Source organism: Pyrgilauda ruficollis, unplaced genomic scaffold, assembly GCF_017590135.1.
Source record: "Pyrgilauda ruficollis isolate IOZ18807 unplaced genomic scaffold, ASM1759013v1 scaffold30, whole genome shotgun sequence".
NCBI classification, from domain to species: Eukaryota; Metazoa; Chordata; class Aves; order Passeriformes; family Passeridae; genus Pyrgilauda; species Pyrgilauda ruficollis.
The window spans coordinates 410,489-539,822 of record NW_024524378.1 but is presented as its reverse complement, the minus strand read 5'-3'; the positions used below and the strand labels follow the sequence as shown (position 1 = coordinate 539,822).

At 43.3% G+C, this 129,334-nt stretch overlaps 3 protein-coding genes and 10 non-coding genes across 21 annotated transcripts; 5 read left to right on the top strand and 8 right to left on the bottom strand.

The window, feature by feature from the left end:
- The first annotated feature begins 17,760 nt into the window (after window positions 1-17,760).
- DNAJC5B (DnaJ heat shock protein family (Hsp40) member C5 beta) lies at window positions 17,761-54,800 on the top strand. The gene is made up of 5 exons (XM_041473758.1): window positions 17,761-17,835; window positions 21,195-21,322; window positions 44,428-44,641; window positions 48,940-49,114; window positions 54,706-54,800. Exons 2-5 carry the CDS (start codon window positions 21,216-21,218, stop codon window positions 54,798-54,800), a joined length of 591 nt encoding a protein of 196 aa, XP_041329692.1. The 5' UTR covers window positions 17,761-17,835; window positions 21,195-21,215.
- Window positions 24,461-24,549, bottom strand: TRNAY-GUA. The gene is given in 2 exon segments: window positions 24,461-24,496; window positions 24,513-24,549. It is a non-coding gene; the product is annotated as a tRNA-Tyr (tRNA).
- TRNAA-AGC lies at window positions 33,965-34,037 on the bottom strand. Its single transcript has one exon. It is a non-coding gene; the product is annotated as a tRNA-Ala (tRNA).
- TRNAY-GUA lies at window positions 36,848-36,936 on the bottom strand. Its single transcript is given in 2 exon segments — window positions 36,848-36,883; window positions 36,900-36,936. It is a non-coding gene; the product is annotated as a tRNA-Tyr (tRNA).
- Window positions 40,304-40,376, bottom strand: TRNAA-AGC. The gene has a single exon. It is a non-coding gene; the product is annotated as a tRNA-Ala (tRNA).
- On the bottom strand, window positions 40,704-40,792 carry TRNAY-GUA. The gene is given in 2 exon segments: window positions 40,704-40,739; window positions 40,756-40,792. It is a non-coding gene; the product is annotated as a tRNA-Tyr (tRNA).
- A 4,919-nt stretch (window positions 54,801-59,719) lies between the features above and the next one.
- TRNAY-GUA lies at window positions 59,720-59,810 on the bottom strand. The gene is given in 2 exon segments: window positions 59,720-59,755; window positions 59,774-59,810. It is a non-coding gene; the product is annotated as a tRNA-Tyr (tRNA).
- Window positions 59,811-60,054: 244 nt separating this feature from the next.
- Window positions 60,055-60,127, top strand: TRNAR-ACG. The gene has a single exon. It is a non-coding gene; the product is annotated as a tRNA-Arg (tRNA).
- A 621-nt stretch (window positions 60,128-60,748) lies between these two features.
- On the top strand, window positions 60,749-60,821 carry TRNAR-ACG. Its single transcript has one exon. It is a non-coding gene; the product is annotated as a tRNA-Arg (tRNA).
- Window positions 60,822-62,605: 1,784 nt separating this feature from the next.
- Window positions 62,606-62,696, top strand: TRNAY-GUA. The gene is given in 2 exon segments: window positions 62,606-62,642; window positions 62,661-62,696. It is a non-coding gene; the product is annotated as a tRNA-Tyr (tRNA).
- Window positions 62,697-67,020: 4,324 nt separating this feature from the next.
- TRNAR-ACG lies at window positions 67,021-67,093 on the bottom strand. The gene has a single exon. It is a non-coding gene; the product is annotated as a tRNA-Arg (tRNA).
- A 13,635-nt stretch (window positions 67,094-80,728) lies between these two features.
- Window positions 80,729-118,701, top strand: TRIM55 (tripartite motif containing 55). 8 transcript variants are annotated; one of them, XM_041473715.1, is made up of 11 exons: window positions 80,731-81,063; window positions 81,467-81,639; window positions 90,302-90,467; window positions 92,205-92,300; window positions 96,210-96,443; window positions 97,102-97,124; window positions 97,220-97,344; window positions 98,163-98,386; window positions 100,233-100,520; window positions 102,796-102,886; window positions 117,593-118,701. In XM_041473715.1, exons 1-11 carry the CDS (start codon window positions 80,875-80,877, stop codon window positions 117,601-117,603), a joined length of 1,620 nt encoding a protein of 539 aa, XP_041329649.1. In that variant the 5' UTR covers window positions 80,731-80,874; the 3' UTR covers window positions 117,604-118,701. The 8 variants fall into 8 exon arrangements, with proteins under 8 accessions (XP_041329651.1, XP_041329649.1, XP_041329647.1 ...); XM_041473713.1 differs by lacking the exon at window positions 102,796-102,886 and adding an exon at window positions 101,295-101,435 and having other exon boundaries at window positions 80,732-81,063; window positions 117,593-117,722; XM_041473714.1 differs by lacking the exon at window positions 117,593-118,701 and adding an exon at window positions 101,295-101,435 and having other exon boundaries at window positions 80,732-81,063; window positions 102,796-102,812.
- A 1,100-nt stretch (window positions 118,702-119,801) lies between these two features.
- On the bottom strand, window positions 119,802-121,716 carry CRH (corticotropin releasing hormone). Of its 2 annotated transcripts, none has more exons than XM_041473719.1 (2): window positions 121,408-121,716; window positions 119,802-120,836 (listed from the first exon to the last, which is right to left on the bottom strand). In XM_041473719.1, exon 2 carries the CDS (start codon window positions 120,819-120,821, stop codon window positions 120,285-120,287), a length of 537 nt encoding a protein of 178 aa, XP_041329653.1. In that variant the 5' UTR covers window positions 120,822-120,836; window positions 121,408-121,716; the 3' UTR covers window positions 119,802-120,284. The 2 variants fall into 2 exon arrangements, with proteins under 2 accessions (XP_041329653.1, XP_041329652.1); XM_041473718.1 differs by having other exon boundaries at window positions 119,802-120,846; window positions 121,412-121,688.
- Between the last annotated feature and the right edge of the window lie 7,618 nt (window positions 121,717-129,334).

Sequence of the window (129,334 nt, the reverse complement as noted above, 5' to 3'; positions counted from 1 at the left end):
AGGGGCATCGAGTCCAACCTGGGACCGAACACCACCGTGACAACTAGACCATGGCACAGAGTGCCACGTCCAGTCTTTCCTTAAACGCTTCCAAGGACGGTGACCTCACCACCTCCCTGGACAGCCCATGCCAGTATCTAGTCACTCTTTCTGTGAAAAAATTCTTCCTGATGGCCAACCTGAATCTCCTATGATGCAGCTTAAGACTATATCCTCTCGTCCTGTCGCTGGTTGTCTGGGAGAAGGGACTGAGCCCCATCTGGCTATGACCTCATGTGAGGGAGCTGTTGAGGGCTGTAATGTCACCCCTGAGCCTCCTTCTCTCCCGGGGGCTAAACACCCCCAGCTCCATCAGCTGCTCCTCCTAAGATTTGTGCTCCAGACTCTTGAGCTACTCCATTGCCCCTCTCTGGACTTGCTCCAGCACCCCAATATCCTTTCTGAATTGAGGGGCCCAAAAGTGGACGCAGTACCTGAGATGCAGCACTGCTTGGGTGAGACCCAAGGGTCCTGGAAGCCCGGGCCAGAAAGGTGGTAAGTGGGGGTTTGCCTCAGTACCCCCGTGTGATAACATGTCATCCCCGAGAGAATGGCATGAGGCTGTGTCATGAGAAGTTTAGGTCAAATAAAGGGAAAAGGTTTTCCACCCAAAGGGTGGCTGGGCCCTGGAACAGGCTCCCCAGGGATGCGGTCACAGTGGTCACCAGCCAGACAGTTCAAGTGTTTCAACAGTGCTCTCAGCCACGTGGTGACTCTTGCGGATGGTCCTGCTGTGCAGGGACAGGAGCTGGACTATGATGATCCCTTCCGTCTTGTTGGAACCCAAGACACCCCTCTGGGTGCCCTGGGTCGTCTCGGACACAGGGAACCCGAGACCATCTCAGGATATTCTGTGTCCCATCAGCCCTCAGTTCCCCATTCCCCATCCCACAGGCTGTGCCCTGACAGCTCCCCCTTACACTGGGGGAGCAGCGCTCAGAGGGCTGTGGTGTCACCAGGGCCAGATCTGGATTCTCTGGCTGCTCTTTCAGGAGGCTGAGCACTGGTCAGTACTGTCTGCTTGAAAATCAAACACGGAAAGATAGTTTTGTTTCAAAATGCATCATCCATCAAATGCAATCCACTGGCAAGTTTGTATTTGCATTTGAAACCTTGTGATTCATTTTTAGAGTGGGGAGAGGTGGGATTTTTTGCAAGACGGAGAGGTAAAACCATGTAATTTTTGTTAACATAAAACATTAGGTTCCTGCAAACCACACAATTCCAGGAATTTCACTTTAAGGGAGAAAAGGAATAATCCATGATGTGATCTACAAGTCCATAGCTATGTGCATCATATTAGCTGGGACACCTAGAAATAAACTTTGCTTTTTATTTTTCTTTTTTTTTTTTTTTTAGGACTAAGCCTCCCTTTGTCTCTCTGCAACTACTTTTTTTTTTTTTTTTCCATCCTTTCATCTCTTTTATTTCTCCATCATAAAAAAAATCCTAAATATAGCATGATAGGTAAGGGAACGTTTCTGTTCTTTGAATAATATATGAAGTGCCTGTACCCACTTAAAAATCAGATTTTGTAAAATGATTCATATGATTTAATTTTGCATAATACATTGTTCTTCTCAGTGCTTGCTTACTGGCAGAAAGGTTTAGATTTCACATGATGGTGGTTATTTATAGGCAATGACACAGCTTTGGAGGAACCCATTTGGAAAGAATAGGTGGTTTTTATGGAGGATTTTCATCTGTTTGAACTAGTTCTAGAAGCAAGTAGTTTTCTACATGTGGACTGATGGCCATTTCACCTTGAGCTGTGAAGTTAACAAATGCACCTTGTTCTTTTGCAGAGCTGTAATCCCACTTTGTCTCATGGATAGCCAAAAGAACATATGGACATATGAGGAAGACACTGGATCAACTGCGGTGTCTTAAGAGCTTTTTTCAGCTGTTTTCCCCCTTTATTTCCTAAAAAATAAAAATCTCACAAGCATTCTCAGTATGATTTTATAATGCATGCATGTAATATTTCAAGATACAATAAGCACATGGTAGTTCAAAGTAAAATAACATATTCAGCTTTTTTTTTCCCCAGTAATTAAGACATGTAAGGTTTTCTTCTGCATTCTTTGATAGTTTACTCATACTTGGCCTGCTTACATTAAATCAGCAGTGCATTTGAGTTACTGATAGAACTCCACCAGCTTCACTGGTGTCACTATTCCCCTTTTCCAATAAATTTTCAAAATTATTTTTTGTTCTTTTCTACTGATAAAGAATTTGTTTTCTGTACTCAGGTAGGATGGATTTTTAGTCTAGTCAATCTGACATTCAATTCATCAAAAATATGTCATGTTTTTTAGGGGAAAAAAGTGTATTCTTACTTCCACAATATAAGTAGTGTATATTGCAATCCTATATGGTCAAACTATAAGTGAAGATTATTGATAGTGTGTTTTATGGTTCCTATCAGCTCTGCATACTTTCCATCTGATTATTTGAAATTAGTGCCTTAAGAACACTTTACTTTTCAGTCTGAGACAGTATAGCCTTAAATAACATATCCAGTGTTGCCCCTCAGATTATCTTTGATCTCTAATTAATATTACATAAACACCTTTAAGGAAACTGAAATACATTGTTGAGAAGTAAGCATAGGTTTTTCAGGTAGTGACTGTTTCCACAAGTGTGATGTTCTCAGGACACAATTTGCTATTTTTACATAAATACAGACACTATTAATATTAGCCCAATGTTGATTTCGTGAGTGGCTTTACACGGAAGACTCTTAGAGACTCACAGAATGGTTTGGGTTGGAAGGGACCCTAAATATCATCTAGTTCCAACTTCCAATCTTACCTCAGGATGAGAGACAAAGCCTTAAAATTATGGGGTAAGTCACATATTTTCAGCCTCAATAAGTTTGTCACAAAAACAATGTGTATTCTGTGACTTATATTCTGCCAATGCTGTCTGTTGTCTTCACTTGCTACATGCTAAGAGCTTGTAGAAAAGGAGAGGTTTTATTGATTTTTGTCATAGAAGTTAAACAGCTCCAAAGTATTTATTCAGAGCATTTTGTTTGAATTAAATTTCAACCATGGAGTTCTTTGAATACCATGGTGATGCATATCTTAAATGCATCAAAGGACATTATGAGGTGCCAGAGTTCAGCCATGTAAGCTCTGTGTCTTGTGAATTCTTTATCTTGACAGATACAGCTATTAATTAGGAGCATTAATAATGTTTCAGTGCTTCTTTTCACATTTGGATTAATGTCTTTTACACATCATTATTATTTTCAGGGTGCTGTCTAGCAAGGAAGAAGCATTACTGATGGCTGGATTTATCACAAAGAGCAGCATTTGTGAAACTGGAGAGATGTAAGATCACAAAATCAGAGTTAGTTTAGTTTCCTGGTTACTGTAAAAAGAAGATAAAATCACACAGGTACTCCAGCAAGACATTCTGCAGGATTAACTGCACGGCGCAGAGTGCCTCTCTGGGGCACACCCAGCTAACGCTAGCAGAACTGAACAGTCTGAGCAGAAGAGGATGCTTTTCCTGTGTTCTCTGTACAAAATGGAAAATAATCATCCTCAAAGGTATAATGTGCTTGTATTTTGAAAACATCCTGAGAACAGAGGAAATATTTATTTGTACAGGTACATGATCAAAACAAGCACAAGACACTTTAGCTTTTCTTCTTACCTGAAGAAGTTACATAGTCTGAAAATCAGGGTTATTCTCTAGACAAGTAAAAAGTGTCTTTGATTGTTACATCCCCAGTAATGCATTTTTAGACATTGTTTTCAGCATTTTTTTGGCATATGACCAGATAGTCCTTTTTTTCCTACCCACAGTTATTGTCTGAGTGAATACTATATATTTCCATAGGAATTTCAGACATCTGGCAGCTCAGTTGAAATGTACTTCTCTCCCTATTTGGTGTGTCCCTTCCCTCTGCTTTGCCCTGGGTCTGCATTGGGCTCCTTTGAATTGTTGGGCAATACAACATTCTTGTCTCTGCTTCGGTTTGACATCCCCTGTACCCTGGATATTTTCTGCAGAACTTTGCATCATCCCCTCAGTGTGTTCATTCTTTCTGAGCGAGATAACTTGCACTTGCCTTCACCTGTGTGTATTGTGATTTCCTCAACCCATTTTTTTGATTGGTCAAGATTGAATACTAGTCCTGTCCTCCAATATACTTCCAGACTTTCCTGGCTCTCTGTCATCTGCAATTTTAATAATCATGCTCTCAAAACAGCTCAGCAGTAAAAATTCCATGAATGAGTTAGTCTAAGACCTGGAAGAGATCTGAAGAATGGTATCTAGTATATCCTGTCAACTCATGCTAACTCCTCTGGGAATGTTTTACAGTCATTTTTTTGCACCCATATTGCAGTAGCTTTATCTTTTCTATGGCCCAGGTTCATCATTCCTGACTTTAGAGGCTTAACTTGGAGAGTAGTTGCCTAAGGCTAATTTCATAGTCAATAATTAAGGGAAAGACAGCAGGCCCTTCAAGTTGTTCTTTGAAGTTGTCTTTCTCTTCACTGAAAGGAAGGAGAACATGGTGTAACCTTTCTCCTAATTTAAGTGTGCTTCAGTTAGTGTCTGTGGAGTCAATCAGATGGAGTGGGATATGTGATGGTGTTTATGGCACTGTCAGGGTGGGCCGTGCAGAGGGACAGCGTCAGCAAAGACAGGCTAAGTCACGTGTGCTGTGTTCCCATTAGCTACAGGTTTTGTCACTCTGCTGGAGAGGCAGATAAAGTTGGTTTGACTTGTCTGGGCAGACTGCTTGTTTGCTTTTGCTTCAGTTTCTGGTATTTTAAATATTATATTGAAACCTGTTCAGAATATTTTCAATGTTTGTAATAATTTCAGTTTCACTAAACTGACAGTGGCTAATAGATATGTACCAATTCTAAACCAAAACCAGCAGGATGCAGCAGAAAGTTAAAGAGTGATTCCAGAGCATTTCAAGTTTTAATTTGCTTCCAGCCCCAAGAATCATCCTCTATGCTTAATTTACGACTGGAGTTTTACTGACAAGTTATAGCCTCCAGGAACAGGACTGACTGTGGAAACAGCCTAACAAAAATCAGTTCTAAACCCAGCTACAGACTGTCACAAATTTAATACGGATTCAAAGCCAGCTTTTTCTAACACCACTGAAGATATGATTGAGAATAATTCTTTCTAAATGCACTTCTAAAAAGCTTTAGCTAGAGTGCACACAGCTTAACTGGTCTCAGCCACTGGAATTCTGATGATTACGTTTACCTGGACAAAAATCCTCACACTACAGTTTAAATGACTAAGGGCTTTGGTGTCAGCATAAGCCTGTGGAGAAAGCTTCTCTTTGTGTCATTTTTACATGAATAATAACAGCTGATGTGCAGAATATTTTTAATATCAGAGTGGGAGGATATGAGAACCCCAGGTGCAGTTTCCGAGGTGCAGCTTGTAAGTTTAATGGTGTTATTAGAATCTGAAAATTCACAGCTTTTTATGTTGTCAATGGAGGTGGGTTTGAACCCCTATGAACAGATATAGCAAATTCATTGCACATTCACCAGATGAATAATTTCTTAGCATGCCACTCAGTGTACAGTACCTGGCAACCTCCATGATAAACTGGAGGAGCATCAATCTCCCGTTTTATCTTTAGAAATCTAGTGATTTATTTTGATTTGGTTTGGTAGCATTTTTTTATGTTTTATGCCTCAGTACCTCATTAAAATTGCATATCCTTTCTGAATTTCTTTACATGAAGGTGTAATTTTTAGCACAGTCTTTGCAAGGATTTTCTAAAGCAATTTTGACTTTTATTTTTTAAAAAATTATCCATAATTATGGATTAGAGTTAGGTTTGGATTTGGAAATCATGTTTAAGTTCAAAAGATTCCTGTTGTTACAGCTGATCCTTTACTGCTGTATTGATATATACTAAAGATGTTGTGTAATATTAAAACTGAGACTATAAAATGCTGACTGAAGTGAAATAATGAGCTGAAGTTGCTGCTTACCACCTAGGCTGAAGCAACAGTGTTTTATAAATGTCATTGTGTTGTGTTGTTAAAAATCAAAGGAAAGCACTTTGCTGTTTGTAGGTCAAAAATTAGACCTTTCTTGGGGTCCTGCCTTCTTCTAGGGCAGAAGGGGTTTTCCACTGAATTAATTCTGCAGAAGGTTCTGTAGTGAAATGAGCCCACAGGAGAAGCAGCTAATGCAATTCCTGTTTAAAAAATAAATAAATCAAGCATGAGCTTTAACTAGTCCTGGTTTTTATAGGACTAGTGCTGGCAATAACACTAGAATTTCTTCAGACAAAGAACATTTTAATTTATGTCTGGTTTTATTAAAGATGAGCACACTCCCTTGTTGCAGAAGCTTATTTGTATGAAAATGTAGACTAGTTGCTTTTTTATATATGCTAAAATTAATGAAAAATTTCTAGCAACAAAAGGACACTTTAGCAACAGTCTCTCTTTGGTGTATGAAGCAAATCAGAAATGGGATTGGCAGCATTTGCACTTCTGATAATTTGGATGACGGCATACAGGAACCTACAGTCTTTCTCTTACACCTACATTCCTCTTACATTTTGGCTTTTTTACTATTCAATGTTATTTTTATTGAAGGGCTATTGTGTGCAATTATTCCCTCACAAAAAAAGTTAAGTTGAAATAAATATTAACTACTATTAGAATTAACAATCTCATTCAGAGGATCATATTAGTAGTAAAACTGGATACTAATTAGTATTCAAATAAAATTACTTCATTATGTTCCAAGCAGTTATTTTTCTGCCTTTTCAAAAAATGCTTAAGCATACTACCTCAATTTCTCCATTAAATTTGAGCTTGCTTCAGAAATTAAATCAGGATTTAAACCTTTTTTCTTCCTTTTCAGCTCATTGGTGGAACTGCTCTTCTATCAAAACCTACAGCAGTAGAAGCGTGAGGATTAAATATTTGAAGCTGCTCTTGTTTTTCTGCCGTGTAGCATCCTGACATTTCTTTGTGAAGGAAAGAATGTGTCAGGGTTAGCATTAGCATGACTTCTCCTGCAAGTCTGGAAAAACATCTGTCATTCTGCCAGTCTTCCCATTAACTACCTGAGCAAATGCAGCGAGAAGATTTCATTACTTTCAAGAGACTAGCTCTGCTTTTATTTAGGTTTATTCTTTGCTAGACCTTTTGTTTTCAACAATTGCGAAAAGGTAACAGGCATCCTGTCACATTTACAGCTCACTAAATTTCTATGTGCTTAATGCAATTAAAGCTGGAAGGAATATTGCCAGTATGTCAACAAAAATGCAACAAAGTCTTGGGAGGGTAAGTTTACAGAAATTCCTGAACTCCTTTGTCTTGACCAAAAGAAAGAAAATTGTTCTTGTAAGACAAGGGCATACTAAAAGGATTAGCTCTGATGAACCTTTATTTTCAGATAAAAGAGAGTCTGAGTGTTAGGAGAACATTTTTCATCAATTTCTTAAAAGCAGCTTTGCAGTTAATTAGAGACAAGTCTCGTGTTATAAAAGCTGAATGGGGGAGGGGGTGGGGAAGCAGGGAGTAGTGCAGTAAAACAAAGAGGCTGAGCCCTGTAATGGTGTGAAGTGCACTGGAAAGGTAGTTTTAAATACATATTTTGCCAGTACACGTTGCTAATACACGTTGCTGTGCAGAGAGGCCATGCCCCTTCATCTCACTCCTCCTGGCTGTTTGCTCCTACCAGTACTGATGCTCACTCTAGAGTAAGCCAAGAGAGTTTTAGAGAGTTAAACAGGAAAAAAAATACTCTTAGCCCCAACCCCCTTCCTCGCCCCCCATAAAACATGGGACCAGCCAAACAGTGCAGCTGGTTCAAGGTGCAGGTATGTAACTAGCAATGGGAGTGCCCCTTTTGGAGTCAGCCTACCTTAGACCACATCATCTGTATCATAAAAACTCACCTTACATATGGTGTAAATCAGCATTATGTAAGGAGTTACTCAGATACCATATAATTCAAAAAGTGGTTCATTTTAGATTTTAAAAAATCTAGTTTTAAAATCTCACAGAAATATATTCATTGGAATACGTGAGTAACATATTGAAATATATAACAGATAAGAGTAATATGTAATGTATGTATGGAATATATAACATATGTCAAATATTTGTGTAATATATTTATGATACAAGATAGACATACAGAAATTGCGGTGAAAATATGGGTTAATTGGCATAAAGTGTTAGTGGTACAAAGCATATACTTAATTTTATGCGTGTTCTTACATGCTTTGCTGAGCTGGGATTATGGAGAGCACCCTCTAGTCGTGTCAGAACATCGGTTAAATCTACATAAATCAATACCATGTCAGCAGTTTTCCAGATTAAATTACATTACTAGGAATTTGTAGACTACTTTTATACAAGTATAGGCCTAAGAAAATAAGCAGCCTTTATAATGTTTCATCTTACCCTGGACTTGGAATGTTTGTTAATAGAATTCTTCAGTAAGAAATTTCATACTAAAATGTATAAAATCTGGACAAATGTACTAGTCTGCAAATTGTTCCAAACCTGCAAGGCAGTGTGTTTTATGGAATACCTAAAACCAGGAAAAACCATGATGTCTGCTTAGTTCTGTGCAGGAGGTTTTACTTACACACCCAACTTCTGACTACACAAAATAAGTAGAAAGCCCTGTCTTAAAAGAGAGATTGAGCGTAAAACCCCAACAAAAATACTGACATTTCTGCAGACTATGAAGAATTGAGAACAGGCCCAAAAAGCTTAATTTGGAGAAAGATTGCTTATCTTGCTGTGATCTTGAAATAGATGATCTGTGGGCAAATGACACGTCATTGCATCTGTAGCCAAAATAATCAATTCCCAGATAATGAGAGAATTTAATTTGTTAGAAGTCAGAATTAATACTAATACGCTGCAAGTCAATACCATTTGCATTACAAGTGCCTGTTTTATTGCAAAATATGGATAAATGTACAATGTGAAGCTATGCTCCCAAACAGCAAATATATTCAAAGCTTAAATTGCTTTATAATTCAATTTTCAGTTCTATTTTTGTTTTCTTGTCACTTTATCATATCTGTATGCATGAATGTCCATTTGTGGAAACAATTGATGAAATAGATCTTTCTAAACACTACTTGGAAAAAAAATAAACAAATGTTCATCATGCAAACTTATTTATAATTGCTACTTATCAAATGTAGGAAAAAACATTGTTTTGTAAGCAATTTGTAACAATACATTAATTTAAATTTCATGTGACTTTCAAATAAAATACGAAAAGGAAAATCAGTGAAATCTGCTATTGCCTGGCACCAGCAAAGGAGATTGTGATGTGAACCAACAGTAGCAGCATATACTGACTGTTACCAAGTAATACATAATATGGATCCTGTTCTGCTCAGATTTGGCATACATTCTGCAGAAACCCATTTCCCCTTCCTATGGCACAGATTCCATGCACAAGTCTTTATAATACTGCTACATTCCAACCAAAAGGTTCTGGTGGCCAATTTCTATTTGCTCTAAGAAGGGCTTTTGCCCTGCTTCCCTGAAAAAGCTTCACATCTTCAGATTAGTGATTTTGGAATAAAATTAACAGTGGAAATTTGGAGAGGTAGCTGTTATTTGATAGTCTTAATTTCCAGTTGCTAGAATTGTACAAAGCTTCAGAAGCTGATGCAGGGTTAACCTTGGCTGGTGACTGATGGTCCAGCAGGGCAGCAGTAGTTCCCATGCCTTCTTAAGTAGCTTAGGTAGTCTGCTGCCAGGATACCAGAGTTTGGGAATCCCTGGCTAATATTTGTGAATTGTTTTGAAATAATATTTTGAAATAACATGTAAAAGTTTGAAGAGCTGTTTTTTAAGGAAAGCAAGAAAATGAAGTAACTCACTTCCTCTGAAATGAATCATCCTCCCCCCGCCACTTTTAGAAAAAAACCCAAAAAACCCACACTGTAAAGTTTATTGTGAGTAAAACCCATAAGGTTTCCCAGTCATGTACAGTAATTTATGGAAAACTTTATAAATAAGACTTGCAAATTATTGGGTGCTCATTTTCTGTCAATCTCAACTGTGAGTTCTGTCACTGATTTATAGAGGGATGGGATCTCACCTTCAGAATTAAAAGGACGTATTTTGTACAGTTTATAGCAATCACAAAAATCTTTATTGAATTTTGGACGGTTTCCATAAAGCCATAGGACTCCCTGATATAATAAATGCCTTGTAATCCACTTGTCTGAACTAAGAAATACGAGTTATGTTAAGGCCTGTGAATATTTCCCTCCGAAAATTGTTTTCAGGTAAAGCATAATTTCTCATTTATTGATAGCAATTACCATTGCATTTTGTAGCCTGAATTTTCTATTGCAATCAATAGATAAATCATAAAGTTGAAAAGTTCAAGATGTTATTTGGCAGAAAATAAATGCCAGCAGTCTCTACCTTCATGGTTATATTGACCTTATTATGGGCAAATCAGCCAACTTGAAAATAAGCAAGTACTAAGCAGTGGCCTTAATTTTAATACTGTTTTCTTGCTCAGAAGGACAGCCCGTGCTCTGTTGTCACAGCTGCCTAATTGAAATTTGAGCACACAGCTGGATCACTGGTCACGCACCAGTGACCGCTCAGCGGCTTTGGCAGCTCTTTGCTGTTACACTAACTTTTTGTTTCCTAATAATAAGCAAATTAAAGCAGGCAGCTGCAAAATCATCAATAGGTTAAATTCATTAGCTGTTCTCTCTATGAAATAAACAGGAAAATGAAGCTCTTCTTGGTCTTAATTAGTTCTTATAAAAGTTGGCAGGGAAACAAAGACATTTGTACACTCCTTTATTTTTATAAGAGACTTGCCCGAAAGAAAAACCTCAGACATGTAATTTCCTTTTTTTTTTTCCTTTTTTTTTTTTCCCCCTCCCGTGCTTAATGCTCTCAGTCAGAAGCTAACCCAGCACCCTGCCTCTGAGGGTAGAAAGAAAGGTGGTTTGGCAAGGGGTTACGCTATGTCTGTTTTGTGCGGATCGGGGCATGTTCGGGGAGCCTGCACAAGCTGTTTCCACAGTGATAGGCCACACTCGGTGTTTGCAGTCTCCTGTACGGGTAATTCCTCTGCAGGAGAAGCCTTAGCCGAGTGCTGTGGTTCCACAATCATTACCGCTGGCTCTGGGCCATGCCACATCACCCAGCAGTACAAATTTGATCTGGATCAGGTGTGGGCACATGATTACATTTCTGTCAAATTAGCAGAGCGCTTGGTGAGGATTTTCTGCCGCCTGTCTGCTTTTATCCTGGTTGCAGAGGAAGCGCACTGGGCTGGAACCACAGAGCATTGGGGCCGTGTGGGCAACCGATACCTGTGGCAGCACTAATCCTGCTGGGGCAAAGGTAACCTGCCAACGTTTTGTTGGAACAAATTGAATTGGCAGAGCACATTTCAACTGGAACAGCACCTTGTGTCACGTACCCATGGCAGTGTTAAGCTAGCAGCAGAGGCCTCCAATGTGTTTAATATGTAGTTAAACATTGGCCTATCCTTTAGCCACAGACCAGTCCAGAGGAGTCTTAATTCTCCTTATTTGTACTATTTTCCACAGAATTTACTTGTGGTTCATGCTTGTATGGTGGTCTGGCTCCTATATCCTTCTTAAGGTGCAGCTCTGTGGTGAGCTGAAAACAATGTAAGGCTTTACTGCTGCTGAAAAGGTGTGATGTCACCACTTCCATTGCATCAGCTCTAGTAATGATGCCAGTTGCAGTGTGAGTCAGACTAGAAAGCTGATTTTGCTGAAAATTAAGGAAAAAAATAATAGCAAGAAAGAAAATCAGTGAAAGTTTGCGCTGCTCCTTTGCTGGCAGTCTTAAGATTAACTTGAGCCAACTGTGATCCCACGGGTTCAGACTTTGAGTTTCAGCTCTGACTATTTTCCAGCTGAAAGGTCTTGTCATAACAAGGTGAGGAAAAAAACCCTCAAGAACAGCTGTGATAAATGGTTAACAATGAAGCTACTAATTTACTGAAATGTTAGTCTTCTGACCATTGCGAAATATTTCCAGTAGCTATGTGCATAATAACATTCATGTTTATGGTTTTGCTTATTTACTTTACTGGTGAAATATTTATGCTAATGAAATACTTTTAAAAAATTTTTACTTTCTGACAGTAAGTAACATTCAGGAAAGAAAAATATCTTAGACTTCTGTCTTCTCTTCCGTTAATCTGTAATTCCCCTACTGGGATTGCATTTTGCTTTAATTCTTTGACTTGTAACTCAACCACTGAACAGGCATTCCTTTCTGGCTCTAGATAAGATAGTTACTCATCAGCACTTTAGAAAGAATTTACCTTTCTCAGCCATCAATTAAGTGAGCATTTCTAAGACAGGGCAATAAATTCAATGTGGGGATTAATGAAGCTTTAGAGAGAAATAGCTACTGCCTGCTATCTCCCCTGCTTCATTCCCTCCCTCCTGGGAACTATGTACGTAAGCAGCCAGCTTGCAGGAATTTTGGAGAGAATCGTTGAATGGTAGGTGCAGGGTAGAACCTGAGGACTTATGTGGGGTTTTCAAGAAGGAGCTTGCGTAGACAAAGACTGCAGGAGATGTCAGAGGGTGAATTATGAAAACTATGTGAAGGAGGAACAAGTGAGGAGAACTGTTTGGTACTGAAGAAATGTTCTATTTGGTGGGGAGGACAAAAAGTAACTCTCGATTCCCAAAGAACAGGTACTGTGAAGATGTGGTACTGCTGTTTCCTAATATGTTTCTGGTAAAATAGCCTGAGAAATAGGTCAAAGCACTTATTTATACTGCTCAAGCTAATCTTCCTGATTCTTTGCTGTAGCTGATTAGGCCATGCTAAAATGAATAACTTTGCTACCAGAACTGTGGATTTGTGAATTTACTATAAGAAGTTGTAGAATACTGCCTTGAAACACTACAGCTGCTTGCAAAGTAAATTACCAAGGCACTGCCTAAATAAAGAATTAGGGAACTCTCTTACTTCACTTTTACTCAAAGACCTAGAAAACTCACCTCTGAGTTGTCAAAGTTGAATAAAGTTCCTAGTCTTTGCTTTTCAGAAAGTAATATAATTTAAAGATGGGCAGATTATTGTGATTTACATCTTAATTAAGGCTACCTCCGTAACCCACTTTAAATTAGGGAGGATAGACAGAACTTTCTCATAAACCACAGATGGAAATAAAATTCCTGATATTTCCTGAGTAACTTGTTGAAAAAGTTAAGTCTACTACTATTACTTAAAGCATCATGTCAGGGGCCTCAAGTTCAAATTGCCAGGAAAAAAATGTTTATGTCATGTCACTTAAGTAGTTTGCCAAAGCTTTGAATTGAGTTTACTGGAATGAACAAGGAAGTTATAGGTCTGGATTGCTTCTTTGTGTCAAACGGACCAGGTAAAGCCATGAGAAATTTAAATATGTAACTGACTGTTCATTTAAGGCTTCTGCTTCTTGAGTTTGCTACTTTTTTCCAGTACTTCAGTTAAAGATATTAAAAACCCAAGATATATTTAAATTGAGATATTCTATGTGAATAGTAACAGAAGGTCACAATATGTTCAGAGAATTAAAATATATGAATGTTCTCTTATGAATACTTACTTCATGTATAGATGGAGTTGCAGATGGGTTACCAGATGGAATACCTTCCTTTAAATATAGTTCCATGTATTTAAAAATGGATGCAATGCAATCATATTATTTAAATCAATTCTGTTATTGCTTTTGAAGCCATAATGACAGTAACTATTCTGTAACAGAGAAATGTGGCAAGAGGAATATAACTTCTTGCTGTAAAATTGTTTGGCTTGACTGACATCTAAAAGTCTCTCTCTGAAGAAGGGACCTTAATCCAATGCTCTTTTCTTTGGGAAATTGTTTGAATATCTAACAGAATGCAGTAAAGTTCAGACAGGACACTAGATGTCCAGGAGCATGTGAAACAGAACTGGATAAAAAGAAATTACAGGAAGAGCATTTGGGGACATAGCAATTCAGAAGTACTCTTCCTTCTTAAAAAAATCAATCCCCATGCCTTAACCAGAGGCCCAGCACATCTTGGCAGAAGCATTCTTTTTTTTTCACTGTCTCTGTCATTTGCTCTTTGACTATCATGCTTAGCTGGATGTTACAAATATTGATATCACCAGAGCATAATATTAAAATATAAAACAAAAGAAAAATCCTGCCCAGAGAGTGAAAAACTCTGTACCCCTGTATGCACCCTTTCTGAATTAAAATATTATCAGCCTACCATACTTCACTTATATCCTCATGCTCTACTTGTGTTGGGTCTTCTTTTTCCAGACTGCCATTCATTCACCAGTGAAAAGTCATCAGCTAGCAAGAGTTCTTGTTCCAGTATCCTCACCTACCTTCTTTATCTTGGCATGTCTGGTCAGTCACCAATATAAATTCCAGCATCCTTGTGGACCACCTCTTTGTTGAACAAGGCATAGGAATTAGTAATAATAGTAATCACAGCAGAGAGATTTTGGGGAAAGCAAACAGGGACACCCAGAGCCTGTTGCCCAGAACCATGTGCAGATGGCTTTTGAGTATCTCCAAGGATGCAGACTCCCAATTCTCTGGGCAGCTTGTGGCAGTGCTCAGTCATCCTCACAGTGAAGTGTGTCCTGATGTTCAGAGGTAGCCTCCTGTGTCTGGGACTTTGGGCCCATTGCCTCTGGTTGTGGCACTGGGCACCACTGAAAAGAGCCTGGCTCTGTCCTCATTGCACTGTGCCTTCAGACATGTGCACACATTGATGAGTTCCCCCCACAGAGCCTTCTCCATCCTGGACAGTCCCAGCTCTCTCAGCCTTTTCTCACAGGACAGATGCTCCAGTCTCTTCATCACCCTTGTGGCCCTGTTTTGGACTCTATTCAGTATGTCCATGTCTCTTTTGTACTTGGAGGCCCTTATCTGGACACAGCACTCCAGATGTGATCTTACCAGTGCTGAGTAGATGGTAAGGATTATCTCCCTTAACCTGCTGGCTTTGCTGAAGCATGTCAGCAAGACAGTTTATTTCAATCACCGAGTTCTTCAAAGTAAAATCTGAGATTTTCTTTCCCTGCCAACACTGGAAGAAAGAGTTAAAGCTGTAGGTTCTCCATAAAGGTCAGGAGTGCTTTATCTGATCACTTGTATCTCCTACATGCTTTGATGTTGTCGGTATTAACCCTATCAGATTCAACAAACCATGAATATAATTCAGCTTTTTAAAATTGTCTTTCCTTGCCTTGTAAGTTAAAATTCATACCGCAGTTAAGCAATGACGCCAGTACCTTCATGCATGTATATCTCAGCTCCAGGCTTTAAGTTCTTGAACTCGCTATGAGCCCGGAAAAGGAGGGAGTGGTAGGAGGAAGGACTAGAGTGACTCAGAGTCCTTCAGTCCTTAGCTCTGGTTATGTGTAACTGGAGGCTTCTGAAGCAACTCCAGACCTCCTGTTCTGTCTGGGCCATGTTTCAAGTTTTTTATGTCTGATATTCAAGTTTGAATTTCCAGGCATGTTCTAATTTGCCTGTTTTGAAAATACATGCAATGTATACATGAAATGTAAAGTATAAATCAGATTTTTTAGATAGAAGAGCCTTTGAGACTAGAAATGTGTTTTAGTTTTGCATTGCCTGCCACAGTGGTCTTGTGGTGCACTATCAGGTGTTACAATACAAAAACCATAAAAATTAATGAGAAGAGTGAACCGGTAATAAATTATCTGGTTATTCTTCTAAACTGCATAGCTGATCTGACAAAAAGATTCATCACAATTCAGCAAATTTTGAATCCTTTAAAGATTCTTTAGACTGTGTTAAGGACACAGAACACCAAAAGGGACAAAACTCTGTAGATTTACTGGGATTGTAAATAAGGAGCGCTTGCAGGAAAAGCAAGGCAGGTTGCAGAGCGGTGCCAGCTCTGCACGCCAGAGGGAGCTGTATCCACACGGAACTGCAAATCCCGCTGTGTGCCGGGAATGCCGAGCAGGGATCTCGTACTTGGAATAGGATGAATATAAATACAAGGGATTTGGATAACCTGGAAGTGATTTTATTTTCTGCCTGTTTTTATTTTTTCCCTAAATTTCTTCTTACCGTTATAAAGAGTACATTTTATTTTGGTTTGTATTTCAATAATGATGAAGTCATTTCGAAGATAGCGATCAAGCATGCTGATTGAATAATCTGGTTTATTGTGTTCATGCAATGTAATAGAATTAGATATACCTACTCTGTTGTTATTGTCCTGCGAAAGATACTTTGACTATGCTATTTTGAGTTCTCATAACTATGAAAAACACTCACATTTTAGATTGAAATGTCCTTTGCTTTGTCCCCATACAAAGGTGAAATTTGAGGAAAAGATTGAAATTAACAATATACCTGAGAACTAGAAAAATGTTAAAATCATATGCTTCACATTAAAAAGCATCCAGTTAACTTTTTTTTTTAATCAGCTATCCTATTGTTTTGTTTTTATATGGTCATAATTATATAATAATAAATATACTGTATATATATGTGATCATAACATACTTTATTATGTATTTGGCCATAACTGTATCATATATGTGAGATATATGTATATATAGATATAATATATATTCTCATAAATATACTTTATAGATATATACTTCATATGATCTTAACTATATAACCCACAAATCCTGCTCTCCTGCCTCTGCTCATGAATGGTGGGAGATAGATGTGAATGAAGGAGCAAATTCGAGCCTGGAAACAGGGTGGCAAGGGGAAAGTGTTTTAATTTTTGTCTTGGTTTCTTACCATCCAAATCTCTTTTAATTATTTATAAATTAAATTCATTTTCCCCAAGTTATGTCTGTTTTGCCCATGACAGTAATGGGTATGGAATCACCCTATCTTTATCTTGATCTTTGAGCTTTTCACTTTATCCTCTCTTCCCGTTCTGTTGAAGGGGGAATGGTGGATGGTGAGAGGTGGGTAGAGGTCCGGCAGCCATCCAAAGTCAGCAAAGTACAAAGGATATGGTTTGGAATCAGGTGATCTAGGAAATTTTTGAGTGCAAAAGATGAGCTATTTGGTTCCAAGGATGATATACCAAGAAAAATTGAGGTTTTTAAGTCTCTAGCATTTATAGTCTTCTCTGTTTCAAATGGAAAGGAATGGCTCTCTAGGTTTTCTTGGTGTAAGAGGAGAAACTCCATCAGAATAAAAGACAGGGTCCTACATCCTCTGTTTTGATATAAAAATTTACAAGAACTCAGGACTAAATCCTAAAGGGACTTCTTCAATTAATGCTATTTTGGAAGAAATTATATAGTAAACCTAAGTCATGGCTGGTCTTAAAGAAGTGAAATTTAGAGCAAGAGACTGTTTTATATTTAAAACAATTTAATATATCTGCATGGAAAAAAAATACAAATTCAATACCTTATCAGGAGTAAAGCACAGAAGAAGAACTAACTCAACACACAGTTGTCCCAAATTTTTTGGTGTCATTAACTCTTGGATATATCAGCTTTTAGACTCATGAATGTTTTATTTGCTCTTTCATAGATCTTCCCGAGAGATAACCAATTGGATACTGGACAACAAAAGACGTAATCAGACTCCGCTGACCTGTTTAACCCTGATTGTGAAGGATGGAAAGCAGCAGCTGCTTTCTGTGGAACAGCACTTCTGTGGCACTTGCTTCTTTCCTTTGGGATGATATTGGCATAAGGACATCAAGGTATTGAACTCATAATGTTGTGAGTTTATACATGCCAGACTGTGTGCCACCACTTTCTGAAGCAGGTATGTTCTTTGAATAACTTTGCCTTATTTTTCAGCACGAATCCAAATGAACTATGGGTATTGTAAGAAAAACAGGCTTATTATTACAACCTCTGTCTAAAATGCTTAATGCTGGGTAGTGTAAAATCAGACAGAAGGAGCTGAAGTTAACTGGGGTCCCATCTTCTTAGGAGATGTGAAATTGTTACCAGAATTTGGACTGTGTTTTAATAGTTTTATTGTCATTCAAGGAAGAAAACAACATCTTCTTGACTTTGTTCTACTGGAACAAAAATAAGTAGCTCAAAAATAGGATTCTAATGCAATTTCAGCCATGAGGAATGTATCTAGTACTAAAATTGTGACTGTTACAACTTTTTTAATAAGGAGAGTTTAACTTTTTCTGGAAAAGTATTGTCTCATTGCAATTCTAGTATTTTTATAGGACTACTTTAAACAAGTAAGAAATAATTTTGAATAGCTAAAGTTAAAGCTTCAAGTTGATTAATCACTAGAAGACTGAATAGGCTATTGAGTCTAAATTTCCATAGCTGACTAGGTTATTAAAATTATTTTATGAGAAAGTAGAAATTACATGACCTTGCAGTTCTTCAAAATTAAATCCACCATAACTTTAATTTTGGTTTAGGTTCAGGGCTGCCAGGTAGCTGATCGCATTGTGTCACAGATTTTTAACTAATGCTGTATATCTGTGACTTCACGTGATTACTGCCATTACCTTGTGTATTAACAGGCTTCATGTGCTTTGCATGATTCCAGTGCCAGGATAGATCCCAGGATTGTGCTAAATATGCTCTAGGCATGCCATCATGAACAAAAGACACGGTAACTACTGCAGGTGGTAAAGTAGTATCTAGATACTCACATGCAATTTCATTTTCTAATTGTTAACTTAAAACCAAAAGTTCAGTACATTTAATTGAGGGATTGTTTACCACACTTAAAAGTAGAGAGGTATTTTTTTCAGCAGGTCAAAGGACCCTTAATTGTGAGTTGGTTGATCAGAAAAAACCCATCAAAGTAAATACTATGTGCCAGAATGACTACGTGGATTATGTTTATCTGTGTACTTACATGATATTTGATTTTCTTTTTCTTATTGAATAATACCAAAGAACTTAAAAGTGTTACATGATTGGTTCTGAACCAAAATGTGGCTTAGTAAATAATATATGAATAATGTCGTGCTAGTGTTTCTAGCTCAGCAATGAGAAGGTTGTAATAAAAGAGGAGGTAGTCTTACCTAACAAAGCTGGTTTACAGAAATTTTTCTTATGTCTGGGGTTACAGCTCACTTTTAGGCTTTTTCTGTAATCACTTTTCAACATTTGGAGAGGGGTCCAACATTCAAAGAAAGAAAGTTGTGGTGAGAGTTTTGCTGTGGCAAGTCTGCCATCAATGAGCTGTAGCTTTCTCTTATGAATCATAGGTATCTATATCTTGTGGTTTAAATTATGGTTTATGTAGAATCCTAGAATGGTTTGAGTTGGAAGGGACCTTAAAGGTCATCTAGTTCCAGCCCCCTACCCTGGGCAGGGACACCTTCCACTAGATCAGGTTGCTCAGAGCCTCATCCAGCCTGGTCTTGAAAACCTCCAGGGATGGGACAGCCTGTTCCAGTGATTCACCACACTCACAGTAAGAATTTATTCCTAATATCTAATCTAAATTTAGCCTCTTTCAGCTTAAAGCCATTCCCACTTGTCCTATTACTGCATGTACTTGTAAAAGGTGCCTCTCCAGGTCTCTTAGAGGCCCTAGCTAAATACTGGAAAGCTGCTAGAAGGAGTTTCTGCTCTTTGAGTTTCTTTGTGTCATTGCCTAGCATTAGCTAGGTCTAGTTAAAAATGTTTCGTTCTTCAAATTCAAAAGGATGAACTGCACACTGTAAACAGATAGTCAAACCACTCAGTGAAGAATCACTGGTTTGTCTCCTTCTCTTCTGTGATAAAGGAAGGAAAAAATGTTAGATCTGAAGTGGACTAAATCTGTCAGTTTCTGCTTGCACTAAACAGTAAAGGTACCATGTTAAATTTATCATTAATTCAGTCGTAAGTATCTCAAATAAGATAGGACCCTGATAGATGTCAGTGTTTCCCATGAATAATTTTTTGATAAAGTTACTTTTATCATACCAGAGTCAATTCTTGGTATCTACTTTCATCTTGTAGGTCCAGATTCACTCCACTGGTTCTTAGAGTCATGGCTGGGAGTCACAGAATCAATCAGGTTGGAAAATATCATCAAGTCCAATCTATGACTGAACACCACCATGTCAACTAAACCATGGCACAAAGTGCCACATCCAGTCTTTCCTTAAACACCTCCAGGGACAGTGGCTCCAGCATCTCCCTGGCAGCCCATTCCAATATCTAATCACTCTTTCTGTGAATAAATTCTTCTTATGTTTGACTTAGACCTCCCCTAGTGTACCTTAAGACTGTGTCCTCTTTTCCTGTTGCTCTTTGCCTGGGAGAAGAAACCAACCCCCACCTGGCTATAATCTTCTTTCACGGAGTTGTAGGGAGTGGTAAGGTCACCCTTGAGCCTCCTTTTCTCCAGGCCAAACACCCTCAGCTGCTTCAGCTGCTCCTCATCAGACTTGCGCTCCAGACCCTTCACCAGCTCCATTGCTCTTTTCTGAACTTGCTTCAGCACCTCAGTGTTCTCCCTAAATTGAGGGGCCTGGAACTGGACACAATACTCAAGTCATCCTGAGCACACTATGGAGATAATAGGAAGAAAGTGCTTGGCCAGTTGTTCTCGGAGTCTGTATGTCTGTTGACAAAATAAGGAGTCTAGTTTGATTCAGAGTCAAATCTAATCACAATTTAAGCACCTAAGATTGGTTAGGCTGACCTGAACCCTTGTGTTGAGCAGGCAAAAATTCTCCACTTCATTAAGTAACACTCAGAGGTACAAAGCTCTTACCCCTCTGTAAGAAGTCAATAACCTCAACAAATACTAGAATAATTCTCCTAAGACTTAGTAAAGAAAAATGTAAACAAACACAAATAAAACTAGATGGAAATATAATGTTTGGGTATAATGCTATAGCAAATTTATCTATTCATTTCAGTGACAGCAACATCAAGTCTTTAATATGAACAGTTCTACCCAACACAAAAGCTTCTGTTCTTTGGGTTTTGCTTTTCCATTTTCTCTCTTTTTTTTTTTTTCTTCTAATTGTAAAATATATTGAAGGACAGAAAATAATATAGAGATTTTATTCTAGATTCACTTTCATGTATTTTTAACCTTTTGCTGCCTGATAAAAATATATTAAAATGAGCAATAAGAAATACTATCTATATATACTTGCAGTCCCTGGTATTTTAAATTATGTTCTACATTAGCAGCTTTGGTAATGCACTGCAATAATGGCTGAACAAAGGCAACGTGCTTTGTCAACATCAGGTGAAGCATTATACAAAATCCTGGCACTAGAGAAGGGAGCAACACATGATGAGATTAAGAAGTCCTACAGGTATGTAAAATGTGCTTTGCAACAGGTCTAAAAATGCTTATTTGTCTGGCATGATTATGATGGTAAAACCTTTTGAGTTACCTGCACAGTAGACATTCATTGTCACAATCATTTCTTCTTTTTAAATTTGTGAGCCTGAAAAGGATCAGAGATGATGCAATGTGAATCTACTGATTTCATCCCACAGGAAGTCTGTGAATAATGTGAAATATTTTAATCTAAGTGCATGAAAGGCCAGACTGTTGGGATAAACTAACCTGGGCTATTTGATTACTGCACCCAGTTCTTGTGTTAGTATTTTTCCTGAAGTTTGTCGAAAAATAAAGCTAATGCAAGTGGTGTAATGACAATTTGAGAGCTAGAGACATAAGGAGTTCAATCAGTTTATATTGTCAGAAAAGAAAAAGAGGATTGTTTAGAAGAAAAGATAGATTTAGAAGAAAAGAAAAAGATAGATTATTTGATTAGAGTGTATAATGTCCTTGAAGGGGAAAATTGCTAGGTGTGAGATAGTTGTTCACTTTATGAAGGCAGGCATAACCAAAAGCAGAGCTTGGGTTGCTTGAAAATTATTTGAACTGAAAAAGAGGTACATGGTTTTAACTGTGAGTATAACCAGCTACTGAAAAATACTGGCACAGGAATGGTAGTTTCTCTACTGAAGAAGAGAGAACATTAAGAATAGTTTGAATCAAACACAAGTTATCAGAATGGTGGCAAACATTTTATTGTTGAAATGTAACAAGACCTAGAAGTAAGACCAGAAGATTTTATGGGTAATTTTACCCTTAAATTTGCTCAGCTGTTGTTGAAAGAGAAAAAAAATTCAATGTCATGTGTGAAGTAGATGTCTTGACACTGAAATATGTCAGACAAGTACTTTCAGGTTTAATAAATATTGTAAAACTTTTATTACAGCATAATTCTGAGTATTGTTGGTTGCACTGTATTACCAGGCAAACTTAACACAGCTTACTTTTCCTATCAAATGTAAGAATATATATGAACTCAAAAAGGTTTACGAAACAGATCTACTTGCATCGTTTAGCTTGCATTTTGGCAAGATTCTGTCCTCCATGTTTTTGAACAAATTGCATTTCTCCTGCTTTCTGTTCCTAAAGGCACATATTCAATGAAGGCAAAAGTAGTGAATGTCCAAACTCTTCACACAATGGAAGGAGAACTGTTAACATCCCATGGTTCTGCTGTCTTGCATAATTATACCACTGGGAAAAAAGCATACTATGGTATCAAATTCACTCATGACTTGCACCTTCTGTGTCCCTGCAGTACAGCCTGGCTATAGAAATCATATTCTGTCTCAAACTTCATGTTTTCTGGTTGCTTTTATATTTAATTTTCTGGAAATCCCCAAAGGAGAAAGTTGTCATGGAAGAATGTAGAATGCAATTAACTTTATTTAATGCTGAGCATGAATATGGATGATTTACACAGTGATCTATGGCAAAACTGACAGTGGTGCTTCCTCCATCTTTATTAGTAATTAAAGAAAAAAAGGCTGCTTCTGACTAAAGTGGAAATGTCAGAGGGTTTCACTTTTAATAGAGTAGCTGTAAATATTTGCAAGATAAAATGATGAGTCAGTCTCATAGATTTGCTTTAATTATAATTTAATTTATGTTAATCCAAAAATCTGCTGCTGAAATGGTATTCTTTAGTACAAGGTATAAAACCAGCCATACCTGATTCTGAGTTTCCTGCCATTATTAATTAAGTCACTGTTAATTATACCACCACAGCCCAGGGCAAAATTTGCTTTTTAATAAACATGACAGACATGACTCTGTGATTTTATTTGGAGTTTGGCACAATCTAATTTATCAGGGAGTAAAGCTAATGGGCTTTTAATCAACAGAATTTCAAAGGAGATCTGTTTATCTTCAGTATAATCCAAAAATAATTGTAGAACCATTTTTTTTGGCATTAAAAAATGAAACTGTACTTTGACTTATGCTTTCTTGTCTGACAGTAAAGTAATATGCAGAGAGATAGATAATGGAGTTCTTTTCTTCAGAAGTTTCAAAAGATCCTGTTTGATAGACCACTTACACGAAAATCATAGAATCATGTGTTGGAAGGGACCTTAAAGATTGTCTAGTTCCAATCCTCTGCCCAGGGTTGCTCAGGCTAGACTAAGTTCCTCAAAGCCTCATCCAATCTGGCATTGAGCGCTTCCAGGGATAGGTCATCCACAGCTTCTCTGAGTAACCAATTCCAGTGCATCACCAACCTAACAGTGAAGAATTTCTTTGTAATATCTAATCTAGACTTTGCCTCTTGACCTATCACTACACCCCCATGTCAAAAGCCCTGCTCCACCTTCCTTGTAGACCCTGCTTAAGTACTGAGAAGCTCCAATTATGTCACACTAAAGATTTCTCTTTTCCAGTCTGAAAAGTCCAAATTCTTCTGGCCTTTGCTCCTAGGAAAGGAGTACCATCCTTCTAATCATCATGGTGTGCCTCCTCTGGAGTTGCTCCAAAAAGTCAACACCTCTGTGATGCTATATTGGTGATTAAGAAATTTATTAGAAAATGTGTACAGCACTTTTAATGCCATTTAATGAATACAAAGCAAGAAGGGTTAATGGCTTAATCATGCCTATGCCAATGGCCTGTTCTGCTCCTGATACAGCCTCTGGGTCCACCAAAGGCTCCCCACAGCCACAAGAGGACACAGCACCTATGGTCCAGGAAAGGGAAGGAAAAGCACTGGAGAATGCGGGCATTGATCCCGCTACCTCTCACATGCTAAGCGAGCGCTCTACCACTTGAGCTAATTCCCCACCCTGCAGCCTCTAACCCAGGTCCTCTCCCCTCCCAGGCACCCAGCCCTGACCCAGGATGCCCTGCACCCAAAGCCTGCGCCTTCCATTCATATCATTCTCATACCACCAACCCACCCACTCACAGTCCTGATGGAGGAGACTTTGGCCAACTTGAGTACACAGAATCACCATCTGCTGCCCAAGGGTTCACCAAAAACTGCTGAGGCAGTATTTCCAAACTCAGATAAGAGCTCACAACTGGGCATTCATTCCGGGGAGTGCCCTGGGCAGGACCATAAGGCAGTGCCAGTGCCAGTTCCGGACGTGTGCCAGAGGCAAAAGGTGACTCCTCCTTCGAGCCGGAGTTGAACCAGCGACCTAAGGATGGCCGTGCCAGGGAGCCTACAGTCCTCCGCTCTACCAGCTGAGCTATCGAAGGAAGCATGAGACATACCCTGGGGGACCTCACCCTGTTCACACCCAGCACTTTTGCCAAGCACAGTGCACCATCATGCCTCTATTACCACATCTTGCTTCAAACAGCCTCAGCTGAGACATCACAGAACCTTGCTCAACACTTTAGCCCATCAGTCATGCAAACCACAGAAATGTCCATGAGTTCCTCAGAAGTCATCTTCTACACATGGACTCTCCTTAGGGCCATGCAGATCTTACCTATATCCTGCTGCATTTTCCCTTGTTCCCTTTCACTGTGCCATCTTTTCATCTCTGCTCAAGCATAAGAAAAACCAAAATTCTAGCCATTTCTCAATTCTGTGACTTACATTGAAGTACCACAAGGTCATCTGCAAGTCCTCAACACCTCTCTTTCTTTATACTGAACATGGCCACTCTCCTCAGCCCATCCCTAAAGAGAAATCCAGTGATTCCTTGTGATTCTTGGTAGCCCAGCCCTGAGGCTGTCCCATTTCATTAACGTTCTTTTCCGAACTGGGCTTGATATTTGAGAACTGCCAAACTGTGTGAGTTTAAGTCAAGCTAAGGGCGTAGACACTTTAAAACTAGTTACCTCCCATTTATTTTTAGCCAATTCCCATCCACCAATAAGTAGAGGGGAACATGAGTAGATATAAATGAAAAATAAGTTTACCAAAAATGTGAAATAGCAACAAGAAAAATAACAATAATCACTAGTTACAAAGTTTCTACATCTCACAGACTCCCTGCCAACAAAGAGAAATTAAAAGTGGCAGAGAAAACCCTCTGCCCAAGATGGCACCCTCCATGAAGGATTGCATGTGGAGAGACAAAGATGGTGGCAGCCCTCTCCCTCTTTCAACTGCATATGGACAGAGAGAACAAAAAGAGAGAAAAAACTCCCAAAACAACACAGATACTAAACCTCCTTGATTACAAAAACTCCCCCTAAACAACAAACAACAGGGAACAAGGGCAAAACAAAAAGAAAACCTAGAGTCCAAAACCAGAAAAATGCCCTTCCTATCTCTCTGGTGGCAGCAGCTCTGTCAAAAAAAGGCACTCCAGCAGCTGAAACTCAATCCCGCTGGAACTCATATAGGGGCTTTACCTTTTCATGAGGAGAAATGGCAGGCAGTTGGCAGGGGCGACTCAGACTTCATGCCTTCCCACTTCCACTGGGCATTGCTGGCAGGTTGGACAGCCATGTAGAGTGGGGCTGTCGCGCTTTTCTTGGTGCGATGTTGCGACTGTAGACAGGTGAAATTTGCTTTGAAGCAGTCCAGGACCACAAAATGCGGCTCCTTGGAAGTCTGAAGCAGCCCCCTCAGGAAAGAAAATAAAAGAAAAACAAGGGGAGCTTCTACCCACACTGCCTCAGCACTCTTCCTGCAAGAAAGAAAAGGAAAGAGCAAAAACCAAGAGCAAGAGAGAGCTATGCCTCAGACATCCTGTCTTTTAAAAGACCTGGCAATGCCACAGCCCTGCAGTTCCATTTCCAGCCACAAGGTTTTCAAGAGAGTAACAATTCTGAGCACAGATGGGAGAGGTCAGATGGATCCCTGACAAAGGGCTCTGTGTCCAGGCAAGGGGAATGAAAAGCATTGGAGAATGCAGGCATCGATCCCACTACCTCTCACATGCTAAGCGAGCGCTCTACCACTTGAGCTAATTCCCCACCCTGCAGCCTCTGACCCAGGTCCTCTCCCCTCCCAGGCACCCAGCCCTGACCCAGGATGCCCTGCACCCAAAACCTACACCTCCCATTCATATCATTCTCATACCACCAACCCACCCACTCACAGTCCTGCAGACAAGCCCCATGGCCAGAACCACCATCTGCTGCCCTAGGTTTTCATCAAAAATTGCCTTGGCTGGTTATCTTCCACAGCTCAGACAAGAGCTCATAAACAGCCTCAGCTCCTACATCACAGCACCTTGCTCAACACTTTTGCCTATCAGTCATGCAAACCACAAACAGAAATGCTCCATAAGCTCCTTGGACATCATTTTCTTCATGGGTAGATGGACTTTCTTCACAGCCACACAGAGCTTACCTATATCCTGCTGCATTTTCCCTTGCTTTGTTTTCACTGTGCTGTCTTTTGCTCTCTGCTCAAGTGTAAGACAAAACAAAATTGCAGTCATCCTTCTGTTCTGTAACCTATGCCTAAGCACTGCAACAAGTCCTCCAAACATCTCTTTCTGCAAACGGAACATGCCCGCTCTCCTCAGCTGATCCTTAAAGAGAAATCCACCAGTTCCTTGAGATTCATAGCAGCCCTCAACTGAGGTGAACAACATTGCATTGGTGTCCTTTTCCATACTGGGTTTGATATTTGAGAACTTTCAAGCAAAGAGAGAGAACATAATTTCTTCTGTTTAACTGCCCAAAGTTATCTTGATACAACCCTAGATGTGTGCCTCCTCTGTAAATCCAGGGCACACCATAAATCTCCACAGGGGAGGGACATGTCCAGGACCTCACCCAGCACACACTCACCCAGCACTTTTTCCAAGCCACAGTGCACCATCATGCCTCTATTACCACACCTGGCTTCAAACAGCCTCAGCTGAGACATCACAGCACCTTGCCCAACACTTCAGCCCATCAGTCATGCAAACCACAAACAGAACTGCTCTGTAAGCTCTTTGGACGTCATCTTCTACAGATATACTCTCCTTAGGGCCATACATATCCTGCTGCATTTTCCCTTAATTCCCTTTCACTGTGTTGTCTTCAGCCCTCTGCTCAATTATCAGATAAAGGACAGCACTTCCTCTACTCTGTAATCTCCTACAAGCATCAAGGTCATGCCTAAGCCCTTTGATTCTCTCCTTCGACAGTCTGAACATCCTCACTGTTCTTGCTCATCCATGTAGAGCAGTCCCTCCACTCTGTGAGGTTCTTGGTGGCCCCACTGAGATTCCTCTATTCCACTGATGTCCTTTTCTGTGTGTGGGATCACCTGCTCCCAAGGTGATGGCCTTTTTCTGAGATCACTGCATACGGTCCACATGTGTCTTCTACACAGAGGCACAAAGTTGGGCACTGTCATGGCTTTATTCTGCAGGCCAATAAACATCACACAGCTGATCACTCACACCCTTCCCCACAGTGGGAGTAAAATTCACAAGGTGAGAAAAAGATGGTTTATTAGGGCAGAAAAGAAATGGAAAGTGAAATAACAACAACAACAATAATAACAACTCTAATATTAATAGAACTAAATCATGTGATGCACAACACAGTTTCTTTACACTCAATGAATGATGCCCAGTGAGTTCTTGAGCAGCACCTCCCAGCCGTCTTTTCCCCTAATTTATATACTGAGCATGACACCATATGGTATGGTATATTCCTCTGGCCGGTTGGGGTCAGCTATCCTGGCTGTCTCCTCCCAATTCCTTTTGCCCACCAGCCTCCTTGATGGTGGGGTGGTGTGAGAAGCTGAAAAGTCCTTGACTTACGATGAGCACTGCTCAGCAAAAACTAAATCATCAGAACATTATCAATATTATTCTCCTCCTTGATCTAACATAGCACCGTACCAACTACTAGTAAGAAAATTAACTCAATCCCATCTGAACCAGTTCAATATTTATGCTTTATTTTATACCATTTAGGTCATGCCAAAGTCCTACATGTTCCAATGCCTCTTTTCTGGTCTTTTTATATATATATACATGCAGATATATATATAGCTCTGAACCGTTCCTGTAAAATGTGAGTTAATTTAGTCCATGACTTTGGGCTCCTCTTTAATAGTAGACCTTTGGGGCAGGAGAGATGATGTGTGGTGTTGGACTGTTGTATTCTGAAGACAGTTCTGGTTCTGTCACTGCTCCACTTAACCTTGTCTAATCAAAATTCATTTTTCATTGATTAATAAAGCTAAATATTTATTGTAATAATTTTGATATGGCATATAGCAACCATAGCAAAGATGTTACACATTATTATATAGCAATTAATATAATACAATTCGAATAATTGCCTGTTCTCACACGGAATCAAATCCCCTTGAGGTGCACATCATACTTCTCTATCCTTCTGCATTACTCACCAAGTGCACCCAGATTCTTGATCAAAAGCAGTATCATGGATGAGTTTGCCTTTGCCTGAAGCAGGAATAACCCCGCCTGACTTTCACAGCATAATTTCTATGTGCACTGCAGAGCCTTTTCCCTTTTGTAAAAATACATCAAAGTTTTCATTGGGCAGGGCCAGTTTGATTAGAAGATGCTCTAGTGTTGGCTAACTATGTGACTTTTGCTAAATATGTATTCCAATGTTAAAATGTCCCAGCACCCATTGCTCTCAGTGTAGTCTTTAGCAGTTCATCTGTCCTATTTTCTGGAGGCTGGTGCATGGTAGGTGATATACCCATTCAATACCATGCTGTTTAAGCCAAAGGCTAAGAGGTTGCTTCTGAAATAGGTACCATTGTCTGACCCAGGTGTTCTTTCTGGGGTTCATTTTTACCTCATTTCTCAAGGCCCAAGATAGTATTCCAGCCACTGGCATGAGGAACAGAATATGTTTTCAGCCATCTGGTTGTGGCTTCCACCATGGATAGCAGTAAAAATTTCTTTAAGCAAAGAGCAGTCAAGCACTGGAACAGGCTGCTCAGGAAGAGGGTTGAGTCACCATCTCTGGAGGTATTTAAAAGATGTGTAGATGTGCATTTAGGGACATGGTTTGGTGGTGGACTTAACAGTGCTGGATAATGCTTGGATCTGATGATCTTCAAGGTCTTTTTCAACCTAAATTATTCTACAGTTCTGTGAGTGTAAGCACCTGGCGCTTGCATTGGCACATTTCTGGGAATGTGATATCAATCTGCCAGACTTCCCCATGTTTATATTTCAGCCACTGTCCTCCATTAAAGAGAGGCTTTCACTGTCTGGCTTGCTTTATTTCAGACCATGTTTCATATTCATGGATAATCATGGATAGTGTCCGTGGTGAAGTCCACCCCTCAGTCAGGAGGTGATGTATCTGTTGTATTTCTTCCTTGATGGCCTGAGATATCATGGGCCCATAAAGTTATAAATGGTTCACACTTATGTTACCAGTCCAGATCCACCTGATCCACTTCAATGTTAGCATCCTGGGATGCTAACATTGAAGTGGATCAGGTGGATCTGGACTGGTAACATAAGTGTTACAGCTGGGATTTTTTATGTTAGTCAATGATCTGAGTCTTGGGTAAATGACCACATGATGTACTTTAACAACAAAGTTCTCTATCCAACAGAAATATCCTGCCATAACCCAGCAGTCCAGGTGGGTTTATCTCTTCTCTGCCAGTTGACCTACTTCAGTTTCAATGCCCCCCACCCTGCCCCAACCAAAGCATTTGCCTCCATCTATGACTCTGTATAGAGATAATGTATTGGCCATTTTCCCTTTCAGCAATGTCTAAAGCCAGCTGGATAGCTTTCACCAGCAGCTTTCACCTGTGAAAACTGACTAGATTTACTTTGTCATTCAGCAGTTTCTGCAATGTGTATGGGACTCCACACAGCAGCTTTCCACCTTTGATATTTTCCCAAAATATGACAGGACTCACCAGGGCATATTGTTTTTCATCTTCTGGTATTTCATTTACAATGGGGTTTCGTCAGCACACATCGCCTCCTTTTCAGACAATATTGCAAAGTCTTTGCCTTCTGGCCAGTCAGTGATCACTTCCAAAATTCCTGGGCCACTGGGGTTTCCTATTCAAGCACATTGTATCATTGGTGCGCTCTACTTACTCCACAGAGCATCAGTGGCATGATGTGTAGAACGGACTCTCCCTTTGAATATTCTGCTGAGCACTGGCAGTCAGGGTGCCAAGAGGAGCTGTGCTTTAATACAAATAATGTCTGAAGCAGCTCAAACTCCTTCATATGATGCCAATTTTTATTTTTCAGTTGGAATATAGCCAGCCTTGAATCTTCAGTGTCCCTGATGCCAAAACCCTAAGAGTCAACCTTGAGCCTTCCCTGGATGCTTTTTGCCAATAGCTTCAAGTAGGACCATTCTCCCCAGCTGCAGCACATTTTCAACACCTTGTGCTGCCCAGAGCAGCCTGAGGGCTGCTGTATGTACTATTTCCTTTTCAATTTGTTCAAAGAGCTGTCATTGTTCAGGGCCCAAATGAAATAATTATTCTTCCAGGTAAGTTGATAGAATGGGCTTTGTATCAGGCTATAATTTGGAATAAATGTTCTCCAAAAACCTCAAATGCCTAATACAGCTTGTATTTCCCTTTTGCTAATTGGTGGAGACCTAGCTGTTATTTTATTGATCACATTCATTGGGATAAAATTACATCTATCTTGCCACTTTATTCCTAATAATTGGATCTCCTGTGTAAGTCACTTGATCTTACTTTGATTTATGGCAAAATTGACTTTCAGAAGATTTAGACAATTTTCTTCCCCTTCTCAAAAACTTTGTCTGCTGTGTTTCCCCATAGGATGAAGCTATCAATGTATTACAGGAGTTCCTGTTCTAGTGCACTCTGGTTAAGTCCATGGAAAATGATAGGGCTGGATTTCTCTAGGGCAGATGTACTGGATGCCCCTCCAAGTGAAAGAAAATTGTGACCTGCACTCTGCTGTCAAAGGGATTGAGAAAAACATGCCAGCAATATTGATTGTGGCAGGCCACTTGGCTACCTTTGATACAAACTGCCTCCAGCTCAAATTGAAGTTCTAGCCTGTCTGGCATGGCAGCACTTAGCAGCAGCAGGGCTTCATTCAAGGTACTATAATCTACTGTTGGTCTCCACCCCCAATCAGATTTTCACAGTGGCCATGTGAAACTGCTGCAGGGTGAGTCCTGCTGATCCCTCCAGGGCTTTCCAGCTGTGCAATCAGCTTATACATGGGAATCAGCGGGTCTTGGTTGGTGTGATATAGGGATGAGATGGTTAACATCTCATTTATGAGTTCTTCCTCTTCTTCCTCCTCAGTTTGCAGCCACCTCTCTTCCTCCTCTTGTTCTCATAATGGCCCTGCTTTGGAGCAGCCTTCTTCCTGCTGCTTGACTCTTAGAAGAGGTTCCTTCATCCCTTACTAAAGCAGCTGACTTATACTTCCAGTATTTCTTCTTGTGAAGATGGTATCAGTACTGGTGGGCCCTTTGGTTCAGATGCAGTGTCTGTCACTGGGACTGGGGTAGCCAAAGTGCCTGACATTTTGTCATCAGATCCAAAGTTCTTATCCCCTTGAGGATACTGAATAGTGTTGAATAGGACTCGCTAGGCATGGGCCAGGCCCCAGCATGTTGCAGTGATTTGTTTCTCTCTGGAATTACCAGGTTGGCAGCATACTTCTTCCAAATATTTCACTAGTTTTTCAGGATTCTGAACTTGTTCGGGGGTGAAATTCCAAAATATTCAAGATGCCCATTGTCATACATACTTACCTGTACTATCCCACACATCCTGCCACTATATATGCTCAGGCTCAGGGCAGTTATCTAGGGGGTATCTTAAATAGTTAAGTCTAAATAAGGTCTGAAATACAATCAGGCGACATAGCCATATGAACATACTGGTTTGAACATCCTGACTATATTCAGAATTCTCAAGAGCTATTGTAATTACTCTGGAGGAGAAGGGGAAGATGTGGGAACTATATGCCCCACAGACTGGCTCTAGGAGGAAAGATGAAGGATGTAATTAGGAATAGTTTCCAATAGATGGCTCTAGAAGTATGGAGAAGGAAACAATACTTGATTACAAATAAATTAGTCTCATGACCATCAGTTTTATCATATCATAAACCAGTGTTACAAAGTATGACAAAATGATAACCTTAGCCCAGCCCCCAGAGGTGATAAACAGTACAACAGGAAACATTCAGAGCAAGTCAGATGTTACGTAACCCAAACCTGAGAACAGAAATTTATTTACTCTCAACTCTGAAAGTAAATAAATCAATATCAGGATTAGCTATTATTACACTAATATAATGAATGCTTAAAAGAAATTTGTTTTAATGTACTCTAGTCAGATTTGTCATTATCTAAACCCTTCAAGCCCCATGTTAGGCGCCAAAAAGGGCTGTTGTGGTTTAACCCAGCAGGCAGTTAAACCCTGCAAAACTGCTCACACACCTCACCACCAAGAGGGTTTTTGGAGGGAACTGGTCGAAAAAAAGCAAACTTTTTGGATTGAGAAAAAGACAGTTCAAAAGCACAGAAAAGGAAGGTGGAAATATCAATAATAACAACAACTGAATTAGATTACACAAAATAAGTGATATGCAACACAATTGCTCAACACCTGCAGAACAATGCCCAGACAGACAGTTTGTAAGCAGTGGCCTCCAGCCGTCTTTCTCCCTAGTATATACTGAGCCTGATGTCATGTGGTACGGAACATTCCTTTGGTCAGCTGGGGTCACCTGTCCCAGCTGTGTCTCTTCCCAATTTCTTGTGCCCCCAGTCTCCTTGCTGATGGGATGTGGTGCAAGAATCTGAGAAGTCCTTGGCTTTGCATAAACTCCACTTACCAGGAACTATAACAGCAGTGTGTAACCAACATTATTCACACTCTGAATCCAAAGCACACATATTAGGAAGGAAATTAGTTCTATTATAGCAAAAAATTATATAAACCTATATATAACAGGTACACAATTCTAAATGGCATCTATCCAATGAAGAGGAAAGTCAGATAATACCTTCCCTCAATCCATAGGCCTTGCCCTTGGAGAAGTCCTGGATGCTGTCCTCTACTTTGCTTCCTAGGTTTCCTTACCCTTCAGAGGACAGGAGGACCCTCCCAAAAGGTCCTGTATACAGGCAACATCTTGCTTCAAACAGCCTCAGCTCCTACATCACAGCTCCTTGCTCAAGACTTCAGCCCATCAGTCATGCAAACCACAAACAGAAAGGCTCCATAAGCTCCTTGGGCATCATTTTCTTCATGAGTAGATAGACTTTCTTCATGGCCACACACATCTTACTTATATCCCGCTGCATTTTCCCTTGATTTGTTTTCACTGTACTGTCTTTTGCTGTCTGCTCAAGCAGATGACACATTATAGGCATTCTATTCTGAAACCTCCTCTAAGTCAAAAGGTCATGTGTAAGTCCTCTGAACCCCTCTTTCTCTAGGCTGAACATACCCACTCTCCTCATCCCATCCACACAGGGAAACCTTTCCATTCCTTGAGATTCTTGGTGGCCCTCCAGAGATTGCTCTTTGACTGTTTTTCTGCATAGAAGATCTCAAAATGGGACACAATACTTTAGATTACATTTGATGTTTATCAAGCAAAGAGGGAGAAACCTCTGTTAAATTGCCCATGCTGACCTGGATGTCATCTTATTCTTTGCATTCTGAATATACTCTGAGTACCCACAGGTCCTGGCAAAGGGCCATGTGTCCAAGCAAGGGGATGAAAAGCACTGGAGAATGCGGGCATCGATCCCGCTACCTCTCACATGCTAAGCGAGCGCTCTACCACTTGAGCTAATTCCCCACCCTGCAGCCTCTGACCCAGGTCCTCTCCCCTCCCAGACACCCAGCCCTGACCCAGGATGCCCTGCACCCAAAGCCTGCACCTCCCATGCTTATCGTTCTCATACCACCAACCCACCCACTCACAGTCCTGCTGGAGGTGACTGCGGGCAAGCCCAATGGTCAGAATCAACTTTCCATGGCCAGGGTTCATCTAAAAATGCCTTGGCCACTTATCTTCTCAACCTCAGGCAAGAGCTCATGACTGAGCAGCTCATTATGGGGAACCCTCTGGGCAGGACCAAAAGGCAGCAGTGCCAGTGCAGGATGTGTGCCAGAGGCAAAAGGTGATTCTTTTGAGCTGGAGTTCAACCAGCAACAAGGGAGCCTACAGTCCTCCACTCTACCAGCTGAGCTATAGAAGGAAGCATGAAATTTAGACACCTAGATATTCATCACACACTCATCCAGTCATTCCAGTCTAATACCACTCCCTTGTATTTACATTACCCTCCTCTGCAGGAAATAAGAAAGACTTGACTTATTTCACATTGCTTCTCAAGCCTACAACCCTTGGCCAGGATAGACACAGCCACTGTGGGTCACCTGAAGCAATCATCCAGAACAGAAGGCACTATCACCATGACAAAGCAGGGACAACTGCAAGCATGGAAGTCACTGCAGAGGTCGGAGTGATGATCATATCCAGTGTCTGACAGGCAGGTCGAGACTGACAAGCCAGGGCTTAGGTCAATGCAGGGCATTCGTCTGCTCATCAGGTTTGGATCCAAGGTCTCTGTGCCTTGATAGTGTTATGGCTCTGGCCATTAGTGAGCTAGAGACCAGGACTCCTGCTTTTTAACACAGAAAAAACGTGAAGGCCCAGATGTGAACATAAAGAGTGCTGATGGTTGGAGGTGCAAACCCCATGTGAGGCTGGTGAGGGCCATTCAGGCCTATTCAGGCACTTACTGCCCACACAAGATGTAATAGTCACCATGTGAGAGAACCAGCAACACCCCAGTACACCAGCAGATACCAACAGAGTATCAGGGTCCTCTCTCTGCTCTGCCTCCATGATTGTGTTCTCAAAGCAATCAGTTTGAATGAGTCCTCAGGGAATCCCTAAGTCTACCTTCTCCTTCAAGCAGCCCTAGATGAGGGATCTCATCCTCTTGTTCAAGAGTTCAGCCAGTCAGATCATGCCAGCCTCCAAGCATAGAGACTGCACCGCACCCCAGGGCAACATTCTTCTCCCACCATGCTGACCTGAGGAGGTGTCAGGTCCTGAGAGAGTGGTCCTGGACCATTTTTTCTGGGATAGCCATAAAACATCAGGTCCCTAGAAGGCAGTCCTGGAGACAACTAACACTCAGGATACCTTTGGGCTAAATTAAGGCAAAACAATGCCAAACAATCAATTAGAAAATATCATTTATTGCAGCAGCAATTCAAACTTTATTGTAAGTTGAATAAGTTTAAACCATATTATAAGTTGAATTGCCCATGGCAGCAATGATCTAAATTTTTCTGAACAGCCCATGGGAGCAGCAATTTAAACTTTTAAGAAGAGGAAGAGAAGAAGAAAGAAAGAGAAGGAGATAGATAGATGATAGACCTAGAGGAAAAGATCTGGATCACCAGCCAGGGTTCCAGTCCTGCCTGTAGTTCAGTTCCTTTGGGTGGTGGTTGCACACCCCACCCATCTCAGTTGTGCTATTTACAGACTAGCTCTCATGCATGCGCATTTTGTTATTCTCAGACTTTTCAGAAGGGGGTTGGTGGCTTCATGGTTTCGATTCCCTTCACAGATATCAGAGAGACAAGTGCAATGCTGTCTCATACCTGGTTTTGGAGATAGTTACACAAGATAAGGAAGCTGATCCAAGGACAGCGTTATCCTACATTGAAAGAAGCTGTTTTCTAACTGCACCTTATCTCATCAGCATGGAAACAGTCCTTTCCTCTGCTATCCAGTGTTGGAGATATTAACTCTTTTTAGGTTTTCATTCTCTCATAGATAAGAAAAAATTGGAACTTCTGCTGCTTCAATTGTGGCCTGTTATTTTTCTTTCCTCCATTAATCACTACAGTAAAAGGCTTAAATGTTGAATCAATAACCTCCTGATAGGCATTTTGATAAGTGCTTGCTTATCTCCCACACAACCCTTTCTTCTTCAAGATCTGCACAAGGCCACATTCAACAGCCTCTCCTCAAAGGGCAAGTGCACCGGCTTCCAGGCGTCCTGGAGGCCTTATTCTGAGCTCTTTGTACTTGGTCAATGTGGGTTTGATACATGGAGGCCCAAGGATGGGCACAATATTCTGGATCCTTTCCATCATTCTCAGAACTTCCTTCGATTCACAGCTCATGTTGCCAAGGACATAGTCCTAGATGCTATTCTCTTCTTTGCAGCACAGGTCCAGGCAAGGGGAATGAAAAGCATTGGAGAATGCAGGCATCGATCCCACTACCTCTCACATGCTAAGCGAGTGCTCTACCACCTGAGCTAATTCCCTACCCTGCAGCCTCTGACCCAGGTCCTCTCCCCTCCCAGGCACTCAGCCCTGACCCAAGGTGTCCTGTACCCAAAGCCTGAGGCCCCCTAATCAACTTTACTTTCACACTACCCACTCACTTTCCTGTTAGGGGTGACTGCAGAGAACTCCCGGGCTCAGAACCACTACCTGTCACCAAGTGTTCACCCAAAAATGCCTTGGCTCGTCATTTTCCCAAAGTCAGACAACGGCTCATGGCTGAGCAGCTCATTCTGGGGGTGCCCAGCGAGGAGCAGTGCAAGTTCCGTATGTATGCCAGAGGTAAAAGGCGACTCCTTCAAGCCAGAGTTGAACCAGCGACCTAAGGATGGCCGTGCCAGGGAGCCTACAGTCCTCTGCTCTACCAGCTGAACTATCGAAGGAATTGCAGGAACATGCCTGGGACCTCGCCCAGCACACACTCAGACAGCCATTCAGCTTCCACACCACATCACATATACCTGCATGACACTGTCCAGGAGGAAAAAATAAACACTTGCCTTAGACCCACATTGCCCAGAAAATCTCATGTCCGCAACAACAAACCAGGGCAGACCCAGCTGTGGTGGCTCATCCCAGATAAGAGACCAGAGCAGAAGTCACCACCAGGCACTGCAAGTACAGAAGTCAGTGCAGAGGTCAGAATGATGATCATGTGTCCAGTGAGTGCCAGGCAGGTCCAGACTGACAAGAGAGGGTTGAGGTCAAGCAGTAACTTCCATCTGCACATCAGTGTATTGCGTCAAGAGTCTTTGTGGCTGGACGTATCCAAAGTTATGGCTCTACCTTTGCTAGTGATCAAGACTCCCGTAGCATGGAAAGAGAGATTAATGTAAATAGAGCTCCTAGACCCATGGGTGGAGATGGAGGTCCCACATGAGGTCAGTTCAGGGCCTTTCAGATGTATTAGGGCAGGCAGCACCCCAACAGATGTGATGTGTATCCATGGAAGGGAGCCTACAGCCCTTCACTCCACCAGCAGAGCTGTGGAGGGACCCAAACAAGCTCTTCCTCTGTTGTAGCGTGTTTCGTATGCTTTAGCACAGTTAAGTTGTAAATTGGTTCGTTCCATGTACCCCTTTGTTTGTAGTGGTTCTGCCCTGGTACTCTCTCCTCTCTCGCCCTGTCAGTCCAGTTTTCCCCTCCCTGTTCCCCTTGGCAACCTATGTATCTGTCCCTTAGTCCCACCCTGGTGCCCTGTCCATCACTTGGCAACCCATCCTTTTCCTCTAGAACCTTCCAGCCAGGGAATTGAGTGATTGGTTCAGGGTCCAGGGCTCTTCCCCAGGCTTTTTCCTATTGGTTATTCTGCTATATCAGTCACCCTCTTCCTACTCCCACCCTCTCATTGATGAATTGAAGACCAGACTCCACCTCTGTATCCTCCCCTCTTTAAAAGTTGGTCAGGCCCCAGTTTGGTTTCTTCAGCTGTCAGTTTCCCTGCAGCTAATATATGTGGATTGCACTACAGCTGGAGTCTGCCTCCTTATCTCCTGTTGGGTAGCAGCCCTCTCATTGCGGATCCTCGTCCCTCAAGGTGAAAGCCTTAGGCGCTCTCCTGACCAGAGCAAGGAACGGGAGAGTGCCCCAGTGCTGCTGGTGGTGCTGGCCACAGCTAGCAGGGACATTCCAAAGGGGCAGTCACTTTCCCCTTCGAGGCCAGCCACCGCTGCACTCTGTGACAGAGCAGTCAAAGCAATCAGCTTGGATGAGGCCTCAGGACATCTCTTTTCCAATCTCCCACAGCAGCCCAAGCTCAAGGATCACTGCAGCTGACTCAAGGGTTCAGCCATTTATATTACATGAACCTCTAAGGATGGAGTGCACAGCACTCCAGGACACCCTTCTTCTCCTGCTTGTCTGACCTGAGGAGGGAAAAAATGGAATCTCTCCTGCTTCAGTTGTAAGCATGGAGTGCACAGCACTCCAGGACACCCTTCTTCTCCTGCTTGTCTGACCTGAGGAGGGAAAAAATGGAATCTCTCCTGCTTCAGTTGTGGCTCACTGTCTTATTTTTCTTTCCATCAGCACAGTAAAAGGTCTCACAGTTGAATCAATAATTTCCTGAGAGGCATGTGAAACCTTCTGCTTAGCTCACCCAAAGCCTGCAGTTTGTGATCATCTGTCTTTTTTGTATTATAATAGGATATTTTGGGTTGAAAAGAACTTCTAAAGTTCATGTTGTTCAGCTTTCCTGCTGTGGGCAAGAGCCTCTTCCACTAGATCAGGTAGCTTAAAAGCCCATCCAACCAGACATTGAACTTTTGCAGGGATAGGGAATCTTCAAGTTCTCTGGGCAACCTTTTCCTGTGTCTCATCACTGTCTTCATGAAGAATTTCTTTTAACATTATATAAATCTACCCTGTTTTGCTTAAAACCATTTCTGCTTATTCTCTCACCATAAGGTCTGCTAAAAAGTGTCTTTGTGTTTCTTACAACCCTTCTTCATCAATTGAAGGGTTGCTATTAGGTCTCCCTGGAGCCTTCTCTTCTCCAGGCTGAACAGTCCCAACTCTCTTAGTCTGTCTTAAGAGGAAAGGTATTTAATCCTCGATCAGTCTTGTGTCCCTACTCCGGACTAGCTCTAAAAATGTCTATCTTATGCTGGGGAACGCATGGCTGGACATGGCACTCCAGGTGTGGACTCACAAGAGGGTAATAGAGGGGCAGAACAACTTCCCTCCACCTGCTGGCCATGCTACTTTTGATGTAGCCTACCATATGACTGATTTTCTGGGCTACAAAGGTACGTTGCCAGCTCATGTCAAGTTTTTCATCCACCAGCACCCGCAGCTCCCTCCCCACACAGTTGCTCTCAATCCATTCCTCTCTCAGCATGTACTGATACTGGTGATTGCCCTGACCAGGTGCCGGAGCTTGCACCAGGCTTGTTTAACCCAATGAAATTCACATGGACCCACTCTTCGAGCTTTTTGAGGTTCCTCTGGATGGAATATAAGCATATAAACTGCACTGCTTCCTTTGTCGTCTGTAGAGTTGGTGAGGGTACATTCAATGCCACTCACAATGGTATCACTAATGAAGATATTAAATAGTATTTGTCCCAATGCAGACCATGAGGGACACCACTTGATACTTGTTTCCACTTGGATATTGAGCTGTTAACTACAGTTCTTTGGATGTGGCCATCCAACCCATTCCTTATTCACTGAACAGTCCATCCACCCAAACCCTGTGTCCCCTAGTGTGACAAGGATGTTGTGTGGGATGATGTCAAAGGTTTTAGCAAAGTCTAGGTAGATGACATCCAGCTCATTCCTTGTCCACTGAGGCAATCAGTCTATTGTAGGAGGCTACCAGATTAGTCAGTCATGATTTGTGCTCAGTGAAGCCACGTTGGCTGTCTCTAAACACCTCCCTGTCTTCCTAGGTCTAGACGTATATTCCAGGAGGATCTGTTCTGTGATCTTAGCAGGGTGACTCTCACTGCTTGGTGCTTCCCCGAGTCATCCTTTTTACCATACTTAAAAACTAGTTTGATATTTTGCTCCTCTCAATAACAGCAGACTTCACTTGAGTAGGCATAAAGGTGGGCAAGGATACTGATGTAATCCTAAGTAAATAGGAAGGTGCAGATACCTCAGTCTACAGCCCTTGCTCCTACTGGTAAAGCTCCAGTTCCTGTAGTTATCTGTGCAGCCACCTACAAATAGCTCCTAATAACACCAGTGGGCAGAGGGATCCCTGGCAAAGGGCCATGTATCCACTCAAGGAGGAATGAAAAGCACTGGAGAATGCGGGCATCGATCCCGCTACCTCTCACATGCTAAGCGAGCGCTCTACCACTTGAGCTAATTCCCCACCCTGCAGCCTCTGACCCAGGTCCTCTCCCCTCCCAGACACCCAGCCCTGACCCAGGATGCCCTGCACCCAAAGCCTGCACCTCCCATGCTTATCGTTCTCATACCACCAACCCACCCACTCACAGTCCTGCTGGAGGTGACTGTGGACAGCACCCATGGTCAGAACCACCATCCCCTGCCCAAGGGTTCACCCAAAAATATACCTTGCCAAACTCAGGCAAGAGCTCATGGCTAGACAGGCTTTTGAAGGAAAGCCTCCTGGGCAGGAGCAGAAGAAGACAGCAGTGCCAGTTCCGGACGTGTGCCAGAGGCAAAAGGTGACTCCTCCTTCGAGCCGGAGTTGAACCAGCGACCTAAGGATGGCCGTGCCAGGGAGCCTACAGTCCTCCGCTCTACCAGCTGAGCTATCGAAGGAAGCATAGGAATATTTTTCTCACATCTTCTGATACTTCACTGTGTGGTCATATCTGGCCCTACAGAGCATAATTCCCTGTCTTCAGAATAATCCTATCTTCATTCAAAAGCATCCATCCTCATCAGACCCACCTCTGTGTCAGAGTCTGGCCTGATCTCACTTTTCAGCCCTAGCCTCCAGCTGACAGAGGTCTTGAGTGACTTCATTTCCATAAGTGTCTTATCCATCCAAGACACACTTATTCATCTTGTGTTTCCCTGTTTGACTTTTCTCTCCCAAACTTGCTTGCTGCTGTGGAGGAGTGCAGTGGGCAGTGATCCTGAGGCAGTGAAGGAGAAAGCTATTCTCCATGAGAAAAGTATGAATGGACATAAACCCCTGGTTTTGGTAGCCTACAAACCCTTTGTTCATTTCACTCTCTACTTTTTTTGTCTTCTTCTTTGTCATAATGAGCCCTACCTATTACATAACTGCAAATGACACTTTTCCAGGAGCCCACAGGTACCCACAGTACTTCGTGTTATGTCACATAGCTTTTGTCCTTATTTTTATTGTTCCTTGGGTTGGACCTAACAGAGTCTTTTGTCTCACTCATATGAATTGCACTGCTAATATCTAGATCTTTTTCCCATTGCTAAATCATCTTCAGTTAGTATATGACATCTCAGTGAGCAGAGAGTTGTTCTGGTAATGTACTCTTTTTAGTGAGAACATTTGTCCCAAAATCAAAATAAAACCACATATTATCTTTTGTTAATTGCTGAAAGTAATCCTGTTAGTAGTCTAAAACAATACTAGGTAAAGTGAAAGTGCAACTCACGTGCTTCATCTCTTTAAAACTGCATTCTGTTCAAATTCTTATTTTCTATAAGATTGTTTGGGATGTAGGTAAGCCAGAAGATGTCTTTGGGTCTTTGGGAAAAGAAAGAAAGGCTGGAAATTGATTGTGTGATGCCTGCAAACATACATGGGTTTTTGAAAGTAATACTTCTCCATTTTTTTTTCTTTTTTCTTTTTTTTTTTTCTAATTGTTGGGGCTTGTTTTCAGGTCAGAAAAGGCATAGATTGCATAATTTACTTAAATACTTGGATGACACATAATATCATTAATCATGCAAGACTTAGCTTGTTTTTTCAGTTCTTATATTTAATATTTTATTGTGTTTAGGGCACATGTTAAACATGACCAAAACTTTGTGTTTAAGGTGCAATATGCACAGTGTATTAAACAAGACTGAACACGAACCTATTCATGCTATTAGACACATGTTTAAGGAGTTATTTATGACCTATGATTCTGTGACTTGAGTGCAGGAGAATTGAAGAGATCGTTGGTGAAGCTGTTCCCAGGCTGATCTATGTCTTGATATTGGCAGAATGTCTCTTTACTGAAGGAGTAACCTATACTTGGACTTCAGAAGGAAATCAAGTAGGACTCTACTCTTGAGGTTAAATTTGTTAGAGGAAGTGTAGGCACACTGGCTTCACGCCATAAATACTATTTTTGGTCATAGCACTTATGGCTAGCTCTCAAAATATTTTGAGAGAACATTTACAAAAAGAAGCGTAGCTTCGCTGGGATTGAAACAGTTTAAAACACTACTAAGTCACTTTTCATGCCACTAGAGGTCAGCACTAGTCATTAAATAAATGTCCTGGAGACTTTGCAAGCTTTTTACCGGGAGTGGCGATTTTTGAAAATATATACTTCTGTCTGCGCTTGTTTTGCAAGTGTGTGTGAGTTCACACTAGCAGTGCTTCACGATGGTTGGAAGCAAACCCCTTCTTCTCGATCCTCTGCTTCCTCAGGGCTGTGAGCCAAGAGTCACGCACTGCACTTTTCAAGCTGTACCTCTCCTCAAATGCCACAGTGCTGATTATGGTCCAGGGCAAAAAGCAGTGTCAAACCTTGACCTAGTAAAGGCTTCCAGTGGCACAAGCAGCCCAAACTAGTTGGCACTGCTCCACTCTCACACCACACAGGGATTACTGCATTTAGTTCTGGGCACCCCAAAATAAGGACATAGACCTGTTGGAGCAAGTCCAGAGAAAGGACATGAGGATGACCAGAGAAATGGAGAAAGGCTGAGATGTAGCTATAATATTATGAAAAATCCTTTGCTGGGATTTTTCCTCTCCTGAGAAGCTGAGGAGCCTCAGGAGAGAAATGTAAACAATTACTATCTGCTGCTGTGGAATGCAACAAGTGCATCTGTGATTGGTCCATGTGGATTGTTTTTTATTGATGACCAATCACAGCCACCTGTGCTAAGGTTGTGAGCAGTTACAGGATTTTGTTATTTTATTCTGTTCTGCTCTGTTCTATTCTTGTTGTAGCCTTCTGATCTCTTTGTTCTTTTAGTATAGTCTTGATGTAGTATTTTAATATAATATTTAACATAATAAATCAGCCTTCTGAAATAGAGTCAAGCCTCGTATCCCTGCCACACGTGGAGAGTTCACCGCAACACTGAGAGAATTGGTGTTGTTTGGCCTGGACAAGAGAAGACTCCAAGGAGACCTTAGAGCACCTTCCAGTACCTTAACCAGTCCTGCAAGAGAGCTGGAGAGGAACTTTTTACCAGGACATGAAGTGATAGGACAAGGGGCAACGGCTTTAAACTAAAAAGGAGTATGTTTACATTAGATATCAGGAAGAAATTCTTTACTGTGAGAGTCACGAGGCACTGAAACAGCTTGCTCAGGAAAGTTGTGGATGCTCCATCCCTGGAAACCTTCAAGGCCAAGCTGGATGAGGTTTTGAACAACCTGGCCTACTGGAAGCTGTCCATGCCCATGGTGGAGGGCCAGACCTAGATGATCTTTTAAGGCTCCTTCCAACCCTAACCACTCCATGATCCTGTGAAAATAACCATTCTGTGATGGTTCCTATGATGATCCTATGACAATCCCCTTTTACTGCTTTAAGGATTGTCTCAGAAGTGCAGCAGTGGGGAATTAGGCCAAAAGATAGGCACTTGAAACTGGGATTAACTCATTATACCTTTCTACCTTGGGCTTCAAAAATATGCTTCCCTTTCTATTGTAATTCCTTACTGTGCTCGCCTCATCACTGTCTGGGCTTCTGCAAACACAGACATTGTTTACAACGTTTTAATGTAGCTTCTATTGATAGGCAACCGAACACAGAATTTCCTTTGCTATAAAGAAAATAATGTTGCCTGGATAAGCAGTGTGATCATCATGTTTTTAAACACCTTTAAAAAATCTTTATCGTTGCTAAAACCTGCTAAATGATGCAAATGAGTTGGCAATCATAATGCAACAAATGCCTGTGATTTATTATCGTGTTGCAATCTGTGCTTTCATCATATATCACTGTCTCCTTTAACACAGTAGCTGACTAGGTATCAATACACAAAGTTCATTCTCAGTGTAATAGGCACACCTCTTTCATCAAAACTTTAATGTTTGGTTCCTTTGTGTCACTTTTCTTCCACTGAGTACATCAGAGCTGGAAAAAAGAAGGCTGACCACACACTTCAGAATTACTATAACGCTATGAAAATATTTTTTGTAATATTCAATGTTTTGTGTCTGTATACATGCTCATATACAGATGACTTATTTTCTCTCTGGTTTTTCTTTTGTTTGTTTGTTTCTCACATTTAAGAAAACTGGCTCTGAAATACCATCCTGACAAGAATCCAGACAATCCAGAGGCTGCAGAAAAATTTAAAGAGATCAACAATGCTCATGCAACCCTGACTGACCTGTCCAAGCGAAACATATATGACAAGTATGGATCATTAGGGCTCTACGTGGCGGAACAGTTTGGTGAGGAAAATGTTAACACCTACTTCATGCTCTCAAGCTGGTGGGCAAAGGTAAGCTGTTTTTCTTCTTTGGAAATCAAATGTTACAATGCACACTGCCAGTTATATACACAAGGAATCCCCAAAAAACATGATCTCTCTACAGGTTTAAGAAATAGTACCCTGTGACTCTAAACTAAAAACTTACTAAAACAAAGTTATCTGGAAAATTGTCAGTGGCTGAATGTAACGTAAGCTCAGACTAGCACTAATATAGAAAGTTTTGTCTTTTTTTAACCTGGTATGTAATTATAGTACATGTTTTGTAACACTTTCAGACGTTAATTAGATTTGAATCTAGTGCTCCAGGTTAATTTTGACTTTCTTTTCTGTAATGACTAAATAAAAATGACTCATTATTCAAACACAAGAAGTCCCATTTATGTGACAACCAATTAATAAATTACTAAGGTACAAATTTAGCTTTCTTTTTTGCTATATATAGCACACAACATAAGTAAGCAATAATAATACATAACACTGTGATTATGGCATTACATATGTGCCTTGGTGATGGAGTGAGAGAAATGAACTCAAAGGTTAGAAGAGTGGAATGGAGGAAGAGAGTGGGACAGGAAGAGAATGACACATCAAAACCCTGCATATTGCTCAATAAAAAATAATGGTCATGGGTTGTTGCAGTCATGAAGGAGTTGGGTTCATTTGTTCCCTTATGACATTGGTGTCCTATGATGTTTGCATATATCAAATTCAAGTGTTTCTGCAAATACTGAAATATTACAGATATGCAACAAACAGAATTCCAAATATGCAAAATCCGCCTGTCTCCAGCCACAGCAGCACAGGAAAGCACTCTGCTGGACTGTGACAGAATACACAGGAAGATGATCTGCACTGTTTGAAGCAAGCATGCGATGACAGTTTTTATCTGAGAACTGTGGAACACAGAATTCTCTGTTCAGCGAGGAACAGGCCAGTGCTGCATTGCCCCACGTTCCCCTTTTAAGCTGGGAAGTCACTTGGGCACTTTGGGCGTCTTCAAAGCCATAATTTGATTTCTGAATCAAGATGAGGCAGAAGCTGCTCAAATGCAGAACAGTGCATGAAACCAGTGAATAAATTACTGGTGTTTAAATTAAACTTGCGAAGGTGCTGCCCCTCAGAGGCTGTTGGAGGCTGCCTGCTTGCAGCTGCTGCAGCTGCCTTCTGCTGCAGGCTGGACACCCACCATAGCTGCTGTCATCTCCTGATGGATCATTCCACCTTGTCTTTGCTGTCCACCCTCTCCTTCTGCCTCTTTGCCACATTTGGGGGCCTCAGCACTGGGAGGGCAACAGTGTGGACTCCTTTAACAGTTTTTGGCAAAAAAGACTTCTTTTCACGGTTTCTTTTTTTTTTGTTTGTTTGGGTTTTTTTTGTTTGTTTGTTTGTTTTTTTTTTTTTTAGCTTCTTCTAAGCTTTTATTTGGTTATCTTTAATGGAGATTTTATGGAGTATAAAATCCTCTGGGGTCATAAAATCAGGTACAGAAATAACCACTGTGGCTTTGACTCATAAAGAGAGCAGTGGGGAGTACAGAGAGAAGCTCATAAGTCCCTAACAACTAAAGGAGAAATGTGAGGATTGCTTCAAGCAAGCTGTATCCCAGAGGTGAGACAAGACATGCTGAAGAGCAAAGTAATCACTGCTTCTTGGTTTTCAAGAATTTTGTACAAAAAGATCCAAAATATGTATGTAGAGTCATTTGAGGATTATCACAGATAGTCTCTCTATGTCTCCCTCAACCCAAAATCCTGCCACCCCCAAAGCATAAGGAGGCCCCTAAGTGATTTTGTTAGTTGTTTGGGGTATTTCTTTTTTGCAAGATGAGCTCTCACTATTCCTCATTTGTTTCTAAATCATACACAAATGCTGGATCAATTTGAAATTTTTATATTGGTCATCATAATACCAGTTGAGTCTGAGGCATCATCTGCAGATGACCTCTGAACTCCTGATTTCCTCCATTCTGGTGGAGGACAGTAGGGATCACAGCCTTGCCTTGTTATCTCCCTCATTGACTGCACACATTCCTCTTCCCAGCACTCATACTGGGAAAATCTGACAGTTGCAAGGAGTTTTATCATTAGCAGTAAGGAAACTCAAATGAAAGGAGAAATGAAAGTGAAAATTACTGTTCTTTTTGAGAGTGCCAGACTTTTTAGCAGGCATATTAAACTGGGAACATACAGACATGGGTAATAGGAACTCAAATTGCTTCTCCACTGGCAGGCACAGAGGTTGTTTGTTTAACTGTTTTAGCAAAAACCAGTTCGCCCTCTACCATGAAGACAGTTCATTGATAACATCAATTAGCTGATTTTTGATTTAACAACCATGATCATATAAGCACAAGAAATGTTGAAACATTAAAGGTATCATGAATAAACTCAATGTGTTTTTCCCTCTACACACTTCCATTCTGTTTTATTTTTTCATTCTATACATCATGATATGGCATAAATGATAAACAGTCAGATAACTTATTTTGGGAATTATGGCACTGTTTCAGGTGTCCATTAGAAGGAAAGCATTTTACGACAAAAAGTCTGAGTCCTTTTCATTTAAAAGCACCTTGCTCACTCTAGATACATGCTTATTAGATACATGCTTATTATTTATATTAGGCATATAATTATTACCTTCAAAGATTTTCCAGCCAGCCCCCACTAATGTTAGCTCAGACATGCATACATAATATTATTTGCATAGCTCCGTTGTCTGAGTTTGACAATATCCTGACATTTGTGCTTTACTTTCCTCCTCAAACAGCATATTGTCTTAGGAACATAACAAATAGTTAGCAAAAGACAGACGGGAAAACTGTCATGCTAAAGCCAGGCTGTGCCTCCAATCCATATATACCTGGTGGCCATAAAGCTGTGCTGCTTTTACCCACACATTCAGAGAATCAGAATGGTTTGGTTCTGGAATGGTTAAGGGATCTTAAAGATCATCCAGTTCCAAGCCCCCTGCCATGTGCAGAGAGACCTCCCATTAGATCAGGTTGCTCAGAGATGAATTCAACCTGGTCTTCAGTACCTTCAGTGATGGGACACTCATAACTTCTCAGGACAACCTGTTTCAGTGCCTCACCACCCTCAAAAGATTTCCTCCCAAATATCTAATCTAAATCTACCCTCTTTCAATTTATTTCTATGTATCAGTTTTGATTTGCTTTCCAGGAATGTCACTCATTTTCCTTTGCTCTTATACCATTATGTCCATGAAGAGATGTCCATGGAGATTTCTTCTGTGTCACAAACATCTCCATGTAGTCCTGGATCTACCTTGGGTCAGGAGCCAGGCTGCTGTCACATCCCTGTGGAGCACAGACTGGCAATGCCAGCCTAAAGGCTCTCGTCATACATGTCCATTGCTGTGATGCAGCACACACTTGGACATCGGGGGCTCTGGGCTGTGAACCCAGGCACTGACTTTGTCTGAAGGAAGAAAGCCCTATAAATTTAAATTTTCTGGCTTTTGACTCTTTCGAAGATCTCTGGTCTTGGCCCCAGGCAATTGTGTTGGCTCTCCTGAATCCGCTATGCTTTGTGCCATGGGTACAAGAGTTACCAAAGGTGGGAACTTCTTGCTACCTGAGTCCCCAGGCCAAGAAACCAGAGTCAGAGGACTATAATTTGGGAGATGTCACCTATGTGGTCCTGCACAGGCTAATGGGGGGAGAGAGAGACACCCACAATGGGCAATTCAAATACTCTTACGGCTGAAACTTCCCCTGGAAGGGCTTTTAACTTCTCTTTGACTCTGTAGGGAGTCCATAGCAGCTACATCCAGTCCTAAACTGGATGCCTTATTTCAGTGCCCAAAATTATGTGGGATGCATCTGGGTATTTGCTTCTTTTTCTCTTAGCTTTGTTATTGACAAGAGCTTGCCAGTAAATAAGTGTTTGCAAAAGTGATCTTGGGTAAATGAGTCATTTTAAAGATGGAAATGAGTCATTTTAAGGTGGGTAGGGTTTTTCATACAGCCTGGAGGGTTTTTATGAGGCCCATCAGCAGAACAACAGACTTTCAAACGTTGAGCATGTGGGGGCCTCTTGGTTGGTGTCTTCATTGTGGATTTGGTCCTTAGTGACAAATAGGAGGAAATAGGAGGTAGCGGATGAGGAGGTCTTCAGAGGATCTGGCCCTTGTTCAGGCACTGGGACAGCAGGTGGACTCCTCTGAGTGCCAAGCACTTAGGAACCAGAGTTCCTCTGACATTCTGCCTTCAGCTGTAAGAGACAGCCAGAATTTTGGGGAAGGTCACTGCTAACAGGACTTTCATCCTGCTGTGTTTAACCCAGGGCCTGTTTGCAGTCTGTGGTTTGCTGACTGGCTGCTACCTCTGCTGCTGCCTCTGCTGCTGCTTCAACTGCTGCTGTGGAAAGTGCAAACCGAAGGCACCCGAGGGGGAGCAGCAGGAGTTTTGTGTGTCTCCAGAAGATTTGGAAGAGCAAATTAAGAACGACATGGAAAGAGGTGTGTATTGTAGGGGCTTACTGTGTGGCAAAGCTGTTCAAAACAATCTTTAAAGCCTGTAGTCCAGATGTTCTGCTCACAACACTGAGGCTGCTTCCAGACTTCAGTAGAGAAGGGCCAATTCACTCTAGCTAAGACCACAACCCAGGGAACTTCCCAAATTATGTATTAATACAAAACCAAACTTATGGCACTTGCAACTAAACATCTCCTGTATCTCTTATGAGACACTTACACAATAAAAGTCTCAGGGCTTATTTTAAAAGACAGTGTTCACCCTCTAACCCCCATGCCCATGATCCTTCATATCTTAGATCCTACATATCTTAGATCCTACACTCATACACAAGGCTCTGCTGGACTGGTTCCTGTCACATCTGATTGGCCTGAATAAGCTGTCATTCAGACTTTAGTTCTGTAAAATGTATCCCTGCTTGTGGTGGATATTGTACCCATTCAAGAGAAAGCTTCAAGAAAAGATGCCAAGTTTCCAGCAGTAAGGTTGTGCAGTAACCCAGGAGAGTATGCACGGGAGTTACCAAGGTCCTGTCCCTCTTCCAACCAGCCCCAAGCTTCTCACTCTCTTGGGCACTGGCAGCAGCAATTCTACTTTACTCAGGCCTTGGATAAAATCTAGGTGTAAACTAATCCTCTCAAAAATGTCTGTAGTTCCTGGCCATTTAATTCTCTGGTGTGCTTCATGGTGGAGCAGGCAAGTGCTAACTTAGGGGGAGGAGGAACAGGGACCTTAGGAACCAGGAACATGGGCCTGTGGCAGCAAAATTACCTTTGCAGCAGGTCAACCTCTTTTTTTGGCTTTGCTGAGTTCCCCTAGCTGCATGTTCAGGTTTTGGCTATGCCAAGGGATGCTGGAGGTGATTTCCTAATTTGGCACTAGTATGGGATACATGCTTTGAACAAAGGGTTCTGTCCCAGTGTGCTGAAAAGGGGCAGTTTTGCCTTCATATTCAGGGGAAGTAGAAACATCTCAAACTGGATAGATATGTACAGGGTGAGAGGTGCAGTGACCCTTGCTCCAGCAATAAGAACCCAGGGTACCAGGGAAGGACTGAAGACGCTTTTCAGTTGCAAATTTATATAAACTATGATTAAGATTATGGGGGTTTTTTAGGAAGGACCTAAGAAGTCAGCTCACTCTTTTTCTCTTCCATTGTTGTGGAAGATCTTATACTGTTATATTCTTATGTTTATTATGCTTAAAATAGCACTGCCAGATTGCAAATGTCATGTTCCCTTAGCAGTAAGAAATTTTTTCCCCCCAACTTTTCACACAAATTTACCCTTCCATAAATATGTAACAAAACACTTGTAGTAGTTGAAACAAATGCTATTTTTATAACTGTTACGCCAACGTGTGGTGATGTTTTTAAATTGATTTTGCCTAGAGGCATATCAAGGTAAACAGTCAGCTTAAAAAGTGATCATACTTAATCAGTCTCTGCAAAGGCAATAAAAACTACTAGTGAAAAATTTATAACCACAATACCTTGAGACAAATCTAATAAACTTTACAACATTAGTCACCTGAAAAGTGCAAATCTAAAATGGGTCTTGCTCTTCATGAGTCTATGATACCAAAGCCAAGTCTAAAGTAGAAGGATGGAACTTTGAAGAATCCGAATGTTTAATTTCTGCCCATTTTCTTCATTTGTTTATCTTTAATTTGGTTTATATTTATTTTAATTCTTCCTCAAAATCCAGAACAAAATTCCCCAGCAGCAGAAAAATAATCGCTCTTTCCTTCTGGCACAGGGAGCAGAAGGTATTGGTATTCTTTGATTTTAAGCCCCCTTGACATCCCTTTATTCTCACCGAGTCCCACTGAAACTAATTTCAAAAATTAATTTTAAATGCTTAGCAAAGTACCAGTCTGAAAAATTAACATAATATGGAATTTAATGTTTTAAGTATTTGGAAGACAATATTAAATACATAGGTAGGGTCTGAAGAAAACTAGATCTTTGTATTTTTTCTTACCCTCCTTTTCAGCCTTGCTACATTCTCCTCCTAATCAAAACCAGCAAGTCTCTGTAAAGCAGAATTTTCTTTATTTTAAAAGACAGTAATGTATAAGGATTATAAATAAAAGCATTGTGACAAAGGGTAACATGAGCATCTTTTCTGCAGCTGAAAGGAAAACAGACAATGCATTTAGGAAAAAAAAAAAGAATGACAACCAGATCAAAGTGTGCTTCCTCCCTTCCTTCTTCCCTTGTCGTCCCAACTTCAGGAATGCTGGCCAGAAAGACATAGCTGGCGTTTGGAATAGAGAGGACTGTGCATTTTTGAATGTTGAGCCATAGAAATTAATACTCATGCCTTCCTTTGGGTAAATAATAGAAATGTTCCTCTATGTAATTCAGAAACAAACTGTAATTCAGAATCACTTGTGCAGCAGATTTAATTTTGGAAGAGGAGATTCTATTAGGATCCAAGTTCTTTGCATGCCCCCTGAGCACAGACTGAGCATTCCAGCCAGTAATTAATTTCTTTGCTTCCTGCTGTCCCCAGCATCTACAGTACTGCTAACCACAGCTTCTCGCTGAGGTCAAAATGTACATTTTTCAAGCTAAGGCCACACTAAAAACTGTCCAAATATTTTTTAATCAGTCATTGCTTTTCTGAGGAATGCATCATCAATAAAGCATCTAAATTCCTGATGCTACAGTCCTCTGTGACTGAGCCCTTAACAGTTGTGCTCAGTGGCAGCTGCCTGCTGCTGGCTGTACTGCCCAAAGGAGTTGAGATTTAGACTTTAACTACCAAACTGACACGACTATAATAATTTTTCAGTTCCTCACATTTATCATTAACAAAATTATGGTTTTGCAGAGTTGATTTAATTCCTCAAACTAACATACCGTAACACTTAGTGAAAAAGAAATAGGTGTGAGGCCAAAGATTTAGTGATCCATTTCCTAAAATGTAAGAGCGAAGTGAATTGCCACTGAAATCAACACAATCATGCCAAAGGCTTCAATTCTGTTGATCTGCTATTTCTCCAGAAAAAGAGAATTTCTAGGTGAATTTATATTCCTCTAGAAGAAGGGTTTAGTCAAATAAATGTTACTAGTTCTAGTGCTCAGCTAGTTCAATGTCTCCCTTTAGAGCCTCGTTTTACAGCATGTACTTCCAGGGGTGAGATGACCATCAGAACTAAAGGAAATTAGGGGTGTGCAAGCCCTGGCACATACTTAGCTTAAAAGGATTTCTCCTCATACCTATTGATTTGTACCAGAAGACTCTGACCTAATATAGAGCAGAAGACCAAAAATTAAATGCTATGTTTGGGTTATTACATTTCAAACATGGCATTTTTTAGTGTTTCAGATCAAACATGACATTAGAAAGGTGCAAGGTAATCTGTGGTATCATGCCATGATGTTACAGGTAATCTGTCAAAATGCACTGGCAGAGGGAAGTATCACTCGCTTGTCTGCAGCACAGACACGTGCAACACTTCATCACTTTCCCACACACGTGGGGCAGGTTGACAGATTTTGCTTCCACTGAAGTTGATGGCAAAATTTTTGTTAACTTTTGTGTTCCCGGAGGAGGTGGCATTGGAATTTGGATTGTCTTTGTGCTTCAGGCTGTAATGATGCACTCAAAGCAGTTTGGCAGGTCTGCTCTCTCCTGTTCGGTTATCATTGTAAGAACAAAGCAAGGCATTTCTAGACCAACTTTTATTTCACAGAAAATGAATTCTGGGAGAGAAAAAAAAAAGGACAAGAATAAAAGAACCTGAGTAGAAAAATACTTTCCCAACTCAAGAGCAAAAAGTTTTCATCACTTCATTGTCTCCTCCACACTCCATATGATACAAATGTAGGCGAACAGTGAGCAGGAGCTATCTATAGAAAGCAGTTTAAACTGTGAATTCTGCCTCACCTCCATTCTGCAGCTTGCCACTAGCAGACTATATTTGTACAGTTTATTATGCCATGGGTCCCTGTTCTGCTAAAAAACCCTATCATAAATCTTAGAAGGGTGCAAGCAGCAAAATGCTTGGTGAGGGTGTCAGCTAAGAGCTGTCTGCAGATCAGCTGGAGGCAATGCGACAGATTTGCAGTGGGTCCTGTTCTCCTGTTGCACACCTGGGTATCACAGCAAAATGAACTGCTAATCTCTGCCCTCCATCTTCCAGAAAATGAACAACTTGGAGGCAGAAGTGGGTGGGAAGGAATGCTGCTCAGAAATCTAGAAAACACACAGCAACTTAAAAATGGATTGGAACTGCCAAACTAATATGAGCCTGTGCTGAGCTCAAAGCATTAATTACTCATATACTTTTAGAAGTTATGAAACATGTCTGTCTTTGACCTTGTGTCTAAATATGGAATTGCCCATACAGAGAAGCTGCTTGGCATTTAATCATTCTTGCCTTTCACCTTGACAGAGTCAAAGTTGTTCTGCCCCCACTGAGTGGAAGCCGTATGGCATGCAATTAGATTCCTGCTCTGGGTTAAGTTACTCCTGTACATTACATCTTTTGCCCATGATTCATCCCATCAACTGTCATGTAAACAGAAGGAAATGTCAGATGAGATTTTTTTCCTGAACATTTGGTCATTTGGCAAAAAAGTCATAATTTGTATTCGATTACTGTGAAGACTGTGTTAGTATCAAGATATAGACAGTCCAAAGTTTTTCATATGAAACACTTCACTAAGATGGCTGAACTTGTAAAAGTCAGTCTTTGAGATTTGAGTACTTTCCTCCCTCCAAAAAATATTCCAGCTGGAAAGAGGCCCAGGAGAAGGGCAACCAAACCTTGTTCTTTATCAGATGGAACACAGTAGCCATCAAGGAGCTCTGTAAAGACTTCATTTCTACTTTCCTCCACTGTACAACAAATGATTTTTTATAGATATATTGGAAAAGCAAACACAAAATTGCACAGAGTGAGAAAGTACACAGCAGTAAGGATTTATATAGTGATAATATGAAGTTTTGGCAGTTCCAAATTCATTAAAATAGTAATTCCCAGAGTCCTACTGCATATACATTACATAAGACTTCAAATTCAATTTAACATTTTTATTTAACTAGCTGGCTTTCAGGATACATATGATTTCTCTCCTCTCAAGTGTATTACTATTACTGCTCACGCATTTTTTCCTTTTAACTCTCCTCTTTCTTCACTGTTAGCTCTGCCCTCTTCAAGACTCATTTCTGTCCCATTCTCACAAACACTGTCAAGGTTAGTGCTTGCTGACTCACAACAGCACTGATTATATTCAGCCATTTGTAGGAACAAGCACTTGCTATTAGAACAGACAGGAACCTTTAGCCTGCAAGCTCTGCAAAGCACCAGGCACAGCAAATGTCCAGTCTTAACAGCAGCAGCAACACCCAGAGATCTGCCATTGTATGAGAACTAGGAGGAAGAGCATTTGTAGGCTTGGTGTGGGAAATGTCACCTTGTTGGTACCCACACAGCTGCGTGTGAAACCAAATTAAGCTGTAACCAGAACAGCAAATGGAATGTTGTGGTGCTAACAAGAAATCTGACTTTGGTAGCAAGTGAAGGGTTCTTAAAGTAATCTTTGTTGTCCTCTCCAATTTAGATGGAGAAACTCCTATTACGCTTCAGCCGACCAACGTCACCGAGAAGACACAACTGATTGGGGACAGCCATCGGAGCTATCGCACAGAGTCCTAGGGCAGGCCAGGGACCTGCTGGGCTTCTCACTGACTCTGACTGTGAGAAAAACATGAGATAAGTTCTGCAGCCTGTGTTCATAGTTGTCTTTAAGCTAATCAAGAGTAACCTGAGAGTAATTTCCTACCGAGGCAGAATCTCACTCTATGCTACTACCAATAGTTTGATACCTGCACTGTCTGTGGAGGTACCTATGGCCTGTATAGAGCATGCTGGCCTCTCACAGCTTCACACTGTCTTTCCCTCTAATAATGTTCCCTTTGACATACCTGGTCTTGTCCCTGCCTGCACCTGTAGTTTCACCTGCCAGACACAGTCCTGAGTCCCTTTATGGACACACTGGCTGTCTCTCCCCACCCCAGGAACCTTCCTTGCATGCAGCAGTTTTGCTGGATGTGAAACATTCCTATGAGGGAGCCCCAGAAGTCTCAGAGAGACTTAGCGGGTCTCAGAGAGAAAGTTGTTAGTAAGACAGATGGGGCTCTCCTTCCCAGAGAAGCGCTCTTTGGAGGACAGCTAGTGGCTTGCTCGGACCCAGCTCCGGCAAGTATAAATCCTGAGCCAAGACAAAGTGCTAGGAGATTTTTCTGACGGTTGTTACAGTGCAGGTCACTCCAAATCCAGGAGCCTCATTCAGAAGCACATGCAAGCTCTGCATCTTCCCCAGCAAAAGCTGCAAACTCATGAGACAAACCCTGGGCTGTCCCAGAGCCTGTCTCCTCCTCCCACAGGCCTGTGGCAAAGCTCCTCCTTTTGGTTCCCAGCCAACAGCTTTCTGCCAGCTGGCTTATTGCACCATGCCCTTGGCTTGTGGCCCTGCTGCCCTGCTGGCACTGGGCTGGGAGCCATCACACCAGCACAGGCACTGGGGCTGTGGGAGCAGCAAGGACTTGGCAGGAAAAGCAAGCAGCAAAGGAGTGACCGTCCTCCTCACCAGCTCTTTGGGGTAAGACTGAAACCTCCCTTCTGGCACAGGGGCTTTAAGAGGACATGGCATGATTTTAAATGAAGAGGCAGGAATGAGGAGTACGTTCAGGTGTACCACTGCACAAATCAGTGGAGATACATGTGGGTATGGCTAAAGGAAGCATGAAGAACTTGGGCCACTAATTTGTAATAGCTAAAGGAATACCTCTTAAATCTTAAGCTTAGTACTTCACTGATTTGACATAGTAGTTTAAGCCTGAGGCAGCAGAATTTCTCCTTATTGATAATTTTACATCAATCATTGTCAGTTCTATGTATTTGCTATTTTTGCTTGCTGTGGTCTAAAGGGGGGTCACAATGTTCCACTGAATTATACAGACTTGTGAATATATAACTAGCCAAAAGTGTTGTTCCCTTGCCTAAAATTGGATCCTGCAGTTGTGAAACATTATTATCTTCCTTCTGTTCTCACCTTTGACATCAAATGTCATTCAACTAAATATATTGGGAAAAGAATGTGTTTTATAGAACCAGCTGTAACTCCAAAGTCAATACTACTTTCAATGTTTCTTTAGAAGTCCCACAACACAAGGACATTTTCAAGACCATTACTTCCTGTTCAAGTTATATATCTGTTCTCTGGATGCAGGCACTGGGGACAGCCAACACATCGCCCTCAGAAATGGCCCTGGCTTTCTGCTTCAGAAAAGAGGGAAGATGCTGGCATGGCCAGAGTGCACAGGCATTCGCTTCCCTCCTACCCAGAGGCTTGTCTCTGTCCTCAGTTGCAATGATTTTGGAAACCACTCGTATCTACATAATTCCAGACCACCATCCTCCCTGCCCACTGGGGATGTGCCCATCCAGCCCAGTGGTGCCAGGAGAGGGGCTGGTGCTGCCATCCTGCCACTGAGGAGACATGACCCCAGAGGCACGTCTTTCCAGTGGTAGCCGAGTGCTGCACATCTTCCCGTCAGGGGGATGGATCAGACAGCACTGGGGTGGGCTGAGATGGGCAGAGCCCAGAGACCGGGTGTGTGCTGTGGATACCAGCACACACTCCTCTTTTGGCTTTCTCCACTATTCCTCTTTTCAGGGTGTTTGTTCTGGCATAGGATGCTATCCACAATGAAGGAGTAGGGACAGCACATAGTACATAACAAATCTGCAGGTGAAGTAATTCCTAGGTTTCACTGGCTGGTAGAGGAATTTAGTGTGAAAATGTCCATATGTTACCTGGTGACTATTTCCAGCAGAGAGCTGAAAAAGGCACTGGGAGAAAAGTCTGGTGTAAAGCTATGTTTTATACATGGAATCCTTTCCCATGTGAAATCCATCCTACTTTTCCCATGGAAGTCACTGGGAATCGCACCCTTGATTTCAACAACAGCTGCAGAGCAGGCCTAAAGCCAGGGAGGAAGAAGTAAATCCCATAACAGCAAAAGCAATTGGGGAATTTTTTCACATGCAACACCTCTGATGGGTCTAGAGGGCCAGAACCAAAGTTCACCAAAATCAAGGAATTTTTTTCCATGGGCTTGAGATGTACCACAAGTCATGTGGTTATTATTTAGACTTTCTAAATTAGAGCCTTTTCTTGGGAAAGATTTATGGCTGGATCTCACAGTGTGAAGCAAAGATGGACAAGCTGCTGCATGTTTTACAGACACGGGGTTCTGTACAGAAGAGCCACAACGCATTAGTTAGCACGTCAGTTAGCAAAAAAATCTCAGAAGAAACCAGTGACCTGAGGGGCCTGTCCAGGACTTGAAGCTTAAAGACCTGAGTGTCTGAACTCATGGTTTAATTTCAAATGTGTAACTTAGTTTTTAAAGCATTTGTGTCTCTCATTGATGTGAAGATCAGCTGTTCTGAGGACATAGGGAAATAGAATGATAAAGGATTTCAGGATTTAGCTCTTCAATGGGATTTTACTCCCTTGTTTGCTTTTCAGAAAAGTTCCTAACTTGAACACATGCTAACATCTGCTTTTGTGTACAGTTGAGTTTCACACTCAGAAATCTTTTCAAAATGTAGAGATTCTATTTTTTTCCTGTGTTTTGCTACATTTATTTATATGTAAACTTTCATATATTCAAATCTACCTTGGCTGTCAATCACTCTGACTAATAAAGTTTGTATGTATGAATTGTAGCACTCCCTTTACCTTGCCACACTATCAACAACTTAATTCCAGTAACAGCTAGAGAAGCTGTTGAGACAGCTGGCCCAAGTTACGGCTTTGCTCCCTGGCAAGTGTCAAATGACAACTCAGGGTTTCCCCGAAGAGGAACTAGCTCTTGGATTGCAGCAGATGTGCCTGCCCATGCAAAGCAGCCAGAGCCATGGCCTCACATTTTAAGTCCTTTACTTAATGCAGAATGCTTGCAAAAAAAAAAAAAAAAAAAAAAAAAAAAAAAAAAAAAAAAAAAAAAAATCATCAGTGTGACAAAATGGTGTAACACAGTAGTTTTCACTGGAATCAGCGTCGGTATGGAACAATTTCCCCCAGCAAAAGGTGTGTGCAAAGAGGGGAACCGTGGTGCTGCTGAGGACAGCAGCAGACATCCTGAGACACCCAGCACCTCACTCTGGGATTTTGTATCTGTTCAAGAGCCAGCACAGAGTGCCAGATAATCTGGGCACGGTACAAGACAGGAATATTTGTCACTGGGTTGGTATCCAGTCTCTGTGACCACAAAAGCCCAAGCATTTGAAAAATGGACAAGGGGCAGCTGTTTTGCTTTATGTATCCTCAAAGACCTGTTCCTTTGTGTGCTTAGATATTAACACATACCCAGATTCACTCAAAACACCAAACAGAAGAGGCAGTATAGACAATTTAGGTGTACCATCATGTAACTAGTTATTTAGGTAGTTTGTGCACTTTTACTCCCCACAACAAGTTTGTGGGATAAGCCACAATGCTTAATACAAAAAACTTCAAACATAATTGTATGCTACTAAATTTGATTGCCTACCTTGTATAAGAATGAATATTGATATGATTTCAGTCAAAAAGAATTACATCTCTGCCTCTTTGTAGAATAAAATCATTAACAAGAATTGAAGAAGCATGCTAAACTGAGCACAGTTAAAATTATTGATTTCTTTTTCTATGTTATCATTTCCTGTAGAAGACAAAAGAGCGTGATGTTACGAAACAAGAAGGAAGACCAGAGATGACCACAACCCCCTTCCTTCCCTCCACAAACAGAAGTCAGGTCACTCATCACATCTGGCTTCTCCTTTCTCTTTGGGAGATGAATGGGTACAGAGTTTTGTACAAGAGGACTCAGTCCTTTGTGCCAGTTTCACCCATCCCAGGGCTGGGAAGGCAGTTAAGACAGGACAGCTGTGTGGGAGCTGACACCTATCATAGATGGACCTTGGTAAAGACACTCAATTTTTCACTAAGGGAGAGAGTCAATACATGCTAATCTTAGAACGAGTTAGGTAGGAAGGGACCTTAAATATCATTCCGTTCCAACCCCCAGCCACAGGCAGGGATGTGTCCTGTCCAGCCTGGACTTGAACACTTCAGTTGGCTGGATAAGAAAATGTGTTCCTTTTGTGGCAGTATGTACAGATACAGCCTTATGCTGTAAAAACAGTGTCTAGACATTTGGAAGAGAGGAGAGGAGACTTGGAAAAATGACCCTCAGAATTTCAACATCCTAATTAACTGCGATGAGACAAAGGGATCTCAGTCGGTATTCTCCTGCACTGACTTGCTTTGTGGCACATTGGAGTATGAACACACATCTCGTTTTCCTTTAGAAATTCAGGAGGTGTTGGCAGTCCTGCATCAGGCCCAGCATTCCCTGCTCCCGCGGGAGCAGTCGCTCCTGAGAGTGAGACACAGAGCACAGGCTCGGTTTGCGATGCGGCCGGAACTCTTCTAGAAAAGCAACCGTATCTGCAAAAGGCTAAACAGACAATTGTTAAAAAGCATTTCTGCACAGAGGCGGGGAGGAAAAAAAGCGAACGTCTCCTTCGAGCCGGAATCGAACCAGCGACCTAAGGATTCCCGTGGGGCGTAACCGCTACAGTCCTCCGCTCTACCAGCTGAGCTATCGAAGGGACCTGCCCCTCACTGCGCCGCCGCGCACCAAGACTGCGGCCGGCTCGCTTCGCGCATGCGCAGCATGAGTGCCTCGGGGCAGGCCCTATGGCTGGTTGCGGAGCAGGGCGGGAACGCCGGGAGCGCCCCCTGCTGGAAGGGCGGGGCGGGACCCGGGCCGTGAGGGGCGCCTGGGGGTGCGGGGACGCGCGGCGCCCTCCCTCTCCGCCATAGAGGACAGCGGGGAAGTGCACTGTACGTGCGGGGCCAGTGGCGCAATGGATAACGCGTCTGACTACGGATCAGAAGATTGTAGGTTCGACTCCTGCCTGGCTCGCATGTTTTTTATGTTCTCTGCCGTGATCGCGCGTTGAAATGGTCATGGTTTTCCTTCTGATCTCACCGTCCTGGCTTCTTAGATTTCTCTTTTCTTTTTCGCATCTGAACTCATCATCCTGACTTTGTCAGGAACTGGGGTGAAGGACAATGAGTAACAGGTACAAAATGAGAGGAGAAATTTAGATTAGAGATTAGGAAGAAATTCTTTGCTGTCAGGCTGGTGAGTCACTGCAGCAGGTTTCCCAGGGAGGCTGTGAGGGTCCCAGCTCTGGCAGTGTTCAGGACCAGGCAGGATTAGGCCTGATAAAGCCAGAACAAGGCAGCGTGTCTTGGTGGGAAGTGTCCGTGTCCCTGACAGGCGGGTTAGGACCAAATCATCTGCCCCTCACTGCGCCGCCGCGCACCAAGACTGCGGCCGGCTCGCTTCGCGCATGCGCAGCATGAGTGCCTCGGGGCAGGCCCTATGGCTGGTTGCGGAGCAGGGCGGGAACGCCGGGAGCGCCCCCTGCTGGAAGGGCGGGGCGGGACCCGGGCCGTGAGGGGCGCCTGGGGATGCGGGGATGCACGGCGCCCTCCCTCTCCGCCATAGAGGACAGCGGGGAAGAGCACTGTGCGTGCGGGGCCAGTGGCGCAATGGATAACGCGTCTGACTACGGATCAGAAGATTGTAGGTTCGACTCCTGCCTGGCTCGCATATGTTTTTTATGTTCTCTGCCGTGATCGCGCGTTGAAATGGTCATGGTTTTCCTTCTGATCTCACCGTCCTGGCTTCTTAGATTTCTCTTTTCTTTTTCGCATCTGAACTCATCATCCTGACTTTGTCAGGAACTGGGGTGAAGGACAATGAGTAACAGGTACAAAATGAGAGGAGAAATTTAGATTAGAGATTAGGAAGAAATTCTTTGCTGTCAGGCTGGTGAGTCACTGCAGCAGGTTTCCCAGGGAGGCTGTGAGGGTCCCAGCTCTGGCAGTGTTCAGGACCAGGCAGGATTAGGCCTGATAAAGCCTGAACAAGGCAGCGTGTCTTGGTGGGAGGTGTCCGTGTCCCTGACAGGCGGGTTAGGACCAAATCATCTGTGAGGTTCTTTCCAACCCCTTAAAATTCTGCAATTTAACCCCATTTGTCTGCCTCGTAGTGCTGTGTTTTTCAAAGCAAAACACCACTGTAGGCTTAAATTTTTCTTTTTATTTTTTTTTCCCCAAAACCCAATTAACACACTATTACATTACATGGGGGAAAAACCTTCTGGCCCTGGGAGAGGAGCAGTGTACTCCACACTGGTCTGACATTCTGTGGTTACTCCCACAGACAACGTCAAAGAGAACAACCAGGAAGTCTCTGAAGGCAGCAGGCAACCCTGCTGTGACTAGGAATGTTGTTTACATTCTAATTATCCCTTAGCCTTCAGAAGTGCAAGAACATCCGGGTTGTGCAGTTGCATGAAAAGTGTGTGATTTTGCAACAAAACCCAAACATTTTTCGTTTACATAAAGGCTGTGGAGTGTATGGAGAAGAGCTTGCAAGCAGGAGAGGCGAGGAGGGCATTCCCAATGTTTAGATTTGAGAGTGCACCATAGCTTCAGAGTAGCCAGTCATCAAATCATAGAATGGTTTGGGTTGAAAGGGACCTTTAAAGGTCACCTACTTCCAGCCTTCCTGCAGTGAGCAGGGACACTGGATGTCTTCAACTCAGTCAGGTTGCTCAGGGGCCCAGACCGTGGATGTTTTCAGGGAGGGGGCATTCACCACCTCTCTGGGCAACTTCTTCCAGTGTTTTCATTAAACCCGCTGTAAAAAATTTCTTCCTTATATCCAGTCTGAACCCACACTCTTCCAGTTCAAAGCCATTACTCCTCATCCTGTCACTACCTGCCCATGGAAAAATTCCCTCTCCAGCTCTGTTGGAACTCCTTTAGGTACTGGAAAATGCTCTGAGGTCTCCGGGGAGCCATCTCTAGGCTGAACAACCAAAATTCTCCCACCCTGATTTCACAGGCGAGTTGCTTCTACCCTCTGATCACTTTGTGTCCCCCCTCTGGATTCACTCCATGTGTTTCCTGTGCTGAGGCCCGCAGAACTGGACTCAGCAGTGTGTGGATTCAGATGTCCCAAAAGAAGTGGTTCACAGCAGTATGAATAAATAACTGCAGTAGCTCATGAGTGCTGCGAACACTTGGAAGCGATGTGTGCATTGCTGTGATGGGCCCTGCTTTTGCTTCTCGATGCATGGCTGCACAAAAAAATACAGGACCCAGGCACAGTCAAACCTCCACTCTCCACATTCGCAGTTAGAGGCACTGGCCATTACGCCATTAGCTGACTCCTTGACCCTTCCCGGCCACTGCCCGGCCACCCAAGCCTCTTCCCGCCTCTCGCCTCCGTGAGGGCCGAGGCTGCCAGGAGCATGCGCAGAGCTGCGCGCGGGGCGGGGCTGGGCGGCGCCTTGTGCGACCGCTGGGGGGCGGTGGCTGTGTCCCTTCGATAGCTCAGCTGGTAGAGCGGAGGACTGTAGAGGCCGCGTCCCGCGGGAATCCTTAGGTCGCTGGTTCGATTCCGGCTCGAAGGAGACGCTATATTTTTTTTTTTTTTTTTTGGGACCGGAGCGCGATTTCGCTCCCGCTCAGGAAGACGTATTTTTTTTTTTCTGGGACCGGAGCGCGATTTCGCTCCCGCTCAGGAAGACGCTCCTAGAGCCGTTTACAAACCCGTGCGATACACAAGCAATTCACCTTTTTTTTTGTTTTGTTATCCTGAGGGGAAACAAAAAGAAAGAAAACACCTCAAAGAGGTGGCAGCCCTGCAGTAAATACTGATATATGTTTTGCAGCGATGCTTTTGGAAGTGCTTTGTTGTTTTCCATAATAATATTAGTTATTATTATGTTTAATAAAACTATTATTAATTATTTCATGAGATTTAATAAAGAATATATTATCGTAATCACAGAATTGTTAGGATTGGATGGGACCTCTGGAGACCCCCCTGCAAGGTAGAGTCACCTAGAGCAGTTTGCACAGGAATGCATCCAGGTGGGTTTTCGTCTCCAGAGAAGGAGATTTCATTACCTCCTTCAGCAGTCTGTTCCAGTGCTCTGCCACTCTCAATGTAAGGAAGTTCTTCCTCATGTTGAGCTGGAATTTTTGGCACTTTAGGTTATGTTCATTGCTCCTTGTCCTGTCACTGGGCTGCTGAAAAGAGTCTGGCACCATCCTCATGGCACCCACCTCTGAGATACTTATATGACTTAATGAGATCGCCTCTCAGTTAATAATATGTTGTGGTGTGTTTTCATTTTCTTTATTGGGTATATTTTACTGTTTGATTTGTGGGGTTTTTAATCCCTCTGTGTTTTTCTCCCCCTGCCTTTGGAGTGGCACAGGTTCCCCATTTTGTATCTTATGTTGCTAAATTTAGACTCACTCCCTTATTGTTATTCAGCTCGGTTAACTGTCAGTTCTTGTTTGTTGCCTGGCCACTCCCTGCTAAGCTGTCAATCCCTCTTGTCCCTACCCTTTTTCCCCAAGACCTTCCCTGCTCTTCCCCTCCTCAGATGTCAATCCTTCCCTAAACCTGCCGTTCCCTCCAGAACCTTCTGTGTCAGTTTTGTATCCTTTGAAACCCCATTGGTTTATCTAAGCCTTTCCCCTCCCTTAAGATCATCTATTGGTTTACAGACTGTATTTCCCCACCTTGTGTTCCACCCTCAGTCTTCCCGATTGGTCAGAAATTGTATCTTCCCCCAAGACCGCCCCTGTTTATAAGGTAGTGCCTGGCCTAGGTTCAGGGTCTTGGTACCTTGGATCTGGGGAGTTGTCGTGCCGAATAAAGCTACCCCTGTTCTGACCCCAGGACCCGTGCTGCTGCCTCTTTGTTCATCTGCGCCGAACCTCCGCTAGCAGCTGGAATTGTGCAGGGTCTGCCAGGGGGATCTGTCGCGCCCCTGTTGTCGCCGCCGCCGGGCTGGGGGCACGTAGCCCCCGCACCGCGACAATAATATATATTTGTCATTCTCCTATGTGAAGCCAAAAATAATTAATAATTTAGTTCAGTCTTAGCTAGTTTTGTTAGGTCTTCTTTCCCATGGTGAGCCTTTGTGAATAATTTAGTTCAGTTTTAGCTAGTTTTGTTAGGTCTTCTTTCCCATGGTGAGCCTTTGTGTTCCACTCTGGACAGTCTCTCCTCATTTTGCATGTTGCTTTATGTGATGCCAGACAATCTGTACTGATTGGGCTTTCTGTGATGTCAGATAATCCTTACAAAGGAGGGCTGTGAGCACCCTGGCTTCTGATAGGATGGATAAAAGTCCTCCACTGTCTCTTGACTTAAGGTGACAGATGTGATGTTTGGTCCTTTGGATGTGCCAAAAAGGGTGACATGGGATGCTCTAGCAGAATATGAAGCAGAGGGAGAGGGATCATAGAGGTCAGACAGGTGTGGGCTTGCTTAGGACATAGTTAATAAGAGAGCCAGCACTCATACTCTGCTTTTTTCTCTCCTGTGTTCTATTGTTCCTTTTTCCTTCAAGTCTTCTTTTCCATTACTGGTGCTACGTGGGGTGCAGAAAAACATGCTTGGCAGCAGCTCCTGGCTTGGAGAGAGTAAACGTGTCTGAAAGTGTCCAAATCTGTCTGCATAGCAGGGGGAGAATGGAGGTGAAGTTTTCTCCTTCAACAGAACCCCGTGTGAGTCTTCTCTCTGAGTGGGAGTTTTTCTCTGGGATAGATTTCAGATATGAGAGCAAGGAAGACCCACTCTCTGTGGGAATATAGTGCAAGCAAGATTATCAGCAGGGAAACAGATTTATGAAGCTCAGGAGGAGTCAGACCTGCACACTGCTTCTCTTTGTGCATTGCATCCCTGGCCCCAGATACCCCTTCATTAATTAGTGTGTTTTTGTGCATGTGTATGGACACGCACACAGACACCACCAACAACCTTTGCTCCCTTCTCCTCCAGCATGGTGCAGTGTATTCCTTTCAGAAACTGTCCCACAAGGAACCCAGGCATGAAAACCTGCCTTTTAGAGAACAGAGGTATCTCAAGTGAGGACAAATTCAGGAAAGGCATCCATTTCCTTAGCTGTCTGTTATCCACACAACATCATGCTCACTGGCAGTCAAATCTGAATCCACAGTCCAAAACCATATCCCTGTGCCGTTCCCTGGTGTGGGACAGGGCACAGACTCTATTTAGGGCCAAAGATTTATTTTATTCTCAAGATTCACCGCTTCCTATATAAATGTCTCTAAACTCCTTTGTTCCTTTTCACTGATTCAGTGGCAACTCTTTTCACTTCTCCTAAAGGATAGCTTCCAAAATAAAAGCACACACAGACTTTCTTCAAGAGAAGGGATCATCTCCTTTCTCCCTCTCTCTCCACCTCTAAGATATTTTTTCTCTCCCACCCACTCAGAAAGAATTGGCATGCATTTCTGTGTAAGAGTGTAATACTCCTGAGGGATAATGAAAGCCAGGAAAGAAAAGAAAAACAAAACCAAAAACCCTCACAAAATGTCCTGGTCTCAGGACTTACTTTATGCTAAGCAATTATTCTTCCTCTTGAGCTACAGCTGTTACGTTCATGTGACTGTTTGGCTCAGCTTCCCATTCTTGCAGGTCATGCTTATGGATCTGAAGGTACTAATTGTTTTTCACTACAGTAGCAAACTATTCAGTGCGTGCTTAGTAGTGTAACTTGTGAAATACTTATTTAGGTGCAAGTTAATAGTGGCAGTCACCTGCAAGTGTATAATTACTGTTGTATCTGGTCTCCAGCAAGGGCCAATAATGAGCTGTGTGTGCACAGTCTATTCAATCATTTGTATCACTTAATAATGGAAGATGCCAGAGATTATAAGAACCCCAGTCATACAACATTTCACTCTGATATACTGGGTTGGTTACCAGAGTAGGGCACTTCAGGCAAGCAAGGGATGAGGGCATTTTAAATAGCCTGATGGGTGCAGGGGGGATACCTGCAACAGAAAGGACATTTTCAGGTCCTATCTTGTAAGAAAAGGTTTGTTGGTATTTCAAACAAAAGTTGTCCCTTTTGCTGGAGAAAGGGAAAACAGAATAAATCTCATGGGAGTAGGAGGGTAAAAAGTTTCAGTCTGCCTGAAGGATTTCAAAGGAGAGATGGTGAAAATGTTCCTGCACAACAAGGTGCTTCCTGATGGATGCAGTTTGAGATATGTGGCACATGCATAGGCAGGATGCAAAGGTGGGAAACCACTGGACACAAGAGAGCACTTTCCTGATTTTGTTAGTACCTGAAACTGTATTATTCCTTCACTGGGGTACTCTTTGTCAGTGTATCTATTTTGAATATCGCAAACACATGCTTCTTTTTGTACCTACTCTTCACCTGACCTAAGTGGGATTTCAGTGTTGCCCATTCATTCAGCTATCAGCAGCTCTCCCAGCTCACATCCTGGGCACTTAGACATGATTTTTATCTCCTTGGCACATTCCCCTGCCCCATTTCAGCAGGAGGAGTTGGATAAATGAGCATCCTCCAGGGTCAGCCAAGCTGGAGTGTGACAGTGGAAAACTGGAAGATGCTGGGAATAGATGTGAATATTGGAAGTTCCCGGTGGGGTTGAGAAAGGTCCATGTAATAAAATATTTTCAAAAATAAGTCTGTTTGGAGGTGGAGTTGACCCAATTGAAAATTACCAAGCAGAATGAGCAGGATGGGTGGGTATCAGAATAAAGAAACGCAAAACCACATCTCCAGCTTTTGAACTGATGGGTTGTTGAGGTTTTTTGTTTTGTTTTTAATTACCCAAACTCGCAGTTTTCTCTGTACCTATGCACAAGAGGGTGGGTGGGAACCTAGGGGAAGACCAGGGTTAGGAAGGCGAGAAAGAGTGTAAAACTGAAAAGTACGAGCCAGGTAGGAGTCGAACCTACAATCTTCTGATCCGTAGTCAGACGCGTTATCCATTGCGCCACTGGCCCCCAGCTGTTAGTAACCCTGCATGAGGGTGGTGCTGTATCCTCCCCTAGGGACCCAGGGGACATTTTCTGATGGTCAGCACCCCCAAAACACAGAGGTTGCACAGTGGAAATCCCAGTATATGGAGTCCAAACTCCATATCTGATCCTGCTTCGCTGTGAGGAGACGCTTTGCAAGTGCAAGCTGAGAATAAGTCCCATTGTGTCACCCGCTGCAATACCTATGCTGAAAGGAAAACAGGAAAAACATCATCATATTATCATCCAGTTCCCAAATTCTGGCAGATGTGTCATGCCCCTTCACTCATAAACTCTCTTGTCTCCCTGCCCCTAGCAGCCGTTTGGGCCAGCAGAGCCTGCCTGTTCCCCTGGTGTCTGGAGGAGGAATCTGCTGCTTCCATAGTTCCGTGGCAGACGAGCCTTCCCTCCACGCCCGGTCCTGCCTCCGGGAAGGACCTCAGATCAGACAGACAGGGCCTGGATGGCTGGGACTGACACAGAGCTGATCTGCTCCGAGGGATAAGGGCATCTCTGAAGGCAGTCAGCTCAGCACCTCATCTTCCAAGCAGCCCTCACGCCACTGTCACATCAATACCTCTCCTGTTACAACACCCCTGACTCACGTCTGCACATTGGTTCCTGCCCTGACTGCTGAATTACTCTTGGTCTCTACCCCATAATTTTTTCCTGCAGCTCAGCTGCCAGAGATGACGCTCTTTGAACTGTCTTTGCCTCTGAATTCCTACAGAGCATCGCATTGGTGCTTCACAAGGGTGGCTGTGTCTCAGTGACTGTGGTCTTGGTCACTTGATATGCTCCACAAAGGCCACAAGGTCACAGAACTTGTTTTCCAGATTTTACTCATCAATCACATGAAAAATAGATTTTGCTTTTCCAAGAAGAGATGGCGATTTATGACATTTTGTGTTCAGCTTCAGGACCTCTTGCTGACACTTGCTGCCTGCTTTTCTGAGCCCTTTGCTTACCTTGTGGCAGTCAAATGTGTTGATCCGCCACTGATAATAACTTGATGTCAGTGAGCTGCAAGCTTCTTTCCCATGGTAGCCTTTGTTTGATGTTTGAGTTCTGGCATGACAGTTGTCCATTCAGGCTTTTATAAACAGCTCTGTACCAGAGAGAGCCAGGATACTGGAAAAAAACCTCTGCATATTCAGCCCTAGTTTCATTAGGCCAATGAAAACCAAACCAAAACAGTTAACAAGTGTTGTACATTAGGGGGCTTGGGAAAGAACATGAATGGCACTTACTTCCATTCCTTAGGAGCAGGATGGGATTCATGCAACCTGCTGCCACAGAAAACGCTGGGAGGTGTTGGAGTCAGACATTAATTACCACAACCCTATTTGAACATGCATTGCTACTGTACCTTCCTGGCAGCAGTGATTTTGCATGACTACTGTGATAAGTGATGGCTTTTGGCTTGACTTGCTTGTGAGTGCTCCTTCAAGTAATGGATTCTATCTTCTGGGGTACTGAAGATATTAATTATGTTCTGGATAACAGTAAGGAAGTTGAGGATGAAGATTGAAAGGAGGATGAGCCAGTTTGGCAGCTCTTTAGCCCAGAGTAAAGAGGTCCCACTTTTCCTCCCCTCTTCTCCACTGCTCTCAAGCATAGAACTTGCCTCATCCTAGCTATAGTTTTCTGTAGGCACTCCAGGCACCTGAGTCACCTTGATAATCCAACAAGGTGGGTAATTTTCCAATGGTCAGTGAAATGAATCAGCTCAGATGGTGCTAATGAGGGGACCAGACCTTGCGTGAGAAGCCCAGGCTGCTCGGTCCTGCTGGCCAGGACAGCTCAGCCTCTTGCAGGTGCTTGCCAAACTGCAGCCTGGAGGAGGAGTGTTGTGCTGAGGTAATGAGGAAAAAGGCATGGAGTGGGAGCAAGGAATGAGAAGTGGGGAATATGTTCAGTAGGTGAGAGGCAGAGCCACTGTCTTTGTCCACAGACAGCTCCCTTTAGACCTGTTATTCAGTCCAGTCTCTCTTCATTGTCATCCTTGCTCACTTTACTTTTCGAGGTGCAAATAAGTTGGGTAGTGAAGACAAGGCCAAATTCTTCCTGACTGCCTCAGGCCAGTGCAGGGGGATAAACTGGGAGGAGCAGAACCTTCATAAGCAAAGACTTGCAAATAGCTTCTCTCTTGCAAATGCTTTTTTTATTTTCCCCCAGAAAAACCACAAAGTGAATGAAAGGGGCTGAATGTGTCCAAATGGGTGGTGGGTGTCTAACAACAGGAAGGGTGTAATTGCAAACAAGAGTTTGCAGGGGTGGAGGTGTTGCCTTTTTCTACTTGAGCATCTTGGACTCACACCTATTCCTCCAGTTGGCAGCCAGAGAGATGATCCATTGCATGCCCAGGCCAGGCAGGACAGAGGGCTTCCATGAGCTCAGAGATCCCAGGGGTGCTACCCCTCCTGCAGTGATGGGATGGAGAATGATGTTAGGGAAGGACAGTCTCTCGGATTTCCGTGTGGTTCCAACAGAATTTCTCTGAGCAAACAAGGCTGCTCCATTTTGCATAATGCAGCATGTACTGCATTCCAAAACAGCTGCAATGTGGTGTCTGGCAATTCAGAAAGCAGGACCCAGTGAGATGGGCCCTGCTTGAGCCATAGAGAGGGCTGCAGCCAAAACTAATGGTTTGAGACAAAGCCTTGGTCGTAGCAAACAATCCAAATGCCTAAAGAAAGCTGGAGCCAGAGCTGCGAATTCAGGCTAGTGGACCAATAAGGGAGTGAATACATGTAAGAGCTAGAAATGAGAAAGGGTAATACATTTCTAGAATGCTTCTGTCCTCCTTGCCTGACTCTTGTCCAGGGGAGAGCATGGGGGCTGCAGCTGAAGGAAGGGACATTGCTTTGGATGTTTGCACACAATGCTGTGGATATCATGGAGAGCAAGCTGGCAACCCAGAGTGCTGGTAAGGTGCCCCAAGCTCTACGTGGAGTTTTACCACATCCTTTGGCAAGGAGCAAGTCATTAGTATCCAATTACACTGAAATCATACTTAATGCAAGACAGGTTAAGACAAAAAGAAAATAAAAACATATGCTCAGTTGCCAAGACAGATAAACTTATAAAAGAGGTAGGTGGGGAAATGAGAGAAAACTAGGCTTCATTTACTGGCTTTGAAGATTAAATCAGCACGGCTATTCCCTCATCTCCAGGCATTTTGCTGCAGGCTCTTCTGACACAGTAAGGAGCAGACAGCCTACCTTCCTCCACGCCTTACACCTCAGGCTGAGTTGACCAAGAAACTTTTCCTTGTGGGGGAACAAAGCACTTCTCATGTTCTAAAAAAATTTCTGCTAAAACGCCAAATTTTTCCAATCCTGAGAATTTCACTACTTTGGTATAGAGCTCTTCTTATTTCTTCCCTATTCAAGAGACAGGATGGCCTTTCTTCTTGGCAAAAATAAGAATGATTTCATTCCTTTAGCATTACCTGGCCAGCTAACAATACCTTGGCTCCAATGCTAAGCCTGAGTGCTGTCATGGGAAAGGCACTGGCTTGATATCTCAATGCCACTATTTTCTTTTTCTCTTTTTTTAACCTTCTGTAATAATGTAAACATCTCTTCTTCGCCCTGCCTGCTGTCATTATTCTGGTGGGCAAAACCAGAATACAGCAAAGTGTGTGAGCCAAGTCAGCCTTGGTTTGGAGGGGATGTGTTGCTTCAAGCTAGTGCTGGGAATAGAAGCAAGGGGAGCAGTCCTTGCCTGCTCAAGCAGAGGCTGCTCCCTGGTTGATGGGACTTGTGTTTTCAGGGATGGGGCCAGACAGTTCACCCCTTCATGGAAGAGGATGAAGGAGATGAAGGGAAGAATGAGAAGTCCGTTGCTGTGGTGCTGCAAAGTAGAAGAGGAGGTGGAGGCATTGTGCTGGGCTTGAGAAATCACTTTTAAAGGACCTGTTCAATGCAGACAACATCCTGGGACTCACTGCTGTGCATGCACACACAGTCTCCTTCCTTATCTTCTCGTGTCTTTTTCCCTTTGCATCTTCCACTTCCTTCAAATATTCTCCTGCCAGTCTTAGAAAAATGGCCTCACAGAGGGACCACACAAAGATACCCATTAGCCAGCTGGCAGCACAGTTTCCTCCCTAAACTGGAAAGAAATGGTTCAGCACTTTTCTGCCCTCCTGCATGGTTCCTACAGCATTTGGGATGGAGGGAGGAGTGGGGACAAAACCGGGCTTGGGTCAGAGACAAGAAGCTCTTTCTGCCTTCCACATGCTGGACATGCTTCCCTAAGAAAGCTGTAAAGTGAGGGAAGGGCTGAAAATGAGAACACCAAGATGAAGAAAGGTGGAGTTTCCTGCTCACCCCATTGGCTCCTTGAGAAGCTCTGTTTTTCAGTTTCCATCTCCATGTACCTTGTGAGGTCAGGTATAAGAAACATTTCACATGGGAACATGTTAACAAGTCACCAGAGAAAGGATGAGAGAGTTGGAACCTTCTTTCTGCCTGACTGTATGACACCTGGCTTGTTAAAGAGACATACTTCCCTGAAACGGAACGATGCACCCTGTCTGGACACATTTCAGGAGCCCAAGGGACTAATGATGAGACCTGACATATCAGGAGCACCCCACTGAATGCAACCTGAGATGTTACATGCAGAGAAGGCTTCTAAGGAAGCTTTGCCCCTTCTCAGGAAAATCACCTGAACACCTGATGATGGGTGAGACGTCTTGCCAATTAAGATCAGCAAAGATAGGAGCTGTATAGTTTTTTAAGGATTCCATAAATATAATCTATTTTGGATGGATATTAATGGATTTGTCATGGATGAATTATTTTATTTCCATTCTTAATTCATCTCTTCTGGATTAAGTGGGATTTCAGTGTAACTGATTGCCTGCTGACATTATCAGCTGAAGGGGAGAGTGAGCTGTTACTCTGTGGCCACCAAGCTCATGTCAGGCTCCTTGCCACATTCTCTGGAATGCTAAAGGTTAGCAGTAGCCATGCCTGCCCCATTTTGGCTGCAGAAATGAGGTCCCTGGTGAATATCTCTGATGAAGATCACGGATGGCAGAGGCATCCTCTGCTGGCAAAGGCAGCTGTGGACACTGATGTGGAATGGGACAAAGGCTCTGGGCATGACTCCTGAGGTTCCTCAATGTGTCTCTCAGGGGTACAATAAGAAGTTTAGTGATGAGTAAAAATCTTCCTCCCCTGCCTAAATCCCCTCTCCTTTGAGCTGTAATTAGAGTCAGTGACTTAAGGATTCCTCTGAAAGCTCTACGCTGGGAGCTGAGCTATCAAAAGATGAGAGATGCAGTCCTGAGAGAAACTCCCAGCAGGATCTCACAGCAGCCCCAGTCTCAGCAGCATGATGGCAAGTAGCAGCTGTATCACTGTGGGATATGGGGAACCAAGGCCCAAAAGGTGCCTTGAATACAAATTTGTGCACAAAACAATGCTGCTGCAAAGCTGTCAGCTTGTTGTGAAGTGCTTCATAGCACTGTTTAAGGATGGAAATAGCACCAAGGCCATACTACGTGGGTAACTGGAAGAGATGTGATTTGTAGTCTACTCTTACATAAATCTATTATCACCCGTCTCATGTTTGCATTACAGGCTTTGGAATTATCAGAAGCATCAGAACAATGCTCCAGCTTGCCACCTCTTACCTAAGGATTATCTGAAGTAAGATTTTCTGCACATCTACAACAGGATAGGGATGAAGGGAGCTGACCCCACAGCATTATAAAAAGAGCAACACAAGTGACATGAGGAAGCAAAACTTGAAATAAGCAGATCCATGTGTCTTTACACTACCTCTCCTTGTTTGCAGGCTCCATTAGCAGTGCAGCACTTAATGCTGTGACAATGGAAATGCACAGCAGTTCTGGCACTGATCCTATGCTCTGCTTTGCCACAACAGCCCAGCCCTCCCTGTGCCCTGCATATGCCCGTTGTCTCCCATGCTTGTCTTCTCCTGATCCAAAGGGTGCAGTGACAGGGTGCAGTGGTGCCCTGTTTTCCCAGCTTCTTCACCACAGTGGTGGACAAAGGAGCACGTTCAGCTCACAGCAGCACACCTTTCCTTGCATTCAATGCTGGGGCAGCCTCCCTCAGTGCTGATGGCCGGGGTCACAGGGGGGTCATCCTCCAGGCTGATGACAAGCTCTGTTGCCTGCATCAGGGGGAGAGTTTTGGAAGGAGAGGAAGACAGCCAGCCCCAACTCTTTGTTTTCCACCCAGATCATCGTATCAGACTATTACGGTGCTGTCTGTTGCCATGATCTATTGGTTCATATTGCCCAATCCTGACAAGGGTAGAACTGTGTAGTGAGATGTGCATCCTCAGTCAGCACAGGCAAAGCACAAATCTTACTGCAAAGCTGCCCCCTCTGTGGCAAGGTCAAGGCCTTTTAGAAGACACACAAAATCTGAGTTATGCTATGGTGAAAGGACTTGCTATGCACCCTTTCTTCCCTTGCATTCCCTAAACTCTGCCAGAATCAGAAGGGCTGACTCCCAGGGAACAGCCTGATGTGGGGAAAGGGTGATGCAACACCACATGTGTGGACATGGGCCGGCGTGCTTGAGATGCTTCCTGAAGTGATAATTCAAATGGACATTAATGCAATAAACTGCTGCTTGGTACAATGAACACAGTGTCACAGTGGATGGCATTTCTGATCGTAGCTAAAAGTGCCTGGCTTGAAGGGTTTTCCTGTTGTTTTCCTTGCAAATGCCTGCATCTCTCTCTCAACTGCTGTGCTCCCCTATGCTCACAAAAATCTCATGTAAAGGAGTGGGCGAAAGAACCTGACTGGAAAATGGCCAAAAGGAAAAATTTCTCTTCTTATCTAACTTTCAAAAGGGGAAAAAAAAGGTATTGGTACTCAGGAATTAAGAGTCATGCTGGATTTGCTATATGCTTTGATAGCATTTGCAGGGCACATAGCAAAAGGAAATAAAAGGAAAACAGAAGAATTAAAAAAACCAAACACCCTAAGAACATTTGTTACCTCTGACACCAGCCACTTGATAAACAGACACCTTCCTGGTTCTGGTTGCAACTTACTGTGTGAAAACCTTTCTGTCCCCCCACACAGTATTTTTCTTTAGCTGTAATACGGAAATATTTGACCCTTTATCTTCAAGCACTGAATCTTTATTCTGTCCTGAAAGAATGACCCTCAAGATGGGGGTGGATGAGAACATAACCTAGACCATCCTGGGGAGCTGGGACAGAGTTTTAGCAGGTCTCTGATGTAGTATAAAGTTTGTGCCGAGTACAAACTTAAAATCAGTCTCTCCTTTGAACTATGGACCTCAGCATTGTCCTGGAAAAAAAAAAAAAAAAATCCGCAGTCCTCTGCTCTGCCAGCTGAGCAATGGAGAGCATACTGAAATAGCATCAAGAGTGGCTTATGTCAAGCAGACCAAGGCTAGGGAGAAACCTGACACTGGGACAGGGCTGTATCCCTGTAAAGTGATGAGCTGATGCCAGCTGGGAAGCTGAGCTGGATCTGTGCTGTGAAACACAAGTCCCTCTCTGCTGAACACCACTCTCCTTTCCCACTGACAGAGCTGGGGCTGCAGCAGTGGGGTTTGGAGTGCTATGGCCTGTTAAGTCCAGAGCAGAACACAAATCTGCCACCCAGTCAAAACTCCTGTTGTTAAAGCTCTGCAATACCCTTTTCCTTAAATTCTGGTATGCTTAGGAGGCCCGCTAGCACAGCCCCTGCTGTGCCACCTCCTTCACTCCAGAATCAAACATCCCTGTTCCACAAAATGCAGGTAGCGGGGGAGGATTCACCATTCCTACCTTTCTGCTAGTAGGGGAGACATAAAGCCATGATTTACCAACAGGCTCTGGTGGGATAGCTGTGATAGCAAAGTAACAGGGAAAGGGTCAGGGGTGTCTTTGAAAAGCAGAAGGTTGTGTTAAAATAGTAAAGTACTTGCTTGCTTACTCTTCAAAAGGAAGTGGGATTTTCCCACTTTTCTAACTGGTGTGCTCTCCCCTTTTTCTAATTGCTTTTGTTTTACTTATACCCTTTTTTCCTTCATGTCTCATTTTCACAGCAGGGTAGGTTTGGGGGTGTGGAAAAGCAAGCCTATTCCTGTTATCTGTGAAACTTGTCCCTACTCCTGGAAAGGACCTATTTTTAGGTAGACAGTAGTGCAGTGCTATTATTTCCCACATGCAGTACTTCCTCCAGTCCTTTGGACATACTTTTATCCCTTGGCTGTGAAATATGGATCTCTTTCTGGCAGTGGTGTATGAAGGGGAAAAGGGTTTGGGAATCTCCAGGTTTGTAAAGTTGCATGTGGTTTGGGGAGATGCTGAACTATTCGTCTCATGCTTGTTATCCTGCATCTGGTCTTTTCAGGCTCACTGATTTTCAGACTTTAGACAATACTGATAATTGCAAGGAACATGGTAAATGCCTCACAGGGTCACCCTGCCTGCCTGAAGGGTATGGCCTGAGCACCATTTCTCATTCTGATATTGAGGACTCTGAGGAAACCAGGACTTTCTTTCAGGAGGGCTTTGTTTCCCTGTGTCCCCTAAAGCCAGGTGACAGGTTCATTCTGGCTTGCTGGCACTGCTGGAGGGCAGAAGGAAGCCAAAGGATCTTCCTTCTGCGAGGCAGACAGGTGGGGCAGTGATCTCATGTCTCGGTGTCACTATGATGGCAGAACCACAGCATGCAGGAATGAGTCTTTGATACAGTTTGTCCAGAGACTCTCACTGTTTCAGGGTCTTTTAATCCAAATCTCTAAGATTTATCTGCTATAATTTATGTTGGTGCCACTGATTAATTTGGAACAGAAGTTATTCTCTTAATTCATACCCCCTTTTATCCCATGTTTCTCCCAGTTTGCTACAAACCATGGAAGGTTCTTGAGTATGGATAAAACCAGGGAAGGCTGCTTTGGAGCACAGTTCAGCTCAGGGCAGTGTCCATACTGTGTTAAAAAGAAAAGAGCAGACATCCTCCCTCTGTCTGGTCTTTGTAGCTGGTTCCTGAAATCTCAAGTCCCATACATTTGATGTGCTCCCAGTGACTCACCCTTGGAAATGCTTTGAGTTTTCCTCTTCTAGTGTGATTTTATATGTGCAAAAGAAGCTTTCTAAAGATGTCATTATCTCCTGTGCTGGTCTTTGTTTTCCTGGAGATCTGAAACCTACCCTCAGACTGTTTTTAGAAGGTCTCCAAATACTGACCGCATATGGCCTGTCATCACATATGAGGTACACAAAGACAAAGATGTGTATATATATATATATATATGTGTGTGTGTGTGTGTGTGTGTGTGTGTGTGTGTGTGTGTGTTGAGTGGAAAAAATGTCAGTCTCAAAGGCTCAAGTGTTTTTGAAAGCACTTGTCTCTGTTGCAAAGGCTCTCTTTGGCTGCGTAAATTGAGTCACACACAAGGGTAGTCTCAGTATTTATCATGGCGTGTATATCCATCACAATAAAATCATGAAATGCAAAATATAATTTGCAGTTTGCGCTTGTATAGGTAGGAGGGCTTCATCTTATAGCTGGCTTGTCGGCTCTTTAAGTTGTTGCCAATGTAAGTGAAATCTGAGTCTCTGCAGCTTGCTCGCTTGTAGGTGGGAATGCCGGTGCTTGCCACCCGCTCCCGAGGGACTGTTCTCGGCAGGATAAATGGCACAGACCAAAGGTGAGATTGATGGAGAACCTCCCCTAGCCTCCCCGAGGAGTGCTTGGCTAAAAATGCAAATCTTTTCAGCCAGAACAACAAGCAGAGGTAGCATTATGGGAAGAGGGGAAGGATGTATCATCATTTTGTCCTAAGTCTCACATTTGGGTGGACAGAATTGGAGATGGCAACCTCGTTTTTGTTAGGATGTTGTATTGCTCAGGCACCCACCAGCTCTGTCCTCTTCCAGCAGCTGGGCTGTTGTGGGAAGCTGCAGGTGAGTCCCACCAGCCTCAGGAGTGTGGGGAGCTGCTGGAGGCAGCGGGGTGGGGGTGGGTGTTGATCCCTGCCCAGGAATGATGGGCAGCTCCCAGCTCTTTTAGGCAGCTGCCAGTGTAGAGGTCTGCCCACTCCTGGGCTGGGTGGCAGGGGGCTTGCTCACCCCTCAGGACAGGCAGAAGGTGGGTGGCAGCAAGCCAAGGCACTGTCACCCCATGGACCAGGATGCTTCTCACCACCCACCACCTTCAGGACAGGATGCCTGGACAAGGAGTCTGCTCCTTGCAGAATGCACTTTGTCTCTGCAGGCTTGTTGGAGAAACAACTCATGTGGGAGCATGTTTTTGACAGCATCCTCTGGCCAAAATATGATTTTTCTCTTTGTTTTCCAGTCATGCAAGAGAGCCACAGGGCTGATTTTCTGAGTGACACACAAGAGCTTCACAACTCTGATACAAGATAAGAGGCTGAAGAGGGGAATTCTGTGAATGCAAAACCCAGAGATGTCATTATGGCATTGAAACCTGAACCTGGACATCACTCAACCTCTCCTTCCTCCTCCAAATCCCTCTCCTAAGCCCATTGCTTTGCAGCCAGCTTTCCAGGTTCCAGACAATCAGTCCACAGGCCACAAGCTTTTATTCAGCTGCAAAATAGAGAAGTTAGAAGTAATGTCTGTAAAAGCAAGCCTATATTTAGGAATTAGTGTTCTGGTTATGTCAACAAAGCCAGGTAACACTCCCAGACAAGCAATACTGGAAAAAAAAAATTTCTTCTTGCAGACGTCTAGATTTTCTGTCCAGGAGGGGTGTTAAAGCAAGTCCTCTTGCCCTTTGTTTGTCCCTTGAGAGATGGCTTGACTTGGTGACTCTTCAGAGGTGGACAGCTGTGTGTGCTGGTGGCCTTCCCCTGCAGGAGAAGAAGGGGAGGAAGAGGAGGGGGACAGGGCTGCCAGGGAGAGACAGGAGGGTCCAGGCTCTTTCTCAGTGTGAGTTCTTTGAAGCTTATCCTAAGCAGTCCCTGCAGAAGACCAGCTGCAGGATCTTCCTGTTTTTCCTCAGTGTCTTGGACTTGGCTCTTCTCTTCCTCTTTCTTGCAGAGTGGTCATAAAATGTGTGGCTTTCCTGGCACTTCTCATCCTGCCTTTGCAAGTGTGGTCAAGCCTCTGCATTTCTTTACCTGTAATTTATTACTATGGCTCACAATACCTTGTCAGAAAAACCGATACTAATTTTTCACGTGTCTGGACTACATGGTCCTGCCAGAAAAATATTTCAGCTCAGGCCTGGTTGCAAAAGATGGGTTTATCTTTGTTTTGTTGACTTCTCTTTTTGGTTGTGCTGTTTGTTACCTGTTCCATGTTCAGCACACAGAAAGGGGAAAGCCAGCAGCACGCTGTCCCTCACCTTGTTGCCACCAGATGTCCCCTGCAGATGCATCACATGTCTTGCTCAGCCACTTAGCAGAAGCCTTCTGGGGGTTACCGTGGGTAAGTATAAAATCACCAGAATCACATCCCAGTGGCACATTACACCTGAGAGGCACCTCAGTTCATTCTCCAGAAAGCCAGCATGGCTTTTTTTTCATGCCATGAACACCCCCTTCCCTACATCAGCGTATGCAGGTGTTTTTGTGTGCTGACATTTCTAGCCTTCAGCTTTTCCCTCCAGAATGTCTCTGTTTCTGCCTGTGCAGTAAGGTGGAAGTTCCTGCCCTGCCAGATGAGGGCATCATCTAATTTCCTCATCTAATTCAGAGCCCCTTATTGAAGCAGGTTTTGCTGTGCAAGGGGCAGCTGACTCAAAGCGAGGAGAGCAAGAATGAGGCATTCAGATTCCTCCAGATGCAAAAGTCACCTCTGACCCAGCTATGAGGGGAGGGAAAGAAGAGAAATATCTTCTTGCTGCTGCCAGGGAAGGCTCCCTGCCAGCCCTGCCAAAAGCCCCAGCTGTCCACAGCTCAGCTGCCAGAGCAGCTTCTCCCACTGGACTCCAGGCTCTTGTCCACACCAGGCAGTCGAAGCAAAGGTGTGATTTCAAGTGGATTTAACTAAGCTGTGACTAATTTCCCGTGAATGCAAGACTTATAAAAATCTATTTGTTTCTAAGGGACTGCTGACAAATGTGTGTAAGTTTACACAGGAGAATTTGCAGCTTGGTGGGCTGCAAATGAGTACAGTTCACTCAAACACTTAAGTATGTGAGGCAATGAAAATAAAATAGTCAATAATACATTTAATTTAATGTTATTTATTAAAATTGCATGCAGAGGATAGTATTCATTTTCATGCAAAAATCCATGAAAGCCTTCACTTTTACATTTTCCTGAAGTGCACAGACTGGTGTTGCATGCAGATTGAGGGCCCTGCTTTAGAACTGGGGTCTGTCCCTGGATGCATGGGGCACTCACTCAGCTGCTCTACTGCATTTTTCAGATGCAAGCCCTATACAGTCATAAGGCAGAATAAACATTAAAGGTTTCTACAAGACGCTGAACTGAGAAAGTATTGTAGTTATTGACTGAAAGAGAAGAAAATATTCTGATTACATGTACAGTATGGTGGCAAAGTGATTTTATACAGTAGTGCAGGGACTTTGGCTTAAATTTGAAGATGAGATATTTATTGCTTGTACAGTTGTGTGATAAATTATTGGCAACTAGAAGCACAGATGGCTTTCCCTTAAGATCAGGCATCACATGTCACAAATTATCTGGGAAATTGTCATTTTAAAAATAACTCTGGAACAAGTGCCAAGCTGAAAGGGATATCAGTGTCTAATAAACAGATATAAACACAGCAGTGCCCAAAACTAAAATATATTTGAATCAAACTATCAGAGAGAGAGCATATACAATTAGTACCTATTCTCCAGCAGCACAAATGAAAGCCTTTCACACTGTATTTCTTCTGGCTTTTTTCTCATCAGGAAATTCAAATGTTCTTCATGCATATTTAACCTGCCCGTGGAGTTAATGTGCACAAATGGCACAAAGTCACGTTGGATTTTTATGTTATCGCGCCTAAGACCAAAATCTTACCAGAACAAACTCAAGCACAGTTATAGGTGGGCAATTTTCTTTGTCTGGTGTCAGATTATACCTTTTTCTGACTCAAAGATGGGGCAACTCAGAGGGTTTTTAAAAACTTTTATTCTATTTTCAGTCTCATGAGAAGGGTGAGACAATACAGACGTTATAATTCACAACAAGTCTGAATTGTCCGACAGTCTGGTTTTCAAGGTGGTGAGATGTTTACACCCTGAAGTGTTCAAGCTCCAGAGCAGCCATCACTCCTATTGTCTTCTCCAGTAGCCATATGTACTCCACATCTTGGAAAGGTAGGATCCAGGAGCCTCCCAAAACACATGGGCAAAACTACATCCTGCCTGTCGTGGCCACAGCTGCTCGCTCACAACAGAATGTCTATTAGGCTGCAGGATGTGGCTGCACAGGCTGGGGCAAGCCCTTCGGTCTCCATTGACCTGCAAAGATAAGGGAAGGGAGCAGATGGCCTTTGCTTATCACTCCCACAACTCCTCAAGGGGTGAAGGCTGCCATGTGTGAGTGAGGAGAGCCAGGGCCTCTTTGGCCTCCCCCCTCCCCGGCAGCCGTCACCTGTCCCAGCCTGTCCTGCTCTCACGCGCATATATGGGCACGGCAGGACGGCAGCTCGTGACGCAGCGCTGCTAAAAACAGCCCGGCTCTGCTCGGCCCCTCGCTCAAACAATGTCCTCCGGCCCGAGCAGCACAGACAGCCTCTGATCGCAGCCCAGCCTCGGACCTATTTCAGGGGAAATTTACCCCAAAACCTCTCCACAAGGCCGTGGCCCTGAGCGCATGCCCCAGGAAAAGCTAGGGATGAGCACCTCCCTGAGCTACAAGTCGTTCTCCAAAGAGCAGCAAACTATGGATAACCTGGAGAAACAGCTGATCTGCCCCATCTGTTTGGAGATGTTCACCAAGCCAGTGGTCATCCTGCCCTGCCAGCACAATCTCTGTCGGAAGTGCGCCAGTGACATCTTCCAGGTAGGTTTCTTCCCACAGACAGCTCTGCTTCCCAAGCAGGACTGGCTGGAATGAATGGGAAAGAAGATTTTTTACATGTTTTGGTAGATCACTTTTAGCAGTTGGTGAGACAGGGTTGGGGGGAGTGATTTAAGGCCAAAGTTGATGTATCCGGGTGCCAGAGCTGAGCTCCCAGCAGGTGAAAGTGCCACCTGTTGGCTGTGGTGACATGGCCGAGCGTGAGCTGTGGGACTGGCCCCACGCCCAGCAGTCACCAGCTGCTTTCCCAGGGGTGACGTGTCGGAATTACCCTCTCATTGGGCATAGTGACAAATGGTTTCCTACCATTTGGTGCTTTTGGAAGAGGCTTTCATGGTTTTTCATGGCCGTACCTTCCTCTCCTTGTGCTGCTTGGCAAGAACAGGCCTCCAACCCCTACCTGCCGACCAGGGGAGGCACAACTGTGGCGTCGGGAGGCCGCTTCCGCTGTCCCTCCTGCCGGCACGAGGTGGTCCTGGACCGACACGGCGTCTACGGGCTGCAGAGGAACCTGCTGGTGGAGAACATCATCGACATCTACAAGCAGGAGTCCACAAGGTAACAAGGGACTGTGTGTCCTTCAGAGGTTGATTTAGTCATTTTGTCTCTTGGAAAAGCAGAAAGGGGTTGTGCTGCCATGTCTGACTGTCTGCTGCACCATGAAGTCAGCTCTCACTGAGGACAGAAAACTTTACCCAAATAGATGCTGAGCTTCTCTGTTTCCACTTACAGCAGGGGATTGGGCCATATTTATTCACATGAGCAACACTTACCTGTGCAAGCAAGGCCCTTGAGGTCAGCACAGCTACTAATATGATTAAGAGAAAAGTATCTTGGTTAACATAATTTATTGCAAAAACAGTTCAGACAATTATTTGTGCATTCTCATGCTAAAGAAGGGAAAAAATTTCAAATCTTATTAGAAAATCCTCAGGTACAGACAGTGCAAACAGAAAGAAAACTGAATTTCACACAGAAGGTACTCTGCATCATAATGCCAAATGAAAATTCTGTTAAAAATATCTCCATTCCTGTTAGTTTGGGATGTGAACTTACGAAATCAAGTGTTATTTATGAGTCCATGAAAGAGAAGGAAGAGCAGTTAACAAACTGCTCCATTCCAGAACTGTGTGGCTGTGCACAAGAAGAGAGACCTCAGGGCAGAGGAATAGGTCAATTTGAAAAAGTAAGATTACTCCTGAATGGTAATTTCTTGCATTTGACGTGTAGTGGATCCAGAAACAGATAAAATGTGTTCTCATCCTTTTTTCCTTGGGATGGGTTGGATTCATGATACCGCTGTGGAGAACTTAGTAGGGAGAAGGTGAAGAAGATAATCTTCTCCCTCTTTTTGCTCTTATGAGACCCACTTGGAATACTGCATCCAGCTCTGGAGTCCTTAGCACAAGGAAGACATGGGTTTGCTGGAGTGAGTCCAGAGGAGGAGTACAGAGGTGCTCGGAGGGCTGGAGCATCTCTCTTCTGAAAGAGTTGGAGTTGTTCAACCTGGAGAAGAGAAGGCTCTGGCGAGGCCTTAGAGCACCTTCCAGTGCCTAAAGGGGGCCTACAAGAGAGCTGCAGAGGGATTTCTGACAAGGGCATGAAGTGATAGGACAAAGATTTGAACTGAAAGACAGTGGGTTTAGATTAGATATAGAAAGAAATTCTTCACTGTGAGGATGGTGAGGCACTGGCACAGGTTGCCCAGAGAGGTTGTGGATGATCCATCCCTGGCAGCATTCAAGGCCAGGAGGGATGGGGCTTCACACAGCCTGGGCTAGTGAAAGGTGTCCTTGCCCAAGGTAGAGGCATTGGAACTACAAGATCTTTCAGGTCTTTTCCACACCCAACCCCATTCTATAATTCTGTGATTCTATGATGGAGTTAACCCAGCCCCAGGCCACCAGGAGCCCCAAGGAGCTCTCACCCAGGGAAGCTGTTTTTTGTCACCAGCATGGATTCTTAAGAGTTGGCTCTGTATGGCAAGGTGTTTTGTTCACCTGGAAGGTGTAATCCTGGCCATGCTCCCTGACAGTCTTCTGATCCCACCGCAACAAGGAGCTGGATTTCCCAGGGACAGAGAGATGGCATCACAGGTGCAGGTGGACACAGCCACCAGAACCCAGTCCCTGGGATGGCTGAGGATGCTTCCTCCAGCAGAGAAGGACAGTCACCAGCAGAGAGATAGAGCCTGACGGTGGCTTTGGCTGTTCTCAACTCCTTGGATCTCTCTGAGGACTGTGGCAGCTGGGCATAGGTTGGAGCTCCAAAACACTGGAGAGCACGAAGTTGGCTTAAAATTGTCCTTTCTGCTGCCCTTTGCGCTCTGTGCCAAGTAAAGGTCAGCTACCCCCGTGTGTGTCATTGATACTCAAATATTATTTTAGTCAGGAAAATCTCGGAGGAAATGAATCAACAAAGCTGCAAGGGTGGACTTTGCTTTTGATCAAATAAGCTGGACATGTGTGTCCTCATGTCTGCCTTGGTTTTGCTTTTTTTTCAGCTCACAGATGTATTTAAAGGAAGAAAAAAAAAAAAAAAAAAAGGCAGGTCCTCTTTCCTGTGTAGTTCATGGGGAATTGGAACAAAATACAGTTAAGTAGAAATGTAAGAATAGATTTAAAAAACAGGAGAATATTGGCATATTGGGGGGGGATGGGGGGGGGAAAGACCATGGGTTTGCTTATATATTTGTCCAAAAACTTGCTTATTTAATTTGTTACAGTGCTTATTTAACCTTCATATATGTCCTTAGAATGAAAGTCATTGTCAGGGTTACATAGTAGCAGCAATGCATAGCAGCATTATCTAAACTATTCAGCCCTTTGTGGGCCTCAGCTGCTTATCTCTCTCTGCCTGACATTCCTTGGGCTCCCCTGAGAGTGTGAGCAGATCTTTCATGGCTTTTCCCAGTGCTGTCCCACTGAAAGCAAAAAGTCAAGGGAAAACAACTCTTCCCCACTTCTTCCTTCTATACCAGTCTCTTCCACTGTGACAAATGGGGTCTGGCAGAGATACATAGGAAGAAGGGTGAAATGTGATCTTGGCCTCCTTGTTCTTCCCAAGACACCCCTTCAAACTGGCAGCACGTGTGATTTCCAGACAGGAACCTCTTCCCATCGAGTTCTGCGGGTATAATTCACTATAACTGCATGTGCCAGAATGAGGCTAGCTCCCATCTGCATATCACATGAGCTGAGAGAAAAGGGAGCAAGGGAGCAAGATTTTACTAGCTTATTTCAAAAGGTTTGGTTGATTTATTTTATTTTATTTTATTTTATTTTATTTTATTTTATTTTATTTTATTATTTTGTAATTGGACTTTCTATTTGAATTAAGAAATTGGGGTTTTTTAAAATAAAAACTGGGGCAGGAGCTGGACTGAGGTTGGGAGAGTCCGCCTAAGCCCTCATATGCAGCCCCTCCTCTTGGCCTCCTTGTTCTTCCCAAGACACCCCTTCAAACTGGCAGCACGTGTGATTTCCAGACAGGAACCTCTTCCCATCGAGTTCTCCTGTGGGTATAATTCACTATAACTGCATGTGCCAGAATGAGGCTAGCTCCCATCTGCATATCACATGAGCTGAGAGAAAAGGGAGCAAGGGAGCAAGATTTTACTAGCTTATTTCAAAAGGTTTGGTTGATTTATTTTATTTTATTTTATTTTATTTTTTTGTAATTGGACTTTCTATTTGAATTAAGAAATTGGGTTTTTTTAAAATAAAAACTGGGGCAGGAGCTGGACTGAGGTTGGGAGAGTCCGCCTAAGCCCTCATATGCAGCCCCTCCTATTACTAAGTATCACATCATATGGTCTTTTATCCCATTGCTCATCAAATTCCAGCTGATGGCAGCATAGCCTGTTGCCCAATTTAGAATGCGTTAGCAACACAACGGAAGAATTCTTCAAGCAGGAGGTGGCTTGTAAAAAGCTTTAAAAGACAGCAAAGGACTGAAAACAGTGGAAACTGAGTTGGCTAAATATTAAACCAGTCTTTGAAAATCTGTAGGCTGCTGATCACCTAAACTATCTGAGGAACATCAGGATCCCTGCTGTCACCAGGAAAGGGTAGCAACAGGAGGCTCTGACTTTTTGTGAAATCTGGCAGGTTCTAATGATCTCAGCTGGCTATTCCAGATCAAAATGTGCTTTGGGCTTTGTTACCTGCTGAATCCTGATCAGGGAGGGTGGGGCACTCTTTCTGCCTTGCATTTACCAGGGAGAGCCCGAGGAACAGGCTGTCCCTGCAGCCCCCAGCACGGGTGGAGCAGAGTGTGCAGCAGGGACCAGGCTGTGCTGAGAGCAGCCTGCATGAGCTCTGTGATGGTGCTGATGTCCTGCAGGGCCCCATAGCCAGCATCACCAGAGCTGTCTGTCCCTGACACCTCCGAGGTCTTAGCCCAAGCTCCCAAGGCAGGATGTGTCTCTCTAGGCCAGGTTGCAGGGGCATGTGGGGATCTCAGACAGGCTGGGCCAGGGAAATTTGCTCCGTGACCACAGGTCACCAAGAGAGGAGGAGCCCCATAAGCTGTGCAATGAAAGAGATGAGGAGTGGGATCATCTGGATCTTCTCCAATTCCCCATAAGACAAAGCCCCAAGCTCACCTGCACCATTAGTTTTCTTGGGCTGGGCATCCATGATAGTAGTGTAACAGACCTCCAGGAATCCTTATGTCCACATGAACTCCTATAGCCTCTTCATTTTTCAGGCTGCATTTCCACCCTGGGTATTGGTGGGCTTTTCATTGCTTTTGAGAGTGTCCATCATTGTGGCTGATTTTCAAGGACCACCTTCCTCCAAGGTCAAAATGGTCTATTCCCATATCCAGGAACTCGAGCAATGGTGACAAAACAATTGTGTTGATTAAGAGGGAGCTCCTGATTAAAAAAAAAATAAAAAAGAACCAAAAAGAAGGTAGGTGATTCAGCAAGATTTTGAGACACTCCCCAAGCACATGCAGATGAAGTTAGAAAAGCCAAGGTCCACCTGGAACTGAATATGATGAGGGACATGGAGGCTGATGAGAGCTTCTACAGCTGCATCAGCAGCAGAAGGAAGATTAGGGAAAGTGTGAGTACACTGCAAGACAGAGCAGGGCCTCATGTAACACAGAATGTAGAAAAGGCCAATGTACTCACCCTCAGACTTTACTATTAAGTTGAGTTTTATGGAATCATAGTACCCTGAGACCAGTGGGAAATTCTAGAGCAAGGAAGACTCACCTTTGGTGGAGGGCGATCAGGTTAGAGAATATAAAGAAAAAAATTGGACATCCTCATGGGAGGCATCTATAAGTGGTGAGGGAGCTGACTTACATTATTGCAAGGTCACTCTCAATAATCTTTTAAAAGCTGTGGTAATTGGTACCGTTTCCTGTAGACTGGACTGGAAGAAAGCAAATGTTCCTCCAATCTTCAAGAAATGCAAGGAGGAGAATCAAGGAAACTACAGGCTAGTCCTGCACACTGATCCCTCGAAAGTATTTCATGCAAACCCTCCTGGAAACCATTTCCAAATATATAAATGACATGAAGGTGATTAGAAATAGTCAGCATGGATTTATGAAGAGGAAATCAGCATGACCAATCTGATAGCCTTTTATAGTGAGATGACTAACTCAGTGCATGAGAGGAGAGCAGTAGTTACTGTTTATCTAGACTTTACACACTGTCTCCTGTGACAGAGTGGACAGTGGAAAGTGACCTGGACCAAAAACTGGCTGTACTGCCAGACTCAAAGGGTCGTGGTGAGCAGCATGAAGTCAGGTGGAGGCCAGTCATTAGCACTGTATGCCCAAGATTGATACTCTGGCAAATGCAGTTTCATACCTTTACTAATGACCTGACTGTGCCTCATAGAACCATGCAGATCCTCTCCATCGCTGACCAGGTGCAGACACCAGGTGATGTATGCCACAGCAAGTGCTACAGCTGTCTTAGGCTCCTCAGTAAGAACACTGTCATAACTGGATTCAGAACCATGCAGATCCTCTCCATCCCCTGACCAGGTGCAGACACCAGGTGATGCATGCCACAGCAAGTGCTACAGCTGTCCTAGGCTCCTCAGTAAGAACACTGTCATAACTGGATTCAGCACTTCAGCAGAGGCCTTTTTGGATTTGAAAAAATCCTACAGAAAGTATGCTAACAGCAGTTTTCCTAAGGGTTTACTAGGTTCTTAAATGAAGTGTGCTTCTTTATGTCTCCAGCAACTTTGCACTGCCTCACCTATAGTCACTGTCACAGAATGGTTGAGATTGAAGGAACCTCTGGAGGACATCTGGTCATCCCGCTGCTCAGGCAGGACCACCTGGAGCCAGTTGCCCAGGACCATGTCCAGATGGCTTCATTATGAGTATCTTCAAGGATGGAAACTCCACAACCATCCTGGGCAACCTGTGCCAGTACTCAGTCACTTTCACAGTAAAAAAGTTTCCTGATCTTCAGAGGGGACCTCCCATGTTTCAGTTTGCGTCCATTGCCTCTGGTCCTGGCACTGAACAGTGCCTGACTCCATCCTCATTACACCCTCCATTCAGGTATTTAGATAACCAAAGGTATTGATAAGATCAAGGTCATTGTTAAGATTCCCCTTAACCTTCTTTGATCCAGGCTGAAAGTTCCAGCTCTCTGAGTCTTTCCTCACAGGAGAGCTGCTGTAGACCCTTAATCATCTTCAGGGCCCTTTTCTGGACTCCTTTCAGTATGTCAGTGTCTTCATGTACTGGGCAGTCCAGGACCCAGTCAGTTCTTCAGGTGTGGTCCAAACACAATTTCAATGGGAAAGTGCCTCTGACACTCAAGTACAGGCTTAGCATCTCAAAGGGAAGAGTCCAAGAATGAGACCACAAAGGTATCAGGACATTTCAGCAGCCTGACATTTCTCTGGTCACCGGCACAGTTGCGGTGAACCTTTTCTGTAACTAAAGCCACACAGTCATTTTCCTATCAGCTACTCTTTAATCTCCTGTTTCAGAAGCAATCTCCACTTTAAACTTAGAGGTTGTGTTTTGGCCTCTGCTACCCCAACACAGATCTAGAGAATCCTATCTGAAGTCAGGGAGTTGTGTGCTAAAATCCCTCCTTTTGCACTGCCTGGGGAGGAGATTGTAAATCTGTTTATTTCTAGTCTTCTGACACTGTCTTCAGGGCCCCACTAGTTCAGGGAGTTCTGCCAGGTTGCTTCCAGCTCTCTGCGGCACCTTTGAAGGTTGGCTGCTGCTGGCTGAACTTGCTTGACACCGTCACCTTTTTGCTCTATGTAATGTGTCTTTCATGCAAGTGGCACCATTCCAGTGTCCAATAAAATTCTGGTAGTTTCTGGCTCTGGTCTTGTAAATATTTGCAGGAAGAGCTGCTATCTCAGGCTTAATTAATCACTTTGAAATTCATTGTATTGCACTCACATGTGGGCCCTCCCACTGGTGCACTATGACATGAATATATTAGGGGCTGTTTGCAGTAATCTGCAAACAATGTAAAGCATCTTTTATGGAGGAGACACGCCCCTTTTGACTAGCATTGAAACAATGCTCGATTTGACAAAGTGCCTTGTGTTAATGAATGCTGGAAATCTGACCCAAATAATACAGACTTTCTTCAGAAGTGTTTGCCTTGTTTTATTCTGAAATATCATGTTATATGGCAGATTATGGATTTTCCTTATGAACCCTTTTAATCCCAGGGCACTCTTGAATTAAAAAAAGCCCCACAAATGTGTGAGACATTTTACTTCTTGCTAGATTTTTTTTTCTAATACATAAAACTGATCATATTCCATTCCCTTCAGAAGAGAAAATCTGTACTTTGTCATTAAAAACTAAATGCCATATCCACTCTACCAAATGGTATGGAAAAACTCTACTTAATTTAATATAAAATAATGATATTTTCCCCCCATACATTTTAAGCTTTAATAGAATGGCTGGTTGCATCCTTGCTACAGAGCACTGTAGAAAGGCTTTAAAAAATGTTCCCATGTAATTCCATTGAATTCCATAGTTTCTAATGATGAAAAAAATATTTATATGATGGCATTGTTCCACTTGCTACAGGTAAGTCATAGTTCTCTTTCCAAACAACATCAGAAGGGGATAGTGGTTTGTGCTGAAAACATTTAACATTGCCACAGTAACAGTGGTGGCTTTTGAAGACTTGAATCACAGACACACTCTTTCCATGAGTTTACTGGCCCCTGTCTTCTGTACCACATGCTTACACACTCGTGTTTGCCACAGATGTGCTCAGGGTGCTAAGCCTGAAGTGTGGGCTCAGGAAAGCGCCACGCTGCCCACACACACGAGACCGGAGCTGGCACTGGCACTGGGAATGTTGGTTAAGTGGCTCATCTGAAGGAAGCTACAACTAAATTATCCTAAGATAGCAGGTTGTGCAGACCTGTGTGTATACAGCCAAATGGTTTTGGTGAAGAGAAGACCAGACTGAGCTATAAAGTGGCGACAGTTCCTGGCTTAGCACAGGAGAAGAACACTTGTGTAGCCCATGTGCTTTCTGCTGGGTACAGATGAATAAACTACTGCTAAAACATTTGACACTGTAAAGTTAGACATGTGCCACCTCGCTGAAATCAATTTGTGTGACACCTTGCTTTGGTTGCTGGCCTAATGTAAAGGCTGTAAGGACCCAGTGCTGTTTGATATTGACAGTCCTGACCAGGGCCTCACAAAGCACAGCAGCAGAGATTTAGAGTTACAGGCCTAAAGGTTCATCAGCATCTTCAACTCTTGCTTAAATCAGTCTTCCCCATAACAGCTTTGCTGCATTAAGCCAAGTGCACAATTTGCATGATGAACCAGAAAGAAATTACATATGTTTCATATTTCAGACAGATGTTAGATAACATGCTAATTAAAATACATGAGTAGTCTGAGGCCAGGCTTAGTGAGGTTATTTGAATTTTTAAATATGAGCAAGCATTCTGTCACACTCCCAGTCACATTCCTCATTCATATGGGAATCCCTATACGAAGTCGTGTTGCTGTCTTATCATCACATCATATTGTGTCATTTGAGCTGTATTAAGCTGTACCATTGTCTCTTTAGTCATCCCATGGGGCAGGTTTAAGTCTACGCTGTGTATTCAGTCAACCTTGGATGCTGCTATACAAATGTACCATATTTCAAGCTAACACTCTTAAGTGATGATATCAGAAACTCATGAGCACCATCTTTGTTTTAAACAAATATTTTCTTTTGCAGACCTGAAAGGAAGTGTGACCAGCCAATGTGCGAAGAGCACGAAGATGAGAGAATTAATATTTATTGTTTGAACTGTGAAATGCCCACCTGCTCCTTGTGCAAAATCTTTGGTGCCCACAAAGACTGTCAGGTTGCTCCCCTCACAAATGTTTACCAGCAACAGAAGGTAAATATCTTTTTGTTTCTCAAAGTACTTGAAGAAACCGACAGGACCATCAGCAGGAAGGTATTCCCATGACCTTCCTGCGAGTTTCCAAAAGGGTCTGGGGTTGTCTTTGCCACTCGTGTGTGTGACTGAAAGGCTCCTATAAATCTGTGAAACTATTTAGAAACACAGGAAAATAAATTTATGAGAGATCACACAAAAATATACTACAATTTGTCCCAATTTTGATGTGGAGCTGAGGATTTCTCTTTTTGAGTTCCTAATCCCTTTTTGCAGTTCTTTTAGATGAGACAAACAAGTGGTATTTTCAACATTAAGAACTGGAAAGAGAACAGACCATTTCAAATCAAATAGTTATCTGTCAGACACTTTTACATTTAAGCATGCCATTTTTAAGAAAAGTTAAGTGAAAAACCTCCTCCTGCAAGTGAATGAAGGAATATTCAATAGTTGGCAGCACAGGATGTACCTAACATCTTCTGCCCTTGCTGTCACCAATAAAAGACTTGTTTATTTTTAATACAGTGTTAATTTAAAACCTGACTCACTGGGTTATCCTCCTGAGATAAACAGCTCATTTTTCTGGAGGGCCCCAGTGGGGCAAGCAATCAGACAGGCCAAGTTTGCAATCCCAGCCTCCAACTTCGTCACACAGATGCATGTGTGCATGTAAACTACAAATGAGAAGTTACTTTAGGAAAGGAGTTAAAAACATCCTTTTCAATTAAAAAAAAAAAAAGGTGTGAGAGGAAGGAGAAGTTTTTTGGACTGAATCCATGCCAGCAATCACTCATTTTGCATGGAGATTTGCAAGCAGTGTCTTCCTTTCCAGAGGGCCCATGGAAAGAGGCTTCATACCCAAGATGAGAGGCGTAACCTGGAGGCTGCAGGATGCATGCTTCAAAGGAGCCTTTACAGAGCTGTGGAGGTCTCAAAGGATCCTGTACAGAGCTGTGGAGGCCATGAACACAATTGTCTCTGTTACCACAGTGGTGTGCCTAGGGCCCTTTGCACTCCCCATCACCCTCTCCAAGTTCCCTAGGACTGGCTTCTTTGTCTCTCTTAGGGATACCTCATAATCATCTCCATGCCCACACTCAGGTTATTTTCTTCCTCCACTCATTTCCCTCATGCCAGTGGCTCAGCCTCTACCTTCTTTTCCTCCTTTTCTCCTGTCCCCTCTCACTCCAACCCCAACAACCACCCCAACAACTCCAACCCCACTGCCTGCATGGCAGGGACTCTGTAACACATTGGCTGCTCCAGGTCCATGGGCCACCTCTTCTCTATTCCAAGGCCAAGAGCTACAGTCCTCAGGGAAATACCACAGTGGTGTGGCTAGACCCAGACATGGAAAAAACAACCCCTCAAGAGTCTTTTCCCTCAACAAACCCAAAGGAAATATTTGGAGCTTGTTGAAACAGCACTTCAGACAAAAGCATCTAGAGGAACTTCCTAGAACAAAGTTCTTCCCTCTTTCCAAACCACAGTTTCTTCTCCACTAAAAATTCCAAAATGTCAATGTTTTCATAGCATGTGGAGGGGGGAAACAAATGTCAAAATACAAGCAGGTATCTTGTGGGCGCATAAAGCTCCAATTTTTCTCAGTTCTGGTGGAAAGATGAAGTAATATCCAGGGTATGGCTTATTTGTCCCCTGCTCCCCACTGTTTGATGCGTCCCCCTGAAGTGTGACAGCACCTAACATCCGTCTGCTTGCTCTCTCCTTACTGCCTAGTCTGAGCTGAGTGATGGCATTGCAGTCCTGGTGGGGAGCAATGACAGAATGCAAGGGATTGTCACACAGCTGGAGGAGACCTGCAAGACGGTTGAGGTAGGTGCCACCCCTTTAAATGCAGTTATTTCAGTGTGACAGTGCATCTTTTAATCTTCTTAAATGATCATTCTTCAACAGACCTCACTTTACCCACATGCATTCCCACATTGTTTCACTAAACCATTCCTCGTGGCTTTGTACATTACCAAGATGTGCTGCCTCAACCAAAGGGTACATCCTGCTCAGCACCTCTGACCTTTGCTATATGGTGGGGGGTAAAGAGTAAGGATAATCCATATCAGCAGTCTTGCTCAATATTCTTAGTGGAATAGGATCTCACTGAAGTTAAAAGCAGATCCACAAAAATGCCATCAACTCCCAGCTCCTTTAACATCTGAGATCAGATTCTTAGATTTTCATCTAAGACCATGTAAGACCTTTACATAAAAGACCAGTTAGTCTGAAGTCTGACAGGTCCTGTAAACAGAGCCTTAGTCTCAGCCACAGGGTAGGCACAGCATGGTCCACAGGTATGTCAGTATTTGTTCTGTATTTGGTTGCTTTGCCTTCTGCACAGAAGTAGTGTTTTAATATGGTGTCCTCTAAGGAGTCTTGTTTTGTTGCTCATGGGAGAGAAGAGTTTGGGCTCTTACTGGACTTTCTGGTGAAGGCCTCACTCTGGGAGAGCTGGAATTAGTTTTGTGTTATTCAATAGCAGAAGTGGCTTTCACTTTTTTTGAGAGCTTTATATCAGCAAAGCAAATATAAACATCAACTTTGACCAATCTGAGCATCACAGGACAATAGGCTGAATGGAGTTCATATTAATTGATTTTGTGATCAGAATTTGATGAAGCATCTAGTGAAGAAGTCGCATCCCTCTCAGCCCAATTAGAATTATATTGACCCTTCAGAGATGGAGCAGAAAGGAGACATGGTAAGGAAAAATCAGTTAATCCAAGATGTACAGATTCTAGTAAGTAAGTAAGAAAAAACAATTACACAATCTATGTACACAATTCCAAGCAAGAAGAAACAGAAAATGTCTGAGTTTGTTTCAAAGAACACAAACCCACTGGCCCAAGTAAAAGAGAGAGCACATTAATGCTTGGGCAGAGTCAGAACTTTGTAGTTGGGAAGCCTTCACTCTGCAAGGATGAAATTAGCTGCTATCACGACTTTGCAGACAGAAACAAGCCTTTCAAGTAGGTTAACTGCAGCAATTTGAATTATACAAAAACAAAAGCTTACTCTCATTTAAGCTGAACTAGCTGAACCAGAAACAAATCTTCAAACACCTAGTTTGAAGTATGGAGAAAACACTGTGCTAAAAATACCTAAAAACTACAACAGTTTCTGAAACTAGCTTCCTCAGAGTCATCCACTCAGTTTAAAATCTAACCTTTAAAGTCAAAGCCCCAAAAAAATGCAGCCATTTTACCTTCTGATGTTTTATCAGGCTTTTCACCTTTAAAGACAAAGATTGCAGAACACAGATCTTGGAGTTTACCTTGGCACTTCCATGTTACATTTCAAGCAAATCACATTTCCTACTATGCAAGAGCTTTGTCTGAGTTGACATCAGTTTGTCCTTGAAGACAAGAGACTACAGCTGGAACTCAGAAATGTTTACCCATGGAAATAACACAATCCAGGATTGTCTCTTCTTTCTGCTTAACAATTTGCAGAGAACAATAAATATCTGCTTTAGCAGAAAATAAATGATCATTTTCCCTTTAGCTGGAATCAGTAATAGTCTACAGTTCTACATTTAGACACTGCTCCTGTCCAACCTTATAAACCAGAAAAGAAAAAAAATACTTGTACAACTTTTAACTGATTGAAAAGTTGACCTAATTCACATATTATACTGAAAATTGAGAAAGGAATATAAAATGCTAAATACCAGAAAACTATAATCAATAATTAAGTTCTGTTTAGCTCTGTAAATTAGTCTAATAACAGAGGAAAAATTACAGTGTTTTTTCAATGCTAAGAGCATTGGCCAGTCAATACAGGTCCTTTGGAACAAGCAGTGAGATTCATGCTCAGTAGCAAGGACTCCTTTCTTTTTGATGTAGCTGTGCTTTAAAAAACAAAAAGACTGAGAACTTTTTAGAATGCAAAGTCATGTATTTGTTAACCTCTTTCATTACACAGAATCTGATTAGAGTAATTCCATCAGGCAGAGGCTTCATATGGGAACTTTTTATGCAGAAAGAGAATATTTCAGAAATATTCCAGCATTTGCAGTTAGAAACCTGTTTTGCACTCTCACTCATGAGATTCACAGCTCTGTAATATCTGCTGGCAGGAAATACTATCTATTAGTGCTTAAAGATGGGGAAGGATCTCTCAGAGAACCCTGCTATCATTTGCTTGCTCTTCTTCCCCGAACATTTGTCCTGTGTCAAATGACAAAGATAGCACACACCTGTCTCGAAATTAAGGTTGCTTTACAAGTGATCTGAATGACATTTCATGGAGAGAAAGCTAGGAGAGGAGTGGGAGAAGATTATTTGAGGTCTGAACATAGAAGGACACTCAGAAACCATGACCCACTTGGTTTGAAAACTTCCTTAACCCCACCCTGTGGGGGCTGTAATTGTTGTAATTGTAATTGTTGGGTGCCTGTAATTGCAGTAATCAGTTATTTCTGGGAAGTGACAAGGACTCCCAGAAGGGCAGGACAAGCCTGCACCCCCTGCAAGGAGTGCCTGTTTAGCCTAGCACTCCTCATTGGGAGGCAGAGGTGGATACTTGGGTCAATGCATCAAGATGTGCATTCAATCCCCTCTCCACCCTCATGCAGACAGTGATTTTTAGCCAAATGTAAATCTTTGAAAAGCTTTCTCCTTTCAAGGGTACAGAGCTCATGATACCACTCATAGATGAGCTCTGGCTGGAAGTCAAGAAATAAGTGGGATTCTCTCTGGCCAAGTGCTGTGAATAAGTCTTACCACTACCTAAAGTTCTGTAAAGGTGTTAATAATCCTGTGCTGCCAGAATGTCAGCATTATGCCTCAAGGGACAAAGATGAGGAATCAATTCCGCCTCAGTTCCTAGGAAAGAGATTTAAATAATCACCACCATCCACAATCAGGTCATAACCACAATAAAGTCATGCCCTGGGGCACACAGATGACTCAAGTACTTCTATTTGGTAGACCTCAGACATTATATATAATCTGTCCCCCATTTCCTCCCCATAAATCCTCCTTTACAAGTGCAGTCTGTTCTTTTGAGAGAGTGCTCAATGCAGCAGTCATCAAACCCATCCTCCTAACTCAGTGAAAGATGCTGCTGTCTGGTTGGAGGGACAATAGAAATGTCTCAAGAAACGATGTGAAAATCAGGGCCTGAGCATACAGTTGGAATCTGATTCCTCCTTCTTGTCTTTGTGCTTCTGTCACACACCATTTTCTTTGCAGAACCTCTACCTCATTCAGTGCACAGTAAATGGAATAAAATGGACACTTCTTGTCCAAATAGAGTCTAAGAGGGCGTATGTGAAAATCAAGCCCAGCCAGGATTGTTCCAGGCACTCTGGCAGAAAAAGAAAATTCTCCAGAGCTGTTTGAGATGCTCGCTCCTTTTAAAACCATTCTGTTCACGCAAATGGACCCAGCTGCTAATACGGTGGGAGCTTTTACTTTTTCTGCAGACTTTGATGTATCACCACAGACATCATAAATACCTTTTTACTTTTTTTAGCAGACTCACAAGTTATACAATAACCTGTTTGGGGGCTTTCAGTGGCTTGAAACTCAGAGTTTGAGAAGAGTTTTTAAACTTTTGTTCCAACAGCTTGGACTTTGAAAATTATAAAAGTCTCTGGGGTCATTCAGAATCCTTTGCACTGTTCAGAAAGAGGAATTTCTTTGATGAAAATGCTTCCAAGTAACTGTAAAAATAGAAACCCTTTTAAGAACATAACATGTTTAACATAAACCAAATGATTCACAGGAATGCTGCAAACGACAGAAAGAACAGTTGTGTGAAAAATTTGATTATCTCTATTCTGTACTGGAAGAAAGAAAAAATGAGATGACACAAATAATCACTAGAACCCAAGAGGAGAAACTGGAGCATGTCCGCTCCCTGATGAAGAAGTATGCGGATCACTTGGAAGCTGTGTCAAAACTGGTTGAATCAGGAATCCAGTTCATGGAAGAACCAGAAATGGCTGTGTTTTTGCAGGTAAAAAGTCTATAAATAGAGCTAGAAAAAGAATGATGGATTTATTGATACATTATTTAAGCATTTGTCAATTGTAGGCCCATTCAGAGTTTGTTTGTCTTCAAGTGAACATGAATACAAACTCATTTTTTAAACACCTGAATCAGCTCAGACAAATAACTGCTCTTCTTGTGCATAGTATCCAAATCAAGAACACGAGTATTTGCTATTTGCAACAAAATGTATTATCCTGTGCATGAATTTCTGGTCCCCTTAGAAGAAATAGGAATCCAAACATTTTCCAGGTAATCTTTATTTTCCCACCAATGCCATGGTGGGACAATATGTTCATGTGTACATGAACTTCTGGGAATTACAGGTTTCACTAGTAAATTGACAAAATCATTAATTTTCAATAATTTATGTGTTAAGCTGCATTTGATACATTTACTTTTTTTTTTCTTTTGTTTTCTTACTGTAAATTTAAGAGAGATGAGTAGGGAACCATGAAATTACCATCCAAATTTAATCTCATTCCTAGATGTCATGGCTGTCACTTATGAAATTCTTATTAGTGCTTTTAAAAACTGCCATTGTAAGAATTATTTCTCAATGCATAAAATCTCTGAAAAAAATGGAACCATTTAAGAAGTCAGTTATTTCTTTTTTGTTTCTACAGAATGCCAAAACATTGCTACAAAAGTAAGTATTTAAACTTGAGACTCTTTTTTTTATAATCACTTACAATTTATAAATTTATCTTCAAATCCAATGCCAATAACCAATCTCTATTTTAGAATTACTGAAGCTTCTAAAGGATTTCAAATGGAAAAAATAGAGGATGGGTATGAGAATATGAACCAATTCACAGTGAACCTCAGTAGAGAAGAAAAAATAATACGAGAAATTGATTTTGACAGAGGTATATAATTTATTTCACCAAAATTTCTTTCATATATAGCAGCTGTGTGTGATTCACATGATGGTACTGAGTAGGAAACCTCAAATCAGATATTTCTCTCTATGCCAAAATGTAACCAGAGCATTATGTATCAATTATAATCAAATCTGGGTTTATTGCTCTGAAGTGCTAGGAGGGCCCTGCAAATTTTTTAGGATAACTAGTGTGATTATACAAAAGAAAATCCAGTGCTAGAGGCCTTCCTCTGGAAACAACCTGAGCCACGACTGCAGTCCACAGGATTTGTCAGATGGCACGAAAGCAGTGGTTTGACCAAGTTTGACAGTCTGGTTTAGGCATGCTGACATCTCAAACTTCCAGTCATGCATTGCAAAGCACTGACCCAGTAAAGAATTGTGAGGACAGTTTCAATGGCATTAAACATATACCTAGAATTGGAAAAAGGACTTTATTCATTACAGATTGTGCCAGATCCCAGGCAGCCTCTTCCCAAAACATGCAGGGCTGTGCTGCACATCCCTCATGAGGATAACTGCATTGACAGGAATTTCTGTCCTCCTTCCCATGGAAAGGGGCAGCTTAAGATTTTAACCAGCATGTGTGTTCAGTGTCTTCCCTGCCCCAAAGCTCCTGCTGGCAGCTCTATGGCAGTGCCAAGTCCAGGCTGGTGGGAGCAGGTTCCTCACCAACACCCTCTCTGCCAGGCAGAATACTGTCAGTGACTTTGCCATGCAGTTGCAAACGGCTTTTTAATTACTTAAAGTCTGAAGCCGTCTTCACATGGTGCTCATCCTGTCATTTTACACCTGTCCTATCAGAGGAGGAGGGAGAAGAAGAAGAGGAGGAGACAGAGGATGGCGAAGGCTTGGGCGAAGTCCACACAGAGTCATCAGGAGAGGAGGAAGAGGAGGAAGAGGTGGAAGAGGAAGGGTCAGAGGGAGCACCACAAGCACCTCAGCAGGACCCTGAAGCACAGAGTGCAGGGGGAGAGCCCCCGGCTGAACCCACTCCAGCACCAGTGCTGGCTGCCCCAGCTGGTCAGGTAAATGTCTCTGCTGCCCCACTGCCCTGCCAGCTTTGCTGAGTGCACCTGGCAGAGCCAGGAAATGCTCCCCGCTGTCCTGTGGGCACCATAGCTCAGGAGCAAGGCTAAGGGAGTCGGTGCATTGGAGGGAAAAATTATTTATTGCCCTTGTACACATATATGCAACTTTACTTCAACATGTGCACGTGTCACTTGATAAGCAAAAAATTAGCTGCTAGACAAATCAAGATATATATGGGATACATAAGTGATAAATAAAAAAGACTGTTTGGGAGTTAAGTGTATTACAACAAATGTTCTGCTTGCTGTGATTTAACTCAGACTAACTGTTATAAATGAGATGACTGTTAAAATATCTATACTAAGAGAATTTGGCATTCCCTCTGGATTTAGGAAGCTTTCCACTACCAGTTTTTAGATTATACTTTTAATCTGTTTTCTGTGAATGGCACTTGCTGCCTTCTGCTCTGATCATCTTTGGGATATGTCTAGGTAGATGCAGAAATATCATACACCAAACCTGAGAGGAAACTGCCTCTTACAACCTAACAGCAAACAGGTTCAGGCTGTGAATATTTTAGGCCAACACTTTTCTTAGGGAATTTGATTAGAATGAGATTATAATTGCTGCATATTCTAAAATATGTACATTAAAAATATACTTCCTCTGCTACTTTAGTTTGCCTTGCATACCATTAACTTAGCAAATTCTCCTCTTAGACAATTTACTCAGTGAAGTTGCTGAGGGGTAAAAGCTGCTGTGAATGTATTTGAGGAGGCCTATGTGAAAACAAGGAAGCACACAAGGGATCTTTGATTGTAGCAAGCTCCCCACATAAAACAAGTGAAAATAAAGGATATAAAGTCTTTATTTCTTTGATCTAAAAACATGTGTGGGTTTTCATCAGTCATGTGAAGACGCTCTTAAATCAGCCTTTACTGATTAAATCAAAATTTGAAGATTTGCACTGTATTAACTAAACTTGTGTCCCCTGACTGATGCAGGGTGTTATGCAAACAAGAACTAGGCATAAGCAATTCTGCCCACCAAGATGAATTCTCTAATTTCTAAGGCTTAAGGGAGAAAGGTACAGAAATTGTAAAATGCCATTAGGAGATAGCCAGGCAGGGAGTCAGACATGGTATGTGGTTGTTGTGGTGTGGGGGATACCTGTATTTGAGTTTTTGCCTTCTGGTGTAAAAAGGCAAGGCAGAAATGCAGTGGCGATAGCAGACTGTGTGTGCAGAAACCCCAAGATCTTGACACAGGTAGAGAGATGCAGTTCATCCAGCTGCTCCTCTTCCTGGCAGAGCAACAGTGCTTGGCTTACAGCATTGCTGGCAAGGTTCATGGGCAAATGCTTCTCTCCAGTATTCCCTTTATTCTGACTGCTTGTATCAACAGACTCATTGGCTAAAGTGTTATTCGTAACCTAAAACCCAACAAGCCATTTGAAGGTACCTACATCTGTCATTCATGGCTGGTATGGGTTCATGAGAATCTTATGCAGAACTTCTTAAGTTTTTAGAATTGAATTGAGGGTTTATCTGAATTGAAGAACCCCTTGCTCATTCCTTTCTCAGTTAGCACCCCCTTCCCAGCTAGTTCTACCCTCCTGTTCTGGTTTTGGGTTCATTTATTTTCTTTCTCTTGTCTGTGTTATTCAAATGATAGTTGCTTTTGCTTTGCATTTTGATTGCAATTCTTTCAGATCATATTAGTAGGACAAACCTATGCCTTGCAGTGATATCTAACAAACACAACATGCAGAACAATGTGACTACAGCAGGAAGGTAACGTGGTGCACTCTGCTTGTTCTTCTCTTTATCTGTCCTGATTAAGGATGTTGTTGTGACACCAAGTGGTTCTCAACAGACTCCCGAGTCTGACACTCAAGTGCCGGCCACAGCAGAAACCATCGATCCCTTGTTTTACCCTAGCTGGTATAAGTCCCAGTCACGGCAACCAAGCAGTCCAAGCTCAAGCCCGGTGAGTGGGCTGGGGAAAGTAGGGACTCCTGTTTCTCTGGAAACAAGTGCAAAGAAGGCAGAAGCCCCGACAGCAGCAACAATCGAGGAGAGTGCACCAGGGAGTGGTAAGGAAAGTAATGCCACTGCAGCGACGTCCAAGGTCAGTGCTCCCGAAGTCACCCCAGAGGGCTGTGACATGCAGCAAGGCGGGAACACCAATTGTTAAGGAAAATGTGACTTCATTTTCCTCTGCATGCTAAAGAATAAGAACAATTTCAAAAATACGAAAACAGCACAAATTGTCGTTTCAGCAAATCCACTGGATTTGTAGATGGTTTCAATGTGTGACAGGCTGACTATAGCTTCAAAAGCAGCATGCTGGTTGTTGCTTGTGCTTACCTGCCAGTGCACCTTGCTTGTGCCAGCTGTAATCCAAATTACTCATGCACAGGAGCTATTGGAGAGGCCAGTGATGTCGCTGCACATCAGATATTTGCATGTGTTAGTGGCAGAAAAATCCTGTGCCTGAGATTTATCTCATCACCTGCTGACAGTCTGTGTATGTGCTGTCCTACTGTGACTGGTTGAGCAGCTATGGCTTGGCTTCGCCTTCTGCAGCTCTGTGGCTGCACCTGGAGTACTTCCCCTTGTGAACACGAAGCTATGCAAACACCCAGAGCCTTCCTGTGTGTTTGGTTGCCTCTCAGTAAGGAGTGTGATTTCCTGGGTTCAGATCTGTGGCAGAGGGTTTGCTCCAAGGATTCTGGAGACTTGATTAAAAGAGAGCATGAAGATGATACATTTCAGTTCAGGGTTAGACACTCAGCAGCATGACGGGATAACAGATACTGATGTGTTGAGCACAGGAGGGTGTTTTCCTTAAAATGACAATATTAGAGTTGGTATAACCTGAATTTGAATAATCCTCCTCCAGCACATGTATACAAATTCCACGTGGCCCAAAGATACAAGGAACAGAGTTGAGGGAGCTGTGCAAGGATTTGCACACTGCACCAGGTCCTGCTCCAGTGTCTGGTGACCAGCTCATGAGCAGCACTCTGTAAATCAAACCATGGTAATTTACAGCTTCTAGCTGCATGTTTTAACAAAGCAATTACCTGTTTGTGTGCAATGAGAAGAGGTTATGTGTGTGTCTGTGTGTGAGAGAGAGAGAAAGAAAAAGTGGGTATTAAGGATTTCATGCTGTTTCCTTTAAGTCTGGAGATAACTATATAGCATACATAAGCAGCTATATAGTCAACAATTGTATGACAATAGATAAACAATCATGTGCCAGGCAAAAAGTTAGGAGGAGTTCACAGAGATCTTATAAAAGGGGCATTTATCTTCTGCTAGAGGTTTCAGTCAGTGATACTTGAATTTGGTGGCTGACTTTCTTAACAAAAGCAACATTTGACCACTAAATTTCAGTGGTTATTTTTCAAGTCAGGGTTTGATTTCAGAATATTTGAGTGGAATTAAAAACACAAGTACTTTAAAATTATCAAATCTACTATGACATTTTCTTCTTAAGTATATTTGAAATGAACTGGCAAAAAGTAAATTCACAGTGAAATTTATTGGTGCTGTTTCCTCTTATCGGTTACACTGATGACCAGGCACCCTAATCTCACAATAGGTAGGAAAATTCTGTACTAGGTTAATTTTCTGGGAGCTTGCCTAAGTGTGGTCTGCACCTCTCAGTCTCAGCAACAAGAAAAGGAACAAAACTTGTGTTTGATGTGGGCAGCTCTCTGAAAAACAACAGCAGCCTGGTACCCAGCTTCCTTCACTGGGTACCAGGAGCAAAAAGAGGCACATAGGAAAGATGTCAGTTCTTGCTGGCATGTGAGTTTGGGGGTGCTGCATCTTGATATTTTCCCAGATCACAGGTGACACTGGCATTTTGGAAGAAGGAGGAGGATGTGGAGAAGAGTAGCTCATGGTTCTGGTGATGTGGGAGAAAGGAGCAAGGGAAACGGCTGAGGATGGGATTGCCAATGGGCTGGAGACACAGCAAGAGATAGGAAAGCGCAAGAAGCAGAAATGTGCAGAAGAATAGAAAAAGAGTAACCGAGTGAGGGTGATGCCATGAGATGATGCTGTGGTCAGATTTAAGGACCTGAGCTGAGATGTGTCTATGTCACAAAGGAAATGACTGCTGTCAAGGGGCAGTGATCATTTTCAAGTATGTGAACTTCACCTTTGTATTTTTCCTGCATGTGATTTTACTCAACCCACTCTGAAGTGCTATACTCCCTTTCTTTTTAAACCCCAGCTGATGTTCTTCACACCACTGTATTTACTCCCTTCTTCTAATTAAAGTATATAATGGAAAAGTGCTGTGGAAACAGAGCTTTTTCACGGAACATAGTGCTAATGACTAGTTCATGTGATGACAACACTGGTGAAGCACTCTTCTTATTTTCTCACAGGAGTTAGCATTCTGCATAACACTTTTGGCATTTCTTATCATACTACATCGCCTTTGGAATCTGATTCAATACATGATTTGTACTTTCATGGGTAGGAAATATTTCATTTTACCATTAACTAACAGTTCAAATAGTATATCTGGTGATGTTCCTACGTAGCTTTAAAGGACTTTTTCCCTTTCTTCCTATCCAAAAACCTCATGCTAGTTCACAACACAAGCTGCCTAAATCATTTCTTTCTCCTCACAAATACCACCCTTCAGCTTACTCCTGCATGGTTAAATATTGCATCTCCCTGGTTCGAAATGAAGAGACATTTACTCTTGCAGATATATGGGCTTGTATTTCAGTTGTTGTTCAGATGACCAGCAGGATGGAGAATCTGTTGGTTGACAGATGCGAAGAACACCAAGCTTGTTCAGTCCAACAACTAGGGAACGAAGAGCTGCAGAGTAATAATTGTCATCAGAGGGGTTAAGGTCAGGAAAACAAATCCACTGAATACTGTGGTATTCACTGTGCTGCCAGGATCACCACAGAAAGCAAAACCACCTGTGCTCCCTTGGGTGGATGGCTCGAGCCCCACTCTCCAGAGGTCCCCATGGACATAGTGGGAAGGGTCCCCTCACACCCCAGCTCACACAGCACACCCCACATTCCCTTCAGGTCCCACCACTGTTCAAAGCCATCTCTCCCACATTCCCAGTCAGCATGGAGCACCAATCATGGCCCTGAAATGCAGCCTTTGCAGGAATCCCACCCAGTCTAGACAAAAGCTTTTTTTCCTTAGGTCACATTAAGGGCTGAAATATCCACAAGATCAAGGAAGAAGAACTTCACTACCAAATGAAGTTGTCCCAAATACAAACTCTGTAATCTAAACCTTAACTATTCCATAACATCTCTTCTGGATAACCCCTTTTTTGGTAGACAATATCCATGACTATCTTCCAGCTCCAAATTTGTGCCCCTCTTAGGTAAGACATTCATGTGTGTTCAATTTTCAGTGTGATATGACTGATCTACAGAGAATTCTGTATTACAGCTGGGATATTTAATGTTATTTACTGAAAACCAAAAACCTCTGACTCAAACCAACTGTAGTTACTTTTGGGTGTTTGCTCAAATGACAGAAAAATTCAATGTTGATCTATTCTTCAACACAAAGATGATTGGTTTTGCCTGCTCACTTTCTACACTGTAGTCTCAGCACTGTACATGATATGGAGCATCTATGAAAAATGACAAATTATTATTCAGCTTTGACGTGCAGAACTTCCAGAAAAATATCTCTCCATTAAAAAAATAAAAAAGGAGGGGATAGAAGTTATCATCTACACTTTAGCTGCATTAATTAGCAAAAAGATTCACTGTCTGGTAGTAATTTGAATTTGAAAAGCAGTGGACAATGCGAATCTCAAGTTCATGGATCATAGTTTAATCTTCATTTACTTGTGTCTGTTTTTGAAAACTTGCATTATTATTAAAGGACACAGAGGTTGTTTTTATTCCTGGGAAATCAGGCATATGAAGAGCACTATGCTTTCTTTCCCATCTCCTTTTTTTTTTTTTTTTTAATTCAAAACCCACTCTGAAGTGCTATACTCCCTTTCTTTTTAAACCCCAGCTGATGTTCTTCACACCACTGTATTTACTCCTTTCTTCTAATTAAAGTATATAATGGAAAAGTGCTGTGGAAACAGAGCTTTTTCACGGAACATAGTGCTAATGACTAGTTCATGTGATGACAACACTGGTGAAGCACTCTTCTTATTTTCTCACAGGAGTTAGCATTCTGCATAACACTTTTGGCATTTCTTATCATACTACATCGCCTTTGGAATCTGATTCAATACATGATTTGTACTTTCATGGGTAGGAAATATTTCATTTTACCATTAACTAACAGTTCAAATAGTATATCTGGTGATGTTCCTACGTAGCTTTAAAGGACTTTTTCCCTTTCTTCCTATCCAAAAACCTCATGCTAGTTCACAACACAAGCTGCCTAAATCATTTCTTTCTCCTCACAAATACCACCCTTCAGCTTACTCCTGCATGGTTAAATATTGCATCTCCCTGGTTCGAAATGAAGAGACATTTACTCTTGCAGATATATGGGCTTGTATTTCAGTTGTTGTTCAGATGACCAGCAGGATGGAGAATCTGTTGGTTGACAGATGCGAAGAACACCAAGCTTGTTCAGTCCAACAACTAGGGAACGAAGAGCTGCAGAGTAATAATTGTCATCAGAGGGGTTAAGGTCAGGAAAACAAATCCACTGAATAATCCTGCTGCCAGGATCACCTCAGAAAGCAAAACCACCTGTGCTCCCTTGGGTGGATGGCTCGAGCCCCACTCTCCAGAGGTCCCCATGGACATAGTGGGAAGGGTCCCCTCACACCCCAGCTCACACAGCACACCCCACATTCCCTTCAGGTCCCACCACTGTTCAAAGCCATCTCTCCCACATTCCCAGTCAGCATGGAGCACCAATCATGGCCCTGAAATGCAGCCTTTGCAGGAATCCCACCCAGTCTAGACAAAAGCTTTTTTTCCTTAGGTCACATTAAGGGCTGAAATATCCACAAGATCAAGGAAGAAGAACTTCACTACCAAATGAAGTTGTCCCAAATACAAACTCTGTAATCTAAACCTTAACTATTCCATAACATCTCTTCTGGATAACCCCTTTTTTGGTAGACAATATCCATGACTATCTTCCAGCTCCAAATTTGTGCCCCTCTTAGTTAAGACATTCATGTGTGTTCAATTTTCAGTGTGATATGACTGATCTACAGAGAATTCTGTATTACAGCTGGGATATTTAATGTTATTTACTGAAAACCAAAAACCTCTGACTCAAACCAACTGTAGTTACTTTTGGGTGTTTGCTCAAATGACAGAAAAATTCAATGTTGATCTATTCTTCAACACAAAGATGATTGGTTTTGCCTGCTCACTTTCTACACTGTAGTCTCAGCACTGTACATGATATGGAGCATCTATGAAAAATGACAAATTATTATTCAGCTTTGACGTGCAGAACTTCCAGAAAAATATCTCTCCATTAAAAAAATTAAAAAGGAGGGGATAGAAGTTATCATCTACACTTTAGCTGCATTAATTAGCAAAAAGATTCACTGTCTGGTAGTAATTTGAATTTGAAAAGCAGTGGACAATGCGAATCTCAAGTTCATGGATCATAGTTTAATCTTCATTTACTTGTGTCTGTTTTTGAAAACTTGCATTATTATTAAAGGACACAGAGGTTGTTTTTATTCCTGGGAAATCAGGCATATGAAGAGCACTATGCTTTCTTTCCCATCTCTTTTTTTTTTTTTTTTTTTTAATTCAGAATACCTTTTGAAATTAAAAATAGACAAGGGCAGAAAGCTCTTATTTCTACAGTTTGAGACCTCTTTCTATGTGGTCTCCAGTGACATCTTTGTGATTTATTTAATAATGAAGTAGAAAGGAGGTGAAGGAAAAAGGCATTTTGGTCTCAGATACTATTTGCATAAAAATGGTTTTATTCTCCATGCATAGTGAAGTGGCTGGTTAGACAGTTTATGTGTCTTTATTTTTCATATGAAAGATCAGGTCACTGCCCTTGTTCCTTTGTGTGATAAGCCCCAAAAGTCAATAACAAAATTACTTTGAATAACTGTATAATTATTTATAATAGTAATATAAATCTGCATGACTCTCATCATAAGAGCAGCATATAATTTATTTTCAGGCTCTTTTTAATAGAATGCACCAATAAGGTATTCATTGTTTTTCAGCAGCAAAAAGAGATCAGTTCCCCCATTAATTCCCAACATTTACTTTATTTAAGGGTCATTTCACTCTAAGAAATTGTATTGATGCATCTATAAATTTCCTCCAGAATGTGGGAGCAGGGATAAGGCAACAGGAGTCACAGCCCACAGGTGTGTAGATTGCTTGGTGTAAGAAGGGCCAAAAGAAGATTATTCAGCACGAACAAAATAGGTAACTCTGCATCATACAGCTTCATCCTCCTTCGGGGAGAGCTGAAGTCAGCACTGTGGTCACCACGGGCTGCTTCTGCCTCTGATGGAGAAGGAGAGGCATCTCCAGCAAGAGCAAGTTCAGCAGCAGCTGCTGCTTCTCACTTGGCTCCTCTCCACCTGCCTGCTGAGTGCGAGGTGACATTGTCCCAGCCCAGCTTCCTCTGTTCGGGGTCTAAAGCTGGGGAGATCTGAGCCTCTGGAGATGACAACCAGCAGCAAATGATTACAGCACGGGGAGCAGGAATAGCATCAATGAACGGCCTTGCCACCATGGGGAGGGGTGTGTTAGTGGTGGGTGACACAGACATTAGCAAGCAGCCCTTTCCAGTGCATGGGAGAAACAGATCTTGGAGTCCCACAGCTTTCCCTAACCATATTTTGTTGGCAACATCTCTCATGCAGTGAAACCATATAAATTTGGGAGCGTTCATGAAAGTCTTGATTTGTCTGTCTGTGGTTACCCAGTTGATTTCACCTAAGATGAAGTACTGGACCCTACATCCTGCTGCTCAAATTCCCCATAAGAAAAGGGTCTGTCTGTGGCTCCAAAGGGCTCCAGCATATACATTTAGTCTGAAATGAAATGCAAGTTAATCATCCACAAACAGTAGCCTGGTTTAATTTCCCTTTGCAGCCAGCAAGTACAGTGCTTTAATTCCACGAGGATATAAAATATAATCAGGACTGAACTGTCTGGGAGGAGAAATACTAATGGAATGGCCTATGCTAATCTTGTTTCATTAGTTTTAAAATTTTCTATTACTTGCTTGCAACCTTATGCCATCTGCCAGAATTACCATAAGGACAGTCTTCTCTGTATTCATGTACTGTAGTTCTCTTTGCCCTGCTGCTGAATACTTCAATTTCAACTAGTGATCCTTCTTTTTTTTTTTTTTTCATGAGATGATAGCTTCAAATCACATCAGAGAGGTCAGTATTTAGCTAAGTTTCAGCTGCTTGGTTGTCCTGTCAATATGCAGACAACATGGACAAAATAAGATCATTGAAAAACAAAATAAGGCCAAGAGATTGTGCTGTGTTCTTTGCTCACATACCTCCACTTTTCTATCAGGGTATAAAAGGCAGGGTCCCACATTTTAGCACAGCGCTGCTCTGGAATGTTTGCACAAGCATGGCAGCGGAACACAAATAAGAATTGTTCTCTTCACCAGATTGGAAACTCAATCTTGCCAATCTGCTCAGGTAAGGAAGACAAGCACCTACTTCAAGGCAGCTGTTCCAAGAGGGGTTTCTTGCTCAAGAGAAGGCAGTCTTGCGAGGCTGGATCTTGCAGGAATGGTGCTAAGAAAGGGTCTCCATTCCCAAAACAAGCTTTCCACAGTTTCCCCCAGAGCAGAACAGGAAGTCTGTTAGCATCAGCCACGGGCATGGCCCAGGTAGCTCTCTTCCAAGACACCAGCTGCTGCTCCCAAAGCTCTCTCCTCCCTGCAACAAGTGTGTTTAGTGCTAATGAGAGATCCAGGAACGCAGACAGCAAAAATCAACTTGATATTTGCAATCTAGGTCTTTATATACCTGCATTTTACCTTTTCTTAGGTGGAAAACTGATGGGTTTAGTCCTGCACTATTAAAAAATCTGCAAGGTTTGACTGAATGAAAATGAGTCATCTGTCCTCCACAAAGCTGAGCTTTTTGTAGGAGACCCTTGAATCAGCTGGTGTAGAAGCCCAAATCAAACTCTGTTTCAATCTTCTTCCTAAATAGCTCTTAAATTATCTCAGGGGAGGGGGCAGGGTGGTGGTAGAGGGGAGCACTCAGCCTGTACCTGAACAAACACTAGATGCAGGAAACTCGCTTAACAATCAAGAAATGCTGCCTTTGCTTCTCAGTAGTTTGACTCAGTGAGTTGGGACTCAGTGACAGCAGCTACATCTGTGGCCATTCAGGCTGATGTTCAGTTGGTGGTAAATTTTGCCTGTAAATTTCCATTTTGTTTCTTGACTCTGTGCTTCGGGTGAATTTTTTCCCCTCAGTTTGGCAATACATGCAGAGGAGATCAGCAAAGTCTTGATTGTTCCTCTTTTAACACCTCCCTCTCCTTTAATTTTGAGAATTATCTGGGTGATTCAGAGACAGCAGTGATGAGTCGTGAGGGCAATGCATTAAGACCAGATTTCAGACAACAGTTTCTCATAATTAAAATGAGTGGCAAATACTTCACCTGAAGTTTTCCCTCAAATAGTCTGCTCTGCTGTTTGTCTGGTGAGTCATAGATATCATCTGATTTATGGATATTTCATTTTTTTCAGTCTATTACTAGTAAAAGTATCTCCACAGTGACAGTTTGGACAAAATTATTTTTCCTGTTGAAATTAATACAAAGCCAGGCTCACCTAGACATTATCTTTCTGTGACTAGATCATTTAAATACTGAATTGTACCTCCATTCAGCCTCCTCCTCCAAGCATCACTCGTTCTGCTCATCGTTAAGGAGTTTGGAAAGGAAAATAGAATGTAAACAAAAAATATTTCTTAATCACAGATGAACTGTTGCTGGTTTACATCACTTTGTGGTAGATGTTTGTCACAGCTACACAAACCATCTGCTTTTGGAGTATTTGGTTAGTTATCTTACTGCCTTGAGACAGCCCAGGCTCTCAGTGCAGCCATTCACTCACCTCTGGAAAGCAGCACTGGCACTCCTGTAACCATTAGAGATGGATCAATATTTAAATGCCAGCCTATCTGATTGAAAATCCCAGTGGTGGTAATTAGTTAACTGGGCCTGAGCCCCTATGTTTGGGAAGGGTATCATTCCACTGGCAGGGTTTCCAGGCTTGTGAGCAGGTGAGGGGCTGGATGCAGCACCCTGCAGTGCCCACCTACTGTGCTTTTAAAGTGGAGATAAAGACCAGGGGGCCTGCATGTGCAGCCAAAACTAAATGGAAAATGGGGAGACAGACATATCAAACAGTGATGATTCAGTCTTGTATCTCTTTTCAGGTGATATATATTCCTGGCATCTTTGCAATTTTCCTCAGGTCATTAAGTAAGAGACCAGTGACTAATTAAAAAACCCTGTTATCCCTGGCTGCCAGCCAAGAGGTGCTGCGATGTTCAAACCATGCTACAGATGTCAAACAGACATCATGCCTTTGACTGAGCAGAGAATGAGGATCTCACAGTCCTGGGGGATAAGTGATCTGAATTTCTTACTGCTCTTTTCAATTTAGAGAGCACCCTAGAAAATCTGCCTGAGTCTATCTCAGCCACTGAAGGTGGTGATCGAAATACAGATCAGTCACTCAGAGCACTCCTGGCTCAGCACTTCTGTACACAGAAGTGGTTTTTGTTCATGATGAAACACTTGCTGTATGACTTATTCTATTACAAAATGCCTTACCAAGAAAATGTAGCTGTCATTTCCCCCATTAGTGCTGATGAGCCTCTTCAACATCTAGCAAAATATTTGTTTTCTAAATACATTTGTTTTTATATTCATGGACAAATTCAAAATTTAGTTTTATAAAATAAATAAATTTTTTTTAAAGAAAAATTGAGCTGGTGCCTGCCCAGATGCAGGTCCGTTCCAAGCTTGCCTCTGGTGGCAGTGACTGTGATCTGTGCTCTATTCCCTGTCAATACCTGGTCAATAACTGTGACTGAATCCAAAGCTCTAAGAGCAGAATTTATCACAGCTTCCTTGGATTTCACCTGGGAACAGTGTGAGATGGACAGAAGGAAACTCAATTTAATATCTTGCTCATCACTTGGCCGAGTGCTGTGCAAGCAGGCCGGCATTGCTAACGGGCAAGCAGAGATTACAATGTGAGATTTGACATGACAGACATCCATCTGGGCAATCACAGTGCTACTCACTGAGCAATTTTGGAGTTTTGGAGCGGAGTCATAGCTTGGATAACAGCTTCAGTTGCTGTGGTTGCAGTAAGGAGCAGATTCAGGCAACTGGAGACATGGAAAAATGAGCACACAAAGAAAAAGTGGTAGCAGCAACAGCTGATGAGGGAAAAAAATGTTGTAACTGTGGCCAAGACTTTCTTCTTCTGTTATGTGGTGGCTTTAAGGAATGGCAGCAGGTTGCTTTAGCTGACAGTCTGTCTTTTTGCACCTCCACTGGTTTTGTGTCTCAGAGAGGCTGTGCTGTGCCCACAGCTCACGTACACCACTCTCACCCCCTGCAGGCTTACGAGAGCCCAGGTCAGCCAGTCACTCACAATGAGAGCAGCGCGGGATGAGCCTCCGAGCACGGGATGTGTATGTCTACACACCTCAAAGCTATGCTGGCTCTGTTATCTGATCCCACAAATGGAGCTCCAGGGTGAATCACAGCCTGAACTATCACTGTGTCATTCACTGGATTTCCAAAAGTTCCGTTTGCAGAGGAAGAAAAAGCTTTGAAATACAAAAGTCCACATTAGTCAAAGGAAAGACTGCCTGACAGAGACAGGACATTAAACCATTACTATTTTTGCTACTTCTCCCTGAAAGCTAATAGCAAAGCTTCTACAATGCAGATTAGATTTATTACTGCCGTGGAGAAGTTCTTGGAAGGTCTTTACTTCACATTTAACTTGTTAATCTGAATTCATATCTATTTGTGACAAAGCAGCAGTAGGAGGAAGAGGGAAGAACTGATATTCACAAGTAGCTTCCTGGCACTGGTGACCAGCGTGTACTACGTGACCAGCAGTTACTCCTGCAGCCTCTCAACAGGATCCTTCCTTTGCTAGACAGTTCTCCAGCAGGGCTGGAAGTGAGCAGCAATGGTAAAAGGCTGATTGATCAGGAGGTCCCAAAAAACCTTCACTCCGAGAGGAATGAAGAATGGTGTGGGTAGATGCAGGACAGGCTGTTCTGATCATGCAGCCTTAATATTCGCATGTTTTTAAGACTCTCCTCTTGGGTTTCCTTCATTTTCCTGGCCAGTAGTAGGACTAGGTTTCATGCAAAAATGTAGTTAATTACTGTCAATAAAAAGTTGGATCAATGAGGTGCAGCAGTGGGTCAAATATTACACAAGTATGCCTTTTCTTCTTTGAGTTATGAAAAAAATAGGTGACTTTTATAGGGGAACTGTATGTCATTTGTCCCAAGTAATGCTGAGAAGAAAGCTGCTCTCCCACACCATGCTCTAATGCAGTTCCCACCACAGGTTCAAGTGTCTGGACCTCCATGTCCCATGGGAGATGCATTGAACCTATACCAAAATAAGCCAGTTGGGCTGTTCTCCTCTGAAATATATTTTATCACTTTGAGATCATTATGTATGAGACTGCATTAGACATAATTCACAAAATGTTAATTGTAAGATATTGATGATCTATTGAAAAAAGGCATTTCCTCCCGATGGACTTAAAATTCATTACTGACCACTATTAAGAGAGTGGTATGTCTAATTCTGTGTCTGATGGAGCTTGTCTGTGCATATAATTTTGTCTGCTATCTTATGTATTTCTGTGGCAGGTAATTGTAGCAAATATTTTGGAGAATGCTCTGTTGATTCCCACTGATAAAAATGATCCATGCAAAATAAGCAGCCTCTTAGCTTTGAAACAATATTGTTGTGATATACGTGACAGCTGCCAGGTGTTATGCTGAAGGAGCTAGACTGCATAAAAATATGAAAACAAAATGCTTGAACTAAAGTTTAAACTATTTAAAAATAACCTGTTGTGCTCCCTTTGTTTCCGCTGCCTGGAAGTGTTGAGTGCCAGAAGTGTAACACTTGACATTTGAGGCAGACAAACATAGCCTACAGATTCTGTGATTGCTTTGCAACCAGCTAGCATTTTTTAATCGTGCCTGTTCTTGTCAACACTGGGGGTTGTTTCTAAACAAGCCAGCTAAAAATGGGAATTAAATTTAATTTCTAGCTCATTTTCTGAAGCTACAGAAACCCCGGAAGTAAGAAACCTGTATTTTCACTGCTTCTCTCTCCAAGACCCACACTTTCTAACAAATTCACACCCTTGCTCTCCTGCTGGATAAAAAGGAGGTAGCAAAGACACTGGGTAGCTCATGTGCCTCTAAGGGTGTGGATCCAGTTTTTCCTCTGGCAGAAAAGGTGATTCAGGAGTTTTTTGCCAAATGGCCCTGCCTCTTACTGCTTCCCAGATGCCACCACTTATGGGGCATTTGTGCTGAGGCAGCTGTTTGTTGAGCTGCGCTGAAATCAAATCATTCAAATGATCCAGGTTTAAAAATATCTTCCTTCACCTCAAAAAAAAAGGTAAAAAATTTGATGTTGTTCCAGTGACATTCCCATTCAGCACAGCCCTTCAAAGAGCTGCAGCAATCCAAAAGGGCAGTGAACCATGGAACCAAAGCAGGAAGAGGTGAATGGGGATCCAAGAGGCAGAACCTGCTTTGGGTAGCATTGTTGCTCCAGAAAACATACATATAGGTTGTAACCAACCACCTTATCCATCTACATTAAAGTAGATTATGAAGCCATTCAGCCCTTCCCCTTTCCTTCCTGCTTCCTAAATTTAAGAGTTTGTGATCTTGTAAAATAATACTGCAGTCAAAGTTCTGAATTCCTATCAAGGAGTGTTTTGATATCCTGAAATACTTGACTGGAATCTTTCTTGTATCATTGCTTAAAAGCCAGATGTAGTCTAACCCCGTCACCCAGAGTGTCTGTAGAGAGTGAAACGGGTACCTCCAGAGAGCAATCCACTTCTTTGAAGATGGGACAAATCACCCTCTGGTTGTGCCTTTCTCTGATCACTCCCATTAGAGGGGATGAACGGAGTTTGCCTGAACGGGAATCTTGTTTCTGGATGACTAAAGTTTGTCAATACAAATCCCAGCCTTTGTACCTAAAAGCTGCTGAGGTTAGTGCTGGTAAAGCAGAAATCAATGTGTAGACTTCATTGTATTTCAAATATATAAAAGGCCTAGACTACATATTTTCCCCCAGCATAAACAGGATAACTTCTGGGACCTAATAAATGAAAATGTTATGACAAACCATCCCACTGGCTTGTTTCCTCATCCCCACACCCTTTTACAAGAACCCTGCACAGATTTAAGTAGAGTCCTGCTTATGGATGCAAATACTGAAAGATGCTGAATATTTGCAACTTTGAAGCGACTCATCAGGCTCAACTCTGAGATCCTTATATTGTTTATTCATGCAAATTCCAGCGTGCCAGATGCTGAGGAGTGCTGAATGGCTGTTCAGTGGGAGTTGTGGTTGCTCAGCACCTCCACAGAATTGGCAAGTAAACTCCAGCCTGGACTTTGCTTATGGGAAAAACAAAACCAACCATCAGTCATGCATGGTGTACTTCTCTCCCCACTTCATGAGCTGGCCTGGTGAAAATTCCTGGTGCTTATTGAAAGCACCATCTGATGTCACTCGACGCCACAAGGGAAAACATAAATCAAAGTGTAAGTATTCAGCACTCTCTCAGCATTGGCCTAATGTGATGAATGTAATCTGAGGTAAACACTTTAGTTATTCCTTATTACTTTTAGGGACCCAAAGGGTTGGGACTTGTTATTCTAGGTAATGTGAAAAACAAGTCCTACCCAGGAGATCTCCAAGACAAAGATAAAGCTCAGGCAGAAGCTTGACAAGTTACCTAATAGCAATGGACAGACACAATGAAGTGTTGAATCTGGACTGTCTTAAAGGCATGTGGCAAGGGTTGTGCCATGCTCAGCAGTGAGCTTTCCTCTGGGAGCAGAGTAGGGTTGCAGTAACAGGGAGAGCAAGATAATCCAGCATGAGACTACAAGGACCTGCAGAGCAGTCACGTCTTAATCCCAAAGACCTGCTTCTGCATTGTCTTTCACAATCAAAACAGGTGGTTCAAAACAGGTCTTTTTCTGTAAAATCTACAGCTGAACTCTTTGTCTTGGACAATTCCAGCACACTGTATAACTCTGAGTTGTGTGGGCTGCTGTTGGAAGGGAAGAATGGACTTATTAACACGGACAAAGTTGCTGCTGGCGTCTTTTGATGGTTTCTTGTCTTACACAAAGAGAGCATACCTCAGTCACTGTGTGATTCAGAGACAAACACTGAAGTGTCACAGGTGTGAAAACACAAGCCTAAAAGCCAAGTAATGGCCCTACTGTCAGTTTTGTGCTTGCTTCACTCCTGGCTGGGCGTGATGGAAAATGATTGGTTTTGGAAAGGCGCATGGAGGTATTGCAGACTAGCAGCCTGCTGAGCGCAGCAAGGTGCAGGGAGCAAATGCTTCAGCCAGCCAAACCCAGTGGGAATGTGTTGGAGTTCCAACATTGTTTTGCTGACACAGGAAGATGTCATCGCAGCAAAATATGAAGGAGTTAACACATTATGAAATACAATTTTGGCAGTGATGCAGACAAAGGTTGTTGTGCTTGAAATGCAGTACCAGCAGCGCTGGTTAACAGGGTAATGCAGTCAGCTTGCCAGTCTAAGACATTGCATTGTGCTTTCTTTCTTCTTATATATTGGGTCCAAATCCTATGAAACACTCAGCATAACTTTAAACTCGTAGATAGTTCTTTGCTTCAAAGTTAGTCTTGTTTTACTGTAAGTTTTTGGATAGTGGCTGGTTAGAACAGCAAGTGAAAGTGCTAAAGGAAGCCTTCCTTGCACCGGAAGAGAAATGGCAAGGTACCAGTGTGGATTAAAATTTAAAAAAAAAAAAAAAAAAAAAAAAAAGCAGGAATTGTGTTTTAAACCTCTTGCCAGTCCTATTCTTTTACAGGGTGAGATGTGAGGACCATGCCTGCTTCCACACCCTGCTAAGGCATTAGTGCACACAATTGTACAACCAGTTTCAAAATTACTCTTAGCTAGTCGAGGCACTCTGACTGCCCTTCCAAAAACAAAGGCAAAATTTTCAGCATCACAAAAGACTAATGAACCACCTACGCTTCTGCATCTGCCAAGATGAAGAGAGCACCAAATGCCTTATAACTCAGAGTTTAGCCATGTATTTACTGTAGTCACGTTGAAAGGTTTGCAATCAGCACTTTCCAGGGCTGAGAGGCAGATTTTCTATAATCAGGCCTCGATTAGTTTCCTGCCTTTCAGCTGAAGATCTGGCCCCCTGGGCCCAGTTCTTTACCATACTTTTGCATGAACCTGGGAGACAGCCCTTCTCACCAGCATTGCTGGAAATGGGTTTTGCATTCAAGTAGACAGCTGTTTCTCCCATGTTTTCACCATGCTTGTGGTCTCCATAAAATACATTATAAAGTTGGCAAGCAAAAGCTAACTGCGAGATCCCTGTTTGGGTTTTGCAGTAAGTAGCAATGAGTGCCTTGCTTTGAAAATATGAATCTAAGTCAAAGATTGGTTCACATTTCAAATAGTAAAGCAGTTTCTCAGATAATATTTCATTGAAATTAATAGGGCTGTTTCACTTTAGAGCAATCAAGGATATTGATAAAAATGGCACTGTGAACTCTAATTAGATATAAATAAAGAAACAAGGATCTATTTCTTTTCATACCTTCATGCTGTCTTGTTTGTTGATGACACTGAAATAGGTAGTAACTGGAATGAAGCCCAATAGCTAATTTATCCTTAACACACCACTAGTTTTACTTATTCTTGTAGCACACTTCAACAGTAAGTACTTACAAAAATGCTTAGTAAAATCACCCATCCCATGCTTCAGTTCCTCAAAAGCATCCCCGTTTCAATGTTTGTTGCTGGATGTATCTATTCAAAACACTGCTTAAGTAACTTTCTGGTTTAGGACAATTCTATAAATGACTGAGATGTTGGAATTCAGAGGCTATTTCTTTATCATTTGCCCTCTATTGAGTAGTACGTTGATATCAAATAGTTCACCTGAGATCATGCTGAGGTATCCAAAGTAAGCTAAAACCCTGCACAAAGAAGACTGGCAGTGTGGCTGGTTTAATTTTAGGAATGTACAATAATGTATGTGTGCATCTAGGAATACAAAGGGAAAAAAATCCTGTCTATTGCAAGTTAAATTGCAGTTTTAATGATGAAGACACAAGGCTTTCCTTAGCTAGCAAATCACACATTTTTATATATTTTATCTTTAATAGGATTTCTGATCCTATCACAAAGCAGTCTTCATTCCTTGCCAAAGGAATCTGGAACTAGTATAATATTTCTGCCTATTACACTGGTCTGTGAACTATTCAACTAATTTTAGAAATTCCTTTTAATAGCAGCTATTGTATACAAGTCCAGATTCCTTTTTCTACTGTAAGTGTAGGACACCTATGCATAAAAGAAGACAGATATAAACTGAAGTTTATATCTCTGTATTATTTACTTCCTCTTCCTCATCAGAGTTCAATTGAAATGAAATAAATATTAGAAGACTTTAAAAAAAAAAAAAAAAAGAAAGAAAACACTTCCAAGGCAGATTTCATAACAGCAGAACAAGTATCATTTTGAGTGGCAATGCACTGGCAATAACATTTGGCTCTGGTTCACATCAATCTGGAGGCCCAGCTACACAAGCCAAGCTGGCTCAGGATCACTTCTGAACAGGCATTTATCACCTTCAGTGCAATAATATTCCAGAGGTCCAAATCAGGACAAAGCCCTTTGCACAGATGCAACACGCTCACCCAGCATAATCCTTCCTCAGACACTGGTCATGGCAAGAGTCCCTCTGACTTCTTTGGTGTTAGAAGTCTTGTCTTAGCTTCCCAAATTTCCATGCTCCCTGCCTTTTCCCTTATTTCCCAATTCATTCTGTTTCCCTGCATGTTGTGAAATCTTATGGATTTTAATGCAATTCATATTTTCCTCTTCCATTTATCAACCTTTCCTTCCTTTGCAGACTGGTTCTGAGCCATACCCTCAAGGACGAGTGGAGGAAGATCCCGTGAGCAGTGAGAGGGGTGACGAGCCGGCTCGTCATGTCTTCTCCTTCTCGTGGTTGAACTCACTGAATGAGTGATGACTCACCCTGGCTGGCTTCTGGTGTGCTTCTCCTCAGAAGGACCGTGAGCACAGGCAGCCTGGCTGCAGTCAGCACAGAAACTGGCCTGGGAAGGGGCATCCGAGCAGGTTTCATTCCTAGGAACTCAGCTGACCTCCACACCATACCCTTGAACTGACAGACCTGAGAGGGAGGGGAGCATGGGGACAGATTACTGTATGTATTGTAGTCAGAGTGTTTTCCAATATTTTCTTGCTTCCAAGGGGGAAGAAGCATCACTACAGCTTTAGGCTGAGCACTGCTAGTGTTTTTTAACTCACTTGATGGCACATCCCCATGTAGGTGTAAACACTTCACCAATGTTCTTAGCTAAAACGCTGGTATGACATTCTCTAGTAGCAGCCTTTGCCAAAACAGTGTTTCTCCTCAGTATCCTCCTGCGTCCCCGCTTGTCAGTGCTGGTGACTTCAGTGACACTATCATGTCCTTGGCAGCCCCAAGTCAGGGTTGTGTCTAACAGTACTGGTGCTTCCCAGGCTGTGGAGGCTGAACACGGGAGCGAAGAAGGAAGCTGCCATTTCTTCCTTTGCACTTGCTCTTCCTACTACACCACAACAGATGACGCTCGCAGAAACACATTATTTGTAAGGAAAATTCCCAGTGGCGGGAGTGAGGAAGAGACACTTATCAAAAGCACTGGCCAAGACCCCCCCACAGCTCTGAGTGTGTGGGGCAGTTGCTGAAGTGCTGCCCAGTCTGTCCAGGCATAACCTGTGTCCGTGTCTTCTCAGCCATCAGTGTGTGTACAAAAGGGGACATGTTCTTACATGAAACCAGGGTGCAATAAGGTGGTCACAGGTATTCACTCAAGGTTTAATTTGAAGCCACTGTGCTGTGCTGTAGAAAAGGTAGATGCTGACTTTCCTGTTCCATGTGCATTGCAGATGTTGAGCCATCAAATGAAATCAAATTTGTGTCTTAAAAGAGGCTCTACAAGTTGTACTGAAGGCAACTCTCTGTGGTTTTTGTCACCGTGAGTAGGGTGTCAACACTTAGCAGTGTTTAAGAGATTGGCAGGCTGCCGGGATGCTCGGTGCCATAGGGGACCAGGTGTCAAGCTCTGCACTAGGGTTACGTGTGGATCTTTCCCAAATCCCCGAGCCAGGCCCTCACTGCGCTGTTTTGGCAGGGGCCTGTGTGGGACCATAAGGCTGCGCTGTGCCCCGGCAGGACTGGTGAGCTGGCAGCGCAGGCTGGTTAGCAGGCTCTGGGGGGTCGACCCCTGTCCTGGACACCCGATGCTACCGGCACTCGTTGGTGTCTGTTTTCCCTGGAGAACGTTCCCTGGAAAACTCTCCTGCAAGAGTTTTGGAGGCTGCACAGGCGAGCTCCGCGCAAAGCTTTGGAACTCGCACAGCCCAGAACGAGCGCCGCCCAGCACCGCCACCGCATCGCCTCCGGCTGCTGGAGCAGCTTTTCCCTGGGATTTGGTTCGGGGTGAGGGATTTACTATTTTCTCCCAGTCGTCCTGGAGATTTCCCCCAGCTCCTCCCGGGAAGTTTCTCCACACCCACTGCAGCCTCCCTAGAAGTCCCTGGGAGGGACCCCGCTCGGGCACGGCCGTCGGGACGGGGGAAGCCGAAGCAGGGAGGAACCTGTCCTTTTGTGTGCGGGGAGGATGCGAAAACGCGAAAGAGATGCGGGAGCGCCTCACCGCTTTCCCACCGCTGCTCCCCGGCGGGAGGAGGCTGCCCGATCCCGGCCACAGCTGCGGGAGGCAGGGAGCCCCCTCGGGGGGCTGCAGAGGTGGGATTCGGCAGCTCTGGGGGGCACCGATTTGCCCTCGACACCCCGCTCCCGGGACCAGCCTGCGCCGAGGGCGGCGGCGGGGGCAGCCCCCGTCCGGGGCCGGCGGCGTCGGGGCGCGACAGCGGGAGAGCCCGCGGAGACGGAGCTCCCCGGGAGGGAGGGAAACATCCCCGGGGGAGATCCAGGGCTTCCCGCGGCTCTGGGTGTCCACGGCCATGGGTGCCCCCCCGCCCCGGTAAGCGCTGAGGGAGGAGGAGCAGCCCTCAGGCGTCTAGGCAAGAAAGTCTATGGAGGCATCTTTACTTTGCAGCTTTTATTAAAAATATAAATATTAAACATTCTCTTACACAACCAAATCGACCGAGCGCTGAAAAGATGTTTTATTGTGAAAATGTTTACAGGAAAAAAAAAGTGGATTGAAAGTAGCTTACAGAGATTCCCCCTCCCACCTCCCTGCCCCCAACAGAAAAGTTTTCTGTCTTCTTGGAACCATTTCTTCCAATGCTCACACATCCCTACGTAGCGATGGCACTAGAATAACTGGGAAATGGAGAAATAAATAAAGGTAAGGGAGGTTACAAACGACACTCGTGTTTCTGCACTTGGTACACGGTTGTGCATGCTAGTCAAGGGACAGAGGCTGTTCGGAGTACGCCCTTCTAGGTTTAAAGCTATATAAAAATAAAGAGATGACATCAGAGCAGCACTATGGTACATCGGACGGTGTAATTATTCTTGTGCTAACTGCGGAATCTCTTTGGCAAGGCGGGGAGGGGCCGTTTCACTTCCCGATTATCTCCATCAGTTTCCTGTTGCTGTGAGCTTGCTGCGCTAACTGCTCGGCTCGGGCCATCTCCAAGACTTCTCGCAGGAGGTGGAAAGTCAGATCCAGAGAAATTGGGGGCTCCTCGGATCGCTTCTCCCTCTCCACCGCCTCACCCTCGGCTTCGCCGTCCTCTCGGTTCCCCGGCGAGCGCTCGGGCAGCTGCTGCAGCTGTTGAACCGCCGCCCGGAAAAAGTTGTTGGCGGAGGCTTCGGGCTGTAGGTGGCTGGTGCTGCTGGAGGAGGCGGAGAAAGAGCCAACGGGTCTCTTGTGGAGGTTGCCCAGGCGCAGGAAATACTCTTCTCCCATGCGGAGCAGGACAGGCAGAGTTTGCTGCTGCTGCTGCTGCTGCTGTCGCTGCTGCTGCTGGAAGAAATCTGGCTGGTGCAGAGCCCCAGGGGCGGGTGCCGGGCTCTTGCTGAGAGCTCTGCACTCCTGACAGGGCAGGAGGGCGACCAGCAGGATTCCCGTGGAGACCAGCAGCGGGATCTTCATGATCGGGGCCCAAACCTGCGGGGGCAGACGGGGGACGGGGGTTGGGTTACAAAGCCGAGCCGCGGCGGCGGGGAGGGCGGCGGGCGGCCGGGGAGGGGGCGTCCCCGCCGCCGCTGTCCCGGTGCTGAAACGCGCCGCTCCGCGCCCCTCCGTTCCCCGCACACCAACCCCGGCCGCGCTCACCCTGGCCCGTCCACCCGCGCCGTCGAGGCGGCCGCTCCCCGCAGAACAACCCCGCAGAACAGCCCCGCAGAACAACCCCGCAGAACAGCCCCGCGGAACAACCCCGCGGGGCGGCTCCGATCTGCCCCGGCAGCGGCTCCCGGGGACCAGGCTGGGCTGAGCCCCGGCGGAGCGTCCACGCGTATTCGCGATCCGCGCTTCTTCACCCACCCGGGGAGAGAGGGAACGTGGGGTGCCCGTGGTGGGGCGGCTCTCCCCACCACCTGCGGGGTTCGAGCTCCCGTTCCCCACCTCCCCGCTCCCTGTCCGGCCAGGACAGTTCCCCGTATCCCGCGGGACGCTCAGCCCCGCTCAGCGCAGGGCAGCGCATCCGCTGCGCGCCCGGGCGCGGCCGCGCACCTACCTGGGGCGGCGGCGGCAGCGGCAGGGCAGGGCGGGCGGCGGCGGGACTCGGCTGTGCCCGGCGTCCCTTCCTCTCGCTCTCCCTCGGAGCCGGCTCCTGGCGAACTTGGGATCAGATTTGGTACTAATCAGAGCCGGGGCGCGGGATTTTTATAGCTTAGACCCTCTCCTGGAATCACGCAGAACTTGCCTAATAAGCTGACGCTCTCCCTGACAGCCCGATTGCGTGCCCCGATCTACTGCTGAATAAATCATGGGGGCCCGTCGGAGCGGCGATGGGCCGAGTTTCGCTATCGCAACCCCAAATCTCACGTCCAATTATATCAACAGATATTTATCGCCTCTGCAGTGACGTCAGCCGGGCCGGGGGCCGGGGAGCAGGATGCCCCCCCCACCCCATTGACAAAAATACTTGAATGAGATTTCCTAGCGGGCGCGTACTATGAGAGGTCACTCCGGGGAAACTTTCCACTCACGGGCCGGCCCGCCGGGAGGGACCCGACCCGAGCGGGACCGGGGCTGCTATCCCGGGCAATCTCCTTCTCCATCTCCGGTCTTTTCCGGCCCCCCGGCCTCCGAGCCCGCCCGCACGGGGCGACTGCGGCGGGTCGGCGCAGGAGGCTCCGCGGGGCGCGTGTTTTGCGTGGGTCCCGTCTTTGCTCCGCTCCCGGGGTCGGTCCTGGTGGGGGTAGCGCTCTGCGAAGCGGGCAGGGGCGCAGCCGAGCCCGCGGGGCAGAGGCAGGGCAGGTGCCAGTGCCGGGAAGGAGCCGGGCAGCGCTGGCACCGGAGCTGCCAGGGACCCCTCCGGCGGGAGAGGGGGCGGGAACGCCCCGGGGGCGGCGGGGAAGGCCGAGACAGCCGCCAGGGCCGCCTGGGAGCATCTGCCGGGGCAGGGAGCTGGCCCGGGGCGCTGCGCTCCTTCTGCCCGGGCCGCTGGCAGCGCCGCCGGCTAACCCGGCTAACCCGACCAACCCGGCTCCGCGCTGCCGGCACCGCTCCCGCCGCCCGGGCCCTGCTCCGCTCCGCTGCTTTCCCTCCCTCTGCCTGGAGGCAACAACTGCTCCTTTTGATCCCTTCTCGACTCCGCTAGCTGATTTTCCCCACCTCTTCAAGGCCACGGCCGTGTGCTTTCCCTGTCTGCCCTCCTCAGCTAAGGCCTTCCCCTCCGGCCTGTCCTAATCCCACGTGGAGCCTTTCTCGAGGTGTTCTCCCATGACCAGTATGTCTTCAGGCTCCAGACCATATTACATCAATGTCTCCACCTGGGTTTCTTGCCCTCTGATCTCTTCAAGAGGAAGTGCTGCCTATAGAAATAACTTCTGCCCAACATCCATTCCATGTGTAATGTGTGTTCTTCCATTTTTGCATCCCATTATCTTTGCCAATGTCTCTCAGCCCTCTTTCTCCACTGCCTCAGTTGAAACATCAGTCATATCCTTCCCTTTAAATTGGAGAACTTTACAGAAAACCTTTTGGTTTTATCTTGTCTAGACAATAAACTCCTGTGGTCACACTCTTGAGTGTCTCCCATCGTAGTGAGGAGTTGGGACAGAACAGGTGGTCACATGATATTGATGCAAAGTGATAAATCTGAACTCCATTTCCTTAATAAAATAACAAAGTTAAAACTACTTAATGTATGAAGTTGGCCACAGCCCAGTTCTGAGCATCTCCTTAGGGATGCTCTAAACTTCAATTTTAGTTGTACCTAGCTGCAGCCTCAGATGCATTTTTTGCAAAGTGCCAAAGAATCAGATCTTGTGCATCATGAAGAAACAAATGGAAGAACAAGTAGTAGTACCAGAGATTTAGCTCTTCATTACCACATTTTGCTCAGGCATCCATGAACTGAAATGTGTATTACAGAACAGAATATGTTGTGTAGCTAGACACAGCAGCAGTTATTTGAATGCTTTTAAAGCATGTCAGCATGGCTTTCAGTGAGAACAAGAGGTTCAAAGAAACAGGAGCTAAGTTCAATCAACTGAAGGAAAAGTAAGAGGTACTTACTAAACTCAAACCCTTCAGATGTACTCTGGGTTGGGCTTTATCACACTGTCTCCATTTTTCGGTTTAACATACTCCTTTAAAAAACAAAAGCCTCTTAAAGTAATGTGACCATAAATGTAAAAAAAAAAAAAAAAAAAAAAAAAAAAAAAGCATTTTGATCAAAAATAGTATTTTGTGTGTGTGTGTGTTAGGGGTGAGATCTGGATAAGACAGAGCGATTGATGCCAGGGAGAAATGGCACAGGTTATGTTATGTTTTTAATAATTTACAATACTATTTAGGTCTCTTTAGGCAGACAGTTTTGTCCCTTGAAAAAATCCAGGTATAACAAATGCAACATAGAAGCAGGCTGGGGTCCCTAAGTTCTCACAAGACCTGTACAACCTGCCAGTTTCTTCTCCTCCATTTTTTTTCCTCACTCCTGGCTCTGAGCATGGTCTGCAATGTCTCACAAAAGCTTGTTTCTAAGCCAACATGGTCTTATTACCCCACTTTTCTCATAGATCCTGAGTGATGTGTGAGAGGGCTTGCAGCAATGCAGGGAACATTGTGAGACAGTCGGATGTCTTGATAATGAGGAATATAAAATATCACAGATACATAAACCAAAAAGCACTTCCCTCAGCACTTCAAATGCAGAACTGACTGCCTAGGAATATAAAAGTCCTTTCTCCAGAGTCACTAGCTTCTGAGTGAAATGTCAGCTGTCACTCCTGAAGGAGATTGCAACAGAAGAAATCTTGGCTTCTCACCTGAGGGGTGAAAAAGGAAGGCAAGGAGGATATCAGGTGCATCTGGATTAGAGATTTTTGTTTAGTGTTATAGTTTGAGTTTAGCATACCCTTCATAAGAAAAGTGTTCATATTTGACTCACTCTGCAAACATCAGGAGCAAACAGAAATTTTAGTGAATCACAAAATAGCATTGTCTAGAAATAAAAAGTACTATTGAGACCCATTTCCTCTCCTCTGACTTGGGTTGAGTGCTCCTGCCCTTTAGCCTTGGTGATCTCAAACTCAGGCACCCACTGAAAAGCAATTACAGCTGCTCTGAGGTAGCTCAGAAAGCAAAAGCATGCCCAGAGCACGATGCACCCTGCTGCAATAGAGCACCTTCAGGTTCCTGGAGACATTCACCTTGTTCCCTTGTCTATAAAGGGAGTGCAGACGGCCACCTTTGCCTGGCCACTGGATTCTTAGACAGCCATGTGAGGCGAGAAGAATGCCCTCCTCACTGACTGACCACAGCACAGAGATCACCCAGCTCTAAGTATGGCAATACAGAGGGGATGATGTTAAACTGAGGGTATGGCTCTTACCCCAGGTATTTCTGAAGATGTCCAACTACAAACGTGGAAGGACACACACTAGATGTAGATCAACTTTCTACCACAGTGCAATATTTCATTACCACTTTGTCAGAAGGCTGTAAGGATTTTTTTGCATTGGTGAGTTCAGCAAACATTTCCACATCTCACAGTACCCCTTCTTCATTCTTGATCCCTGTGATCAGACACGATCTTACAGTCTATTTCAGGTGAACTCAGCTCATCTCACCCACTCTGAGATGCCAGCAATCATGCACTGATAGTACCCCTTCATTCTTGATCCCTGTGATCAGACACGATCTTACAGTCTGACTATTTCAGGTGAACTCAGCTCATCTCACCCACTCTGAGATGCCAGCAATCATGCACTGACACGTGTGTACATCACACTTCCATTTCATCTTTTGGTAGCCTTGATACAAAGAAATCTGTATCTGATAGTTATAAATATGATGGATTCTAGGACAACTGAGAGAAAAAGAAAAGAAAAATTCAGGGTATCTTACTCTGCCTGAAGGTGATAAGTCACTTTAAGAACAAAATACATTTGCATATTATTCCACAGCAGACTGAATAATCATAGAGAACCTCAATTAAATTGAGTTATAAAAATCAATCTAAATAAATCAATTAAATACAAAAAAGTATGTCCTAGATCAGGATGAAGAATTAAACTGATAAGGATTTCAGCTATCTGCCCTTGCTTCTGACCCCAGAAGTCTTCAAAATTCTCTCCTTCACTTTTAATTTCTCTTTCATTTTTCAATCACTTTGCTCTGGGAAGAAAGTCACATGCTCCTGTCACAGAGATTTTCTGTGGTGCACCTCAATCTTACAGCAGAGCTCCACCTATAACTTGTACCAGATTTTCCTACAGTCCTGTGAGAGAGTAAAGCACCTTAAATTCCCAAACTTTCCAGTGGGGAAAACAGCATTAGATGATGAAGAAATTTATCAGGTATCTCTCCAGGAATTGTGTAAGAAGCAGGAGTGAATCTTGCATTATCTGAGACCAAGTTCATTAGCTCACCCAGAAGACTATTTTCATTTACAACTTCATATTCATACTCTTGATCCTAGATATCTGCTCACAAGACATAATTTTATGGGTTTGGATATCCCAGCAGAAGGAGAAATTCCTCAGGAATATCCTCTCTGTTCCACCATGTCTGGGAGGAGCACAGCCACTCCCAGCAGCTCACACACGGTGGATTTGCAGGGATGGCCTGGCCCCAGCTGAGCAGGGCAGTGTGCGCTGCTCCGGAATCCCAAGCAAGGACCTACTGCCCCAGCCAGAGCCTTCCCTTTGCCCACAGCCCTGCTTGTTCAGGGGGTCACATAGGGAGGAGCTGCTCCCACACCCTCTTGGACAACACCAAAAAGCACTTTGGAGGCCTCACAGCATTGCTCTCTTCTCCTGAGCGGGGAAAGGACTTGCAGAAGCTGTGAGAAGCATTCAGGCAGGAAAGTGCTGTGCCTCTCTGCTCCTGACAGCCCTCATCCAGGGAGGCAACAGCTGACCTTTATATTTACCTCACAAGATTTGTCAGCTGCTATTCTTGCTCTCAGATAAGGGCTGAAGAAGGCTGCACAGGCACGTGCATGCTGTTGGTGATAATGCTGCAGGAACCAATCTCACAGTTATTGGTAGCAGCAAGGAAATCCATCAACCAGGCATGTCCCAGGAGCGCCGAGCAACTGGTATTCCTGGCTGTCTTGGTGTCTGGGTATATTTGGCCATGAAAGAAATTTTGCTGGCTAGCTGAGTACCCAGTTTGTCTGTCTGGCCTTGGTGCAGACTGAGGCAAGGACAAGGATTTGGGTTTGCATCTGGCACGCATCTGGAGCACTGAGATAGCCAGGTTCCCTTCAGTTCAGAGTGGCAGTGACATGGACACGCACAGACACGATGGACAGCAGGGTATGGCTGCAGTGAGCAAAACAGGGGAGCTGAGCCAGGGGAGGGCAGGCACTGGGCACACCACTGGCCAAGGGGAAATAGAGGAAACCAGGTGGAACTTCAAGGAAGGGCAGGGAGGGAATTCCACAGTGCCTCTCCCCAGGAACATCTCTGTCCCGGGAGGTTGGAGCCCAGAACTGACCCTGAACTTGGGGCTGGGAGGGGAGCACAGAGCCCACAATGCTGTAACCACATTATGGATGTTGTTGGCAGGCTTGCTCCAGGAAGTCTGTGAAGAACTGTCCACAAAAGGCCAGGAGCAGATGACAGTCTGTCTGCCTGCCCAGCTAGGATGTTCCTATGGGAAAGACCCCTGTGCCAGAGATGGCTTCAGCCTTCAAACACACCACCGACACCAGGAACCCTGCCTTGATCTTATCATGTGCAGCACCAGGGCTCTCATCAGCCATTAGTGGCAGCAGCAAGGTTTAGTGCACTTTGCTCTGATGTTGTAGCCATGTCACAAGCATGGGGGAACCAGACAGCCGGGGTAATGGATCCGAGCACTACTAGAAAATTCAAGATAAATATTTGAGCACAACTGAGCTGTTGTGGCATTTTGTCCAGCATCCAGGCAGAAGAGATTTGAGGAAACTTCTGGATCTCTGTTCTTTTCAATGGCCAACCCACTGTTCTCCTGTTGGAGAAAGTGGTAATGGAATAAATGCTGGAGTTTGAATTTTCAAGAAATGAAACCCTCATTCAACTGCAAAACATCCACCATGTGTGCTTGTTGTGAGCACACATGGGTTTCCTTCATAATCACAGAATCACAGAATAGTTTGGCTTGGAAGGGACCTTTTAAAGGTCATCTAGTCCAATGCCCTTGCAATAAGCAGGGACACCTTCCACTCAGTCAGAGCCCCATCCACACTGATGGTGAAGGTTTCCAGGGAGGGGGCATCTATTGCCTCTCAGGACAACTTGTGCTAGTTTTACCACCCTCATTGTAAAAAATTCTTCCTTGTATCTAAACTAAATCAATCCTCTTTTAATTTAAAACCATTACCCCTTGTCCTATTGCAACAGGTCCTGCTAAGAAGTTTTCCCCCATCTTTCTCATCAGCTCCCTTTAGGTACTGCAAAGCGCCCTAAGGTTTCCCCAGAGCCTTGTCTTCTCCAGGCTGAACAACCCCAACTCTCTCAGCCTTTCCTCATAGGAGGGGTGTTCCAGCTCTTTGATCATCTTAGTGGACCTCCTCTGGACTCACTCCAACAGGTCCATGTCTTTCCTGTGCTGAGGACCCCAGAGCTGGATGCAGTAATGTCAAACACATGATATATTCACATATAAGAATATATACAATAGGGGAATGAGATTGAAAAATGAAAACTGACTAGAGGGGGAAAATGATCAGTGAAATTAAAGGACTTCTGTGATACCAAGGGCAACTCCTGCCCTAGAATCTTGTTATGACTTCAACTGTTGCTAAAAAAAAAAAAAAAAACAAAAAAAAAAAAAAAACAAGAAAAAATTAAAAAATCAATTTTCAAGCTTAAAGACATCACCCAGCTATATCATCAGGGCTGAGAATCCCCAAATAAACACCAGAAGAACTTAGAATTAATCTTTTCTAAAAATCTTATTATTTTGAAAACAGTCTCAATATCTGGGGGAAAAGGAGATGAGGGCAGAACAATTTGGAGTACTTGAGATCTTGCAATTGCATTCTCACTCCTTTCAAGTGAGGAAATATGGGAAGAAATACAAACACACTATCTGTCTTGAATGGCTGGGCAACGAGCTATATATAGAACCTGCTCTGTCCTACTTAAGTTATGACTAATGCTAAACAATTAGAAATTCAGATGTCTGAATATTTGAAGTAGCAAACATCTCTAATGCACCATTTGTTGTTCATTAAAAAATAGAAGAATCAAAGTCTCTCAAAGCTCCGACTAGGCTGCACTTAACAGGTGCATGTTGCTGGAAGTGGAGCCCCATGAGATTAATTGCAAGGGATAATGAACAAGATGAGGCATTTCTTGGAAAAAATGATTGTTGTCTTTGTAATGACCATGCTCATGACAGAGACTGCAAATTCTTTAGGGAAGAGACTTTCTTTTTTGTATCATGCCTGCCTGGCGTCTAGCACAGCAGTGCCCTAGTCTGTGACTAGGAATCCTAAGTGCTACTGCAATTCAAGCAGTACATTATAGTAAATGGTAGTATTAAATTATCTGGGTACATGAAGTTGGTTTTCATCAGCATCTCTGATGTACAGGATCAACAAACATTTCTCTAAGCCAGAGAAGCAGGGTTTTTTTTTTTTTTTTTTTTTTTTTTTGAAAACACTTCTTTTTTAGGATAAGACAATACTAATACAAAACTACAGTTTACTCTTAGGATTTTGGCAGGATTTTTTTGTCTGGTCCTCCTAATTAAGGGCTGCAGTATCTGGAGTAGGTTTTGATACAGCCAAGATAAAAGACTGGGTAAAGGAATCAAAGTACAGAATAAAACCACAAATCTTGCCAGCCAATAAGTGAAGAAATTATGAGTCTCCACCAGACAAAATTCCCACATTTCTCAGCCATTCCCCATATCACTGTGGGTTGCTGTAATTGCAAAGCATGCACTTAATTAATTTATTCACTGGATGGTTTTCTTCATCTCTCTTCTGCTTTTTC

Bases quoted from the DNA above. Each gene is read 5' to 3' on its own strand.
- DNAJC5B (XM_041473758.1), top strand. From the start codon at position 21,216: ATGGCTGAACAAAGGCAACGTGCTTTGTCAACATCAGGTGAAGCATTA. The intron at 21,323-44,427 runs GTATGTAAAATG...CTCACATTTAAG, and splicing joins GAGATTAAGAAGTCCTACAG to AAAACTGGCTCTGAAATACC. The intron at 44,642-48,939 runs GTAAGCTGTTTT...TGTTTAACCCAG, and splicing joins TCTCAAGCTGGTGGGCAAAG to GGCCTGTTTGCAGTCTGTGG.
- TRIM55 (XM_041473710.1), top strand. From the start codon at position 80,875: ATGCCCCAGGAAAAGCTAGGGATGAGCACCTCCCTGAGCTACAAGTCG. The intron at 81,064-81,466 runs GTAGGTTTCTTC...TGGCAAGAACAG, and splicing joins GCGCCAGTGACATCTTCCAG to GCCTCCAACCCCTACCTGCC. The intron at 92,301-96,209 runs GTAGGTGCCACC...AATGATTCACAG, and splicing joins AGACCTGCAAGACGGTTGAG to GAATGCTGCAAACGACAGAA.
- CRH (XM_041473719.1), bottom strand. From the start codon at position 120,821: ATGAAGATCCCGCTGCTGGTCTCCACGGGAATCCTGCTGGTCGCCCTC.